This window comes from Pelmatolapia mariae, linkage group LG20 (assembly GCF_036321145.2).
Source record: "Pelmatolapia mariae isolate MD_Pm_ZW linkage group LG20, Pm_UMD_F_2, whole genome shotgun sequence".
NCBI classification, from domain to species: domain Eukaryota; kingdom Metazoa; phylum Chordata; class Actinopteri; order Cichliformes; family Cichlidae; genus Pelmatolapia; species Pelmatolapia mariae.
The window spans coordinates 38,339,404-38,461,299 of record NC_086244.1 but is presented as its reverse complement, the minus strand read 5'-3'; the positions used below and the strand labels follow the sequence as shown (position 1 = coordinate 38,461,299).

Below are 121,896 nucleotides of genomic sequence, written 5' to 3'. Positions count from 1 at the left end.
AACTTTTTCATTGGAAGTAACCAGGATGGACACACAACATGTCACACAAAATGGAGAAGGATGCTTGGGATAGACTGAGATAAAAGCAGAAGACGCACTGTGGCTACCCCTAAAGGGAGCAGCAGAAAGATAGCGACTCTCCTCAATGGTTAGTACATTTCCATCTTGATCCTTAATCACTCTACTCTCTTGCAAGTCCAGGCTCTGCTTGTCTTTCTGTAAAAGTCACCTCTCTTTTTTTGCTGTAATCCTAGCCTCTCAGTACCCCTGTCCACTTTCTTCATCTCTCTGACTATCCTACTTCAGCCGTACATCTGCAGTCATCTAGTAATTCTACCCTATCTCACCTCCTCTCTGAACTCTCTGCAACATCCTTCTTTCTTCAATGTTCACCATTTAATCTTTGACTCTGCCTTAACTTGTTTTCTCTTCTTAATGACTAAATTCATCCTACAGACTACCACCTGATGCTTCCTCGTCACATTCTCCCCAGAGGAAAAATGTGACTTGGCATTTTTGCCTAGCTTCCTTCTCAGGAGAAAAGGAAGCCAGGCAGCACATTCTCAGCTCACCTTCACCCAGAATAGTCCACCTGTGTGCACCTTCCTTCACTCTTATATGTATTTTTGTCCTTCTACACTTTACCTACGCAACACCTTCTCATCAACTCTGTTCCCTTCAGGTACATGTCCTCTGAAGTCTTCTCCAACCACCAGTCTCTCACCCCTGAGAACACGCCATCCAATTGCAAATGTAGGATATATAAATGGTCAGTTATGATTATAATTACTACTAATATAATTGCAATATACGGTATTTCCTATTTTTACTGGAACATGTTTCAAAGAAGGGGTCGCTCAAGTGCTGCAAATTTTGAGAGCCATATTATCTGAGCTAAAGGCGTCCATCCCCAGGTTGTATATTACTCACATTTTAGGCTTTTGCTTCGGGGATCAAGTGTGAGTCACTGAGCTTAGGTTTCCAGATACTTTTCCAATTCTTTTGTTCATCTGGACACACAGTAGGTGCTTACCAGTTGTGACAGTCCCTGTTCCCATGTTTTACACATACTGTTTTTATGGTGTCCCAACTGAGATGTTTATTCCCCATGAGGAAGCAGAAGCTGATGTTTTCTTATTTATGTTATTTTTCTGTGTGGCAAATCTCAATTGGCTAATTAGTTAGTTAGTTAGTTTTTTTGGTCACTCACTTCTTCTTCTGCATTTGCAAATGCAAGAGTGACTCTTATGTAGAGCTGCACCACAACAGTTTTACAAAGCTTTTTTGAATGGTTCTACCAGCAAAACTTAATGATCAGGGCCCAATTATTTTGATCAAATTTGAGATCACAGTCATTTATCACGATTATGCATTGAGTTAAATGCTCCTAGAGTTTGTCCTCGAAATTCTAGAATACCCTGGCTGCCCAAAGCATTTTAACAATACATCATGATCTGCTTCCATCGACAAGGTCTTCACCTTCTGCTCTGCCAGACATTTAAACTGTGTTTTGAAGGTCCGTTTTTGAAGAGTATTTGAGAAACTTCATTCTGCTTGGTGCAGGGAACAGCTGTGATGGGAGGCAGATTGTCAGGCGATGAATTAGAAATTCCCTGATCTGGTTTTGCTTTGTGATCTACTGGTGGAGCATGCATTTTGATATTGTTCAACACCTCGAGGGATAAGCAGACTAACCAGGCAGCCCCCCACAGCACTTGAAATCTCACACAAGGTAGCCTCAAGTAGACATAAGAGGAAATGCAGTTTGTGGCACTTCATTGTTGAATAACATATTATCCAGCAGAGATAATTTCTATATAAATGTTTTTTTAACAATTAATTTCATAAATTAAATGTATTTAAAAACTGACAATACACCCTAGTTAACATGAGCATTTGGGTCTATTGTATTTATCATGAACAAAATACTGATCTTATTTAAGTTAAAATACTTGTTTGCATTGGAGTAAACAAAAGAACTCAGTGGGCTTCAGGGACTCCGTACAACTAGGATTACGTGGTTTGGGTTTTTGTTTGTTTGTTTTACGTGAACAACAAAATCTGGCAACTCGGTGGGAGGCGACGTCGGCACGAGCTCTATCGGTTTCTTCTCTGACAGACAGCGTGGAAAGATGGTGCTCGACTTGGACCTGTTTCGAACCGACAAAGGCGGCGACCCCGAAGTCGTCCGTGAGACTCAAAGAAAGAGGTTTAAAGATGTTACCCTGGTTGACAAGCTGGTGGCCGCAGACACAGAGTGGAGAAAATGTAAGTCACTCTGCAGCTAACGTCAACGCGGTGGCTAACGATGCTAATGTTAGCGTAGCCGTCAATGTATAATGGAGAACAGTTCACGCCAGACTCCATTTAAAAAATGTCTTTTTTAAGCTGTTACAGTTTAATTGTGGTTAACTGTTTGATCCGAAATGGGACCGAACAAGGTTTTGGACGTATTCAGGGTCCACCTGTTTATTCGGCTCATTGTAATACTAAATATAAAATCTTCAGAATAAATTTAGGGAATAATTTTGGTTGTTAGCTTCACTGTGTTGCTGCGCAAGCTAAAAGCTCACTGCAGTGGTCTGATCTCACTTAAGAAAGTCAGTAATTTAAATGGTAAACGTGCTGGTTGGTGTGTTATATTTGCGCCGTATTGATTAGTGGACAGAATGGTGGATCGATGTTGTACACTGTTTCTTAAGCAATTCATTGAAGTTTGTCTGTCATTTTATTTAGTATAACCAGATGTGAATAGCACGCTAATCTTAGCGCAGCTAGCATAATTCAGCAAATCTAGAAAAGCCATTGTGGTTGTTATTTAAGTACCTAGTTATTTAAGACCAAACTTTCACAAGACGAGTCACTAGTTAACCCACTGTTCCCATTATTCCGTTGACTTAGCTTAATGGGAAACGCTGGCTAACGCCGGGTTAGCTAAACGATGCCGGGTAGTCAATCTGATGCAATCCCAGCCAGCAACATGTCAGGTCAACCTCGCCCTGTAGTGTGACTACTGAGATAGTCAACATGATCCAGTTTTAATAATTTCTTCTGTACATTATTACAGGTATGAAAGTTGCCAAGACAGTGTTATGTTTATATTATTATTTTGGGCTGTTTAATACTTAGTTACTGTAAATCATGCCACCAGGTTATTAGACCAGCTGCTGTGGCACACACACAATCTCATAATGCACTGAGTCACTGATTTTTACCCCCTGACAGGCCGCTTCACTGCAGACAACCTGAACAAAGCAAAGAACCTTTGCAGCAAAAGCATCGGGGAAAAAATGAAGGTATTTCAACATAACACTAAATGGGGACTGTTGAGCATTGTATTTGTTTTCCAGTCCCTTCAGAAATAAACAAGGTTTAGCGTTGTCTGTCTTTAACCCTCTGCTTTGTTGCTCATGCAGAAGAAGGAACCAGTTGGAGAGGATGAGGCTGTTCCTGAAGAAGCGCAGAACCTGGAGTCTCTTACGGCTGAAGTTCTGTCGGTATGACTGACTGCACTCTTTTCTGTCTGCACAGCATAACTGTTTGTAAGCTGGCAAACAGATCTAACGAGCTTGTTTGCATTTTTTTGTCCTGTGCCAGGCCCTGACAGTAACCCAGATTAAAAAGGTGCGTTTGTTGGTGGACGAAGCGATAGAGAAGACGGACAGTGAGAGGGTAAAGCTGGAGGCGGAACGTTTCGAGTACCTGAGAGAGATCGGCAACCTTTTGCACCCATCTGTACCCATCAGCAATGATGAGGTGTGTGGTTTGGTTTGAGGGGGGTTAATACTAGAGCTCAACATTGATCTTGAATGTCTGAAAAGAAGACCGCTAGACTTTTTTTTTTTTTTTTTTGGTTTGGTCATCAATAGTACTACATGGTCTTTACTCCTAAAGAGGCTGCTGAGCTCAGTGAGCTGTGAAACATGGGACTGAAGTAAAAATTTAAAAAGTGTCACTAGTTAACTTTTTAGGTATATTTTAGCTGTATAGGTTAATACGTTTGTTGTTGTTGGGGGGTGGGGGGGTGGGGTGGGTGGTGGTGGTTGTAGACCAACATCTTAAATAAATTGAATTTAACTCATTTTATAGTAACTCAATTAAAAGTGAGCATCACTCTGATTGATGCTAACATTAGCAGTGCTAGCAGCAGAAGCAGCTTTTTCTTTGTAAATAACATCCACATGTCTGTAATGAATGTGGTTATTGATTTATCATCCATTATATGGACACAGCCCACGCAGAGATCAAAACACCATCATATCATGATCATTTTTCTGTCCTAATTTTCTGCCTTGTTCATTTACCACATCCATAGCAAGGGAAATAGAGCCACCATGAGGGGTCCTGTAAGCCAACAGTGAGCTGGTGTTGTACACTGAAAAGTTGCAGGCAGGGGAAGAACAGTATTATCATTTATTTAGCTAACCCTTCCTGTTATCAGCTGCTCCTTCTAATGCCGATCACCCATAAAGTGAGAAGTAAAACTTGATGACACAAGACTGGATCACCAGCAAATAGCAGGGTGTCTCACTGTCATTTCCTGATAATTGTAACTAACTGCACGAGGGTTACAGTTAGAAATCCAACTCTGTGTGTATTTTGGGTCTTGATTTAATGTATTGTGCTGTGGGGAGTATTTGCTGGCTTAATCTGGGTCCACTTGTCACCCAAAAGTGAAAGGTCACTCACCATTCGTGTGAAAGTTATTCATATGCTATAGTCTTTCCAGTTAAACAGTGCTCTCCTCACAAACAACATCAAAACACTGATATGATTCCATTAGTTTTTCCAGAGGATTGGAGAGTGTGCTTTCAGGCAATTCTGGCAGCATATACAGCTTTAACACGTCATTAAAACCTTCAAATAAATTTTATTGAGGTTTTTGTGAATCTGAAAATAAAAACACATGTTTTCCTTATTAGTAATTCACAGAATCTGGAAGTATAATAAATGTCTTGTCAGTTCAGGATTTTCTGATCATACAATCAAATTGTTTATTGTTTGCTGTCAGGATGCAGACAACAAGGTGGAGTGTACCTGGGGTGACTGCACTGCCCAGAAGAAGTACTCCCATGTTGACCTGGTGGTCATGATCGATGGTTTTGATGGCGAGAGGGGAGCAATTGTAGCTGGCAGCAGAGGTTATTTTCTCAAGGTAAGTTTTCATATGAAGAAAAGTAAGTAGAGAAACAAAGTAACACATAGTAGCATGACCAGGTTTCCCTTTCCTCTTCCTTTCCTTTACTGACCAGCTGTTTATCTCCTCTCTGCTGTGTTCAGGGTCCCCTGGTGTTCCTGGAGCAGGCTCTGATCAATTATGCCTTAAGGATCCTCTACAGCAAGAACTACACCATGCTCTACACACCTTTCTTCATGAGGAAGGAGGTCATGCAGGAAGTCGCCCAGCTCAGCCAGTTTGATGAAGAGCTTTACAAGGTATGGAGGCTGTCTCTGAATTGGAGCATGCAGTATACTTGTTCCAAAGTGGTAAAAATGTAAAACTTGTGCATTAGAGATGCAGAAGTTGCATTTTTGTAGATATTGTGTGAATAGTTCTCGTTATTAGATTTACAGTCACAACCGTGTCAAACTGGTATCCTGATAATGATGACGGTGAGTTGAGTGGACTTGGGCAGCCTGCCTACTCTGAATCCAGTAGAAGATAATTGGAGTGTGGCAGAAAAGAAGATTGGCAACCAACAAATATATATCTATATATGGATTTAGGTTCCCTCTTCAACCTCTCTACATGTTTCTGTCAGGTCATCGGAAAGGGAAGTGAGAAATCAGATGACAGTTCCATAGATGAGAAATACCTCATCGCCACCTCAGAGCAGCCCATCGCTGCCTTCCTGAGGGAAGAATGGCTCAAACCAGAGGACCTGCCCATCCGCTACGCCGGCTTCTCCACCTGCTTCAGACAGGAAGTGGGTTCCCATGGCCGAGACACCCGTGGGATCTTCAGAGTGCACCAGTTTGAGAAGGTCACTTTTGTTGAAATTGTGATTTTTGTATAATTACATTTTTTAATTTATTTTTTATTCAAAAACAATATGTCAGATTAACACTAATATAGTTTCAAAAACATTAATAACAAAAGTACTTTTTGCTTTTAATTTTAAACATTGTTTCTTCTACGTCTGCTTGTAGATTGAGCAGTTTGTCTATGCCTCACCGCATGACGGCAAATCATGGGAGATGTTCGATGAGATGATAGGAACAGCAGAAGAGTTCTACCAGTCACTAGGAATTCCTTATCGTATCGTCAACATTGTCTCTGGTAGGTCAAATACACGCACTCTCACTCCTCATACCACACTGAGCATTTTTAGTTGCTGGACACACACAGACAACACAATACAAGGAATAAATATTTAATTCAGGTCTTTTTATTTTTTAGGGATATTTTTTCTTCTCCATCATTTACTCAGATCTTATATTTTGTAGATAATCTCGCATTGTGAGTATCACAGAATCACTGTATTGCAATACAGTAATATTATACCATGAGACTGTGATTAACACTACAGCTAACCATACCACAATTAAAAGTGAAAACTTTAAATATATTATAAATATTACATATCCAAGTGTTTTGGTAGGAAGGAAGAAACACAACTGTTGGGCCATCCTGTGTACTACATATTACCGATTTCTTATATCCACACACACATTCAGTCTCACCCTAAAGTGAGACGGAAGAAATATCAGACTTGAATTTGGCCCATTCTTGAAGGTACAGCATCAAGTCTGTTTGTGTTGGAAACTAAAAGAAATCCAACACAAACAGACAGTTTGTTTTTTTAAAATTGTGCATGAAGAAGAAAAGAGAGATACATGGACTGACCTTCACCAAACCAATCATCATGCATGTTTGTACATAAATACCATCCCTCAGTTGGACAGTCATTCATGACTTGAACTATCCACTTCAGTAATTACTTTCAGCACAGTGGACAGACATTGAAAAATGAATGATTGTTTTGCACATGTAGGCCTACAAAATCTAGAACGCATTACAAACAGGGTAAATGTGTTCATCATTTAGCCAATAATTTGATTTTTACACTATCTGAACTATCAGTCCAGTATAACTCTGTATAACATCCACTAGGGGTGAATTGTTTGAAGCAGCATGAACAGCGTTGAGTTAAACACGCACAGCAGACAGTTCAAGATGACACAACCAGGCTGCGTCTGGGTCACCTGCACTTGTATGTGGAAAAATGAAGACAGTATGAAAATGCTTCATGAATTTCTTTGTGGTTTATCTGATGGAACTGAAACATTACAAACTGAATTCCTTCTGTAGATAAATTAGATAAACGTAATATCCAGCACTACCTGCTAGGCATTCACCTAACTGTGCTTTAAACAAGCAGAAAGAGTTTTAGATGATTTCTTTATAACTCAACCATGACATAAACTAACTGCTCTCTCCTTCATGTGTACTGTAGGTGCCCTGAACCATGCAGCCAGTAAGAAGCTGGATCTGGAGGCCTGGTTCCCCGGCTCAGGGGCCTTCAGAGAGCTGGTCTCCTGCTCAAACTGCACAGACTACCAGGCCAGGCGGCTGCGCATCCGCTACGGACAGACCAAAAAAATGATGGACAAGGTGAGTGCTCAGTTCCAACACAGCGTACAAGAACCAATGCAGTTTGTGTGTCTTGTCTGCTATTTCGTAAGGGATCAAAGATAAAGCGAATTACTTGGAAGCAGAAAAATCTTAACTTGCTTCCCCCTACACATGCGTTTCACTTTTCTGTAGCCACACTCTAAATTCATATCTCTCGTTGTCTTTGTGTTTTGTAGGCGGAGTTTGTGCACATGTTGAATGCAACCATGTGCGCCACCACACGTGTAATGTGTGCCATCCTAGAGAACTACCAAACTGAAGAAGGAATCATTGTTCCAGAGAAGCTCAGGGAGTTCATGCCTCCTGGTAAGCTGTGCTGGCTTTCTTACCTGCTTACTGCACCTAGAGACTTTTGATGTTAATGCACGCTATCATCCCAACTGTGTTTGTCTCCATATAATACTTAGCATTTGGAACAAATTTCAAATGCTTTGCAGCTTCCTTAGAGGAAAAAAATTGACATTTTTGGAAGTGCTGTCCTGCTGAGAGTTACATGTTAACATCCATACCCGTCAATCGTATGTGTATCCAACACTTGAAGCTGATCACAGGGACTGACTGCTACCCTGCCTCTGGCCCAGGTTAAACTAAGATGACTCCCAACATCTCTTCATATCATATTTGACACAGTGTCATGACAGTGATTGTTTATATTAGAGATGGTTAGTTTAAAGGCTCAAGGCTTCCCCCTGCTGGCCATTTTAAAAAAAATTCAAGTTTAAGAAACGTGACCACTGACTTCACTTCTCATACCCAGAAGCTGCATCCATGCTTTATATATTTATTATTTATTATTATTATTATTATTATTATTATTTATATTATTTACTTTATATGTAGTCTGTGTGTCATTAACATTCTTGTTCAGTGACTGTCAGCAAACAGCTTGCAGGAGCGTAGCTGTCACCCTCTGGTGCATTCTACCAGATGGTTGGAAAAACATGGGAAAATATGTTTTTAAGACAAGAAATAGTCATGTAAAATATTGGATATATTTTTTTATTATTAAAAAATCACACCAATTTTCTGACTTTACATTGTCAAACTTATTTTTGGAATGTAAAAAATGTTTCTTGTAAGCAGTGTTGTAATATCTCCTTCATCTGCTCAGCAATGTACAGTTTGCTTCTGAATTCACATGAAAGACATTAAATGTTTGTTTTTGTTGTTTTTCCCATCTTCAGGTTTGACAGAGATCATTAAGTTTGTCAAGCCAGCTCCCATTGATCAGGAAATGTCCAAGAAATCAAAGAAACAGCAGGAAGGAGGGAAGAAGAAGAAGCAGGGAGGAGGCGGCGGAGACCAGAACCTGCCCGATGCCATAGAGAACATGTCCGTGAACGATTCATAGACCCCGGCACACAGCAGCAGTGTCGCCTCACCAGCCTCACAGATGCACACTAATAGAACAGAGCGTTGCATGAATTGTAATGATCAGGGATTAGTTTGTCACGTCTCACAAACTAAACCTGAAATTGGCACTTAACGGTAATGTGAACGCTCGGCTCTGTTCCATCTGTGTCTGTCTGAGTGGGTGGTGTTTTGTCATCTCATCATTCACATAAAGCTTGCCACAAAAAGGGATCCTTTAGTCAGCCATCCCCAGGTCACTTCACCCCTCTATCACTGTATGACATCATCAGCAACACGAAGCCTAAAACCAACAGATAAAGCACAGCTGCCGACACCTCATGGAGCGTGTCGGCAGCTGTGCTGAGAGTCAGGCTTCTTTTCTGACTATTTCTGTCGTTGATTTGATACAAGCAGTCTTTTGGGAATATGTTATAAAAAGTATGCTTGCAGGATGTCGGGCATTGTTGATAATGTGTTCAAAAACTGTCTGAACTCAACGTTTGTTGACTGTGAGACACAACCTGGAACCCAACAGTAAATGGTTGGGTATTTTAACTGTCTGGTTTAGGCTTCTCTTTGCTTTGTCTGACCACAATCATCATTTTCATCCACTGTTTAACACGATGCTCTTCTCCACCTCGAGACGTTGATGTTTCCTGTATGTACTTGCTAAGATAAATATATATAATTGCGCATTGATGAAGTGGCACGCACTGTAAACAATAAATACAGTTGATATGGAAGTTCTTGTGTTTGTTTATAAGTATATGCACAAAGCAGACTAGATCAGTGGTGATGGTAATGTGACTAACCACACAGCAAGCCAGGCTGTTTATTAACTAATTACATTCAGAATGCTTTAATAGGCACCAAGTTCACAAAGTGGAGAGATCTGGTTTAGGAAGTCAAATTAGATGGTAGCAGCTGTTTGCCTGTGTATGTGTGTGTCCAAGCAGCCATGCCCCTAATGACTTCAAGCCTGACTGCATTAAAGTTATCAAAGCATCTGAATGTGGTGTAATGAGCCGTGAGCGCAGTAAAGAAGGCTAAATCATATCTCTAGTCAAGGTGTCAATGTGAGATCACCAGTAACCATATGAAAACAAATTCTGAGCTTTTTCTAACACAAACTTCAGTATTCTATAATATTATGGCTATAAATAGATATGTTAAAGATGCCCTCGCTGTCAGTGTCAAAAGGTTCAGGGTTTTCCTTTAATTTGTCGCCGGTCTGGATTTTCTAATACTGCAGAGGTGTTAGGGTGTGTACTACCACATGCCACATCCCCAGTTTCACTCTCAGCCAGCGGCACCTTTGTTACCTGTGTTTACTCGTTTACTGTCTGTTTCTACAGCAACTATTCAATTACATCCCAAAACTAAAATATCTAAAAAAAAAGAAAGCTTAGCTAAGCAAAGAGAAGAGACAGTCTATCTCTACTTTAGAACAGTCCACAAATATGTATGTATTTATATTTATTATTTAATTATTTTTGTCCTGATCTTTGTGTCACGAAAGAGCTTTTAAACATAATAAAACATCTTGCTTAGATGTCCGGCTGGCTGGTTATCAGATAGATGTGATAAGCAATAAGGAAGACAAATCAGTTATTCATTAACTCTGACAGACTTTACACTCCCCTGCAGTTGGAAGCCAATTCACTCCGTTTGCGGTATATTTACAAAAGGTAAGAAGAAATCTCCAGCACTTCTTTTCTTCATATAGTTGATTAGATCATTTGTATAATATATATTTATTTAAATCTAAATTCTGTCTGTCTTTGACAGATCCAGGCTTTAGTTTGGTACAAGTGTTGAGATGAATGACGTGGAAGACGATGTTGAGATCTCCTTTCCAGTAAAGGTAAATGCTGATCTTTAACAGCCACAGTTTTGCCAGAGTGTTGAAAAATATTCTCAGCTCTGAGATTACTTATTTTTTATTCAACTTTATTTGTATACTTGATAGGTAGCAACCAAATATATTCAAATAAAACATACTGTGTAAAGTAAAATGCTAAGTAAAGTTCTTATTATTACTATTATTTAAAAAACAAAACAAAAAAACACTTTCCACTTGTTTCTGTAAACTGTAGTTTCTCGGTCGAGTAGAGGTGGTCCGCCCCGATGGAATACAGATCCTGGAAGAAGCCGCTCAGAACCTGAAGGTGAGCCACCGACATATTTAATACATTTACAATGTTACTTTTAGTCATGCTGGTGCCATAGATCATGCATTCATGTAGTCAGCGACCATCCGGTCCACACTGACATCATGAAGTGATGAAAAGAGCGCCCAACACCTCTGCCACGCCACATATGAGAAACTGTTATTGAAATCTTTTACACTGCTCTGTGGATGTTTTGCACGACTTTGAGATCATTTTAACTCTATTTGTAGTTATTTTCACAACTTTGTAGTTGTTTTGTGTCTCTTTGTGGCTATTGTTGTCGCTTTTAAGTTGTTTTGTGCTTTGTTGTACATGTTTTCATTGTTTGTAGTTGTTTTTCAGCACTTTGTATTTGTTTTGTGGCACTCTGTAGTTATTTTGCATCTCTTTGTGGTTATTCTTCCATGTGTGGTTGGTTTGTACCCCTTTGATGTCCCATTTAGCCTTTTTATGGTTGCTGTGTATTTATTTTTGGTGCCCCGTGCCTCTTTGTTGCTTTGCGTCTCTGTAATTATTTTGTGTGAGCGGTTGTCTTGTTCCTCTTTGTACTTGTTTTGCTCACTTTTATGATTTGTTCTCTGTGTTTGTGGTTGTTTTGTATCCCTATTTTGTTATGTCCTATCTCTTTATAGTCATATCAAGTCTCATAAACCCTTTTATTGCTCATAATAATAGAGCAGCGTCAATGTATCCAGTGCATTGGCTCATGACCAAATATGTAAATACCACCAGCCTCTGCTCCACCTAATTGGGCAGCTGGTAAGTGCTAGCTTGCAGACATGCATATATTGGTTTAATTATGCTTGAGCTATTAGAGCCACCGCTTCAGCTCCTACAGGGCTGCTAGCATGGCTGCAGAATCTCATTATTGTCTATAATGTACCCCTTTAAAATAGTCTTGTATTCTAGTAGGGAACAGCCAACTTTGTGTGCATGTGCAGGATTATTTTTACTGTTTAAATGAAACAATTTTGTGTGTTTTTGTCATTCCTAGACTTCAGATGAATTCTCCTCTGAGAAGGCTGCAAAGAAGAGCAAAGTCCATCTCTTCCTGTCTCTGAGTGGGATAGACATTTTGGAAAACAAAACCAAGGTGTGTGACAAAAGTGTCCTAATTACAGAACTGCTCACTCTAAAGATGTATTCAGCTTTCATGATGTTTTAAAATGTTAATTCTCATCATCTTCCCTTCCCTCAGTTCCTATTGTACTCGTGCAACCTCTCTACTATTTCCTTCTGTGCTGTCCTTCCTTCTTCACCTAAAGTTTTTGGGTTTGTGGCAAAGCACCCTGCAGCGGACACGTACCACTGTTATCTCTTTCAGAGTGCAAAGTTTGTGAGTATTCCCAAGGCTGAAACTAAAGACCAACTTTGAAGTCTGATGTTAGTAGAGCAGAAGACTACAAATCAACAGCTAAATGACATATTCTGGCTTCTAGTGTCCCAGATGTGATTTTTCTGAATTACTTTTCAGTCTCACGTGCTGGTCTCAGTTATTGGGGACGCCTTTCGGGTTTCAAAGAAGGAGGAGACACCCAGAGTAGGACGAGACATAAAAGTGGAGGCACTCCAACATAAGGTCAGTCCTGAGCTGTCATGGCTGTTTGTTTGTTTTGTTTTTTTTAACTTTTATTTTCTATTTCTGTTAAAGAACTTACAGAGCTTATGAAATTAAATATTTCCAATGTTCACGAAAGCTTTAAATGAGTTTCTCAATCTTTTTAATACTTCTTTTTCAGAATAAAATGCTGCAAAGAGAGAATGATAAGCTGAAGAGGAGGCTTGCAGGAGAAACTGATGACTGATGATTGCATACAATGTTGCTGTTGTGGGTACATATAAGTACACAACGAGCGTGAGAGACTGCTTCCTATTAAATTTTACATGATGCTGAAATAAATATGTCTGTAATTTTCTTTTCTTTTTTTTCTTATTCAACGTCGTATCCATTTTAGCTGCTTTACCCAAATCCTTCCACTAGATGGCAGCAGCGAGTTGTCATTCTCACTATGTTTGGCAAGTCTCTGGATGCGTTCAAGTGTTTTAAAAACATAAGAAATATTGTACTTAATTGTTTCACTTACAGTTAAAAATAAAAAACAAACAAACAAATGCTTTAACATCACTCAGAACACTTTGAAATGTTTGATGAAGTCTGTAATTTTAAAGAGCTGTCTTGTAAGAAATAAAAATGTATTTCATTTAAACGGCCATTTGTAGTTAGTAGTTTCTAACTGTGCTGTGTGTCAATAATAGATTAAGTCCAATTTTAAAAAAAAAAATTTATGGCTAAATGTCATAATGCTTGACTTGTAAAACACGACATAACTGAATTGAAAATTTAAAATTCGTTTCATTACCATTGGTAGCAGTAGCATTTGTTATGCATTTGCTGTGTATTGGATCGGACACTTAGGTTACGTGAAGGCAACAATATGTAAACTTTATTGTGAAAGTAACAGGGAGCGGGAGTCCGGCTGTTTTTTTGGAAGATGTGACTTTATGCTAACGACAGCTAGTTTTGTCTAAAAGGTATTTAAAGTTTACTCAGTTATGACTACGGACGTCTCCCATAACTCATCACAGGTGCAAACCGAGAAATTGTGCGTTAGCAGATTAGCTAGCCGAGAGACGTCACTCTGAGGCACGGCGTAAACTTTGCGCGTTCAGCGACATTTGGTGTGTTTTCGTTTAGCCGAACACAATTATCTGTAAATCACTGAGTCACTGTCTTCACTTTTTTGGGGGGCTCCTTATTATCCACCTCCGAACGGGAGACTCTGGCTCTGCTGTCTTTACCACCCACAAACACCCGCCATGGGGACGCGGTGGTCTCGTAGCGGCAGCAGCCAGTCTCTCCTCCCGGAGGAGCAGAGGGTAACGCGGTACACTGAACGCAGAGACTCCGATAACGACTCTTTGGATGGACTAGTCCGGCGGGAGGATATAGCCCAGTTCCCGTACGTGGAGTTCACCGGCAGAGACAGCGTAACTTGTCCGACCTGCCAAGGCACTGGACGCATACCTTCAGGTGAGTAGAAAGAGTTGCTAAATCAGTAAGCGTTAGTGTCGGACAGTCAGTCTGTGTTGATATGAGCACAGTTTCTGCTCATTTAACGCCAGAGATGAGGCGCAGAATTCCTAAAAGGTGTTTTCAGGTGTTTGGCGCGGGAAAAAAAACATGGTCAACATTTTAAGTGTCGTAAAAGGCTTGTTGCTCTCTAATCTGTGACGTTTAAATATCCTAAAGTCTGACCAAGAAGGACTGGATTGATTATAATGTAGGTACAGTAAAGCAGAGCCATAAAGATCAAACAAATAATTTCTTTATTTTACATGTAACCCCTTCTTAACTCCTGTTGACTAGTTACTAATATAAGAAAATATCTGCGTCTTTTATGTCAGCCAGCATGGTCAGTGTTGGCTCATACTGACATTTAGCTAAAGTTGTGCTGGTAATTCTGAACGAGACACCTTAAGTTTGTTTTGCAAGGTTTCTGAAGCTCTGTGAACAAATGGAAAAATCAAGAAATGACTAGATTTTCCAGAAAACTGATCTGCACTTATCTCTAAGAAAACACTTAAAGTAATGTTTTTAATGGAGTTTATGACCCACCGTGCATAACGCAGAACTTTGACCTCACACGAGGCCATGTGACATCAGCAATAAGAAACGTGGGTGCAAACACTAGTTTAGAAGATGCTGAAAATGTACATTCGTACAGATATGAAGGGGCACAGCTGTACAATTATGAGCCTGTCAGACATCAGAGAGGCCAGGTGGTGATGTCGGCCTTTAAGTGCCATTTACTGAGTTTTTGTTTTCTCCCACCGATCCCTGATCCTCCCGTATGGAAAAACTGCTCCAGAAGGTGAAAGTGAAAGAGCTGCATGTACAGAAACAACCGCATGAGTTGTTGTAATCACACATTCCTGGCTTGTAAATTCCAAATCTGGAATATCTTCAGAAACGTAATCACTTTGTCCATCACAGAGGCAGGAGTCCCCTTGTTTGCTAATGTCTGAGGATGATGGTCTATGAGATGTACCTCATACCTCTGGTACTTTTTTGTCCATAGTACTCCCAGAGCAGTTTAATTTAAGTAATGACATACAGCTTTCTGTGGTTCCCTGTGCTCATACAGTATAGCAACATAAAATAACTTGGTACTATGCTGTATGTTTTATACAATTTTGTGTCTCACCTAATAAAATGTGTTAGAGTAATGATTAGATTCATGAAGAGCTGCACCAGTGAATCTGTTAAACAGAAGCTATTATTTTAGTTTAGGGGGGTGGGGGGGTTGGTTCGTTTGCTTAGCTGTAAAAGGCTGACGGGGTATTGTCATCACCCTGCCGAGTGGGCGGGCAGGCAGGATGTATGGACAAGTTTGTGAATGCAATAATGCACAAATGAGGGGAGGTAGGAGCTTCAAATTGATACCATTTGTGTTTCTACTAAAATGTCAGATGAGTTTGAATCTCAGTGACCTCAACATTAGGGTCAGAGTAAGTTTTCTGTATGTAAACAAGGTGACACAGGATTTTGAACTTGATACCACAGGCGTGTTACCTGGGAGGCGGAGGGGTAGCACTTTTAGCTGCCAGTATTTTTTGAACAGGGAACAGATGTGTTGTGTTTAATTTCTCAGTCTTTGTCGTGTTTCCAAAAAAACAGTTTTAATGGGAAATGCTAAACATCATTTTTCTTCTTGCTCTGCAGAACAAGTGAATGAACTGGTTGCACTGATCCCGTACAATGACCAAAGACTGCAGCCCCAAAGAACGTGAGTAACTGCAGCGCACTGATGTGTTCCTGTGTTTGTTCCCTCTGGACGTGTGAGTCTCTCACTCAGTCTGAGGTGATGTAGGAGGTGAGTGCATTGTCTGGAGAGAACCTTCCCTCTCTGTGTCGTAGGAAGTTCTACGTGGTCCTGTCAGTTGTGCTCTGCCTGCTGGCCTCTTCGCTTGTTGCCTTCTTCCTTTTCCCACGCCCAGTGGTTGTGGTGGACGGAGGGATCCGCTCGGTGACGGTGACGTTCGACCGCAACAACACAAAGGTCCTGATGAACATGACGGTAGGTTTCATATCACAGCTTCTAATAATCTACACAAACAGCATGACAAAGCATAACTCTCAGCCTCTGCAGGCTCAGGTCTCACTTTACTAAGAACTCCTCTGTGGGATCAGCACCGATGTGTTTCCCTACAAATGTGTCTGAAGTGACTAATGAGTAGAAGGACGGGTTCGACAGATCGGTTTTAGTTTGCAAGCTAGCAAAAATCTTCAGCTTCTGTTTATTCAAAAGTAACACTCTTCTTTATCACATGTGGTCAGTGGGTAAATACTTAGACAGTTTCATTATTTCACTTCAACTTTGGGAAAGTACAGCCAGTTAAGCAACACAACGACCACAGTGGATTTGAAATGCTAATAGCGTGATTCAAGTGTTGAGTCTTGGCTTGAATTCAGCTGCTACAACTAAAACATCACATTAACACCTTAGGAGTCATTTTCTGTCCGTTTTCACTTCCTCAGGATTAACCAGACAAATGATTGAAGAGCAGTTTCATGGCTAGAAGAGCCCTGCTTTCTTATTATTCCACAACAAGTTAATGTGATCAATGGTCAGGAGATGAATCCGAGTGTTGAATTAGCATTTGTTTGCTGTTCAGAGCCTGATATCTCTCAGTCTGAAGTCCAAGGAGGTGTGGCAGGAAATCATGATGCTGACAGAAAACAGACTGTATCAGGAAGATGACAGACGTTCTTTTAAAAAGCAAACAAAACACAATGAAGTGGTGAAACTTATTATGTTACCCTGCCTGGTTGCTTTAGAGTCTGTGAAAATAGAGGAATTGTCTAACAAGCACTTGGTACTTTGATTGCATGTTGATTGGATCCTTTCAGATTAACTGTGGTGCTGTACAGAGGCAAAGCTTGAAAGTGTCCAAAAACTTTTGGACATTTATCTTTTCTAAATATAGACACACAAAAAATATATATAAAAAAAAAAAATCTCCCCAAAAAACCCAAAACTGTAACAAAAAACATCAAACGTCACAGATGACAGCTAAACACAGTTTAGTGCTTTGTTGTTTTGTAAAGAAGGGAAAAGATTCCATTATTTTTTGACCTGGAGGAGCTCAGCTTTATAAAACCAAATAAATATTTAGTGTGCAAAAATGACTTTGACAAGAAGGGTTTGATTTCATCTACTAAATTTACACTGATCAGACATAACAGTATGGCCACCTGCCTAAAATTGTGTATGCTCCCTTGTGCTGCCAAAACGGCCCTGAGCACTTGAGGCATGGGCTCTATTTGACCCCTGAAGGTGTGCTGTGGTATCTGACACCAAGATGTTAGCATCAGACCCTCTAAGTCCTGTAAGCTGTAAGGTGGGGCCTCCTTGTTTATCCAGCACATCCCACAGATGCTTTATTGGAATGAGATCTGGGAAATTTGGAGGCCCAGTCAACACCTCAGATTCATCACTGTGCTCCTGGAATGATTCTTGAACCTCTTTTGCTTTATGGTGCCTTATCCTGCTAAAAGAGGCCAAAGCCATCAGGGAATATGGTTTCCATGAGGGGAAGTACATGATGTGCAGCAATGACTAGGTAGTTTGTATGTGTCAAAGTAACATCTACATGGATTCAGGACCAAAGGTTTCCCAGCAGAACATGGCCCAAAGCTGCCTCTCCTGCCTTGTCTTCTTCCCATAATGCATCCTTGTAGCAGGTGTTACTGATGTTAAGCAACAGAAACACAGTACCAACTGTTCATGTGATTCATCAGACCAGCCTCCTTCTTCCATTGCTCCATGGTCCAGTTCTTATATTTGCATATGCATTGTTGTGCTTTCGCTGGTGGATGGAGATGGTTATTGGCAACCTGACTGCTCTGCAGCTGTTCAGCCTCATTCACAACAAACTGTGATGAACCTTATATTTTCACAACTTTTCTTTCAGAACAAACAGTAACTTATTTTTTTTTTCTTTGGAAATTTAAGCTACAGTAGCTCATCTGTTGGGTCAGACCACAAAGACCAGCCATGGATCTGTGCCCATGATTCCTGGTTCTCCACTGTTTCCTCCCTTGAACCACTTTTGATAGATACTGACCGCTGCAGACCCAGAACAGCTCACAAGAGCTGCTTTTGTTTTGGGGATGCTCTGACCGGGTCATCTAGCGATCACAGCTTGATCCCTTTTAAACTCGCTCAAATCCTTACACTTGTCATTTTTCCTGCTTCTAACTCATCAACTTTGAGGACAAAATGTTCACTTCCCCCCTAATATATCACACCCACTAACAGGTGCCAGGATGAAGAGCTAATCAGTGCTATTCACTCCACCTGTGAGTGGTCATAATATTATACCTGATCAGTAAACACATTTGCTTTTCTTCGTTTTTGACAGAAAAGCTAGTCCTGCACTCTTGAATACATACAACAAGATCTTGGAATGAATGGTTGAGATTAATTCAGAGTCCTACTTTGCTATGTGACTATCTTCATGTAAAAGTTGAGCGCGTGAGTGACAAAATGTTGTCTCCCTCATCACGATAGTGGTTCTAAACCATCTGAGGATGTGAAACAATCATCGGGTTTCATTTAAGCTGTGCACTGTGTAAGAGCTGCTTCACTAGTCTAGTTCAGATCTGCACTTCAGTGCACTGAAGCACTCTGCAGGCCACGCTTCCTTTATGAAACCGCAAAATGTGGCAACAGCGTTGACATTTTTAGGATTTAGTTTAGAAAACATGTTGATGTTGCTGCTTTTGTAGTAAATGGATGTTAATAATAATAGCTTCTGCCATCTGAGTGTCTTTTGATGAACCTTAACTAGAAGTGTCAAAAACAGGCTGTGTTGTAGGTGCTGTCTTTTTATTCCTCTGTGCGTCTTTTGTTCTTTATTTTACTCAGAGCACGCTCAACTTTAGCAACCCCAACTTCTTCTCGGTGCATGTGCAGAGCATCAGCTCCCAGGTCCTCTACATGAAGACGGTGATCGGGACTGAGCTGCTCCAAAACGTCACCACAGTGCTGCCGCTCAGCGCGTGTCAGGTACAGGATTTCAGCCACTCAAAGTACAATCAATCAAGATCCTTGTCTCCTTTGCTGTTGTATACTATTTTAATGTTTCCGCTCCATTGATGCCGATACATTATCACTACTGCTGTCAGTGTTCCTTTCCATATAAGCCATATCACTGTTATGGCTATTTTAAAGCAATTTGCAAGCTCCCCTATTAGTGTTGTTGGTTTTTTTGTGTGGGTGTGTGGCAGCTGGTGCCAACAGCTGTGCTAATCTCCCCACAGCTGAAAATAGTAACCATAAACATGACAGAATTAATAATCAGTGGTTGTCAGGACCGCTCACTCTAACTTCATAGCAGGTAAGGTGAAGTTAACTAAGTTAGAGGGGGATCCTTACAAACGCCCCTGCACGCTTGTGTCAGGCTTACAAACAAGTGGCACACTGAATATCGACAGCAGATCAGAGCACAGTAGCCGCAGCATGATTCATTCACCACACTTCTGTGGTTGTGTACAGCTACAACAGGATGCTGGATGGCAGCTTATTTAAACATTCAATCACACAAGCAGTTTGATAATTAGGACTGTTTTTTGGCCTTGGATTTACAGTGAGATCTATAAGAACATTTCTGACTCCACCCTTGGCTGTCTTCATGGCATCATGGCCTGGGCCTGTTCACCGTATGTTGTTGTGTGTCAGCTCGAGTGGAGCGGCTGCAGCTGCACATATCCACCTCACGCTGAAGTGCTTCTCACAGTACACTTGTTAGTAGCCCAGAATTTTTCTTGTATCGTTTCCCCACGTGTGATCGAGAACAGGTCTGCCTCAGTAAACCAGGCGCTGTACCAAAGCAGTCAAACTCCTTGTGCTAAAGAACTGAATGATTAAAGTCTGAAGAGACTACTGATACCATTCCTTTAACACACAGCCTGGAGCATGGCTTCAACCAGCATTTGTCACACTGGATGTGCTGGTCACTGAATAAGCCATTTGGCACTGGCAGAGACGATTTGGCCAGTTTTTCACACAGCCCACATACTCAGCTCTGCTGCTTCGGTACAGCGCCTGTCATGCTCAGCGCTGTGGCTCAATGAAGCAGCAGATCTTTAGCTAAAAGTAAACGCCAGATAAAATCACCATTTCCTCTTTTTTTTGAGTAATGTTTGTTGTTATCTACCCAGCATTTACAGGAAATGACAGTGTTTTTATTTTGTTTTCCCCTCTTGTTTTAACAATTTTCTGTCTCCAGATCACCTCAGCTGAAGCAGTAAACAAAGCTCAAAGAGTTGCTGTGGTTGCTTCATTCTGTAGTTTCACTGCTGATAATGGCCTGAATTGTCTTCCTGTGCTGCTCTTGAAATACTTTGATCTGTTGTTGTGTGATGTATCATGTCAATCTTCTGCAGGTGAACTACACTGTCAGCGTGGAGATCGGCAGTAACGCTCCGTATGTCTAGTAAGTGTCTGCGCCTGAGCTTGTAGAGGAAATCAAGCTTCTTTGCAAGCCTACACATGAATTCCAGTTCAGTAATTTGAGCCTTTGTGTTTTGTTTTTTCAGTACGTTATGCACCATGCCCAGCATCAAGGTTCACAACATTCTCGTACTCATGCAGTAAGTGTCATTACCCCGACAGATATCTTTATCTTCATTTTACTTTGTTACTTCTGTCTTTTATCTTAACACTTGCAGCAGAAAAATCACTGTGATGTCTAATATGGTCATATGAAGCAGTATGCGGGGGCAGCCAATCAGAATAAGTTGGTCTTAAAGGGGGAGGGGCTAAAATGGCTTGTTTCAGAGAGTGGATGATCTGATGAGCTGTGCCAAAGGCCCACTATCACATAAATAAGGCTGTTTTAATGAATCAAGAGTGAAGGAGAAAGAGTGCATCATGGGAAGCCGCCAGCAGCCTAGGGAGGGTTCAGGGTCACCTGATCCGTCAGGAACTATATGTTTAGAAAGTTTTAAGCCTAGTCTCCAAAAGTTGATTCTGTTCATCTGGACGTAGCCTTTGTGGGAGAGACCTTTCGTCACTCATCCGAGTGACTTCTTCAGTCTCAGCTGACTGCAGGTTTCCCTGATCTTATAAATCTTTTTCTAAACACCGGGTCTCTGTGGCTTTTAAACCCCAAAACACGCTGCGCCAAAAATTGGTCCACCCCAAGGATCGGGTCCCCCGACACAAAGAGAGTAACATAGTGTATGCTGTTAAGTGCCAGGAGGATTGCCAGGATTTATACATCGGGGAAACCAAACAACCTCTGGCGAAGCGGATGGCACCACACAGAAGAGCTACCTCGCCAGGCCAGGACTCTGCAGTCTATTTACACCTACAGGCCAGTGGACACTCTTTCAATGATGAGGATGTACACATCCTGGACAGGGAGGAACGCTGGTTTGAGCGCGGAGTCAAGGAGGCTGTTTACGTGAAAAGGGAAAGATCCTCTCTGAATCGAGGAGGGGGCCTAAGGGTACATCTTTCGCCATCTTACGATGCTGTGATTGCAGCCATTCCCCAACTCTCTGTGAATGGTACTCATGGCCATTGATCAGCAGGCTTTGATCAGTGATTATTGATCAATGGTCATGAGAATTTGCATAATTAAGATTAAGGAACTGACCTCCCAGCCCATTGTTCCTTCAGTGGGCTGGTTTCAGTCATTATGCAAATGTACTGTTTATAAGGTAAGGCAGGGAAACCTGCAGTCAGCTGAGACTGAAGAAGTCACTTGGATGAGTGACGAAACGTTTCTCCCACTGAAAACGCTACGTCCAGATGAACAGAATCAACCTTTGGAGATTTACTTACCTGGATGATTGAGAATGCATCAAGAAGTTTTAAGCCTAGCCTTAAAGGTACGGAGGGCATCTGCCTCGTGAATCAAAAATGGGAGTTGGTTTCATAGAAGAGGGGCTTGAAAGAAATCTGAAATCACTGAGCTGAACCAGATTTACAGGATTTAAAATCAGGGACAGCACCTATTGCTGTCTGCATGTAAGATGAAATGTACATTTCATGTACATTGTGTTTAGAAATGATCATTGCACACTAAACTAGGACCAAGTATTGACCCCTGAGGAACACTATAAGCGATCCTTGTGCTCACCATATCGGTGAGTTCACGTGCTGATGGTGATTTCATCACACAGCCCAGTCCATTTATTCTCACCACAACCTTTTGCAGAAACAGTAAAACACGTGAGGCTACAAAATTGAGAAGTGCACAACTGATCGATATAATACCAAAATGCGCTGCATGCGCTAGCACATGTGATGAAACTTTTGTTGTGCCGTGCAGTTTGTCAGGGCAAGAACGGCGAGCATAATGGCCCCATAACAGTTATTAAGGGTCAGTTTGAAGCTTCCTGTCTTCAGCTCTCACTGGTTCTGTCTTGTAGCCAGTCGCTTCTGCACGAGTAGTGTAAACACAGCCTTAGATAAGAGATGCTGTTAACACATAAACCACATTGTCAGGGTGAGGTACTTTGGGGAAACTGGGTAACCCACTGCTTTTTCTTTCTTTTCCCAAACCCTTTAATTCTTGTTTTGCAGTCTAGAGAAAAGTCATTTGTGCGGGTGCAGTTTCGTGCCCTGTGGTTCTCGATATCACACTTACAGAGCTGTGAGAAATCATTACTGTGGCAATGTGCTTTTATTCCGTGAGCAATTAACTGGTTGAGATGTGACAGCAATGTGTTGAGCAGCCTGATTCTTACATCTCTGTCCTCTCCTGTTTTCAGAACCTCAGTGAAAACCTCGTACATGGTGCGAACGTCCCAGAACAGCCTGGAGGCCTATCGCTACATCGACTGCGGCTCCAACACCACGTACCAGCAGCCGGAGAATTATAAGATCCGCTCCTCTGGTGACACAACACCCCTATCCCTCCGTCACTCTCTTCTGTGAGGGGCGCAGATCTGGGACTACAAGGACTACGTTAGTGTACACTGCAGGATGGACTAACACTTGCTAAAAAGAGCCGACATTGACCTGCTGTTATCTCGTGCTAATCCAGGATTTGGCTGTATCTCGGAAAACAAGGGCTCTGACAAGGGAATGTTGTTCTAGCCATCAACAGATAAGGGGTCTTTGATGGACTTATGAAATGTGGAATTATGGTCTGTAATGTCAAGCTCAGCACTGCGTTTGTGAAATGTTCTTGCCTGACTTCCCGTCTAAGTCCAGAGAGCAGTTTTGCTGTTTCAGAGCAACACAAGTCTGAGTGGAGAACTGAATGAGTCACTAGCAGCGAGCACTCCTTGTATTATAAGCAGGACAAAGGTCACAGAAAGCTCTTTCTTTAAGGGAACATTCTCAGCCAGGATGCTATTCGCGTTAATTATGGCTGCAGAGCTCCCTCTCTGTGCTGCTGCTGCAATGTCATTAGAATTCAATCAAAATTCCTTAGTGTGGCTTGAATGACTATTACACTGTGATCACTACTGACTGTTGTTGGTTTTTTGTTTGTTTGTTTTTGGCAGCTTGAAACTGGTGTGGATTGTAGATATTTTTAATGGTTCAATAAGTTATTGCCTGCAAAGTCTCATTTGAGCACATCTCAAGAGGGATAAGATCACATTTTCTTCCAGTGAAACTCCATTTGACTGCTTTTACTATTCCCTCAGTAGAAATCTACTCACAGAATCCTTAATACAGATCCAGTTAAGCTACAAAAAGAAGTCCCACCACCATACCACATGGGTGCAATATAAAAATCAAAAACAATGCCATTAGATAGTGAGAACTGATTATTTGCAGTGAGACAATATTCCCAGCTGAACCCACCGAGCTTTATACATGCAGATAAATCTCAGGCAGTCTCAGAGAACACAGTTATGTAGTATTTAAAAAGTGGCTGTACCAATGCTAATAATTATAAAGGTAGTATATCCTGTTGTATACGGTTCCCTGTGATTCCCACCTCTATGTGCAGAATAATCTGCAGCGTCCCAACCAGAAGACGGCACGTCCTCTACAAGCACAGCCAGGGTTGTGCAGGGAGTGACCGTCTGTGAGAACTGCAGTAATGTTCTGAGGCGTCTGAGGGGCATTTCATTCAAACATCTTCAACTGTAGTGCACACAGTAGATTTAAAAAGGCTGCAAGTATTTGGGCATCAACAAAATCTTCAGCCGCCTTAATATCAAACTGATGTTAGGATTCGAGTTTCAGGCAGTGGAGGAGATCAGAATGAGACCGGGTGGTACTACCCAGAGAGAGAAAATTTGACTATGTGTTCTTTAATGGGTTAATTGGTCAACCTTTGCAATAGAATCTTGCTGTGTGAAATTAGTGTTTTGTTGAAAATTGGTCTTAACAATTAGGATTTGCAGCTGCGCTCAGCGTTTACACTGTTTCTGCCAGACTGACTGTAATAGCGTCGCATGCATTTCCTTCTGGTTTGCGGCTTTTGTAACTCCCTGTGTGACGGATTTCAGCACATTCTCACGCTGCCTGGAGGCTGACTGTAACTTTGCCTTTAGACCAGCTTCAGTGTGGAAGCAGTTTGATAGGAGATCGATTTTTACTTTAAAGGGACAAATGCTGTACATTTCTGAAACATTTTTACCTATTTGTGTTTTTTTTATTGCACCAATTAACCTTTTGGTTTAAGTTATCAAAAAAAAAAAAGAAAAGACATTAAAGGGATTTGTGAATTAATAAAATGAATAATGATTACCAATAATTGTTTTATTCTTGCCCACCACTTACAGTGGACAGAGTACACCGCATATGAGCTACATTGCCCAACGTATTCACTCAACCATCCAAATCATTGAATTCAGGTTCCGATCACTGTCTTGGTATATAAAATCAAGCAGCAAGCATGCAGACTGCTTCTACAAACACTTGTGCAGGAATGGGTCTTTCTCAGGAGCTCAGTGAATTCCAGCGTGGTACCGTGATGGGATGCCACCTGTGCAACAAGTCCACTTATGAAATTTGCTCACTACTAAATATTCTACAGTCAGCTGTTAGTGGTATTATAATAAAGTGGAGGCAACTGGGAACAACAGCACCTCAGGCACAAAGTGGTAGGCCACGTAAAATGACAGCAGGGTCAGCTGATGCTGAGGCACATACTGTGCAGAGGCCACCTGCTTTCTGCAGACTCAATCACTACAGACCTCCAAACTTCATGTGGCCTTCAGAATAGCTCAGGAATGGTGTACAGATAGCTTCATGGAATGGGTTTCCATGGCCAAGCAGCAAGGCAAAGCATCGGATGCAGTGATGTAAAGCACTCCGCCACTGGACTCCAGAACAGTGGAACTGTTTTCTCTGAAGTGATGACTCACACTTCTCTGTCTGGCAATCTGGTGGACGAGTCTGGGTTTGGTTGCCAGGGGAACAGTACTTGTCTGACTGCACCGTGCCAGGTGTAAAGTCTGGTGGTGTGGGGTTGTTTTTTAGGAGCTGGGCTTGAGCCCCTTATTCCAGTGAAAGGAACTCTTATTGGTTCAGCATACCAAGACATTTTGGATAATGCCACATGGGAACAGTTTGGGGAGTCCCCTTCCTGTTCCAACATGACTGCACACCAGTGCAGTGCAGTAAGCACAAAAAAACCACAGATGAGTGAGTTGGTGTGGAAGAACATGACTGGCCTGCACAGAGTCCTGAGCTCAACTTGAGTGAACCCCTTTGGGATGAATTAGAGTGGAAACTGCAAACCACATCAACAGTGTCTGACCTCACAAATGGACTTCTGGAAGAATGGTAAGAAATTCCTAAATGTTGTGGAAAGCCTTCCCAGAAGAGTTGAAGCCCAGATCTAAGCGCTGCCTGTTGGTCCCACAGATCAACACTGGGTGTCCAAAGTGATTGGGCCCCTGAAATCCAGGAAATGTTGGGCCAATATCATATTAAATCTGCTCGTGGGAATAATCTTGAGTACAGCAGTCATGACTGAAATAACGAGTGACACCAGCAGAGTTCAGGTACCACATCACTTCAGTTTAATTCTATTCTTCATCTTCTTCCATATAAAAAGAGCGTAATAACCTTTCCAGACAAACATGTTTCTGTTTTATATCTTATACACTGTCCTATAGCTGCATGTGAAAATATATTACTACATAATAGATCAACAGACCACAATATATTATCGCTGTAATACAAGTAGTGTTTTTTTTCCTCTACCAAACAAGGCAACACACTAAATAAATGCATAGTAAAAATAAAAGAAGCAATAAGTACAAAAATATAACTGATAAAAAGCTTATTAATACAAGAGTGCTTCATCTTTGGTTAAGTACAGCTTTCTTTAGGTCACTGTCTTATGTGTGTGTGTCTTCTCTTTGTTATATATTTGTGTGAATAACTTTTATACTGCCTTTGGTCATGAAAAGAAGCAGTTGGAGGGGTGGGGGACAAACCCGCCCCCCAAAAAAACCAAAAACTAAAAAACCCAGCAAGCATTTCACGGCAATGGTGTGCTTATATCCTATACGTCCTCCCACAACTAGCTTTTTCCCCTTTTCACATACAAGTCTTTAACAGTGGACGTAACAATGCCTGCCCGCATATTTACCTGAACACTCTCAACGCACACACACACGCTCTCCCTAACACATACACTTGTTAAAAGGTAAAAAACCTCACATTCCTTTTTCCTTTCATTAGTTATTCCTCTGTCTGCTTTACTAGAGGTGTATGAGTGGAAAACAAAACGAAAAACAAAAACCCACGATTGTCGATTTCTGATTAAAAGTGTTACACTGATAAACGAGCTACTGAAGGCAGGCGTGACTGTAAATGTGCTGTACATACATGTGAACACCCGAATATCTCAAAGATACAGAGAGTAAATTACATCATCAGGGCTTTGGTCATGGTTTAACAAAGAAAAAAAATACATGGTTTTGTAACAGTACAAAAAATATAAACACCAGTCATTTTTAAAGGAAATCATTATATTTGAATGGCGACCTTCCTTAAGCTTTTACAGCCTATACTGGTGCAAGCACGCATCGTCTTTGTAACTGCTAACACAAAGCCGTTTGGAGCACTTCAGCGCTGTCAGTGGTTTACTGGAAACTGGCAGGACTGAGGTCATAAAAGCTCTGCTTAACCATTAAAATGGGCCTGGACCAACAAAGACATTCTGACAGGGTTCAGTGAGCCTGGATACCCACAGTCATGAAGCTCATTATCAGCCAGCTCAGCTAAATCTGGTTTCCCGTCTATTCATCATAGAGCAGGAAAGGAGAGGCCAATTACAAGCCAGTTATAAAATGGTTTGTATCCATGTGTATTTCTGCAATTATCAAGGCTAAATGGCAAAAAAAAAAAAAAGTCTTTAGATGGTATTCAACCATGGAGGACTTCATGGCAACATAAAGGAAACAGTGAGACCTCCCCTAACATAAAACAAATAATTTGATTAGTACAATGGAATAAGATGCTCTTATGAAAGCCTTGAGAATCTATTAATGCTCCTTAATGAAACCGAGGTACCATAGATTGTATTAAAAAAAGAGGACTTGGACAATCCAGATGGACTTTAAACTTGTATTCTCTCTCATGGCCAGTAGGGGGCGAACATCAGATTCAAATATACAACTCTTAGAACCTTCCTCTGCCTTGATTCAAGAGCTCAGTAAACGTTCAACAGAGTTTCTTTTGTCCTATCACCCCCAACTGGTCACAGCAGCAGGCTCCCCCTCTCTGAACCTGGTACTGCCGGAGGTTTCTTCCTGTTAAAAGTAAGTTTTTCCTTCCCACTGTTGCCAAGTTGCTGGCTCACAGGGTTGGTTTGATTGTTGGGTTTCCTCTGAATTATTGTAGGCTCTTTACCATATAACGCGCCTTGAGGTGACTGCTGTTGTGATTTGGTGCTATATAAATGAAACTGAATTGAAATTCCCTTACAGGTTTGTGATATCAGTTGGAAATTTTAGCTCTCCTGCAATAATTTTCATTTTGTAAATTACGATACTATTTAGAGTGAAACAGGTGATAAAGCAGGGCATACTTTTCTGGGCTCAGTCTTATGACTGAGAAGTATTAAGCCTATGGACGTGGAGTATCCTCTGTCCTCTTATCCAAGTATTGTCTAAATGAGGCTTCACAACACTAGTCCTCACACCTCAAGGTCCATAGATGGGATACAAAAGACAAATGTGACCCAGTGCCTCTGGAGCCCTGTTTCGGCTGCTTCTGTGTTGGTCAAATAGGCCACTTGTAGCTACAAAAAACCTAAGACAGGTAAAAGTGAGCCGACTTTGTGATAGTGCAAACCTAAAGGTAGCTTGCTTCATGATAGCAGCCCTTGTAGATGCTTGTTTGCTTTGTTGGAAAGCCATTTCCTCTGAAGCCTCCTCAAACTTGGAGTTGTGACACTGTACATCATGGCTTGTAAAAGAAACAAATAAACAACCAGAAGGGATCTCACACTGATTTTAAGTTGGCTTTAAACACTCAACAACATTCCTCATCACAAAGCAAAGGCACAGAGTCATAAATGAACAGTAACGGCCTTGGCAGGGTGACTGTATATGTTGCCCGTGCCTCTTTCTCAGAGTGTTTTCCTCTCTTTGTCTCCCTCTATCGGCGCTGAGACAGCATGACCTTGTTGATGAAGTTGACGATGGCAGAAGCAGGCTGGTCGGGGTCCAACTCAGCAAATAAGTGGCAGACATTCTCTGCCGTGCTGCCGGGCTTCTTAGCGACAAAACCAAACACCCTGAGATGGGAAGGGTGGAGAAAAAAAAGAGAGGATGTGAAAAAAGGAAGAGACAACAAAAAGAGAAGCAAAGGCAATCACACAAGGACTCTTGAGTTTGTCCAGTCTGTGACAGCCTACTGCGTAAAACATGAAACAATTAGTGTAACGTATGGCGTGTAGGACTTCTTACAATTTACTAATTAAATCATCAAAAGTTTGCAGGATAAATTTTGCCAAGATGCACACACAGTTTGATGCCATGCAGCGGCATACACACGTCTATACTTCCTGTCAGCCTTTAAAACACAAACAGAGCACTTACTTAACAGTTGTGTTGTCTGAGTTAGTCCACCTAAATCCAAGAGACAGACAAAGAGAGAGAGACAGAAGACTCAGGCGTGCACATTCACACAGGCAGAGCTGCCAAACAAGCTGATGCATCCGCAGCCTCGGCCGCAGTCGGCATGCTCGCGTCTCTCGTGGACGCTCACGCACATTCATTAGCCCCACACGGGTACAGACTCACGCGAGGACTCAAGGCAAGGAATGCAATGAATGATCATGATGCAATGAGTTCCTGCTATCTGTTCATTAGTGACGATTCTAACTAAGGCTACAAGACCCAAAGATGTCTTTTTCTTCTGAGTTTCCCACCTCCTGTCCTTTGGATCGATGCTGCTGAAGGTCACAGTGTTCACTGGGTAATGTCTCCTGAAGAAAACTCTGGAAGAAGACAGACGTGTAAAGAAATACCAAAATAATGTAAATAGTTTTCTAAAAATAAGAATCCACGGGGGAATCTCTTACCTGCGCTGGTTGTCGGTCAGCGTGATACCCTGTGATGTCACTTTGAACTGGACGACTGTGGCAGCAGGACGCGGGCTACGACCCAATGTGGCATCTGTTGCCTTGGCAATGGCCTGGGGGCCCGTCAGGGACTCTGTTTCCACAGAGTTCAGATAGAGGACGTTACAGGCTGAGGGAAGGAGGACAGAGAGGTCAGCATGTTGACCACAGACTGTATACAAACAATGGACGTATAGAAGACATCGTGACATCACTGGTTTATGGACATGCATTTTGAAACTGTATACCAAAGTGATGTAAGATATTTCTGAGAGGATGAGTTAAATTATAAATAGCAGGGGTCCCAGCACTGATCCCTGTGTGACTCAGGTTGATGGAGAGTGATAGTTTAGCCTTGAACAAACTGTAAAGCACTGAAGGGCTGCGCCACTAAATCCAATGTTAGCCAGTCGTTCTAACAGAAGACGACACGATATGGTGTCAAAAGCAGCTCTGAGGTAAAGGAGGATGGTGAGAAGGCCAGCATCAGATATGAGGAGGTCGTTTAAGAGCTGCTTCAGTACTCAGCTCAGAGGCTGTTATTAAGTAAGCAGGGCTGGAGTTGAGATGTTACAGTGGGTGCGAGAAGAATTCAGCTGAAAATGGATGTTGGAAATATTACTGGAGAATAAATTCTGGAATACTGCACACTGTGTCATGGAGGCGAGATGAGAAGTAGTTTCTGTGGGCTTGAATAATTTGTGTACAGTTTGAGTAATATGATGATTCGGCAGCATGTAGAGCATTCTTATAGAGGAACAATGATCAAGTCGAATTTTCTTCGACAGCCGTTAGTTACTGGTCGACTGTTTGGCACTTCCTCTTTGGCTTCTTTTTTTTTTAAACCAGACAGAAGTGCTTGCATTTTCTCTGGTGCATCTATTCCTTGCATGTTACATAATTTCTCAGCCAGGCTTTATGTCCAGTATTGCATCAGTTTCCCATCATTTGTCCTGTGCAAAGGTTTTAGAAACTGAAAACTGAAAATGTGACATTATAGGAAAGAAAAAAAGTACCAATTTAGTACTTATTTTGTAATCTAAAAAATTTAAACTGTAAGAGTCTTCCTTTGCACTTAACTGTTCATACATGAATACATGACACAGTGTGTTTCAGGGATTGAGAAAGAGAACTCACCGGCTCCCTGCTTCAGCAGGTCAGCAGCTGTGCTGATGTTACTGACTGGTTGAACCTCCTGCACCTCTCCTATGAGATCTGACAACAGACAGATAAACCATGAATTATATCTGATAGATTACAAAATACCGTGAAACACATGATTTATTTATTTGAAGGCCTGTGTGACCTTCAAATATTCCATTACCCTTCTCAGGGATTTTAAGAGCGCAGGGCAAAGAGATGGGTGTGATGGAGTGCTGGTAAACGAGTGCAGACAGACTCCCTGTGGAAAACAGAGGAAATCATTAATAGATCTGAGACAGCAAGGTGCACAGTAATGCCCATTTCTAACTGGAAATGGGTGGAATGAAACGTACCAAAGTAGGGCTCGTTCTGACAGCCTTTAATTTTCACTCCTCGAGGACTAGTTTCAATCAGAAAATGTCTCACCAGCTGCTCCAGAGGGTCGCTCACTGTAAAAGCAGATTCATAAAAGTTATAAAGGAACAAAAACACAGAGCAGAGGGACAAATCTGTCAAAATGAGACATCTATGTGATGGAGGCAATCATTTTTCACCTTTGTTGCTGTGGTTGCTGACATTGGGAGGAGGTGTAACCACCTTCAGAGCCAGCCCATAGGCTCCCTGGAACGAGTTACTATCCCTGATTAGGAAAGTGCCGGGCTCCCTCTCCTTCAGTGCTGCGATTGCTGTGCCCAAGCACAGTGATAAGTTAGGAAATCTACTTCTGTAGGCTTTTGAAGAAAAAGAAACAAGTATGAAATAAAGAGCCTACCTTGCTCTCTAGAGATGCTGGGCTTATACCAAAACTTGGAACTATCCTGGACAAACTTCACACTGACCCTGTTTGCAGTTTCTGCCTCTACTTGGTCATTTTGGCCAGCAGGGGGTGCAATTTCCCCCACCGTGGGAGAAAACGTGACGTGGTGCTGATGCTGCGGAGCAGTGGAGGCAGGCATGTGACCCACAGCTGGCTTCACCCCATTGCTAGGTGAACCCGAATGTCCGGGCAAATGGCGCTTCTCTGGCAAGGGGGGTTGGGGGTGAGGAAGAGGGATGGAGATTGTGGTGTAGCTTGAATAGGAGGCTGGGTGGGCTTGTGGGGTGTGAGGAGAGTAGCAGGGCCTCTTGTTTGTGTCCACAGCTGCACTGTGCTCCGTGCTGGCTTGGTAGTTGTGATGCGGGGGTCCGTGTTGTTGCGTGTGGTTTAGGTGGTTGTGGGGGTCGGACCCGCTCAGCATCAACCTTCTACCCAAGGTGGCGAATCCGGGAACTGGTGCATCAGACACAGGGGAGCCGTCCATGCTGCTGGGCCCAGGCTGTGGGGATGATGGTGCAGGAGAAGATGTTGGGTTGGTGGTGCTGGTGTGTTTAGGAACCTCTGGGTGAGACTCCCTGGTTGGAGAGGATCCATTAACCTGTGCTACAGATGGTCCCACAGAGCTGGTAGCTTGGGTGTGGCTCTGAGGCTGTGACATTTCAGATGGTGGACCACCAGCTCCTGCAGGAGTAAAGGTCTGCAGCGGGCCAGCGGGATGAGGGCGTGCATCTGATATAGGCGAGGTATGGACAGGGGAAGAAGGTGTCTGGCAGTGTGCTTGGTTTGTGGTGGTTGGTGTCACAGAATCACGAGCTGAGGACATATCTGAGCTACAGTGCTGCTGTTGAGGAGCAGCTGGGGGCAGGTTTGTTGGTGGAGGGCTCTGATTGGTGGATTCTGTTTGTTTCTGTGAGGCTGTGTGTGACTGTGCTTCTTTGGTGTGTGGCTCCAGGCGCTCTGTGCTGCTTCTTTGCCTTTCCGGTGATTCCTGGATGACGTTAGTACGACAGTGGCCCTCGTGAGGCTGGGGAGCCTCGTAGTCACTGATGATGTCTGTGGTTCGAATGTCATACTCTCTCCTTCCTGGACTGGGGCTAAAATGGACACATGTGAGTATTATTATTATTAAAGACTAGCAATTTCTTCACTGTAATATCAGAGTGAACTCTCATATATTAAAAACACCTGAAGGTTATACTGTATATGTAAATTAATCAACAACAAATACAAACCCAAAGCCCCCAACATGGGCACCCTGTGTGAAATGCTTGAGCAGAAGAATATCCCCTTTTCTTTTAACAACAGTCTGTAAATTAGAGTTGGGCAGATCGATACACTGGTATTGGTAATAAATTGATACTAGTGCGTCAAGGTGATTACTTTGTTTCTATCCAGTTCAGTATGTAGGACACTGAAATGTGTTTTTTCTTTTTGGAACATGACAAAGTAAACCTCAAACATGCACTATGAGAACTATCTGAACCTTTGTGTGTTGACTGTCACATTTACTGTTATTTTTACCCTTTAGCACATTTAACCTCCTAGGACCTGGTGTCCCCATATGTGAACATCACATTTTGGGTTGCCTAGACCAAAATACTAAATTTTGCTCTACAAGGGCCTGATATCCACTTACCAGGACATTATACTGCCACTGTTCTATCAAGATTTAAAGTGAATGTCTTCATATGTGGATCTCTTTTTTCTTAGAAACAAAAATCAGGTAAAAACAACAACATTCATTTACATTCATCAGGTCCCAATCAGCCCAAAGAGCAAAGAGATATTAAAAATGCATGCCATGAAAGAGTTTGGGTCTTAGGAGGTTAACCAGAAGCTGACCCAAAGTGGTAGTATGTGGTTTAGCACTGTCTTGCTGAAATATCCAAGGCCTTACCTGAAAAAGATTTGATCTAAATAGGAGGATAAGCTGCTCTAAAATGTGTATATACCTTTAAAGTGATAGCACCTTTCCAGATGTGAAAGCAGTATTAATGCTGTGTAGACTGTTGTTAAAAGAACAGGGAGTGCTACACAGCAGTGAACATGTTGCTAATACTTTTCTTAAAATGGTACATTTTTATTTTTAAACATTTGACGTGTCTTATTGTGAATAAAATTTGAGACTGCAAATCCTGGCATTCATTCCAGACTGTTTGGGAACTGGGGTTGTATAATCGGACTCCTACCCATCGGTCTGGCTTGTGCTCTGATCAGAATTAAAGTTTGAAACTGTACAGTAACAGTTCATTTCAGTGCATTTGAGATTTTACAGTAAAGACTCCGGGATATTAGCCAGTGAGCCCAAAACAAGCTGCATGTTAGCTGGCATCCCCGCTCCTTCATGGCGTCTGACCACTCTGTTCTGTGCTGTGTCTTCATCATACTTTCCCCATGAGTGATGTCATCAAATATAAATTCCAATAGAAAGAAATAATCTAATTAGAACACCATAGTCAAAAGCTTAACATTATTTATGATTCACTGTCATAGCTACATGTTTATTTCCACTATGGTTGTGAGAAACAGCCCATCCGACACTACCAAGGTTGGGTAAGAGTGGAATACCTTTCCTGTGTGCGTAGAGGACTGCTGGTGTGAACAGGAGTGGGCGATCCAGACATGTCGGATGGTGTGGAACACGCGGCATGGCCGTTTCTGTGCACCCTCTTAAAAGAGCCATGGGTAATGTGATCCCTCCAGCCCACGCTTTCACCAGAACTACGGAGGCCATCTGACAGTGGACGGGAACAATGAAGCATTTTTACTAAAAATGACCTCAGTAAACAGCATCAGCTGTTACTTAGTTAATATGTTCCCAGCTGATTCTTATGCAAGTTCCCTGTAAAAACCCAGTCTGTGCTTAAGGCATGTATCAAGTTAAAACCAAATATTTCAGTGCATGCTGTTCCTCATTATTCCCACATTACTGAGTGTTTTTGTTTTAATGTGACTCACCAGTGTGTGAGTCAGAGCTGTATGACTGCTGTGAGTCTGGATGGTGATGATGGTGGTTGTGGTTATGCTCTGCTGGTCCGCTGCTATGGCCGCAGTGGCCCATCACAGCGGAAGCAGGAGGCAGCGGGGACGTGGACTCGGACTGGTAGCCTGAAGCGTAGCCCCTGCTTTCAGACGGCGAGGGTTGGTAAGGTGAGCAGGGGCACACCTGACGTGGTGTCTGGTAACCGCTGCTGCTGCTGCTGTACTTCATGTCCAGGTGGGAATGAGCGTGGGACCTCGATGCCTCTGGATAAGCTGGGTGACCTGATGGCAAGGGGTCAAAGGTAAAGGCTAGAAGATCTTGGCCCTGTGGGCCATAGGAGGCTACGGTGGCTCTCCTGTGCCAATATTCAGCCTCTCTGTCCCTCTCCCACTGCAGCTCCGCCTCCCTGTCTCGCTCCCAGTGAAGGGACAGTTCTCTGCCTCGTCTCAGCCCTGGGTCCCTCTCCCAGTGGAGCTCTGACCCCCTGGGTAACTCCTCCCTGGTTCTCCTAAGCCCCACCTCCCTCTGATGAAGCTCCGCCTCTCTGTCCCAATGGAAGCTGTCGCCACGCTCCATCCTGAGGGTGTGATAGGCCGCCGAGTCCTCTCTCCTCATGCTGCAGTCTCTGCAGGGACAGCCAGGGGGCGGCAGACCATCCATTAGCATGATGTCATGGTAAGTAGGGCTGGTGGCTGGTTTCTGGTGCGGGTGGGGATGGTGGTGGCTGTGAGGTGGAGGAGGGTGGTGATAGGGTGTGTACTCATCTTCCCGATAGCAAAGGCGACCTGGGGCAGACATAGGGTGGTGATGGGGGTGGTTGTGAGTGTGAGGGGTAAGGTCTGCTGATGGGTAAGGACAGATATGACGCGACGACGGAGCCTCCGAGCAGGAGCGGTGCAGGTAGTGCGGCGAGCCACTCTGACGGTCCCACACCAGATCTGGAGGTGGGAGGGACTGGTGGGAGTGGGGGCTATAGTGTTGGCACAGATCCATGTGTGATGGTGGAGCAGCGGGGTTGGGGCTAGCCGAAGGAGGAGCCCCGTGGTGACCGTTGGTCCCTGGAGCCCGATCGAGGCAGTAGCCATTAGGCATGAGAAGGGTGCGGTCGCATCCTGGCTCTGCACAGCGCTGCGACCGGTAACCATCCCGGCAGGAACATGACCGACTGAGCCTCAGCGTCCCCGTTCTCTCAGACTGAATAGAATCTCCATCATCCAAAATGGCGGTCTCTCGCTCTCCATCTCGACTTCCCTCGATGCCTCCGAGAAGACGTTCGAGCTCCTCCCTTTCCTGTCTGGTGGGCGGCGGTGGACGGTTGGACTCCTCCTGATGGTCTGGATGGATAGAAGGCTGGTTCAAATGGAGGGAATGTGCTGAAAGGCCGGAGTCAGAGCCTTGGGTGATGCGGTGATCGGGCCTGTCTTCTGCAGCTACTCCCGCTGCGATGCTGCCGTTGGCTGAGGTGAGAGAACCACAGCCTGGACCTCGCCGCTTCTTTATCTGAGCGTAGAGGCTACCATCCAGAGGACCTCTGGTGTGGGCAATATCTACGACGCAATAATAGATAAACTTAGTTTTTAATCTCACAATAAACATCAGCTACTGTTGGAGCTTTAGTAGACTTAAGTATACTTGAACTCTGTCTTAATAATGGCTAGCACCATGAGTGCTGCTGTTAAAGGCTTCTACCGCTCCACCGTGACGACTATGAAGACATTGGTTACCTTCCAGGCTATCCTGGTATCGCTGGTTAAAATTCTCATAGGAATCCCAGCGAACCACGGGGTCAGCGGTGTTGTAGTCCACTGTGACAGCCGGGTCATTCTTGTGGTATTCACGGCCTGAGAAGACACATATTACCGTGTAGTTCTGTTCCTTAAATTATAATCAAAACATTTTTTCCTTTTTGTAGGAACCTATCCCAGCACAGGGCTAACAAACAAACAACCATTCATACTCACAGTCACACCTACGGGCAATTTAGAATCACCAGTTAACTTAACCCCACCAACTGCATGTCTTTGGACTGTGGGAGGCTTCATTATTTATTATTATCTGACAGATCAGCGTGCATTCCTCCCTCCCAGAAGAAACTGAACTAACCTTTGATCCGCTCTGGTCCGGAGGAGAAGACAAACTCCACTGTGGCATCAGATGGGAAACGCTCATCTGGGGAGAAGGAAAAAGGATATTCCCCGCGATCAGGATAAATATTTTTGTTCCTAGCTCAAGAAATATACCCACCCATACCCACAGTCTACAAATATCGGCGTAATCTCCACATGAGATCCAGATTCATGAAAGCATACTGGTGCTTTTGAGACACGTAGAGTATATCTGAAGGAAACAAACTGCTGCTTCAGGATATCAAATACACTAATACGTTTCACAGATGTGTTTGGAGTTGTATTTACCCACAGTCATGTGTTTATGTGTAACGGATCGACTGCCACAGAGCTTTAAGAACATGCTTCCACACATATTCTGTCATTTCAGGGGGAAAAAAAACGATGAGGAAATGAAGTAATGAGCATATTCATTATGGGCTTAAGCAGCAGATAAGCACTTATTAGATATCATTCAATCTCTCTGTGGGATATTTGGCGATGTACGGTATAGCACAGCTCACGCTCACTACCCTCTCCTCCAGCGAGCTGCTATAATGTCATCAATGGGGATTAAGCTACTACTATTGTGGGATTTATTTAACCATGACATTAAGAAGCCAAACCGCTGTGAATATATTCCCACAATGCCAATTCAAAGAGCTGCTATTATGTCAGTTAGTTGTAAGTGGTGATTATCCAACCACCACTAACAAGTCGTGCCAGAGTGACAATTTTAAAGTATCCACAGAAGCAAAATCGGGCATTTAGGGAGCTTTATCATTTGTTTTTGAATGTTTAAAGTGAGATTATTTTTATACTATGCTAATTCCAAAAAGTTGGGATGCTGAAATCTCATAAACTCATATGGAGCGTAAAACACACCTGGAGGAACTCTTAGCAACTAACTAGGTTAACTGGCAACATGACAGTAACATGAATGGGTATAACAAGAGCTTCTTAGAGAGGCAGAGTTTCTCAAAAGTAAAGCTGGCAGTGGTTCAACAATTTGGAAAGCACTGTCTACAAACTATGGGACTTTTTTAGAATAACGTTTCTCAACATAAAACTGAAATCAGTGAAAATGTCATCATCTACAGTACATAACATCATCAAAATGCACAGAAATGTCTGTGTGCAAGGGAAAAGGCCGAATGTACATATTGGATAACAGGGATTTTTGGGCTGTCAGCTGACACTGCATATTATTGGCTCTTTTGCTATTATCAATATAATATAATATAATACCTGCAAATTTTCTACTTATCAATTCAGTTTCTCAAACTTTGGCCCATCAGGCAGTGCTCTACACAGTGTGCATGGGCACTTGCAAGCTTACAAGCTACCAAACACAAAACACCAAAGAAATGTGATCCTGATCAAATTCAGTCAAATGAAGCCAAGCAAAACTGACTGTACAGAAATCTGTGGATCCATTTGTCACGATTTCTATTTAACATCTTCATTCTTGAATCAATAATTTTAAAATATGCCACCTAAATTTTAATAATGTGGACTGTAAAGTCACTGAACTGAAAAACAGGCATGCAGCTACAGCAAAATGTCTTTCTTTGAGCACAACCTCAAAGCGAAGAAAAGTAAGCTTCATTTTAATGTGCAGCTAGTTTTGTGGCAGAATAGGCTGCATAGTCCAGATAAACAACATCTTTTAAAATGAAAATTCTTGAACAACTGTGGAATTGTCATTTTGCTTTAATTAGCTTAAAATTTAGAGTGCATGCACTTTTACTGAACTGTACATACTACATGTAGCTGTCATAATCAGGGTTTTGAAACAGGTTCCTTTGAGTTGTTATGGTAACCTTCTTAGAACTGTAATCAGAGTGCTGTATTTAAATGCTAATCATTAATAATCATTAAATTAACACCGCCAACGAATTTCCCAGAGTGGTCCAGAGTGACGCACCAGTACACGCTTCGTCCAGCTCCCCTTTGCCAAACCACAGCTGGGATCCGTGGATGGTGCAGGTGTGGAACTGCAGTCTGAACACGGTGTCTCTGTCAGCACTTTGAGCTCGCCTGTGGTAGCACTTGACCTGCAGAGGGCAGCAGAGAGTGAGGAAAAAGAGCCGCAGAATAAAGTGCATGTGGGATAATGACAGCTTGGCGCAGTAAATAAAGGGATTTGTGTTCCACATGAGTGACACCTACAACTTTGGAAATGGCTGAGTGCACAAAACAAATTATGACTCCGAGTTAACAAAGGGGAAAAGAAACTTTTCCAGACCAAAATGTATATTTTAGAGATTTTACCACAGTTGTTTCATGTTTGTTGAGCATAAATTAAGTCATTTAGTCATAATTCCACCCCCACCCATAACTGGGGGCTTCTGGTTGTCATTTCCTTCCCATATGACTCACCATGATGTCACCCTTTAGCAGCAGTGCTGGTTCAATGGTCACACACAGTCTTCTGCCTCCAGTGCCTTGAAGGTCACTGTGGACAATAAAGGGTACACAAACGAGCCTGTTACGTATCCACGGAAAGCATGGGGGTGTAAGGAGTGTGAAAGATCGATTGTTTACACTTGTTTTATACTACCACAATCTGTGACCGTGTTCTCTCAACACTTTTAAAACTGGAAAAAGCCTTGAGGTAAAAATGAAAACATGATAGGAGGTGGAGTAAAGGAGAAGAAACGCATCCCTTTACTCCCGTCTCTTTAATTACTCTGCGATGATGCTGAAACTTCAGTGCATGAAAGAAAACACCCCAGAGCAAACAAATACATTCAGCTTATCCGGGCTATCAGTTGGCCTCACGACAGAAAGATAGACTCACTATATGCCTGAAGTGTAGACCAACTGCATGGACTGGTAGATTTTCAAGAAGGGGTAGTAACCTGGAAAGAGGAGAGAGAGATTTTAGACATGGCAGGCACTAACAGCACGAAGACAGGAATGCGCTGACTCCTCGTGGACTCGATCATCAGATTAAAGTGTGTGGGTAGAGGCTGTATGTGACCATGCATGTCATCTGCATTCAATAACACTGTCCCAGCACCTAGCCAAGAAAAACACGGTGCCGCATGTGCATTTTATCTGCGTAAGGAAGCAGAGTGAGGACGGACTGGAGATAATCAGACAGGAGATTAGATACCTCAAGTCTGTTTACACTTTTCTCACTTGCATTTTAGCAAGTGAGAAAAGCGCAGCTGAGGCGGGGTACACCCTGAGGGGTGAACTGCAGTTCCTCTAATGGCCACTTGAGGCCATCCCCATTGACTACCATGTTAAAATGCCTGACTTCGACCATAAAACGAACACAACTACAGCAACGATTTGGATCTCCTCAGCTAAACAAATATACATTTAGTATTTTATAATAATCCAGTTGGATTTTGTTTTGGCTTTGATGTTAGGCTTTGCTGAACTGGACCTCTCGACTACGTTTGCTCTGTTGACACCTTTTCAAGCATTTTAATGGATTTCTTTGACATATAACATGCCTTTTTTATATAAATACACAGCAGTGCTCAAACTGTTCAAACTGAAGCTTCAAAATGCAGAATCAAAATTCCACACCGAGTATGAGAGAGAGATTTGGGGTTAAGAACAGGCAGAAATACATTTTTGATTCGGTGATTTGGCCAAAAAGTCAGCAACACACCTCCTTCCCCCTGGAAGTTGGGGAGCGACGGGATGAGTACTTGATGAAGGAAGAGAGGGCTGCTGTTCATCTTGATCGCCCCAGACAGAAGGCCTCCAAAGTAATATATATACCTGGAATATAAAGAGGGATTATGAGAAGTTCTTATTATGGAAAATTACATTTACCACCTCTGAGGACAAATGATAAATGTAAAACAGCCGCTGAGCCATGCTGCTGTCAGACAGCCCCCAACAGTGGAGAGCCAGGTAAGAAAGCAGCAAGAAATATCTAACGCCGGCTGTGTGGACTCCACGTTTCCATTTCCCATCTGTCTTCTTGTCTCCAACACAGCTGGAAGTGATTCATAATCCTGAATCAGTTGTCATTTCCTTGAGCTCTGTGTTGGCCTTTAATCGTAGTAAGACGTGAGTTTCTTTTAAAAGTATCTATGTGTGAAGCTGCACACTCAGCAGGCAAAGAGTTTAACTCAGCAGTTCTCCAAAAGAAGCGGGCAACCAGGTGACAAATATGAAAGGAAACTAATTCAATAAGAATTTTGCAGACAAAATAAAATTATTGTGGTACTGTGCTGACCTCAAATTGAATCTGTTTATATAATTGAAGGTAAAAATGACTGGGAGTGATACATTTTTCATTTTCTGAAGTAAGACATACTGCACAACATCAGAAAACCACCTTAAATCCAGTTACAGCATGTGTATGGACAGTTTGTTGATTATAAGTATGAAATGTTCCCTCTGTTTAAAGTCTTCCTGTCATGGCGGATTGCGCCCTACACAACTTCTGGCTCTAGTTTCTTTTTGTAAGCATACAGAAATACATGTTATATACACATAAAGATAAGTCAGAAAATGCTAAACTCTTTCCTGAAGTATTAACATTTTATTAAAGGGGACATATGTAGAGTTTTGGTAGAGTACCTCTAAATGATTCACACTTCTATATCTTATGCTGGTTGGACCTTCCTGAAACCCATGGATTCTCCCTCTCAGTGAAATATCCCCTTTTAGCTCCTGTATCTTTAAAAAACACCCGCCTTCAAATTCCACTTTCTTCTAAACGTAAGCTTCCTGAAGAGCTGCACCTGGTGCTTGGTAGGCGGGTGCTCTGTGCATGCTGCAGATAACCATGTAAAAGTGTCAGCTCATCGCATCAGCAGAAGCCAGTATTCAGGGCAATCTGAACCCTGAGATCTTTGCTCATAGGGATTCATTTTATACAGGATTATTTGAGTATTTTGGGATGTAATTATTATTAACATCCAACACTGTAAAATTAGATATTTGGCAGAAAATAAGGAAAAACAAATGAGGTCCCCTTTAAAGTGTCTTGGGTAAACGTACTTACTATTCCATGTCAAAGGGAAAGGATTATATTCCATCTAAGGAGCCAAATTCACTTTTTTATTCAATTTACAAGCTCCATCTTTCTTTCATCCTTTCATTTCGCCTTTTAAAATCATTTTCATACTAGGAAAAGCATGATTATTACTAACAAGATTGACAATAGCTGTGTTGTTCTATTTAAATGACCATAACTCTGACAGGGAGCCAGAAGCTGAGCCAGCTAAATGATATGGAGCTCTGATTCATTATATTATTTGTTGAGCTATAAATCCAATCCAGAATCCTAAAATACATTTCTTTCCCCTAGAGGATGGAAGGATGATGCATTTAATAACTTTAGTATGACGTGGGAAACCCACACTCACTACTGCTGCCCACCCCCACACCCTCTCATTTTCCACTCAGATCCCGTGGCCTCTACCTGTTTTGGGACGGCTGGAGGGACGAGGACACCTTATCTTCACAGAACTTCCTCATGGCAAGAGTACTGAGAGCCTGGTCCGCCCTGTAGATGAATGCACAAATACAAACACACACACACACACACACACACACACACACACACACACACACACACACACACACACACACACACACACACACACACACACACACACACACACACACACACACACACTTTTAGCCAACAATTTCCATCATGGGACTTGCACCAGACTCTCTAGATGCCAGAAAGTACATGGAGAGAATACAGCTGGCATTGGCCACAGGATAAACCAGTTTCCACTGTTCCTGTGCAAAATCCGGAGGGCTTCATTTATCAAATGACTTATCAACAAAGTCTGAATGGAAATCTTTGTCCTGCACGTACATGAACCTGCACACATCAGCCTCACTGCTGGAATATGTTTAAAAGCATTTTAGGTTATGCATGTTTGAGTAGCTGAATTTAAGCTGAACATGTTTTTGCTTGTTGCTTCAAACTTCAAGTGCTGATGCATCGATGCTCCGATAATATTGCTTGTTGGGTACAAGCCTCCACTGCATGCGCTGCAGTCTATTATACCTGAGCCCAAACAAAGAACGATACGGCAAAGTATTGCGATATTTTATGTTGCGATTTTATATCGATAGCGGTACCAAATATTGACATTTAATTGAATAGATTAAAATATTCTTAGAATAATATGAACCAGTGGGCACCAAAACCCTCAGATAATGTTAGTCGAGCAAACGTGGACTGACTGCAGTTGCTCAGAGACATTACGAGCACAACTCGAGGGGACTCGACTTTAACCGGCTGTCAGCTGGTTGTTTTCTGTTATATTCTTAGAAAACGGGAAGGATGAAGAGCACAAATGTGATAATTAAATGTGACTTTCTGTCCATGTAAACAACATAATATATGTGATTTTCAACCATTTATCACAGTTAATTGCTGTATCATCACAAACAGAGTGCATGTAATAGCCAGCTTATTCCCATTCAATTGCAGACTGATAGCAGACCAGTAGCAGACGGACTCCGACTTATGGCAAGATTTATGGCATGTTTTAGGTTTTATAATTTACAGTTGAATAAAGGTTATAAATAGCAATACTGCAATACTTGCAATAATGTTAAACATTGTAATAATATCAAATCGTGAGGGTAATCTGTCACAATCACAATACTGGATCACCCCAGTCTGGGCCACAACATCCTAAAGGTAAAACAAAACAACCAAAACAAAGCAAGTGTTTCATGCAGCGGAGCGTATCAGTCATTGCGGCTCCTGCACATGATATATTTCCCTCCAAATGGAAGCCAGGACAGCACTCTTGATTGGAACATCTAGGAGCACAGCTACACTGACCACTTTTAGACTGTTTTAACGGTGTTTGTTTGCTTTTGGGAACTGAAGGTAAACAGGTTATTGCCCCAGACAGTCTTTAACACATTAAATGTGCAGATACTCTGATTGATTGCTCTGATTGTCTCTGACATTAACAAACACATACTCACCCTGCAGAGATCTTGCTGTAGTGCATGTAGGCTGCGATAATGACGCCTGTTTTACCTTTGTTACCCTGTAAGAGGAAGAGGAGAGGACAAAGAAATGATGATGATGTGCTGATCTCACCCTCAGGTGTTGTGGACAGCTGATTTTCACGCTTTATAAGACCAGATGGTTTTAACTGATTTTTCATACTAAAAAAAAAAAAAAAAGCAGCAAAGCAGGAGAGCAGGACACATGGGAGTGTCATGGCGAGATGTGAAAAAGGCTGCTTGACTTCAAATTAAAAAGCTCCCTGTGGTGTTTTTTTCACACTGGTTGCTCTTTACTCCCTGACACATTCCAAAGACATTCCAGCTCCGAATTCCTGAAGTGACCCTTCCAGATCCCAGTAGGGAGGCTGCACCTCCACGCGCTGAGCACAAATTAAAGCTTGTTTTGCACAGTAGATCTCTCAGCGGAGGACGTTTCATTGACAACAACTTGTTTATTCACGTCCCTGGCGTGATCTGCAGCTGGCAAAGGATTGCTTGTAGCTGGAATGTTCTGGAAAGTTGGCAGACCACAGAAGTAGTCTGGTTTTAGGATTTCAATTCTCCTGACCAAAACCAATAAATAAAACATCTAGACGAGGTCTGGGAGCTCAGACACCACCAGCATTAGCTGGTGACTGTTCAGTAATGGTCCAAGCGTTCAAATCACCACCTCTCTTCTGATTGGACGATGGAAAAGAGTCTCTGAACGATGTGCAAAGGCGTGGAAGTTAAATGTCAGGATGACAGAGTTTGATCTCAATTGCATGGTTAATTTTTTTTTTTTTTACCATGGGTGGAAGGAGCTTATTGAATTATATGGTGCACTCTGCAATTTTGGTTTTAGTCAAGTTGTGTGAACAGCAGTATCTAATAAAGCGTTCTTTACGGAGCAATTATGGCTGATTAAACATGCACAAGCAAGCAAGAGAAATACTAAACTGTAACGTCACATGCCCAAAGGTCAGCTAGCCATTTGTTTCTATAATATTGCTGCACACAGTTTCACAGGCTTGTTTCAGGCATCTGGTAGTGTTGGGATCCGATACTGCTAAGTATAATTTGGATATGCTTCACTTCACTATTTCATCTTTATACTACTTCACACTTCTAGAATGGTACACTTCAGTAGAAAACGTTTTCCTTTTATTCATTAAATTAATTTGCTGAATTTTAATTATTAGCTGCTGGTTGAGATTTTAGAATTCACAAATGCCGCTGATTTATAAATGTGGTGCACACGGATGGTAAGACCCAATGTTTCCCCTGGAACATAACCCAAAGCATCACACTGCCTCCACCAGCTTGCTTTCTTCCCATAATGCATCCTGGTGCCTTGTGATCACCAGATAAGTGACACACCTGAGCATCCACGCTGATGTCAAAGAAATGTGATTCATCAGACCAGCCCACCTTCTTCCATTGCTCCAATGGAAGAAGGTGGGCTGGTCTGATGAATGGGCTGGACTTCTACTCCACATGCTGTAATGATACATAAGTTCTGATGCTCACGTGTCCATTGTTGTGCTTTCTGAGGTGGACAGGGGTCAGCACACAGACCCTGTCTGGTCTGCAGCTATGCAGCCCCATACACAACAAACAGTGATGCCCTGTGTATTCTGACACTTTGCAAGCTTGTTGGGAAACATCAGTCATTACAGACACGTCGCATGTGCCCGTTTTAAAGCCTGGGAAACTGTGTGATGTCCATCTGAGAAACCTCAGAGGGCCCCTAAAGTCTGACCTTGCAGTGTAAGACCACCACGTGCTGGGGGTCAGAGTTCAACCAGTTCTCCATGGCCTTGCATATGGCACAGATCTTATCCAGCGGTGGGGCGTGGAGGTCTGGCCAGCCAAAGTCGTGGACCTGATGGTGGGTGGAGACGGGAGAAGCAGATTAAATGAAAGTTTGTGAAGTGAATTCTTAACATGAAGACTTACAGGAAGTCCTACCTTTGGGTTCAGTCGGGTGATATCGTGGCGCCTTTCAGAAAGATTCAGGAGCTGAAAACAGAAAGGTTTGTTTTTTTTATATCATCACTACACTGCATCACAGTAACAAGCTGTCATCACTATTATTTTATTATGGGTGTGACAGAAAAAAAACAAACAGACTGCTTATTTGTGGGTTTCTATTTTACCGCTTCCTGTGGCTATATGCCAAAGTGTATTGTGCAACAATGCTTCAAATGTATTTAGCTGAATGCTCCCAGGGGTAAACAATGTCTTGCAAAGGCTTCTGTACTTACTGTATAACTCGGCTGATGAGTGTATTGCATTTCTCTTCACTCACCAGAAACTTTTCCTGGTGTTTGGACTTGAGCATGGCAGCCACCTCCTTCAGGTTCAGCCGGTATCTCTGCTCTTCCAGCTTCGGAGGGAAGAAGACGGAGATGATCCTCTCGGTGATGTAGGTCAGGTCAAAGTCGTAGTTTCGTTCCATCACTCGCTCCATCACACGGTCCACGCTGAAACTCCTGGAGGAACCAAAAAGAGACAGCAGGGGTCAGTGGGTTGTTTGTGGTAGCTCAGCACAGACCCTCAGACCCACTCTGAAGAAGCTCCTAACTGGATGAATGGAGAGAAACCATCAAGGAAGAGAGAAACTGGATAGTGCTTCACAAGCAGGTCACGCAATAAAAACATTTGTCTAAGGAACAGGTATAAGATGGTGCAAGTTTCAGAGCAAGCGAGCGTTGTGCCAGTGTAGAGACATTATTTGCATTTGTATTTAATGATTTCTGTAGAAACTTCGCCAACATGGAAAATGAATGAAATGGTGTTACCTTGGCAGGGTGTTTCTCTGTTTGGTGTAGGTTAAAGATTTGGTGGATCCCTGTAGAAAAACAAATATGCAGTAAGACTCAGTCAAAGCTCATCTATACCTCATTACCACTTTAATGATGTACTTTGGGCCCTTTTTGATAATGATAACAAATGAGCAAGTTACTTATCTGTCCACATTGGATATGGACTACCCTCAAGTCCCTGAAGTTTGCCTTTCAGGCCTCCTTTGGAAGCTTGTTCATCTCTTCTGAACTCACAGTAAACTGGACACTCTCTAGTCTATCTTCTACACAGTAAGTTAAGTAAATTATAGTAAATTAAGATGTCAAATCATGTCATCGCATTGACCTGTGCATTGTTTTAATGTTACACTGGAGATATAATTTACACTGAGATAAAACGGCAGAGAGCAAAGGTATGGCATTAAAGTTGTAGAACCACGATCCTCCTTCAAGATTTCAGCCTAAAGCAAACATCTCCAGAACATAGACTGTACATAAAAGATGGTCACAACCACAGTGATTTCAGCCATTGGTTAGTGAGAGGTTTTGTTGCTGTGAACCTTAAAATTGAGCATTTTTGTGCTTTGTAAATTCAGCTGACAGGTGACAGTTGGATCTATATGGGAAAAATGGACACTAGGGTAGTCCTTTGTGTCTATAATTTTGACCAATAATGTTACAAAATAAACATAATGTTTTATACATTACATATAATATGTTGCCACGGGTTTCTCTAGAACCAGACTTCTTCTTGACACCAAAGCCCCTTGATCGCTCTTTAGGTTTAAGGCACTTTAAACCTGGAAGGTATTACCACGTTTTATTTACAGTCTATGGGATGAATTTAAAAAAATCTAATCTGCAGATTATTATTAACCCTTTCTTGTTCTGAGGCACTTTGATCCTTTGTTTGCACATTTACAAAGCTAAAATATGTCACGATGAAGAAGTAGGTTAAATCTGCCCAACACACTAGTTCTTTAAGGGATAAATCACTTTGAGCTCAATTACATTATACTTCATGGCCTTTAGTAAATGATGCAGCCTTTAGGAGTTACTGCTGTTCAAATCTGCCATCGCTCTCTCTTCGGTTTGTTTAGTATGTCATAAATCAAAATGAGTGAAGCCACAAACTTTTTATTCCTTGACAGGTTTGGACATTGCCCAGACAGACAGCTTGATACTGGCGGCGTGTAGGAAAAAGGGGGAAGATACAGAGAGAAAAAGGGGGAAGATACAGAGAGAAAAAGCATGAGGGTTATGAGGAGGACGAGGAGAGAGCATGGAGGTCAAAGTATGCTCACCAGGTGCTGGATGTGTCGAGAAGGAGCCGTCCCTCTACGCTGCTGGATGTGAGGAAGGAGCGGTGATAGGATGAAGGTGAAGTGAACGAAGGCGAGAAGAAGTGGGGCAAAGGGAGGAGGTTGAAAGGAGGTGAGAGTGGGGAGAAAGGGGAGAGAAGAGGAGGCAATACAGAGGAAGGAAAGGAGAGTTAATTAAACAAACAGACTCCCTAATGGGTAAACATTACTACTTCCTACATCAACTCTTTTTTGTTTTCCTCTTGTGGACTGAAATCCCACAGAGCTCGAGGAATGAGCACTAACTGGGCTGAGGGCTCGGCTTCCCAAAAGGAATTCAGCAAGAGGAAACCATACAGTGGTTTTGGGGAGCCATGCCTCCTAACTATGGACAGACAGGGTGGGAAAAGTTTCTTTTGAGGAAAAGAAATGAGGAAATGGAGGGGACTTACCAGATCATTGGAGGGAGCTGGGATGCATGCAGAGGTCACCTAGAACACACAAATGCAGACACATCTGAATACATGAATGACACACACACACACACACACACACACACACACACACACACACACACACACACACACACACACACACACACAGGATAAAAAAGCAACAAAACTAAACATCCTTTTCGCTTCAGGACAGAGTGATGAGGTCGGACGTGGGAAGCAATTGCTTCCTAAAACAAGATGATAGGGAGGAAAATCCACAAATTAAACTGAGAAGCCATTAAGTAGAAGCTGGAAGGTTTACGATGATACAGTCCACTCATACACAGCATCTGTATTTAATATGAAGATTAAGCTGCGACATGATTAGTCCCATGACTGCAAGGCTATGCTGCCCATCAAGCGCTACACTTACATTTCCATTTTGGTTTTTGCAAATTACAAACAAAGACATAATGAAGGTTTGTGAAAAGTATTAAAATTGTACTCGAGAAGATGTAACATGCATCACACTCAAGATCCACACAATTAAAATCCTATTTAACATTCTCACAGTCAGTTATATACTGATCAAACACAACATTATGGCCGCTGACAGACGACATGACTAACACTGATTATCTCTTCATCATGGCACTTGTTAGTGGGTGGGATATAATAGGGAGCAAGTAAGCACTTTGTCCTCAATGTTGATGTCTTAGAAGCAGGAAAAACAGACAAATGTAAGGATCTGAGCAGTGGTCACTGACTGCAGTGTTTAGTATATATCACAAGTGGTCCAACGAAGGAACATTGGTAAACCAATAACAGGGTGACGGGAGGCCAAGGCTCACTACGGTTGGCACACGTGGTCCGATTTGAGCTACTGTAGCTCAAAATGCTGAAAAAATAAAAATTAAAAATGCTAGTTCTGATAAAAAGGCATCAGATTATACAGTGTATCACAGTTTGTTGCATATGTGGCTGCATAGCTGTAGACCAGTCCATGCTGCAACCTGTCCACCACTAAAGGCTTCATCAATGGGCACGTGGGCATCCGAACTAATGCAAAGGAAGAAAGTTGCCTGTGTGATGATCTGGTCTGCCACAAAGCAGAAATAGTTCAGGAATAGCTTGAGGATCACACCAATGAGTCTGAGGTGCTGAGTCCGTGCCTCGATTGGTTTAGGGCTGACTCGCAGACTGGGCAGCAGGTATATATCCAAAGGTTTCTGGCACAACTTCACCTACTTCCAAGGTACATGGAGAAAGATAAAGAACTGGTGGAAAGAACAGTTTGTGTTAAAAATAAAAAAGTATACTCTAGAAAAAAATCAAATAAACCAATCACCCATTAACGCATAAATAGGCTGACCAATCAGCATTCAAGGGGATGATGCTTGCTGACTGGTTAAAGGGTCTGGACTGACTCATTACAGATTTAAAAGGGGTGTTTAAAGAACCATCACGAAACACCAACTTATGAAAAAAGGTAAAATGTTAGGGTTGTTAGAGCTTTACATGACTGCCCAACAACAACCGTGATATAACCTACATAGCCTACAAGGTAATTTTGAATTTGGGTCTTGCATAAATTACCAATACACTTAAAATGTAAAATCATCTAAAGACCCTATAAGTGGCAAGATTATTTATGTAGAAAGCTTTATTACTAAAATATATATATAGGAGAAACATTGTGTCCTCTCAAAGAAGGAAATAAACAATACAGAAGTTCTATTTAAAGGAATGATTTAACCAGGCCTGTTGCAAGACATTTTAATGAAAAACACTGTAGCTCATCTTTATTCTTTATAGGTATTAAAGCCGTTAAGCCCAGTCAAAGAGGTGGTAATATCAATTTTATCAGGAACAAGAGAGAGGTATTCTGGATATTCCATTTAAAGAGTTTATTTCTAACAGGTATGAATGAGGATCTATTTATTAATAAGTTTCTATAATTTACTAATTTTGTTTTTATGTCTCTAAACATTTTTTTGACATTGATTTTATACATTTATAGTTTGTTAATTGTGAGGTGAGTTGTTAAATGGTAAATGGACTGGTTCTTATATAGTGCTTTTCTACTCTTCTGAGCACTGTGCTTTATACTTTATAACTTGTGCATTCACCCATTCACACAAGCACATTTTCTTAGTGCTTTCTAACTAACATTCACACTTCCATGGATGCATCGGGGAGCAATTTGTATCTTCCCCAAGGATATTTGGCATACAGACTAGGTGAAGCCAGGAATTGAACCACCAACCTTTCGATCAGTAGATGACCTGCTAAGGTGATCAAATTCTTGCTTTTCACTAATTTAGTAACATTTTTTACGACTGGATGTTAACTAGTGAGCAAGCAGCTTAGTACATTATTTAATGGCTATAACTAAACAAACAAACAGAAAAGCTAGACTGAAAAACTAAAGCATGCTAAAGAGGTACGAGCGAGAGCCTGCTGACAGACTACATCACATTTTGGTATAGGGATAAATCTACCAACAGAGCCTTCCTGCTATTATAAGAACATCTCCCTCCACGGTCCCTGTGTGAGTCCACTTTATTATCAAGGATCATCCAGCACATAATCTATTCTCCTTATTACCACCAGGCAGGCTGGAACAGCAACGGTTGTTATTGCCGAGCCATCACGCTCCTCAGCCGACGTTGTGGTCAATTACTTATGAGAAATAAAACTGAAACTCAGCTGTGCCTCAGAAAGGTTTCATTATGATGAGAAGGGGTCTCTGACCATAGCTGTGTGATGAGATTGAGGCAAAACTGTTTTGCAATCTTAGAGAAGAAATAATGTCAACAGGACTTTGGATCGTTAATCAACAACAAACCAACTCGGTATTCTTGTGAAAGAACATGCAACTGCCCAAAAAAGTCCCACATTTTAATCAGGTGTTTAAATTTATTAACCACGACTGGGAGAACCTCCCGTCCTATTTTAAGATCACTGATATCACGCAGGATGCAAAGACAAAACCAATACACAGGATAAACACAGCACAAGATCGAGATGTCCTTGAGTGCTGAGTAATTACAAAAACAACTCGTTTTTGAGAGCGTGTTTACAAAATGTGAAGCATGTGCAAATGTGAAGCCAGATATCATTGGCTACACAGCTGGAGGAGCACTGAGACAGAAACGCACACACACTTGGAATGACACATCCGATTCCCATGTCTGTTATGGGCCTACAGGTCAATGAACTGTGACCAAAGGAAGCAGGGGCTGAACAGCAGCCCTAATGAAGGGGGCTGAGGGCCATAGTCAAGCTTACATAACGTACGACAACACGTGTGCAAGCACACATACGCAAAAGGCAATGTTCCACCGAAAGAGCCCTTTTTGGACTGTTTATTTGGACACAGGAAAAGGGCAAGGGCTTGTGTATATCTCATTGTGCACAAAGGGGAAGTTACACTGGCCATGAACCCAGGGGGCGTGTCACCGCAGTGACTATGTGTTGCGGAGTTTGTGTTAGACGTTCTTTCTTTAGAATAAAGTGCAGTCTCTTAGTGTTGCCTGTGTGTGACACAGACATCAGCAGGAAGGCAGAGGAGCAGACAATGAGCTAAATTGAGGGACAACGTTGTTTGATAAGTTGCAGGAAACTGGTTCAGGTTTAACATCGGCTATCAAATGACTAACTGGACAATGTTCCTGTATGACTCACTCTAAGAATTAATGTTTCTTTTCCGTGTCCACAGGGGACTGAATCTCAGATCTTTTCCTGTGTACTTTTTTAAAGCTGACTCTGAACCCACTGCATCAAAAGGCAGAGTTTGGGCTGGGCCAGGATCTAATTTCTCTTAATTCCCTCTGGCTGGTGAAGGTCAGTTTCATTTTAAAAGAGTCTTTTTTCCCTTTTTTTCTCCCCCCAACTAGAGCAAGTGAAGCAGCACATTTTCTACTGTGTGGTCCATTCTGCTATTCTTAAATAACACGAAACAGTCTTCTTACAGCCCCAGTCAAATATATCTTTGGCTCTCACGTGGAAGAGAAATGATTCTTTTCATATTTTATCAAATTCTCTTTTCGGGACATATTCTAAAGCATTTAAGATAGGCACTGCCTGCATTAATTTGTACACCCCTTCCTTTGGGTGTGGGTTTGAACTCAGGGTCAACGTTCAGGGCTCAAAATTTAAAGCTACTATGAAAGTGTCAAAAAAAAAAAAAAAAAGTGCCATATCTGAAGGCTTAAAAATCTTGTTCATACATCAGTCATTTTTTTAGATACAGGGCTGAACAAGAAGATCTGAGATCTGTCCTCTCACAAAACTCTTCCATAAATGTCTTCCTGTTGATGGATATGGAAGGAAGTATTTGTTTTTAGATGAATGGATGTAAACAGTGAATATATATATATAATATATTCCATCCATTCCTCCTCTTTTGCTTCTCGTGGGGGAGCTGGAGCCTATCTCAGCAGCCAGGTACATCTTGGACAGTCTATTGCAGGGCTAACACAACCAGTCACACCTATGGGCAATTTCACCACCACCACCACTATTACAAATTACTTTATTTTTTTGAATAAGTGACTGTCTTTATGTCTGGATATTCTTTATGTGAGGAGTCATTTTAAGCATGAGACCTGACCAAACTGTACTGTCCACACCTTTGCTCAGTTTTCATACATTTCAGACACTGTCCATAATTCAGTCTCATAATGCAGAAGTTGACAGTCGGTAGGAGGGAACAAGATGGTATTACTGTTACCATAGCAAGTGTCAGTAAGCTGTTTAGGTCTGACGCTGGAAATTTAGGGGAATTCTGCATTATGATCTATAACATGAAAGACCATGAAAGGATCTTTAATATGGTCAAGCCAGGATTATACAGTACCAAATGTTGTGCAACTATTCACATTATGTAATAAAATGCAGTACAGTAGTTCCATCTCTTCTTATTAGATCATCATGCAAATATCAAATTATACTTTTAATCGCTTGAACGTGACGTCCAACGAGTAATGCCACAGGTTTAAAGAAAGATATAAAATTGTTGCTGTTACTGGAACAAAAAAATGAATAAAAAATAAAGTAAATTTAGTAGTTCAACAAGAAAATCAAAGCCTTATGGGATCATCCAATGCTTCCAGTTTGCAGTCCTGGAAGTGATCCACACTGTTTCAGATTTCCATTTGTTATGACTACAGTTGCTCGATTTTCACCCCGCACCCTTTAGTGCTTTTGTTTCTCAAAGCAGGCTGTACCTCGTTTTGGCGCTTGCGCACTGGTTATCGACTTTTCAGAACCATTTTCTCAGTTTTTAGCCCTCTGCATCCCTCTCTCCCCCAGTGCCCAGTGAAGGGGCCTGCTGAGGGTGGCCGCTAAGCCAGAACAAACACACCACACCGCACCAGATTCCATCTCCCCAGGCCAACACTTACGCACAAACTTCCTGCTAACAGACCTCCACCCATCACTTCGTTTCTCTTTTCATCCTTCTTGCATCGCTTTTCTCCTACCTTGTTACCTTCTTATCCGCTCATTTATCTCCTCTTCCTTCTTTTCCTTTCTCAGCTTGCTCCCTTTATTTTCCACGCTTATTCACTTCCCTCTTTACGGTTTTGTTTTTCTTCTGCTTCCCTTTTCTTTTGGTCCATATCTGTTTTCCTCTCCAGCTTTTTAACTTCTTCCTTTCTCTTTCCTCTGTTTTTCTCAGTTCTACTCGATCAACTTTCTCCTAATCGCAGACTTTCTTCCCTTGGATATCCTCTCACAATCCTGGTGTTTCCTTCCTTTTCTTCTCTAATCTGTTTCTGACAAAACCATTCCTGTTTGTCTTCCTCTCACATCTCCAACTTCCGTGCCTCCTACTACTTTTATTGGAATCTTTTTATTCCCTGCACCCTGCTTCTGAACTTATGACTTTCTTACATCTTTACAGTCCTTGTCTTTGTGTGTTTGAAGCAAAGGAAAATCATAACGAGTGACAAATGTTATTAAAATGACAAAAATCAATATGCCTACTCTGTCTTACTAATATACTTGCTCTCTGTACTCTATCATGTACACACACTCTGTGAAACGCTGCCTGTTGTTTTGTCTCTGCTGCCTCTTTTCAGATGTGTCCAGCTGACGATGTCCAGAAACCTCTGACCTCCATAACCCTCTCCACCATCTCCTTCTGCTAGCTCTCCATCCTCTTCTTGCCTGTAGTGGCCCTGGCTCCTAAACCTCCCAGCTTGCCCTTTGATCCATCAAACCCAGAAAAAACATAGTAAATGAATAAAGCACAGGTCTCTCCTCTCAATGCATTGCTTAAGAGCCGTGGGCTGTGACAGGAGTAACTACAGAGTGAGCTATTAGCCTTGGTATGTCATTACTGTAAGAAACAGCGTCAGTCACAGTCTGTGCGTGAATAGCTACGAGCTAAAGTACTTCTTTTGTTGCTTGTAATATTTTCTTGTATATAAATAACCGGCAGTGCCTTTAAGAAGCACACACAAGCAACAGGGCCATACAGTAGCACTCACTGCTCATCCTGATACATCAAATGAAGCAAAGTAAGTTTTACTTTCAATATTTTTCATCTGGTTGACATTTAGCTGAGTACTTGGTGACTGCTTTTCTCTAACCAATCCAAACCCAGAACATCAGGGTTTTAGTATTCTCCCAGCAAATGATGCTATCAGTCTGAGGCATTGATAATTGTCGATTTCTAAGGCTGCTAGCTGGGAACATTTGGGCTTTCTTTCCTTGGGGTATCCTCATGAGTGTTTCTGTGACTACACGTAGCCCTTCCAGCTCACAGCAGATCTGACAGGAGGAGCACTGTTGCTGCCAGCTGCAGGGGGAGTTGGAGTATGTCCCACCACAAAATAAGATGGGGAGGCAGCTCAGTTACATTAATGACCACTACAACAACACCCTTGCCATCAAGCCTAATGGCAACAGGGCAGATCTTAAAATACCATGGTGTTCCCTCAGGTAATGTTGAACAGGAAAACATCAAATCAATGGATTAATGCAAGTAAGACCAGTGTGCAGATGAGGAAACTGTGGACAAAGTTCCCCAAGCACATAAACCCACAGTGACACTAAACCATGACTCAAGGGAAGCAGTGGAGACCTCAAATGATCGCAGATGTTAAGGTGTGGAAGCCATACCAATTACATTCTTTGTCTGTAGGGTTTTTGCAACAGACACCCAACAATAGATGTGTCTGTTGTCCTTATGACAAACCAACAAAAACTACGTCTATGAGCAAAGCAAACTGTACCAACCAATCCAGACTCCAATCAAGCCACGTCCAGCTACATATGAACGCTGCTCTCATGCACCATTTCCTTTGATGGTAAGCCTTAGGCCTAACAGGCTCCTCATTCCTTCAGCTCCCTTAGGAGAGCCAATCAGAGGACACTGATGAAAGCAGCAAAGATTCAGCTGTCGAAGCCAATGCTGGCTGTGACCTTGTGTGCTTTAGTGATCACCATCATCACCTACATCAGTGAGCAAGCCTGAGAAGAATGCAGGGGCCTTTATAAAGTGATGTATTACACTCATATGATCCCAGAGGGAAACCTTTTTCAAGCTGTAAGAGAAATGCTGATGAAACATTGAAGCACTTACAGAAACGAGGAAGCAGGACGGATACAGCAGCAAGCTTGAACTGTCTGTGTTCATTTGCTCAGTCTGACATTTTGTAATAATAATTTATTTTGATTTTTTTTAAAACAAAGACTCCCTTTAATGTACTTAAGGGGGTAATTACACAATCCTTCACTGATATACAAATACGGATATATAAAGTTTACCAAATTAAAGCACATCATTGCACACCAGTTGTTTTTACTATAGCTCAACAAAAAGGTCAGTTTTTCAGGGCTTATTCTGTTATTGTGCGCAAATAGAAATAATTGATGCTTTCTAAAGAAACTAATATGTTTAAAGATGCAATGTTGAAAATCCCTTGCTCTGTTAAAAGAGCGCTTAGTAGTGGTAGAATAGTTATGTTAAGCCAGTGGTTCCCAAACTTTTTCTGCTAGGCCCCCCTTTGTTTTACAAGAAAAATGTTCGCGCGCACGCACGCACGCACAAACACATCCTCCAACCACACACACACCCATGTTTTGCTCGTTTGCGGTTTACTTCACACCTCAAACATTTAGTAAACAATTAAGCAAATACAAGTAATCTGCAATAAATTACAGGTAGTAAGAAAATAAACTACTAACTCTTTTACGCTACGTCTGCACCTACACGGGTATTTTTGAAAACGCAGCTGTTTCGAATCACCGAAAACGGAGATTTTTTAAACTCCTTTTTTGCGTTTATGTGTGGACGAGGAATACAGAGTTCGTCACGCAACGTCAAAGGTATGTGCCTTTTTTCACGTCACGCTGTGCGCCACGTTATTGTTTACATGAGATGAATTGCAGAATGGCAGATAGTCAGATTAACAGTATTTTGTCTCTATCTTCAGGTTTTACACGCTTACATACACACGCAGTTACTGTCCCTCCATTTAGAAAGGCAGAGGCGTCACAGTGTAGTTGTTTTTTTCCTGTGTAATAATATTCAACATTGCTATCAATACATTTATCAAAAAATGCCTCTCTGTGCAAAATGGGTTTAAAAACATAAACAACTGTGGGATACTGTTTGTCCGTGATTTGAACCAGGGGAACAAATCGTGGCAGGATCAGCCTGATGTTATTTGTATCCTGCTGTAACTTTACTGTATAAAGAGCTAACATCTCCAAAATGTCAGGAGTAGTTAGTCATTACAACAAGTGTTTGTGAACTAAAAATCAAGAATGAGGGACACTGTTTGTCTGTGATTTCAGAGCTCAGCCCGTGCTCCCCACGAAGGGAAAACCAATTCTGCAGGGGAGACCTACCTTGGCACTTGTGCAGGTGAAGCCAAAGGGAAGATATGCTTCACCATATTTTCTAGTCTTTGGCTTAGAATGAAGTTGGTTTGGAAACATATTCAGCGATGCTTCATCTCCTGCTTTGCGTTTGTGTGGGCGCCCCGTGCTAGCAGTGTCCAAGCGTTGTTTTTGTTTTTTTCCCCTTTTCATACCGCGCCCCCCCTGCAATGGCTCTGCTAGGACATAAGGGCCCCACACTTTGGGAAGGTCTGTGTTAAGCTATATAGTTTATGTCTTGCATATTTCCACAACCATATCCATAATCACATACTGTGTATGCTACCGTTGTATATAGTGTATTATCTTACTTATTTTTTATTTGTTTGTATTTTATTTGTATTTTCCTTCTGCTATCTGTACCTGAGCTGAGGTAACGCAAAAATTTCCCCATCGTGGGATCAATAAAGTCTTATCTTATCTTGGAAGTTTTTCCAATTTCATAGGGGGGGGGGGGGCTAATAACTTTGTCCTCATCTGTAACTAACGTAAAACTGACACATAAGACTGGGTTTTGTTTTAAGACAGTTTTGGCAGTCAGAAACACAGATGGTCACTCTTTAGCACAAACCTGCCTGACTTATGCTATGGCACTTTTGATAGTTACCTGGCTTAGCTGTATAACTGCCCTTTAAATGCAACCCACATGTCCAATGCCTCTTAATCATGACAAGATGGTCTTCATGAGAAAACCAGAAACCCAACCTAACTCATGAGGGCTTCAAGACCATAGCTAAGCAAAAACAACACCTATAGGTGAAAGACTTACATCCAGCAGACTTAGGAGTGCAATATTGTGCTCGTCTTTATATGAGGCCATCTAACAAAGCATTTGTGTTTTCTTTCCCCCCTCCTCACTCTTTGTCTCTTGTTCCCACACTTTATTTTGACCCCAAAAGGAAAGAAAGAGGTCTCTGTCTATCACGGTTACATTTTCGCTCCAAGCAGCTTAGAGGGCGGCCGAAGATCTCATAGGTCACATGGGTCCCTGTGGTGGAGCTTTTATGACCAAGTGGGATGCAAATCCCTGTTATGGATTTTGAGGTTCTGACTACACAGACTAAAGTTAAGCAGATGGAAAACACAAACAGGAATGCTGCTTGTACAGAGGGTTGCTAGGTACATGCTCAAGGTTAAAGCACACACACACACACACACACACACACACACACAGCATTCTCATCCACCCATCTTTAGCGTCCACCCAACCCAAACAAGCGCAGAAAGCTTGAAGCTGGATAAAAATAAACATGGGTAAATAAACAACATAGGAAGGCCGGGGTCATGATGTGATTGGGAGAGATCAACAATGGAAAAACCTCTTGTGAGCCAACCGATGTGGGGCAGCATTACAGATCTTCATTCCACGTCTACGCTCTGTGGCTGGGCGCCGTCTCTCATTCATCTTGTCGATAAGCAGGCACTTGCACAATTCCCACAAGCACAGTGACTCCTCCTCTTTCTATATTTGCAGTCTTCGCATTGTTTACCATATGCACAAAAATGCATTTGCATTCTTCAGATGGGCAATGTCAACCACCGTTTTAGGACCCATCTCCTCCTGCACTACACCACAACTCACAAAATAGACGCCACTGTGGTCACAGTCTTCCATCTCTTCCTTTGACTTTTTTTTTTTTTTTTTTTTTTTTTTTTTTAGTTATTTCTTTGAGGTCTGGGGAGGTGAACTGACAGGGTACAACAGCCAAAAGAGGCAAGACAGGAAAACCCAATTAAACACAGGCACAAATATGACAGACCCCGCGGGAAAGTATTTTTTCAACTTGGTATAAAGATAGTTTTTGTCTCTAAGAACGATTTACTCTTTTATACTAAATGTACAAAAGTCCATTTTTCTTTCCTAATTTATTTTTAAGTGTTGATATTATTCAGACATGTGTGGACAAATTTTTCTTTTTACACAAACAGTAGTAGAAACATGAAAAACGCCTGCAGCCATTATACGACTAACCTTTTGTCAGCCAAGTGAGTTGTCCTATAGCAGCTGCCGTAGCTAGGATTATGCACTTGGATTGGGAGGGGTAAGAAAACAGAACTCACCTGATTCAATCTGCAATCTAATGACATCTAACAGTGAAAATTTTACTGTAACTTTCAAATTAACATGATACAGGCAGTCCACGCCAACAGTGTGCTCAGCCTCATCTGGGATGGCTCCTTTAACCATGAGCAACTGCTAGTAGCTAAAATGTAGTTTTTAAATTGTCACACGCTATAGATGTTTTTTTAAGCAAACATGAAATTGCCAGGGCCGATATTTTTTGTGCCAGCCCAGCCCTGCCTGTGCTAATTCATGGACCCATTTCTTTATAAGTTATAATAAAAGCACAAACACACACACACACACACACACACACACACACACTTTTGGATTTTTAAATAATTATAGATATTGTGTATTAGACAGACATATTTAAACAGATTTCAGATTTTATAATCAAAACAGATGTGAGCTGATGATGGTGGTAGGAATTAAAAAATAATAATCTTTTTCATCCTCCTATTAACTGCCGTACGAAAATGATTGAAATGGTTGAAAAAAATGGCAAAGTTACGGCTTTAAACTGTGAATTCAAGAATTCACACTCATGGTCTATCTTATGTACAGTTAATAATTATTCTCTATAATAGTCTTGGGTCTTGCCCTCACTATAAGAAGGCTCCTTGAATGATGTATGAAATACCAGATACAAATGAAGTGAAGTGAAATATGCAAAAGTTCTGAGAACAAACCCATCGGCCAATTAGAACAGCTTATGTCCCAGCTAAGACACACACGCACACACACGTACGCACACACACACACACGCACACACACAGAGTGGACTGACTTAGTCACAACTTGGCTAAGTAAGCTGTCATGCTTATGGTTTTAACTCTCATCAACAACGCTCACTCGCTCCTTCTCTCGCTTAGTCTGTGCTGGACACACACACACACACACGGGAACTGAAAACATGCCAACTTATCTCAGCAATTACCCGAGCTGTCTGTGATAAAGTTCGTTGAGTCAGAAGAGACGGTCATGGTCCCAGTAATGTTAAAATGATGCAGTTGGATCCTGTTATCCTGAATGACTCATGCTGACTACACGAGTATTTAGTGAAATACTGGAACTGCAGGGGGGGAACCAGAGGCCGGGGCTAGACGCCACAAGAATGACTTGCTGCTGATGTCACTGAGGCCCCCCAAAAACAACCTACTGAAACAATTAAAAGGTTTCTTACAGTAAACTGCTGCGATGGGTATTTCTTATTTAAGCCTCCCTGTTACAGGAGACTGCTTAAAAGCATGCTGCAGCTGGCATGCTCTAATAGCAACGAGTGACATATTCCTATAGTGACGGGAAGTCTGTAGAGTAACAGGGATGCCGGGGTCAGCTGCATGTTGGGAAAACAGGGAATCTGGTCGACTTTTTGTTTCTGACATTGCTCTAAAATTCCATCCACTCATCGCTTCTGTTAGCCTGCAACTGCTTGATGTTTTTGAGAGTGTCACGTTAGTTAATGCAAAGTTAAAAAAGGAAAGACAGTGGCAACACAGTCTTTTGAATCCTTCAGGAAATGTGTCACAGTAGAGGAAGTGCGCAGAAGACACTTCAAAGGGTTCTTTTCCTGAAAGTATTTCTATGTTTTGAATTTCCTTATTAGAAAAAAAGAGCCCCGAGGAGCACAACAGCAACCACAACTGTCTTGATGAAAGGCTCAGAGAAACATCAGGCGGGTTATGTTGCTCTTCTCCCCCATCCCTGCGTCCTCCCCCACTTCCACTCCATCTGTACTTGATTGTACATCCTCTTCTTGTAAAGAGAACAGCAGGCAATGCAAACGGCACACAGCTTAGCCTCATGTAAAATATATTTTGACATGTTCAGCGGATGAGAGCTGTGACAAGGACGAGAGACAATAAGCAATCCCAATATGTGGGGGGCGGGGCCAGAGAGTGTAATTACTGTGATATGCAGCCCCACTTTACCAGCATAAGCATACACCATCTGCAGGACAACTTTCCACTAAAACAATGAACTTCCATTCTGAAATGTTTTCCTTTACTCACTGAACTGCAGTCACAGACAGTCAGTGGTGAAATAATAAAATTAAAACAGGGAAAGTAAATAACACTTATCTTGTTCTGCTGAGAAATCTTGCTTCATGTGGATGGAGAGAAAAACAGCAGTACAACAATACATGCATGAAACTGAAATGTGCAATTTCATTTATATTTAATTTGGAATATTAGGCTGGCAACATGTCCAGAGTGTACCCTGCCTCTTTTCCCATGACAGCAGGGATAAGCTCCAGCACCCCCATAACCATTAACTGGATAAGCTGAAGAAAAAGTATTTATGGATGGATGGATGGATGGATGAATTGATGGTTGGCAACACCAGTTAGGAAAAAATGTTATCAGATTTGACCTCTTATGACCTTATAAGAAGGGTTTAAACAAAGTTAAAACTTTTAGATTGCCTTTGGTTTTAGATGTCAACTCAAAGCACAGCTCACCCTTTTGTCTGCTTACAGTAAGAAATCATCAGCAATCTACAGGAGCTCTTGTTAGTCAGCTCTGTTTTGTCTGATACAACACATCTGGCAGTCAGCCACACATCCATTGATCCAGCCTGACTGATCACTGGTGGGCGTGACTCGGTTTGGGAACCAAGTAGTTAGCCAGCAGCCCGTAGTTTGACCAGCGGAAATGCCTCTTCTTGCCTAATTAGACCAGACGGGCCGGTCAAATCGTCACGGGCTGCATTTCACTAATTTTAATCCTTCCTACTCCCACTGTTCCTCTCTCGCCCCCTCTCTCTTTCCCCACCACCCCCTACAAATTCCCTTTGGACTAAATTTTCCACTTGGGATCAAAGATAAGGGAGACTATTCTCTGAGAGAGAACATGCTGAAGTAAAACTGTTTATGGCCTTCTGCTCGTCTCTGTGAGAGTCTGTTCTTTTTAATAGAGACAGAGATGAGGCAGCTGGAGGCTGCTGACCTCATGGGCAAAGAGCAGGGAGCAGAATAACTGAAATTAAAAACATGCAGAGTACAATCACTACCAGTCAATCTTTATGAGAAGTAGGTTTATGATTTCGTTTTTTTCCCCACTGTCACAGAGCTGAAGTCTACTCTGACAACATACTGAATGGTGTGGTAAACAGGATGCCTTACAGATGACAGACCTCCAGAAGTGCTTAGGCGTGTGTGTGTATGCAGGAATATCACACACATATAAACACAGACACACAAACCGGAGAGGAGAGCTGGGCGATTCAAAGACAATGTAATAGTTAACAAAATCAACGTGAATGGCATGCAAAGCAACTGAAGCCTTGCTCTAACACAGGTAACTACACCTGTTTACCACAAACCAGGTGACACGAATTAGCTTATTCAGTTTTATTCAGTTTGCTGTGTCTCTGTCTTTACTTCAAATATCTGAATTCACATTAGGAAAGACCAATGCCACTCCTTCATCCCTCCTCAAGTCTCTGCATTATACGTAAGGTTAGATAACAGCTAATATGGACAGAGAAGCCAGTCCACTACACCCTCCCTTATCCGACCTCTCCCTTCCTGGGCAGCAGCGATGGATATCACAGTTTAACTCCCAGTCAACAACCACACATCAAACAGTTATAGTAAGGCTGTTTAAGAACATCCCGATCTTTGTTTTTTTGTAATTAATCTTAAAAATATAAAATATCTGTGGAATAATCAACTTTTTTCCTAATAAATTGGAAAACACTGGAACATTTCTCACCATTTAAAATATGTACTGCTAAATGAGGAGCATAAGTAGCCAAACTGCTGATTTGTACAAATTGACACAAACATTGTAATTATTTTATTCTCCCAAGTCTTTATTTACATTTTTCCCAAAAGAATTGTCGCTCGTCTCCAGAGCAAAGGGTTAGGGTTTAAGTTCAGGGCTAGAATTGTGGTTAACAAAATCACATGACAAGATAAACAAGAACACTGACAGCCTTTTATGGCTATACAAACACATAGCGCTCTAGCTAGCACCTAGCCTAGCTTAACAACAGATTAAATCGCTGATTATGTCTAAGGGTGAAGTTAACAGTATCTCTTAATTAACCAGTGAACAGATTGTAATGTATTTTGTTTGTCTAAAGTCATTAAAAAGTAAAGTTATATTTCAAGTTGTGGTTTTACATCTAAACACAATCATGCTAGCTGTGCTGCTATAATGCTATGTTGTATTACTTTTAAGTTAAAATAAGAAACCAGCTGTGTTACTGAAAACTCATCTAATCCTTGAAGTTTCTCTTTGACAACAACACATACAGACAGACAGTCCCTACAATGGAAGAAAACAAATACTATTTTTAGTCAGCCACAACATCAAAACCATCTTCCTATATTCTGTAGGTTCTCAGCTCTGACTGTGAAAGCGTAGACACAAATAAGGCCTGTTCCTTTACCTCTGAAAGTTTGGAGGGGTAGTTCCACTGGTATAGGAGACTACTGTAGTCAGTGATATGGTGCAGCAATATTTTAGGTGGATAGTATGTATCAAAGGTTGTTTCCCAGCAGAGCATTCCATTGTAAAGACATTTTTATTGCTCTTTGTTTCACCTGTCGGTGGTTTTAATGTTGTGGCTTACTGGTCTATGTCCACTCTAGAGTCATAACCAACCTATAACTCCGTGCGACCAACACCACAAGCTGTCCTTAAAAAGCTGATTTTACTTTTTTATTGCGTGTGCTGTTTCAAAGCCATCCTTTCATCTCTGAACTCATCCCCAAGGCTCTCCGCAGATAAAAGACAAGAGGACAGAGGGATGCTAGAGGAATGATGCTCGTCTTTGCCACATGCCTTCACCCCTTAGCTTTATCTCCGTCAGCTGCTGCCTGCCAAGGTTCCCTGCCTCAGCCTTCTGCCCCTTTCACATTCTCCCCCTCAGCATCACTCTGTCCATTCATTATGCCATACTTCCATCAATGACTCTTTCACAGAGCCAGCAGTGTGGTGTTCGAAGGAAGGCTTGCAACTTACATTGAGGAATGCAAATGAACAGGCTTCTTTTTAGAACGGCTCCTGAGATGTCTGCTTTCATAGAGATACTGTCATGTGCCTATACCTTTATTTGAGGTAAAAGTTAATCATAAAGTAACATTACCTTTCACTGTTATGCTTTATAAACTTGTGAAATTTATTTAGCACGTCGTTAAAAACAACAACAAAAAAAGAAGTCTATTTAATGTTATTATCACTCCCATGACCCTCTTCAGCTCAGAATGTGACAGCATTATGTTTGGACAACCCCAAAGAGTTTCCTTAATGTCATTTATCATTTCAGTGCCTGGGAACTGGCTTAATGAGTACATGCAAATGCATTTAATTTAGTGACCTTAATAGGAGTCGAGTTTACAGCAATTAATATCTGTATCCATCTAAGTTAGACCTCTCCCCGAGGTCTAACTTAATCCTTGCTCTGGCCAGTCAGAATATGTAATTTATGTTCTTATGAAATTGTTCTTCTAAAAAAACAAAAAACAAAAAAAAAACAACAAAAAAAACCCACAAAGACAATAATCATTCCAAATGACACGTCAAAACTATTCACATTAAAAAAAAAAAAAACCCTAAAAGTCATTTTTATCTTTCTCCAAAACACAGTGCTGGGTAGACTTGGGGCTAAGAAGGGCTGATAATAGTAATTATTCTCACAAAAAAATTCATGTGTTGTTTGTTTAGCCATAAGTCCAAAGCTCATCAGAAAACTGAACAAATATTTGGGATTTTTCTTTGAAAAGCTGCTGAAGTAGCCTTCACCTCAGAGTTGTGTGTGTTTTTCCACAAAACATCAGGGTTAGGATGAGGACTTAGCCTTCAAGGTTAGAACTGTTGCCAAAGTATTTGCTGTCAATCAAGCCCTAAAAACTGGGCTCTCTGACATAACCAGCTGGCACTAATTCTACAATTGGATGCCATGAAATGTGAATAACAAACATTATGGAAAACTGGCATTTATCCTTGTTCTGTGCAGTTTTTTGTGAAACATTAAGTAACATCAAAATTTCCTCTGTATTGTAATTTTTGTGTTTAGCGATACAGAATTTATTTTTCTCCATCTAAGTCAAGCCTGAAACTATTTCCTTTGGTGGTCGATCCTTACCTTTGCCTCGCACTTCCTGTGGGTGGCTGTTTTGCATACTGAGAAAAACACGTGAAGTGGGAGGGGAAAAAGAAAACAAAGGTTAGGATTAGTGACCTTACAGTTGTGTCCAATTTCTTTCTTTAGTTTTATTTTTAATAACAACCAAATTAGTGGGAGAAAGTCAACACAGGAGCACTCTCACCTCTGCAGAAGGAGCCCACGTTATCGACGCTCTGCCGACACACACTGCACTGCCGCTTCTTCTTGAAAGTCTTCTCCTTGAAGACGTGGGGCTCTCCTTTGCCTGCCTGCTCAGAAACACACACAGAACAAAGGTTTACACTGTGTTACATGCCTAATACTGGACTAGACATGCTAATGTTAGAAACACTTCAAGAGTCCTTGTTTAACCTTCATCCAAGAGTTTCGACTTGGCAGACGTTCAATGTTTTCAGTCAGTCATCTTTACACCAACTATAGCAGGGGTGTCGAACTCCAGGCCGCGAGGGCCAGGGTCCTGCAGGTTTTAGACATCCCCCTGGGTCAACACACCTGAATCAAATGATTAGGTCGTTACCAGGCCTCTGGAGAACTTCAAGACATGTTGAGGAGGTAATTTAGCCATTTAAATCAGCTGTGTTGGATCAAGGACACATCTAAAACCTACAGGACACCGACCCTCGAGGCCTGGAGTTCCACACTCTTGAACTATAGCCATTTCACTGCAGCGTCCAGTGTAAATTAATTAATTAGAGACAAATAAAAGATAAAATAAAAGTTGGGTGAGTAAGTTGGTTCTAACAGTAGCAGAAGCTTAAAGTTTTAACATGCAGACTTGTGTATGAATAAAGGTGCTTCTTTTACTCCCTTTGCCTCTCAAACTTCTGTTCTGGTTGTGTAACTGTCTTCCAGTAATAATCCATGAGATTCCCGCCCATACCCAACTCTAATCCTTAGTGTGTGTGTAAAGATTTGTGAAAAGAGAGGAAAAAAAAAAAGCAAACGTATCGAACTAGACAGCTAGATAAAGTGAAAGTACAAGAAAATCACATCTTTTCTTTCTTACGTTTCCAAGTGTACATGTATGTGTGTTTGATTTCATGCGTGTGTGCCAGTGTGGGTACATTAATGTGTGTCGTGTTGTCATTTCCACCCACGGAGTCTTTGTTTCTCAACATGGGATCAAATCTGAATATGACTCTGTGGAGGTTTGCAATACGAATCCATGGGCCAAGTGTGAGGATTGCTGCATAATGGGTCTTATCTGACATCAAATAAGAGTCCCTCCCCCCCTCACACATACACCGAACACGCACCAGTGCTGTCGTCACCCGGAGAAAACAGCTATATTTAAGAAAGCAATCGTGCTGCTAACGTGTCCATAACGTGTCCATAGCCTTGGATAATTAAAGTGATACAGAGACAAAAAGGGTTTTGTTGCTTCTGCTTGTGCTTTTACTCCTTGGCAACAAAGAAAGGGAGCTGTTTGCACACTTCTTCCATTACCCTGCTTCCCTGGCCCTGTTCTAGGGACCGGACAGTGTTTGGACAGCTGCCTCGCCTGGCATCACCCTCGTGCCTGCTGTGTGCAGCGGCTGCTGGCCTGCTGCTGTACAAGTGTACTGCAACCGCAGCACCTTGGATGGTGGAGGAGGATAGGGTGGGTGGCTCAGGGGCTGGTGTATGTTATATAATAACACATGGCTGGAAAAGCTCATCTTGCCAGTACTTGTGGGCGACATATCATTTTAAATGCTGGGACTTTTTATTTTATTTGACTCACATGGTCTATTCTTGTTGGTGCTTTTATCACATTAGCAGACCAAAATCCACTCAGATTTCATTACAGTTTAGCATCATCTTATCTCATCTTATCAAGTCCTGTTTTGACGTATCTTCTGACTCAATCCAGGTCCTGAACCCCAAATACAACAAACGCTCCTTTGCCTTTCCTCATGACCAGTCTTGCTGCCTTTATGTAATGCACGTTCTATTTCTATTGCTTCGCAGTGACATTCAAGCCCACTGACAAAGCATGTTAGTTAAACTCCTCCTGGACTTTAGCATGCATCTATGAAAGTGTGCAATAGACCTTTAAAATATACATTATTGTACACAAGGGGGCCTACACTGAGTTTTAAAAAAGCAACTAGTTACTGTCAGCTGAACCACAGCGGTGATGTGGGCTGAGAAATAAACACACTGAGGAAAGGCTGGCAGCATTCTTCCTGTTCCAGACACAATCAAGACCACTATATAGTCCCACCACAGGCAATCATGGTCAGACAGTGATACGGGGCTCTGCTACTGAATTCTTTGTTAAGGTGTTTAAAAAGCCTCTCTCAGGCGAGAGGACCTGAGGGTAAAAGCATGAAAACCAAGAAAATGTAACAAAGGCAACACGATACGGTGATTCTATATGCAGAATAACCTCTGTGTAACAAGAACAAGGGCAATGAATGGATACCAAATGTTTGAAGTGTGGCATTTGTTTGGTTTTAAAATTGCTGATTAACTCGCAGAGGTTCCAATGTCCTTCTTCAAACTTGGAAGCAGTTGTTGATCAAGCAATCTCATCCCAAGGATCATTTAGTAGAACAAACGCATGCTTTAAGCCAACACGGATGAAAAGTCTTTCAAGCACTATGTAAAACATGACCATCTGCAAACTCATTACCCATGTTATCACAAGCTTCAGTCATGGTACCAAGTTGACTTGAAGTGAGGTGGTTTTGCACGCTGTAATTATTATGACTCGTCTGTTTGCTGTTAAAAGCAGCAAATAACTGCTGTTTCATTAGAGCCTACAATAGATGGCACCATATGCCTCCAACAGAAGAGACAAAGATAATAAATAGTAATCAAAAAGTTAAATATGTGTAATATCTTACTGTACAAATGATGTTCTTTTACAGTTGCACACAGCAGCTGCTACTTTTGTTTATTAGCCAACTTTCTTTAAATCAACACCACAAGGATGCAGAGGTGGGTGGTTCTGTCACGGCCAGGCGGATCAGCTGCACGCTGATCAGCACTCTCTCTGTTTCTCTCTCTTCCTCTCTCTCTCTCCTCTTCTCTCTCGCCGGGGCGGAACTCACTGTGGGTTCACGCCCTCGGCCCACGCCCTCGGGAGATGAGACACCTGGGTCTCATTAAGGTGATCTGCATTTAAGCCAGGAGGTGACTGCTGTTCGCCGCTGGATCGTTGTCTACCACGCGTTAGTGAAGCCAAGCTACAGCAAGTCAGTTAAGAGTGTTTTCCTGTGTGCGTCGTACTTAACCCTGTCTCCCTGTCTACAGAGCTCCCTGGATTTTCCCCCCGTGTGATTCCCGTGTGGCAGTGTCGGAGTGTGAGCCTGTGATCGTGTGAGTGGATATTCTGAAGAACGCGTGCTTTCCCCTGGACTTCCCTGGAGACCCCTTCTCCCCTCACTCAGCTGTATATAGAACCCCCCCGCACATTCTTGTATATACACCTGGTGCATTGTAAATAAACCCTTCTTGTGAGCATCAGAACCGGAGTCCTGCGCTTGAGTCCTCCTCCAAACCGTAACAATAACGATCCAGCCATCATGGACTCAGCGGACTCAAATCCCACCCAGCAACCCGTCCTCACCCCGGAGGCAATTCTGGAACGCCACGAACACATGCTTCGGCACATAAATCAACAACTGGCTGCACTCACTCAAGTCCTCGCTCAACATCTACCGTCGGTAAGCCCACCCTCACCTCCTCCGTCTGTTTCTCCTCAGCTATCGGCTCCCAATCCATCTGCAGCCGCTCCACCTGTTTCCCCCGCACCGGCTTCCACTGAACCTCCTGAGCGATCGTTACCGGCGCCGGAGCCCTTCTCGGGTGAGTTCGATAAATGTGGTGGATTTTTGACTCAGATCACGCTACAATTCCGTCAGTTACGAAGAACGTATGAGACAGACGGGGCCAAAATCGCCTTTATGGTTCAACTGTTACGTGGGCAGGCATTAAACTGGGCGCAGGCCGTTTTAAGAACAGCCCCTGAGATTTCTTACGAGGACTTTCTCACCAAGTTTAAAACTGTTTTTGAAAGGGGCACCGGAGCGGAGGCGGCCGCCCACAGACTGTTAAATTTGAAGCAGGGGAGGCGGAGTATGGCAGATTTTTCGGTCGAATTCTGGACCTTGGCCGAAGAGACTGGGTGGGGGCAGTCGGCATTGATAAGTACTCTCTTGAATAATGTTTGTGATGACTTAAAGAGAGAGTTGATGATGAGGGATGTTCCTAAGACTCTGTCTGATGTGATTACGCTATGTGTGAAGATAGATGAGCACCTACGGGCGCGCCGGGGAACCGGAAACTACATTTCCCAGAGGCCCCCGGGGCGCATGGAGACGACGTCAGGGGGAGGCGCGCTTAGCGGCAGTCACGCATCGGACAGCATGGAGGAGGGTGAACAGCCCATGCAACTGGGCCGCTCCAGACTGTCGCCCGAGGAGCGGTATCGTCGCTGGAGAGCCGGTGAGTGCTTTTATTGTGGCCGCAGGGGCCATATTGCCATGGATTGCCCGGCTCGGCCAAAAGACAGCGCCCGCCAGTAGTGAGGAGTGTACGGGTGGGCGAGGTCACCTGTTCTCAGTCACCTCCTCGTCTCATGATTGCAGCTAAGCTAACGGTTCGTCTCAAGACTCATTCTCTCGACGCTCTGATCGATTCCGGGGCAGAACAGAATTTTATTGATGCCTCGCTGGCGCTCAAATTAGGTTTTATCACGGAGCCTCTGTCTCATTCACTCCAAGTCACAGCCCTTAGTGGCCAGCGTCTTCCAGACATTAACTCATGTTACAGAACCGGTTTCCCTGACTCTTTCTGGCAATCATGTTGAAACCATACAGTTGTATGTCTTTAGAGCCCCGCTCACGCCACTAGTCTTAGGCTATCCCTGGCTACGTCTACATAACCCTGTGATTGATTGGAGGAAGGAAAGTATTTCGGGGTGGGGGGAGTGTCACATGTCCTGTTTAAAAGCCGCCACCCCCGCCATGAGCCTACCACCCAGTAAAACTATTTCAGAACCGCCTGATCTGTCCTCCATACCAGCGGTTTATCATGACCTGGCGCAAGTGTTTTGTAAAGATAAGGCACGCTCCCTCCCTCCTCACCGGCCGTATGATTGTGGGATTGACCTACTCCCAGGCGCTCCACTCCCGACCAGTAGGTTGTACAGCCTGTCTCGACCGGAGCGGGAAAGCATGGAAAAATACATCAATGAGTCACTTGTCGCCGGTCTCATTCGCCCCTCGTCCTCACCTGTTGCCGCTGGTTTCTTTTTTGTCACCAAGAAAGATAAGAGTCTACGGCCCTGTATTGATTATCGCGGTCTCAACTCCATCACAGTTAAGAACAAGTATCCCCTCCCTCTGCTGAGTTCCACTTTCGAGCTTCTCCAGGGTGCCACCATTTTCACAAAGTTGGACCTGCGCAACGCCTACCATCTGGTGAGGATTAGGGAGGGAGACGAGTGGAAGACGGCTTTCAATACTCACCTGGGCCATTTTGAATATCTTGTAATGCCTTTCGGTCTCACCAATGCTCCAGCTGTGTTTCAGGCTCTCATGAATGACGTGCTTCCTGATTTCATCGACCATTTCGTCTTCGTCTACTTGGATACCATCCTCATCTTCTCCCGCTCCGTCGCCGACCACCAACGCCATGTCAGGCAAGTCCTTCAGCGTCTCCTCGAAAACCGTCTCTTTGTTAAAGGGGAGAAGTGTGAGTTTCATGTCTCAACTGTTGCTTTCTTGGGCCACGTCATCGATCATGGTAACCTCAAAACGGATCCCGCAAAAGTTCAAGCCGTTGTTGACTGGCCGACTCCTTCCAACCGTAGACAGCTTCAAAGTTTCCTGGGGTTTGCAAACTTTTATCGTCGCTTTGTTCGCGACTACAGTAAACTTGCCCTGCCTCTGACCCGTCTTACTTCTTCCAAGGTTCCCTTCTGCTGGGATGAGCTGGCTCAACGAGCATTTGCCCATCTGAAGGACCGCTTTGCCTCGGCGCCCATTCTCGTCCAACCCGATCTCAACCTGCAGTTCATTGTGGAGGTGGACGCCTCGGACGCTGGTGTGGGGGCGGTGCTTTCCCAGCGGCAAGGAGGTAAGCTGCACCCCTGTGCCTACTTTTCACGCCGTCTCTCCTCCGCAGAGAGTAACTATGATGTGGGAGATCGAGAGCTACTAGCCATCAAGCTAGCCCTGGAGGAGTGGCGCCATTGGCTTGAGGGCGCTGCCCAGCCGTCTGTGGTCTGGACCGATCACAAGAACCTGGAGTACATTCGATCGGCAAAACGCCTCAACGCCAGGCAAGCCAGGTGGGCCCTGTTTTTCACTAGATTTCAGTTCACGATCACTTACAGACCCGGTTCCCGTAATGTCAAGCCAGACGCCCTCTCACGCCAATTCGCCGCCTCCGAAGACGCAGCTCGGGACTCTCCCATCCTACCACCCACCTGTGTAATCGGGGCTCTGACCTGGGAGATCGAGTCGGCCATTCGAGAGGCTCAACGGACAGAACCAGACCCCGGAACGGGACCTCCAGGGCTGCTCTTCGTCCCCTCCTCTGTAAGGTCACGAGTGTTACATTGGGCTCATACGGCCAGATTCACCTGCCACCCAGGGGTCCACCGCACTACTACCTTCCTTCAACGTTTCGCCTGGTGGCCTTCCCTTGCCAAAGACGTCCGCGAGTATATTTCCGCATGCTCGACCTGCGCTCAAAACAAGAGCGTCCATCAACCACCCTCTGGTCTCCTCCAACCTCTGCCGACTCCGAGTCGTCCCTGGTCGCACATCGCTGTTGACTTCATCACTGGTCTGCCCGTCTCGTCAGGTAACACTGTCATTCTCACCATTGTGGACCGTTTCTCCAAACCTGCTCATTTTGTCGCCCTCCCTAAGCTCCCCACTGCTCTAGAGACCGCCCGGCTACTCACGGACCACGTTTTTCGCCTCCATGGAATCCCCACGGACATTGTGTCAGACAGAGGACCGCAGTTTACGTCACGTGTCTGGAAGGAGTTCTGCAGTGCCCTCGGAGCTCAGGTCAGTCTCTCCTCTGGTTTCCACCCACAGACCAATGGCCAAACGGAGCGTGCCAACCAGGAGCTCGAAGCGGCTCTCCGGTGCCTGGTATCCACCAACCAGTCAACTTGGAGCGAGCAACTGTCATTGATTGAGTATGCTCATAACAGCCTTACCTCCTCTGCCACCGGTGTGTCCCCTTTCGAGGCGTCCATGGGCTACCAACCGCCACTCTTCCCAGCCGTCGAAGGTGAGCACTTTGTTCCCTCCGTCCAACAGCATCTTCGGAGGTGTCGGCGTGCCTGGAGAGCGATTCGGGCCGCCCTTCTCCGCACAGTGGAACGCAATAAGCGCCTGGCGGACCGCCACCGGACCCCTGCTCCCACCTACACACCTGGACAAAAGGTTTGGCTGTCCACCAGATTCGTCCCACTCAGGTCTGAATCCAAGAAACTGTCTCCCACTTTCATTGGTCCCTTTGAAGTCGACTCTGTGATTAACCCTGTCTCTGTCCGTCTTAAACTGCCCCGGAATATGAAAATCCATAACACCTTTCACGTGTCGCAAGTGAAGCCGTGCCTCTCTAGTCCTCTGTGCCCTCCTTCCAGACCCCCTCCGCCCGCCCGGGGCATTGATGGCCACCCGGCGTTCACCGTTTCGCGGATCATGGATGTCCAGCGCCGGGGGCGCGGTCTGCAGTATCTCGTGGATTGGGAGGGCTACGGGATGGAGGAGCGTTCTTGGATCCCGCGGGCGGCCCTTCTGGATCACGGTATGGTGCGGGCGTTCCATGCGGCTCACCCTGACAAGCCTGGGGGTCGCCGGGAGGCTCCCGTCGGGGGGGGGGGGGCGTACTGTCACGGCCAGGTGGATCAGCTGCACGCTGATCAGCACTCTCTCTGTTTCTCTCTCTTCCTCTCTCTCTCTCCTCTTCTCTCTCGCCGGGGCGGAACTCACTGTGGGTTCACGCCCTCGGCCCACGCCCTCGGGAGATGAGACACCTGGGTCTCATTAAGGTGATCTGCATTTAAGCCAGGAGGTGACTGCTGTTCGCCGCTGGATCGTTGTCTACCACGCGTTAGTGAAGCCAAGCTACAGCAAGTCAGTTAAGAGTGTTTTCCTGTGTGCGTCGTACTTAACCCTGTCTCCCTGTCTACAGAGCTCCCTGGATTTTCCCCCCGTGTGATTCCCGTGTGGCAGTGTCGGAGTGTGAGCCTGTGATCGTGTGAGTGGATATTCTGAAGAACGCGTGCTTTCCCCTGGAGACCCCTTCTCCCCTCACTCAGCTGTATATAGCACCCCCCCGCACATTCTTGTATATACACCTGGTGCATTGTAAATAAACCCTTCTTGTGAGCATCAGAACCGGAGTCCTGCGCTTGAGTCCTCCTCCAAACCGTAACAGGTTCAATTCAAATATCAATCTAATCAATATCAAAGCCAGTAATGATATCATACTTTCTATCCTCGAAGTCCAGGATGTAACCCACTGAATTGCGTGAAATAAATTATGTTTTAGAAATGAAACATTATACATCAGACATACTCTAAAAATCAGCTGTCACGCGTATCGATGTCCTATAGCAGCGGTCACCAAACTTTTTTGCACCACGGACCGGTTTATGTCCAACAATGTTTTCACAAACCGGCCTTTAAGGTGTTTTTTCTAATAAATTCAGCAAAATTAAACCAGTACCGGTACCGCAAAAAATAAAAGATTTATTCATTACACAAGGGAAAAGACCCAGGGAAACCGAGTTAACGATAAAATAGATAAAAAAATAATGATAAAAAATAACAACAAAAACCCTGAAAACCATAAAATTCACACCTGAGCCCGGTACCAAACGACTCACAGACCGGTATCGGTACGTGGCCCGGGGGTTGGGGACCGCTGTCCTACAGAGCATTCAAACAACAGAATATCACCCAAAGTGCTTTAGAGACAGGCACGTTTACATTCCAGGTCTCCATAAAACCCAAAATAACTAAAAGCTGAAAGGTCTGTTTTTTTTTTCAATAACTAATTATCATGGAAACAGAGATTTAGTGGTCATTAAAATGTGTTCAGAATTTCCAATAGTGATTCATCTCATAAATCGTGACACATTGCTCCCTTTCCTACATAAGCTGCCTTTATAGGTTAAAAGTATCAGCATCAGCAACACTGGCCCTGTGTTTACTTAGTAGTGGACCGATACCAACATTTGCACATCACTATAATGGAGTCACATCAACTGGTGTTTGTGTCCATGCCACCAAAAGCACTTCTATGATCTCTGTTGTGTACAGCGACCAAGTCCAGTACTCTGTATGGGCTGATGCCAGTGGCCAGTTGAAGGTGGTGATGGCAAGTCAGAAAAGATACATGCTGCAGGAAATGCTAGATTTAAAACAAATTTTGTTAATCCTCTCCTCCAGTGGCTGCATGAAAAAAAAGGGTTAGCAGTTACTATGTTTTCTGTTTCTTTGGTTTATGACCTGCCCTACAGGAAGTCAAAGACTTTATGAAAGACTCCAACACCTTTTTTCCCTCTCATGGCTCAGTGCACACTGGAAAAACTGCACTCACAAACACATCACAGACACAAAGCAGCATACAGGTACGCCGATGCTAGCTGGCTAACATGCTAACTTGAGTTGATGCTTCTGGAACACAAGGCTAATATTGCTCCATAACACTTAGTAACCTGTTGATAATTTTTGGTATTTTAAAAAATGTTTTAATCTCAAATTAATAATCCCACATAATGAAATTTAGTAAAGGTACAGTCAGTCATTTTTTGAGGTTATTTAATAGAAAACAAAAATGTTATATTTGCTTTCTTAAATAAACATTGAATAGCATATATAGGAAAATACTAGCTAATGTAGCCGTTAAGCTAAATGTTTTATACTGTGTTAGCAAGCTCAGCTTAGCCCCTTTATCTTTCCTTACCCAAAAAAACGAGTTTAAAATCACTTAAGAAGATGGTTTGTTTCAGGATATGACAGATACTGCTTTACCTGACTCCTCAGAGATACAGTGTATCTTGCTAATGACATTAAGGTTCTGCTCTATGTAGCGCCTTAATTAGTGTGACAACTGTGTTTAGCTACTATTTAACAAAACAAAACAAAAACAAACCCCGTCTAACCAAGCTTAGTACGTCTATTTTGACAGTCACAATCTAAAACAATATTACAGATTAAATTTGCTTTTACCTACATAATATCAGCATTTTCCTAAGCTCTGAAGTTTTTTTTTTAAATTTTCGATGGCTCTTCCTAGTTGGGAACTTATATCTCCCATTATTCAACAACAAATGACTGCATCGTAGGAAAGAGCTAAGCATTAGCCAAAAGCATTAATGTCCATCTGTTGTTAGCATCTCTTTTTCATGTATTTGTAAGACATGCCGCTGCACTGATGGAAAGCTGTGTGCAAACTGAGTTCAAAACTCAAATCTCCTGAAACATTCCCGTCAGCTCAACTTGGGAGTCCAGCAGAGGAAACCACAGTGAAGGAGGTTTACAACTTTGTGTAGGATTACAACAGAAAACAGCTGGTAGAGTCTGAGTGCATGAGCACTAAAAACAACCTGCGATGCAGAGCCTGGTCCCCAGGATAGCAATTACTGTCACTGCTGCACTGGATAAAAAACATCTTCCTCTGGTAAAGCATGTGTTATCCACCATTTAGTACTCAGAGCCCCTAAAGAAACAATTTGTTAGAGAAAAGAACCGCAAAACTGTCTGAACGTAATAATAATAATACCATCAAATCGATTGACTCGGTCTCACTATAGATGCTCATTTTAATCATCACAGTTACTGATGGACAAACCCTAATAAGAATAGGCTACATGTGGCCATTCAAGCTCCAGTCCTAACCAGCTGAGGCCTGTCTACATTTCCAAAACACTAACAGAAGTTGTAAACATCTACCTGAGACCTCAAGAGGAAAAACTTTGCTCACACATACACACTCACGTGCAGACGTGTATCCCTGCAGACAGCTGGAGAAAACAGACACACGTCCGCTCTCCTCTTCCCGTCCCCGTGTGCTGCAGGAAAGACCCCACCTCCCCCTCTGCAACATCTGCTATGCACAAGTGGGTCCTTTTTCTAATATTTTTAGCCTTTTGGCAGAATAAGGAACGGGGAGTTTAATGGTGTCAAAGAGATGCTTTCTAACCAGAGCTCCCTCCCCTTTCTCAATGCACCTCCTGCCAACCACCACAGAACAGTAGCTGGATTGAACGAGGGAGGGGTTGAACACACAAACAAGAGATGAACACAGGCCTACAAATGTAAAAACAAATGCGCACATAGAGCAAGCCATTTGCAGCCGCACACACACCCACACACACATCTCTGGAAACTCTCTTGCCCCTACCCTTTCGTTTCTTACTAAAAATAGTCTTGATATTTGGACAATGATGGGCATTGTGTGGGAGTGGTTCATTCCTGACAGCAGGACTGGTAACTGTGACCTCGGCATCAGATGCAGATGGCCTCAGTAAGAGGACAGCTTGAACATGCCCCAGAGGGGGAAAAGTCTTCCCAGTGCTTTTAGATGAAATGGGATTTTTGTCTTTACATCTTTAAATCATTATTAAAGCCTTTTTGCTTTTATGACATCTGCACTAGAAAAAGGAGCAGGTGTTTCAGAGTATAATCTGGAAAGTACCAGCAGATACGCCTGGGCTTTCAGTATTACTTGTTCATCAGTGATTTTAATCTAATCTATGTTCGTCATTAATTTTGCCATACTTGCAAACCAATAAATAACTGGGACGATATAAAAAGACTGTACAGGACAACCATTTCTGCAGCACTCCACCAATCGGGCCTGTATGGTAGAGTAGCCAGACAGACACCACTCCTCAGCAAAAGGCACACGACAGCCTACCTGGAGTTTGCCAAAAGCCACCTGAAGGACTCTCAGACCATGAGAACCAAAATTCTCTGGTCTGATGGATCAAAGGTTGAACTCTTTGGCCTCAATGTCAAGCATTATGTCTGCAGGAAACCCTACAGTGAAGCGTGGTGGTCGCAGCATCATGCTGTGAGGATGGTTTTCAGCAGCAGGACCTGGGAGACTAGTCAGAGTTGAGGGAAAGATGAATGCAGCAATGTACAAAGACATCATTGACGGCAACCTGCTCCAGAGTGCTCAACTACCCTACGAACACAGTCAAGAAACAAAGGAAATGCTTTGGGAGCGCTCTGTGAATGTCCTTGAGTGTCCCAGTCAGAGCCCAGACTTGAACCTGACTGAACATCTCTGGAGAGATCTGAAAATGACTGCTCATCCCGCCTGGTGGATCCTCAGAGATTCTGCAAGGAAGAATTGTAGAAACTGCCCAAAAATATTTGGTTCAAGCTTGTAGCATCTTACTCAAAAATAATGAGCCTATAACCCTCTACTGCATGACTTTTTAATTTTTGGGGAAAAAAATATTTCTCCCTATTTTGGGGGAGCTTTAGGGTCCCTATCAATCATAAAATTTGACACCCTGCCCCCCCCCCCCCCCCCCCCAAACAGATATTGGTTTGTTGCTTCAAGGCAACACTGTGCAACAAGGGTAGTAAAATGCCAAGTTATTCTATAATAAGTTGTAATAGTACAACAAGGATGAACAAATAAATAAACAACAGATAAACATTGTAAACATTTCACAAAACAATTTCAACATTTCAAAAACCAAAATGCATCCAACATTTGACCCTAACCCTATGCACGCGCGCGCATGCGCGCACACACACACACACACACACACACACGTACACACACACACACACAAACACACACGTTGTGTTTCCATCACTTTTGTGGACATTACATTAACTTACATTAATTTCCTGGAGACTTATCATGACACTACCCATCACAAGTCCCTGCCTGAACCTTATCCTAACCCTGACTCAAGCCTTCACCCTAAAATTGAATGATTTACCTTGCAATTTGTCCCCATAAAGTAGGCGAGACCTTACAATGTGAGTGTGTAAACAAATTTGTGTCCCCACAACAATAAGTAATACATGACCACACACACTGACACCCGCACAGCAATATTGGTATGGCAGGGATCAGGCCCACACAATGTGCTTACACATGGCCCACATACCGCAAAGAATGACGGCCCTTTGGTGGCCCAGACCTGGTTTGCCAGAGGTGGCCCACACATGGGCCAGCACAAGGCCAGTTTCAGACACCCTAGTCGTCCTGTGCTGGCCCATGTGTGGATTACCTCTGTCAAACCTGATCTCGGCCACCAAAGGGCCGTTATTCATTGCGGTATGTGGGCCATCTGAAGGTGGTATGCAGCCATGGGCCAGTTGTAGACACACTGCTGGCCCTGTGCTGGCCTGAACAGTTTCAGCTCTGGCCCCAGATGTCAGCATAATGTGTACCTTAATCAAGCCATGCAATAACAACATGTGCCGGAACATGCAAAACAGTGCAAAAGTAACATGCCGAAACTGTTCAGACAGTGAATGGACTGATTTTTATATAGCGCTTTTCTACTCTCCCAGATTACTCAAAGTGCCGACTTGATACCAGATCCTACCCAGACCTGCTTGCTATGTGGGCACTAACACACACACAGACACAGTTACTTTACCAACTGACCCCTGACCCCTGAGCTCCTAAGTGTCCCTCAAACCTCATACTCCTCTACTTCACTGTCACTCCCTGAAAGCTCACTGTCCTCACTTTCTGAGGACAGAAAGTGCACATTCCCTTGGTTTCCTTGCATTAAAGGTATTTACATCCATGTCCTGTAATTATGAGTAGATTGTAAAGTAAAAAGCATTGACTATGATCATATAAATGCACACAAACACATCTCTACACACATATGCAAATGCACTATATTGCCTGAAAAAAATTGGGCTAACTGCGCAGTGTTGCCTTGAGGCAACGAATGAAAATTAACAGTTTTACTATATAAATAAATTTAAAAAAGTAGAAAAAACAATCAAATATGCTTCTTAACATATTCATGCACATACAAGTATTTTTTAATATACATTTATTTCACTATAAACATGTAAAATAGTGATCTTTATCTTGCCTCCGAATGGAGATGTCTCTCATGTACTGCAGCTTGCAGAAAGGGGTCCTGCCCCCCCCAAATATAAGTCACACCACCTTCAACTCATCATTTTATTGGAAAGAGATGTGCCTGGTAACATTATTTGAAAAAAAAAAAGGTTGTTTTTTTTTGAAGGGCCAGTGTAAGGCATGAAAATGTGGTTTGTTGCCTCAGGGCAACGCTATGCAGTAGAGGGATAATTGCTGCCAAAGGTGCTTCAACAAAGTACTGAGCAAACACTATGATTACTTATGTGCATATTATGTTTTTGTTTTGATTTTTAATAAATTTTCAAGAATTTCAAGCATATGCTGATTTTTTTTTTTTGGGGGGGGGGGGGGGGGGGGGTATTTTTCGAGGTGGAAAAACAAATATAATCCATTTTGTAATAAGGCTATAACATGACAAAATGTGAAACAAGTAAAGCTTTCTGGATGGACTGTACCTCTCTTTATGGTCTATCAGATTATGGATTTACCTTACAAAACACAACAACCCAAACTTGTTCAATTGTGAGCATCTAGTATTTACACTATGTTGATTTTATGCACTAGATCACACGGCTCACTGGTCGGTTTGTGACTAACTGTAAACCTAAATCCAACCCTCCATTGAGAACATCTCATGGGTATCTGAGTTCCTGCTTCTTATTTGTTGGCATCAAAGCCTGCATGTGTTATAATAAGCGCGTGTGTGCATGCATGTGTCCGAAGGGTGGGACAGGCAGTGGAGGGAACAGAGTGACTCCCTGTTCCAGAGGTGAGGTCAGCATGCTGCCATGATACACTTCCGTTCCCTTGTGGAACTCCTGCTGCAAGCGTACACACATACACAGAAAGGTCTTATTGCAGCAAAGCCACCAACACCCTTTGTTGCATTTGCTAAATAAAAATGTTACCCTTGTACTGCGATGTGGCCTCAGCCATTGCGCGACATTAAGGGATGTAAAGTATGCTGCCGTAGTTCCAGATCTGACACTTGTTTAAGAATCCGTGTTGCAACATCTGCTAGAGTATAAAGGAGTCACTTAGATTCATCCTGTGTTTACGGTGAAGCATTTTCCAGGTGTGAGTGACTAGCTGTTACTGCGGCTTTATATCCAGGGGAACGTGAACCAGCTTCTGTTTCAACCTCTTGACTTGGCAGTGGCCAGGAGGTGCCACAAGCACACAGAATGTGTCGTTCCTGGGCCTTCAAGCTTCTCAGTTACACCCAGTAATTATAAATATAGTATAGCAGCTGTATACTGAAAACAACCACAGCACTGTACTGCTGGTCACTGAACATCTCCACTAGAGCAGCCGGCTTACATGCTTACATCGGGACAGTTATTTGAACACGCTACTCAAGTTTTTCCAGAACGCTGGAACTTTTTTTTTTTTTTTAATCACCAGCTTCCTCTCTGATCTGATCGAAATGCAGCCCGACTTCCACTTATCTGCACCGAATATAGTTCACACAGAAGAAAAATGACCAAAGGAAAGGTCACACAATGTTATCTTGTTATTAATGCGTGGCTGTTTCCCTCATGTTGCAAAGGAAGATAGGAACTCTGACAAGCAGGAATCACGATGTGGAGCCAAAGCTAATTGTATGAACAATCATCAATCACCTGTGTGCACACTATACCATGCTTTTGAGTTTGCACGATGAAGCCTGTGTGACAGATTTTTGTTCACAGCATCCCTGCAAACACACATGCATAGGCTCCGCACTGGCTCATTGCCACGAGACTGAAAGCGGCAAATTATATTCGCCTGAGTGATTTAAGCCTACTCCAGTGTGAATACAAGAAATGAGTTTTTATTAAATTAAAGACGGTATATTCCACTGGATAGAAATCATTGTAAAACAGTCATTTTGTGAGTCATGAATGAAGAAAAACAAGCAAAAGGAAAGTCAGACAGAAGGTCCCAGTTGCATTTCCAGCTGTTGTCCTTGGCCAATTTATGTTGACACAGCTGGGAATACACTGGGAATTCATTTTTAATAAAATCTATGTGCTTTCCTCAAATTCTTTTACTAGTTCACGTTTAGCAAGTAAACCTTCAAATACTGATTTCATTTAACTTCAAAACTCAACGGCGCATATGGTTGAACAGGACAGTATAACTCTGCAGCTGTAAAACCACACAATCAAAATTGCATGTCCACACTGGGACATGCATTGGTGTATGGAGCGCACATCAAGCAGGGAGCAGACACTGAAAAACACAGGCTGAAGAAAACAGCACAAGTTCAAGCTAGTTTTTTAACCAAAATGACAACAACAACACTTAAACCAATTTTTTGTTGTCTGTTGTTTTGGAATTGTGTTGTTTCCGGTTTGTCCTGTTTACCCAAGAAAGTTGGGAAAGTATGGGACAGCTTTTCAAACGAAACGAAAATTTACATTGCTTTTAAAAAGCATCACGTATACTCAAGATCAGGTATTCCCCAGCTATTTATGCGTGCAGACTCTTGATAAAAAATGTTCACAGAATAGCAGGAATCCTGTGAGTTAGATATTGCTAACCCTAAGACAGTACACCTGGAGTTTCTACAGTGCAGACGGTGCCATTTCTTTGGAGCTGCTGTAGTAGTACAGTTCCCATTCTCAGAGGTGGACACTTTCAAAACACCGGACCAGCAAGGGTGGCAGTCTTGCTGCAACAATACCCAACTAGTTGCACTGGTAAGGGAGTTATAGAGAAAGTCAGGGAAGACAGCTTTATGTTCTACAGATTGTGGATGGAACTGGAAACCATCAGTAATAAATCTCTGAGTATTGAGCATTGAGTCCTAATTCCTAATTATGAATGTGTATACAAAATCAGATAAAAATGCAGTACAAGTACAATATAAATTGTGCAATATAAGTGCTTACTTCAGCTAAATAAACGATAAAATGAGCTGCCCCAATCACTGTGTTGTCAAAAGAGCGGCGGTCATTTTACAAGTTTGATTTAACGTCAAAAGTAAAGGTAAGAGTGAGTGTGTGTGTGTGTGTGTGTGTGTGTGTGTGTGTGTGTGTGTGTGAGAGAGAGAGAGAGTGTGTGTGTATGTGTGTGTAATAATTTGTATCAAAACTGTCCCAGTCACACTTGACCTACCATATATTAAAAAAAAAATCCAATCAGCTCATAATGGTCCAAACTTGGCACGCGCACACGCGCTCGTGAGCACTTTTTCTCCCCCCTTCTGCGACATTAATAATTCCTGGCTGACGCAGAAACAGTGGGGCTATGTGTGCGTGCGTGCGTGCGTGTGTGTGTGTGTGGGGGGGGGGGGGGGGGACTAAATGCGTCACATGACCCTATTCAAGACCATTTTATGTCAGTTTAATGAAGTGCGACACATCGAGAAACTTCCCTGAGAAAAGCACAAAGTCCCCGAAATCACTGAAACTTCAATGTTGACTCAATAGTAGCTAAAAACATTAGCGAACATGTGACTGTCAGAGAGCACGCGCAGATAGGTATGTCAAAGGTGTATTGAAACTCTTAATGAATCCCACAAACTTATTAGTTACCGACTTTCTAAAAAAAATACATAAATAAAAATAAAACAGTCTACAGACTAAAGTTAACGTAATTTTACATCTAAGCCAGTCAAATTGTTAAAAGTGCGCAACTGCTCAGCCAACACATGTGCATGAAAACCCAGCATCATACACCCACCCAAAACTCCGCCGCGCACACTTACACTGCAGATACTGACTATTAAATCATCAGGAGATCGATGAGCCAAGACAGACTAGACCAGACCCTCGAAACTTTCTTACCAGGGTTTTAGTAGACTTTCTCCTCTTACCTTGCTCATTTTCCCGCTAATCATATCCGCAGGCTTAAAGGCTGCCCCTCATTCTCAGGAAGGCCATCAATAACATGGCCTGGGACTATGAGATAACTTGTTTTCTTTACTCCGGTCCACCCTCTCCAGAGCTGGAACTGCGGGGTGGAGCTGCAAAGCGGGGAAAAGCATGTGTGGAGTACTATTACTGGAATTTTTAACCACCGCTGATTGGTCGGTTTCTGGAGGGGAGCGTAAAGATCCTAACTCCCGATTGGCTGAATTAAGCATATTCATATTTCCATTAGAAGCTCTGGTGTGATCGAGGTGTTTAATCCAGACCGCAAATTACAATTCAGGCTGTTTATTTTATCAAATAGTGCATATTTACTGATTATTAAGGCATTAATACGTTTGATTAATAACAAGCATGTAAACAAGCAGAACATGAATGGAAAAAAAAGGTAAATATCATCTGCACACAGTTTACATCGGTACGGTTGTAAATGTGTGCAATTGAAAGGGTTTAAATCTGAGTATTTCTGACACATACGCGAGTGTTGCAGCAGTATTTTTGCAAGCCTTGGCTCTTTGTTAAAGTATTTTTAGCTCTTCCAGCTTAATAACTGTCAAATTTTCCTGCACTTTACTTGGACCTAAAGTTGTGGTTGTGCTGTCAACCTTTTCATATCCTGAGGGTTATTTTAGCAATAAATACACAGGAGATCAGCATTTCGCCAGTTTGACCTTTCTTTGCAATGTAAACACGTGGGTGTGCATTGTGCAAAAACGATCTTATCAATCTTTTTTTCTTTCTAAAAACAAATCCAACCCAGCCTACTGTTTAAAAGTTTCTTTCTTGACCTGAGATGTGTCTGTGGTCAGCACCCCTGTGCCCCACACTAAACCTCCCTGCGCACCAGTATTGACTCAGCTGCTAAACAGTAACTCGTGTGTTAGTAGCGGCACCTAGTGGCCAAACAAAAGAAATACAGCAGGTGAGCCAGCTTCTTTTCCAGGTATAAATTTTCTGAACATAACGTGTCTGCAGCTGAGAAAACACAGGGTGTTTTTGTTTTGTTTTTTGTTTTGAGCGTCTTATTCAAGTTTTCTTTCTCTTTGTGTGTTTTCTTTTTGTTGTTTTTGGTTTGTTTTTTGCATTAAACCTCAAAAGGAGACCGAAGTCTGGTTTTGTGTGGTTCTAAATCAATTTAAAACAGGAAAACAACCAACTTTCTGGATTACACCCCATACATGCCCATATATTCTTATATGTGGATTCCTCTGCCCTAAACTGTAATCCATAATATTCTCCTGCCTGAGACTGCAAATCCAACCAGCATTATGTCTGCCCGCTGCCTCAGTCCTGTAGTCGCTTCCATATGTGTTAGATTGACATTCAGGTATTAAGGCTGGGCAGTGTATCCCTACCAATCAGTGCAGAATCCAACTGTGAGTCATGACATGTGCTACAACCCCTCCAGTCACCCACCTGCCTACACAATCACCAACTAAACAGAACGTGCAGTAGTGCGGCCAATTCTATTAGCTCATATTCCAAGAATTTCATAATAGAAAGTGAGGACTGATTTTTTTAGGGGGGTTCTTGCAAAGTTTAAATATTTGATAGATTTTCAGCTCCCTCTCTTTGGAGGGAGGTGAGGAGGGAAAGAGGAGGAGATGGAATAAGAGGTGAAGAACAAAGCAGTGAGGTGAAAAAAGGTAGACTAACAAAATGTCGAGGGATCACGAGAGACAGGAAACTGGTGCTTGGGATTGGAATGAGGGGTCGAGCAAAGTGGGGGGGAGGGTCATGTTGGGGGAAAAGATGGAGAAGAGAAAAGAGGGGGATGAAACAGAAGAGGTGAATTCCAACATTTCTGGCAAACTCTCAAACAAATCGGCAAGCTTTTAATGCAAGGTGCTGCACGCGTTCGTTTGACCTGCAGAAGGACAGAATTTTAGAGGCTTGATCATACTCGGAGGTAAACGAGACAAACGGGGGAGCCCAGGCAAGAGGAAATGAAGGGAGGAGGAGGCTAGAAAAAGGGGGCCGTGTGGCAAGACGATGGATTGTGTAAGACAGCGCTAAGCCAAGGCCTGATAAGGTGCAGCTGTTGAAGGAGCTAAAGAGCGAGACACAGAGATCCCAAAGACTCGAAAGAGCACGTGTTTGCATTTATTGCGTTGATGAATTCAATAAAATCCTCTCTGTCAGCCAGAGCTGCTTAGACATTTGTGGAACTTACCCGAGAGTCGGGCATCAACATTTTTGTGTGGAAGCTAAGAAAATATTTTGTGCATACTTTGCTGGGAGGTGTTTCTTTAAAGGGTGGTGTTGGGATTTGTTGGGGACTTACTGAGGGAGGAAATGGTTTGTGTCTTTCCCCTTTTCCCTCCATCAGCTTTCATCTGCATGACCACTACGCACAAACACGTGCACACACATACACACAAAAAGGCATTCCTCAAAGCCTGCGCAGAGTTTGGGACAGATCATTGTTTGCAAGTCATAGGAATCTAGTCTACGACAGCCACCCCCTGAGCCCGACTTTACACAGGAACTTACCTTTTTCCTTAAAGGCAGGAGTGTGACAATTCTATTTCTCCTCTATTCTTTTCCAGTCTATTCTGGTTATTGGGGGTGTCTATATTTAACCCCAACCAGTCATTGTTGTTGGGTGTGTGTTTGTAGTGAATGCCTGTGGCTCACAGCCTCTGTATTGGTCATGGCCAATCTAAACTTTGTTGCTCATGAGAAATTATAGGGAAGCTACACAAATACATATAAAAGTGTTGTTGCAATGCCAGGTTTATATATACAGTACTTCAACAGCCAACAACACACACAAGAATAAAAATAATGTGATTGCATTTATTTTTTTCTCAGAAGTTGACCCCCCCCCTCCACCCAGTCTGGCTGAAAAAAACAAATTAAATTACTCAATCTCAACTGCAAGGGTTTTATCTGATTGTTTTTACAATCTTCCAAAATAGGCAGTTTCATATTTGCACCATTGCCCCTCTGTAATTGCACAATATGAACTTCATTCGATACACTTCAGTTGACCTTGTGGGTTGAGTTGCACCATTTCAAAAAGCTACTTTTTGTTACATGTCAGATGGAGTACTTCTGTCAAGAATCCATAAGAGGACCCAAATGCATACAGAGAAACTGAATGAAAAAATGGTTTATTTAATAAAAAAGGTGAAACCAAGATACCGCAATAAAATGTGCGCAGGAAACAATAGCTCAAACAGGGAGTCCAACAAAGACACTGGGAATGACAAAATAAACTACAAGAACTGAACATAGGACTGACTGGGAAATCAGTCACAGGTGAGTAAAACTTGGGGGAAAAAAAATCAATCAAACACCTGAGGCTGTCTCCAAAAGTCTATCAGTACCCATAGACTCCCAAGTTTCGCTCTTTTTGGATAGCTTGCCTCTTAAGAACAATTGTACATTGGCTGATTTTTTCACTCTTAATTCATCCAATTTAATTAGGTTAAACCTTAAAGCTAATGATGCAGCCACAATGATTGGCAAATGTGTTGACAAAGATAGCTGTAGCTCATCACAGTCTGCTGGGCCTTATCTCAGCTTATTAGAGACGCCACAGTTTGTGTTGTTTTTGTATTTTGTATCATTTTAAATATTATCTAACGAATAATGTAGCTTGATACATTGTACAGTCTGTTCACATTTCAGTTTTGGCAAGTCAAATTCTAGTAATTAAACTATTACTTAACAAGAGCACTCAGAGAGCATGACTCCCTCTGAATCTCCTTCCTTATAACTTCGACCTTGGCCCATTTTTCACCAAAATTAAATCATCCCAAGCTGTTATTGGTATCTACCATCACATAAAATGTGAACATGATATATCTTGAAAACTGTTGATGCCAGACTGCTAACAAATACACAAACAAGCAGAATAGATTACATACTCTGTCCCATCAGGGGGAGAAAAAGCAGTCAACCAAGCTGTCTTAGCTAATTACAGGCCAGTCTTCAATCTTCCTTTTATTTCAAATATTGTGAAAGTGTAGTTTTAAAATAGCTAACTGATCATATGCAGGTAAATAATCTAACAGTGGACTGTGCTGCAGTGGTTTGAATCATATCTATTTAATAGACTCCATTTGTTTACTCCAAGGTTAATTGTGGAGTTCCACGGGGTTTAGTGCTAGGAACAATTCTATATACATTAAACATGTTTCCCCTAAGAACTATCATTAACTATCATTAAAAGGAATAGCATGAATGCAGATGATACTCATCTTAATCTATCCATGAAGCCAGATGACACAATTATTAAACTGCAGGAGGGTCTTAAAGACATAAAGGCCTGGATGGCCTCTGACTTCCTGCTTCCTAATTTAGATAAAACTGAGGTTATTGTACCTAAAAAAAAAAGGTGTATAAATGGATACTTACTCTAGATGGCTTTACCTTGGCCTTCAGTAACACTGTGAGGAATCTTAGAGTTATTTTTGACAAGGATATGTCCTTCAGTGCAGATATTAAACAACTATATACAACTACTTTCTTGCATTTGCGCAGGATCTCTAAAATTAGACATCCTGTTTAAGTGTGATGCTAAAAAACTAGTTTATGCGTTTATTACTTCTAGACTGGAACATTGTAATTCATTATTATTATCACGGTGTCCTAAAAACTCCCTGAAAGGCCTTCAGTTGATCCAGAATGCTGGAATGAGAGTACTGACAGGGACTAGAAGGAGAGAGCATATTTCTCCCATACTGGCTTCTCTTCATGTACTCCGTTATAAATGCAGAATTAAATTTAAACTCCTTTACCTCACATATAAGGTCTCGAATGATCAGACCTAATCTTAAAGACCTCATAGTACCATATTACCCCAACAGAGCCCTTCGCTCTCAGACTGCTGGCTTACTCGTGGTTCTTAGGATATTTAACAGCAGAATGGAAGCAGAGACTTCAACTTTTAGGCCACTTTTTTGTGGAACCAGCACAGTGGTGTGGTGGTTAGGACTGTTGCCTCACAACAAAAAAGTCCTGGGTTTTAATCCAGGGTCTCTTTGTGTGGAGTTTGCATATTCTCCCTATGTCTGTGTGGGTTCTCTCTAGGTACTCTGGTTTCCTCCCGCAGTCCAAAGACATGCAGTTAGTGGTTAAGTTAAATGGTGATTCTAAATTAGCTGTAGGTATGAATCGCTGTTTGTCTCTCTATGTTAGCCCTGTGACAGACTGGCAACCTGTCCAGGCTGCCCCCACCTTTGTGCTATTGCAGCTGGGATAGGCTTCAGACTTCCCAGAATCCTGAATAGGATAAGCGGGAGAAAATGGATGGATCTCACTGAGTGCTTGCTCATGGGGGCGTTGTCTGATTATTGAGGTTTTCTCTCTGTTATTATGGGGTTTTTACCTTTTGGCTGTTGGACATGGGCATGGACATAATGTGTAGACTCTCAGCTTTCATTTGAGGGTATCCACATTTAAATTGGATGAAGGGTTTTGGGGTTTCAGCTCCTTAACATGTTCCACCCTCTTTTTAAAGGGACCAAAGGTAATTGGACAATTGACTCAAAGGCTATTTCATGGGCAGGTGTGGGCAGTTCCTTTGTTATGTCATTATGAATTAAGCAGATAAAAGGCCTGGAGTTGATTTTACGTGTGGTGGTTGCATTTGGAAGATATTGCTGTGAATATACAACATGCGGTAAAAGGAGCTCTCCTTGCAGGTGAAGCGAACCATCCTTAAGCTGCAAAAACAGAAAAAACCCATTCGAGAAACTGCTACAATATCAGGAGTGTTAAAATATACAGTTTGGTACATCCTGAGAAAGCACTGGTGAACTTCAGCAACGGAAAAAGACCTGGACACCCACGGAAGATAACAGATTATTGCAGAATCATTTCCATGGTGAAGAGAAACTCCTTCACAACAGCCAGAAGCAGCCGAATGAATTCTGAGGTGTTCAGAGAGATACTGTCTGCTCAAATCCAGCTAAATACACTCAGATTGATTGGGGGGGCATTTCATAATACAGATTGACAATGACCCAAAGCATACAGCCAATGCAACCAAGGAATTCATTAAAGCAGAGCAGTGGAATATTCATGAATGGCCAAGTCAGTCGCCTGATCTTAACCCAATTGAGCTACATTTCACTTGGTGAACACTAAACTTCAGACAGCAAGGCCCACAAACAAACAGCAGAGCGTTAAAAAGGAGGAAACAAGGGATCTGGTGATGTCCACGAGTTCAAGAAATAAGGCTGTCATTGCAAATAAAGGGTTTTCAACCAAGTATTAGAAATGAAGATTTTATTTTCAGTTATTTAATTTGTCCAATTACTTTTGAGCCCCTGAAATGAAAGGATTGTGTTAAAATGCTTTGGTTCCTCACATTTTTATGCACTTGTTTTGTTCAACCCACTGAATTAAAGCTGAAAGTCTGCACCTCAACTCTATCTGAGTTGTTTCAATTAAAATTGATTGTGGTAACATACAGAACAGAAATTTGAAATAAAAAAAGTTGTGTCTGTCCAAATATTTATGGACCTAACTGTAAATAATACCGAATTATATGAAAAATCATTCCTACATTCTGAAGGTTTTGTCATTTATGTCATACAAGTGGAACCTCAACAACATGTTCCTCAGCTTTGTTTTGACCTAATATGAAATTGTTGTGTTTAGGAGGGTAAATACTGCACTGGGGAACACAGGACCCTGTGAACAGGGATACGTCACTGTCATTACAGTTACTTCCTGAGTATTTGTGTCTGTTTGGTTTCACTCAGAACCTAAAATGATATTTGACTACATCAGTGGGAAATGTGGCCTGCTGGTGTAGCTAGGGGAAAAGTCAGAGGACCACCAAGTCATTAGGAATCACCCTTGAGGAACCATGAATATTGACAACAGAATTCCCTTGAATCCCTGCAAAAGGTACTGAAATGAAGGGTAGGAATCATAGACTAACTAAAGAAACAATACTGATGATATTGTCCTCAATCACAGAGGTTTCACAATAAAGCAACTTTATGATGTATCACATTAACTGAAGAATTAAAAAATACTACTAAATTGCCAGTATATGTAAAATATATGTGATAACAATGCCTGTGGCTATTGTATTGCAAGAGGAAGTAACATGATATGTCATCTAAATGCACTGTTCAACACCAAACTGAAATATTTCACTGTGGACCAAAGTAGCTGACAGACTGTTGGTAATCTTTGTAGTCATGCTGCTAACTCAAAGAAACCCTGCTTTTCTCCTTCTTTGTCAAAGGAAGCTGACACAGAGTCCATGTCATATTAGATTTAACTCCCAACTGATTTCATTAATGACTCTCAGGCTCTGTCCCTTGGCTGTGCTTGTGGGTAAATTAAACACATCTTTATCAAGACACCTGCCAAGATAATAAGACATTTAACTTTCAGCACCAGTATGCGCTAGCTTGCAATCACAACACACTATGAGACAACTCAGAAAGGTAATTTTATCATATGGAAATCATGCTGCTCAGGATCATCACACAACAACAGTGCTTGCTGCTTTGGTTTTTTTCTAAAGAGAACCACATGTACTGCTGACTCTCGCTGCCAGGAGTTGTTTAGTTCAACAAATCATCTTTAGAATGTTGTTTATTGACGCTGAGCTACTCTCAAGATCTGCAACTGTCCAATAATCGCTGGACGAGGAGGCCAATTTGGCTCTGTCGAGTATTTTTGGAGCATTCTGAGCACAAGTGAATGAGAATCTGAGAACTACATGTGGACCATAATATTTTTTGTTGCTAAGTGTTTCCAGTAAGTACTTGGCATGGGTTTGCTTAGGAATGTATATGCGTGATTCTTGCCAGAGTATAAAGGCATTAAAACCTCATTTATATTCGTCAGGCTCTCACACATAGTTGCATCTGGACTGCAGTACCCGTCACATGGATGCTAGTTCAAATCTGAAAGTCCCCAAGAAGTGAAAAACAAGTTTATATAAAAAAAAATAGACCATAAAAATAGATAAGGCAACTACATCCTCCTACTCCTTGGATAATTGGGATCTAGCTTGTTCCCACACCCATGCAGTGGGGTCAGTCACAGCAGGATGACGTAATCCAGAGGGCTCCACATTCCCACGCTGCTCAGCATGTGATATGGAGCCACTGGGACCAAAAGCTTGTACACACATGCACACATGCAAAACAAACGGGGATGGATGCATGCAACCAAGCAAACTTGGGCAATGTAAACAAATATTTGAATCTGCATGAGCCCCAGCATGATATGAACTAGTGATCAGAGATCAAGCTTCTCTGTGGCCCTTTAAGATCCCCCCTACAGCCAGCTAGCCTGCCTCTGTTTACATGATGGTAACTCCCAAGCAGTGGAGGCTATCACAACAGTACTATTGTAGCTGCACAGCTTGAAGATGCCAGCGTCATCCTCATCATCTTTTAAGACAAGTCACACACACACACACACACACACACACACACACACACACACACACACACACACACACACACACACACACACACACACACACACACACACATACAGAGACTCCTTGTAGGGAACCAATATAAACAGCCACTTTTCCTATCTTTGGATCAGCACGTGTCTGTGACTCAATCAACAAACACTTCACTGTGGTGCAGCACTAACGTTGCAGTTCACATTGACCTTTGACCCCTCTGCTTGCCAGTGGGTTTTAAAAGTATAAAAAGTGAAGAGCCCTTGTGCTGTTCTGAGAGGGAATTAATTGCAGTAGGATAGTAAAATTATTATGATAATATAATAATATAATAATGATATACTAAATAATGATGATTTTATGCTGTTTTGTTGTTTCTGTGATCAGAAAAACATGTTATGTGTGTTTAAAAAAGGTAAAGAGGCCATGGTTCTATGTGTCTGCACTAAAGCTACATGCTAACTAGTGCATGGTGAAATGACAGTATGCTGATGTTTAGCAGGTGTAATGTGAACCTGTCACTATAGGCAGTTTAATATTTTCTCATTAGCACAAGTTCAGCATATAGCTGAGGTAGGCTGCTATATTATCAGCTACAGTAGGCAGGTTTTTGCTCATGAATGCCCTCCTATTGAAAAGTAAGGGGCTAATCAAAATAATTACAGAACCTGTTTAGTATGGTATTAGTGACAGAAGAAGCCTGTTGTTTTTTTAGGGATGTTGGGATTCATCCTTAAAAGAATAAAATATTTTAGTCTGGACCAGTGTCTTGCAAATTTAAATTAGTCCAATATTTAATATTTGATATATTTTAGTCTGGGCCAAAGTGGAGACCATGATTTAGCAACATTTGTTGGGATACTTTAGTGGATAAGTAGAAATCTGGCACTATAACATCTGTATCACATGGCACTCTGACATTAAAAGCTAAAACTAACTTAAAATCTAAACCTGATGGTAGCGCTGGAGGAAAGATTCGGTCATCCCTAAGGACGTTAAGATTCATCCTCAGATGGTCATGGATATTTGTATCCAATAAATATTGAAGTAATAAGACATTTTAGTCTAGACCATGGTGGGGATAAGAAACAGACTAGAACCAAGCTACCGTAGTCAGAAATCTCTGCACTGTGACACCTGATGTCTTGTATATGATCTAGGAAGGGCATGCTCACAGAGATTTATGTACAGTTTCATGAACATCACCACACTGACCTTTGTAAGTCTCATCCTGCCACTCTCACTTCTCTCCAGGCTCCTTTTCAGAGATGAATTTCTGACCACTGGCACCGGTTGCACCTCTTCCTCCCCGCACCAGTCTGAACTCAGGACGCAACCCATATAGGTGGACAGGGTCCTGGACTTGGGGTCGTTTTTCACCTCCTCTCACTCTCTCTTCCTTCTTTCCTCCCTCCACCTCCTCCACTTTCCCTCCGTGTCCTCGTCCCCTCGTCCTCTAAACAGGCTCCGGGCTCCCTGGGTTGCTGGGCAGCTGTTTTTGTCAGCTGGAGAGGAGGAGACGGAGGCCCTTCCCCTTTTCCTGGCTCTTGATCAGCCCTGCTCCGGGGACAGAGGGAAGGATACACTCTGCCCCTCTCTGCTCACTTTAAAAACACCTCTCTCTCCAACTGTGTCCTGCTGCAGTCACATGTGGACTCCCCATTTTTCCTGCCTCCGCCCCCTCTCACTGCTCCTCTTTGTTTCCCACACGCAGTTGCAACCACTCAACTTTCTTGAGCACACCTAGGCCTCCAACTTTTCACCCTTTTTCTTTGTGCCACTCGATCACACTCTTCACATCCCTCTGCTCTATGCTCTTACTCTTGATCTCTGTTAAGATATGAACACTCAATGTTTCATCTTCCCATCTTGTGAAGCTTCTCTGTTTTTTCCTTCTGCCTTTTCTTTCCTCTTGTTTTTTCCCTCTTGTTGTTTTGCAGTCCTCCCATCCCAAGAACACGTCTCTCCCTTCCTTCTTACTCCCATTTCTCCTTCTTCTACCTCTTCTGCCAGGGTTGCCTCACTCTTACATATACAATTACCTCTCTGTTCTTCCCCCACCCATCTCTCCTTCTTAGCTCCCCTCTGTTTCCTGCTCCCAGATACACACAGACTCTCCTTAGCCCGTGCAGCACATTGTTGGTATTGTCCAGAAAACAAGTAAGAAAAACCCTCTCAACAGTGAGGGCAGCTGTTAGGATGCTGCTGTGCAATGTAGTGATTCAGAGTGCTCTTAGCTTTTGTTAGACTGAGCCTTTCCTTGTTTATGATGCAGGACCCTGTCTGTTGAAACTGTGAGGCAACATTGCTTTTCCCACATAATCCAAACCAACTAAATGAAGGGATGTCAGATACATTACGCCATCATCTTACTCATATTAATAGAATAATCTCTGCATCTTTGCCTGTTTTTCTTCACCTACCTTAACAACCATGCTGAGCTTGACACCATTGAGATCGTCACTTTGGCTAAAGGTTGCTGTCTGTGGTTTCCCCCCACAGTGACTACCTGCTCCCCTCTGTATAGGGGGAAGGGGACCAATACACACACACACGTTTTCTACTTTTGTGAGAACATTTATTGACATGAATATATTCTCAAGTTGTTTAACCATCACAGCTCAGGCCTTACCTTTACCCTACCCTGAGCCTTAATTATAACTTTACAAGCACGTTTGCACTCTCCAACACGCCTTCAAAGTGTGAAAAATGTGACCTGGCCAGAAGGTTTGAACTTTATAGTATTTAGCCAATCAGATTGTCTAAACTTCAAACTGCCTCTCACAAAAGCAGGTGGACGTGCTTTTTACTAAATTATATTTATCTTGGCTTTTGTTTCCCGTAGTCTCCCAAGAAAGCTGCGGCTCACAATCTTCCCGTTTTGCACGTATACACACACAGGCACGCACACATGCATTCAGTGTATCCGTGTGGCGTCCTTTCCTGAAAACAGTGACTTAATGATTCCCTGTAGGTGATGAGTTTAACGAACATCTTATAATTGTAGTAACAAAAACAGTCATGTGTTACACTCTCCCCATTTACTGCATAAGTTATGGATAAAGAAGAAAACTCCAAGCACAATGTGCTCCTGTGCCTTTTTAATGTGGCTGGTGTGTGAAAGATCTTAGAATTCCTCGTGTTTCTTTTTTCCTCACAGTCTCTTTGCTGTTGTTTATTTCTTCTCCCTTTTTGGCTGCTGCGCAAGGCTTGGAAGAGTGAGACAGTGCCCCTTAAAAGGCAAATTCTTGATGCTCCTCCAAAAGCCCCTTCGCTCCTCCCAATTTTGTAATGACTCTTTTACACCCCCTCCTCCCACCCCCCGTTCCTCTCATTTTGTTTTCTTCTTTCTTTCATTGTCTCCCTTGCCTCTCTCTTCACACTAAAACCACTGGTGAGCCATTTTTTTTAGTTGGAGGTACTTTGGCTGAGAAACCTACCAGGTGTCCTTCTTTTCCTCCCTTCCTGTACCCTACGATTGATCCATCCCTCCCCCAAGCCTTGTGCATCAGGCCCCCTTCCAGTTGACCCCAACCCTTTCTTACTCTATCCCCTCCTCTTTATGTATGTCTTTCAAGGCAATGTTTCAGACATGAGCTCAGGCTGTAGACAGTGTTTACAACAAGCCCCCTCCTGGTTTTACATGCCGTGAAATTAACTCCTTCTAATCAAGTGAGGTCCGGCTAGTTTTGCATCTGGAAAATATGGGGAAGGACACAGTAGTTTTCAGAGTGAGCCATTATTTACGGCTAATTTAAAAGCCCCCACACCCCCACCGCCACAAAAATAATCATCTGATTACAGAAAATATGGTACTAAAAGAAGCCGAAAGCCCGGGCTTTCTGGCAAAAACATGGCCGCCATCCACTGCAGAATACTTGGCACTTGTAAGTGTACTTGGCGGGAATCACTCTCAGTCTGGATCGGTGATTAAGATAAATGACAGATTTCTGGATGGAGGTTTGTTAAGGAGGGGACAGACAGAGTGATAGGATGACTGAGCTCGCTACTATCTTCGAGAAGAGTCGAGAAAGGCATGATCAACCGACTCCACAGAGAGGCAGCAGGAAAAAGAAGGGATTGTAATGTGAGGAAACAAAAGCTGAAGAAACAAAGGAGTACAGAAATAGCCACAGTTGTGATGATGTCACGTATGATACTACCCGAAGACTTCTTAGACATCACGGTGTTTACTGAAACGTTAAAGTTGATGACGTTCGTCATCTCCAGTAGTTTGTTTTTCTGGAAGTTGTGAAATCGAAGTGTGTGCACACGATCATTCTCTTGTGCTAAATGATTCTCTCTCGCCCTCTCCCTGGCCTCTTCAAGAATCTGTTTTTGTGGGTCAGTCTTGGACTGTTCCACAGCTACACTGTGTGTGTATGATAAATGTACACAGCAATAACATGTTAGTCAGGCCACAGGCTAACCAAGGACATCGGTGCCAAGGGTGTGTGCACTGGTTAAGCTTTTAGATCCATCCAGACATCCACACCACACCACTGAAATCAAAGGAAGACTATTGCAATGTCACTTACAGGCACTTGGGCCCAATTCAGATCACCCCCACTTTGTGTTTGGACAAAGTGCAGTCCATATTTGTAGTTTTTTTTTTTTTTGGTCCACAACTGGACTTGACTGGTTTCCTCAGGGTATTTCTGCCTCAGCTCAGCCGCAAGTCCATCTTACATGGAAAAATCTCAGGTGTGTTATAGCAGTACGGACACATCTAGCCTGTTACCCAGGTTAAGCCAAGCTCATGACTTCTGGGCCACATCTGGCCCACAAAGCATTTGCCAGTAACTGGCATGCAAGTCCCAGAAGCAGCCCAGATAAAACCTGAATTCATCTGAGCTGCAAAGTGAATGTTTTGGGTCTTTTCCTAGCACTGATACACTTTTTAATAGGTTTGTTTACCGATTTATTTGTTTTTTACAACCACTTGGCAAAACTGTTTATTAGATAACTCTGGCCCAATATCACTGGCTAACCGAAATTGCAGGGTAGCATCCTTTTAGTTTTCACATCAGCATCAAAACCCATTACAAGTCCAAAACCAGCAATAAAACTACCCTTTGAACATCTGTTGTGTGTGTTATGGTCAATCAATAAATTAGCTGTAGCTGTGAACAGTTTCTCTCTGACCGATCCAAGTTTATAGTAAACAGCTCTGTGTAACCTGATTGAATATTGGTTAAGGAAAGAGGTGTAGTGATAGATTAGCCCTATATAAGTTCCAGTCCCTTTGCTGTTACAAAGAAATGTTAATGTCCACTGCCAAAACGAACCTACACCCCCTTAAAAATAGTTTCTCCTTATTCTTCTTATTTGCTGAAAACTACAGCGCCCTGCTGTTTTTAGAACAATTACTGAGCATTAAAAAATTATGTACTTGCAGAAAAATGAAAAATGGCTTCCATCTTTTATAAGAACCATTAGTAGGCAGGTGAGAAGTATTAAGAGACGTAGGGAATTGTTTGTTTTAGCTTTTTCTTGGATTTGCTGACAATATGAAAACTGTACAGTGCTGCCAGTCTTATCCTTTAAACCACACTTAATTCTCACCAAATGTTTTTGGTAAAACTAAAGAGGGTTTAAATAGGTTTAGGACAAAAAGTTAGACAATCAGCACAAGACAGAATAATGGGATCAAGCTAGGCAGGATGAACATTTCACACCTTGGCTGCCCTCTGAGGCATTGTGCCAAGTTAACAGCACAGGCTCATGAACAGGAACCAAATGAAAAAGAAGTCTACAGAGCCTACAGACAGAGAAACTGTGCAAAACTGAAAACTTTAGCTTAGGCGAGCTTCGTATTTTAATGTTTGCTCATGTTGCAAGGTCAGAAAGATTTGCCTTCATCTCTGTAATTGACGTCAAATTTGACAATGAGCGCACAACAAATACAAAAGCCGGAAAGAGAGTGTCTGAGTTTGAAAGACGCCTAGCTTAGTCATCATGGAAAAAATGGAGAGGAAACAAAAAGGAAAGCCAGGATGGAAAAGTGACATGTTCATAGTTTGTGGCTGGTCCTGCAGACAGAAAATGGGCTGCATAAATCATTGGGCTTAAAGACAACAGGAGCGCCTCTAAAAACTGGCCTCTTGTATAAAGATTAAATGGTTCAAACTGCAGCTCTCAGGAGGGTCACTGGCTAAAAAATGTGTGTGTGTATATATATATATATATATATATATATGTATATATATATATATATATATATATATATATATATATATATATATATATATATATATATATATATATATATATATATATATATAGTTATTAACACATTTTATATACATATATTACACAGCTACAGTGACATCACTGTTGGTTACTGAAGTCTGGATTTAAAGTCTCGAGATGAGTACTTTGTCACCATCTTGGCTGCAAAAAACTGGATGTGACAGGGTGGATCGAATTGTGAAGCTACACAGTCTTTAGTCAATGAGCATGCAGTTTCATAGCCTAGGTATGCCTTCATTTGAAACATAGCGTGGCCAAGATTTACAAAATATACCTATTTTTTTTCCCAATATGGCTAGAAATGACTGACCCAGCCCATAAAAAGGAAAGCTGTTTACAGAGGTGAGACAGAAAGCCATTTTCTGATAGAGCCTATACTCACACCACCACCACACATTTAGACTGTGTTTGTCGCAGTCCTCAGTTTTTCTAGTTTTCTAGAAAACTAGAAAAACTGCTATGACATTACTCAGTTAAGAATGAATCAGGCAGGGGTGGGTCTTTTTCTTTTTTCTTCCAAGAATAGGCCTTTTTCTCAATCCCAGAATATGAATTTCAAGTATGAGTTCACAAAACCGCTGAATCTTTTGTGGTAATAAGCACCACCACACACAAATACACACATTCAACCGCACAGTGGTGTGATCTCATCAGCAGTCACACAGCCTCTTTTCTGGCAACATGCACATGTAGGCAGGTTGGGGAGGAGGTCTGATATCAACGCACTTTAAAAGAAAGACGTACAGCCAAGTAGGTTGGAGCCACAGTTTATCAGGTGTTCAAGTGTTTCTGCTTTTTTGGCTAAAAAAAATACATCCATCATTGTCTTCCGCTTATTTAGGGTCATGGAGTTTATCATCAGGTTCCTCAAAAACATAGCTGTTAGCTCAGGACTCTCCCTCATTCATCTTGAACTTGGAAACACAAAAGAAGACAGAAGTTTAATCATGGCTATATTAACGTCAATTCAGCAGCTATAGTAAAAACTAGGAATTTTTAGGAATAATTATTTAATTAAAAGTAATAGAGGATCAAATCCAATATATGAATCCAATATTGGTTTCCATTTTTTCCCCTTCACATGAATAAAGAGATTTCCAGGCACAAAAAAGCCCAAATGCTCAAGATTTCCTGGATGATGAGCCTCAAGCATCCCACTAATGTGCTCAGATTAAATCCAACTATGATGGTAGGTCATCAAAACAAAAAATCCTAACTTCAAAGCATATCTCGAACACATACCAAAAGTTCCACAGCCCCCCAACTATCCCCTCAAATTCCTCAGATGTAGCTGAGAAATATGTCCCTGTAATACAGGGACATAAATCAAAGCCTAAATCTGAGGGGAAATGAATGATGATTAACTCTTCTTCTTTTAATAATAAAAAAATTAAATAAAAAAGAAGTTACAATGGCATTTCTATTTTGGGAGATGAGAGCCTGGGATGTGTTAATGCTGTGCCTCCAGGGGTTTGGCCACAACATGGGAAACAGAAATGAAACTAGGAAACGTGGGGATGGTTGTTCTAGTGAAAACAAAGAGTACTGTGGCAGACAAATTGCCCAGGAATTTAAAAGTCTGCCGTCTAACTGTGCAGGATCCCATACCCCCCAAACCATCTTCTTGACTTGTGCGATGTGGTTCAACAAGCACTGAATATCTTGGTATCATGCAAAAGTCCCAGCTGACTGTGGTTTCCCTGATTTTTGAAGGCTAACTTTCAATAGGCTTGCACAAGATGACTGGCGTATGTGGTCACCCTTTTCCTTCAGAGGACGAGTAAGTAATAAATTCCTTACATCAATTTTGGTTAACCCACGTCACTCCAAAACAGCTTCATGTTGAGGTGATTAAGATGAATTTTGTAAATTCCCATGTGTGATGTGCGGTGTGAGGAACTTTTCCCATTGGTATTGATTGGGGAACACTGAGTGTGCAACTCGGTGTAGGGCAAAATAACTAAATGCACCAGGGCCAACATGTTATTTTTTAAGTCATGCTAATAATTGTTTATAAAACATCTTTGAACTGGGATTTTCAAAAAAATAGGACTAATTAAAATGTGAGGTTTCTTCCTGTTAAAGGTTTTTCCTTCCCACTGTCGCCAACTGCTTGCTCATAGAGGGCTGTGTAATTGTTGGGGTGTTCTCTGTGTTATTGTAGGGTCTTTACCTTATAATATAAAGTGCTTTGAGGCAACTGATGCTGTGATTTGGCGCTATATACATAAAAGTGAATTGAACTGAACTGAAATGTAGTTTATCCTTTGCAGCTGTTTTGTAAGAAAGTCTCTTGCTCCCTCTTGTGGTTGACATGCAGTTTGTGGGGATAGGTTAATCGATTAGTCTAAATTGCCCATAGGTGTGAATACGGGAGTGAATGTGAGCATGAATGGTTGTCTGTCTCTGTGTGTTAGCCCTGCGTCAGACTGGCGACCTCTCCAGGGTGTACCCCGCCTCTCGCCCTATGACAGCTGGGATAGGGTCCAGTGGAAGCGAATGGATGTATGGATGGATGAAGTGTAGTTTATCCTTTGCAGCTGTTTTGTAAGAAAGTCTGTTGCTCCCTCTTGTGGTTGAACTCAGACATTGCAAATTTTCGTTCATATTTAATAGTCATAGTTTTTTCTTTGTTAGTTATTCTCAGGGTTTTCCTTTCCTCCTATGTTCCCTGTGCGTAGTCTCTGATTCTGTTAGGTCTCCCATGTTTCATCAGTTTTTGTCTTTGTGTTTACTTTGGTCTGTCAGGTTTGTGTCTGAGTCTCCATCTCAGTGTTTAGGCTTCCTGTTTTATTTTAATAGTCTCTTGTCTCTGCATAATGGGTTTGGAGCTGAATTAGTCTGCAATGCAAACAACAGCAGAAACAAATGTTCCAGTCTTGTACTTGGCTTGATCCATGCATGTTCTGCAGAAGCACCAGCAGGATGTCTCAGCTCACTGAATGAAAGAAAAAAGAAAAAGGTTCATGATATTTTATAGGTCCCTTACAAGAAATACTAGAAACCATAATTGTAATATCTGTGACCAAAGCAAACATTTTATATATTTGTTTATTTGGTTGATGGCGTGTTGTGCTGTTTCATTATGAAATATTGAAGTTAAGTGGTACGCCTGACCATAAGGCGTAATGTGGAAGGGGATTTTATTCTCCAGTGTTGCATGTCTTCTTACCACATAGTAAACCAGGAGCTAATGCCACCCATGGTTTTGTTTTGTTTTTTGGTTCAAATACTAAACTCATGGGTGTGGACAAGCCATGAAGGCTGTTGTAACACACAGATTCTAGGTCTGACCAACAGTCCCAGAAAAAAATTACAACCAATAAAAATTCTACAATATAATTTATTACTCACATTACTAAGATCAGTGGGAAACAATCCCAGCTACAATATTTGTCACATAGAAGTTGAGGAATAAAACAGTCCAGCATCCCACTTGCAAAGGGATAAAACACACAGTTCAAAACAGGGGCAGCTGTGCCACAAATCACAAGTCCACACGCTGACAACTTCAACAGGGAGCAGCGGTTATCCTCCCAGACCCACCGCGCCGTACAGAATAGGCCAACAATCACCCCAGCCTCAGCAAGCCAACTCTGCCACAGCACGTGGGAGAGTTGGCAGCACAGAGAGACAGAAACTAGAACAGCTATCCAGCTGCATCACAATCATATAAATTACAGAACACCAGCAAGACATGAACTGGAAATTATCTTTGAGTCTGGGCCATATAACATACCTGCACAGAGACACAGATAATATCACAGCAGTATTTCCAGTGTCTAATATCAGTAAATGAGTATGGGTAGAGTCCATTAATCCATTTTGCTTAACAGAAGTGACCCAGAAGTCTCTGTTCCAGTTCTCCAAATACTGCTTCAATGCTGTGTTTACTGCTCCTTTACAATAAAATACACTAAGACCATCCTTTATGAAAGGAGAGGAGAAAATGCCATCCCATAATTTGTAGTGACCATCCATAAAAAAACCCCCAGCATAATAAAGTGCTGCAGATTATGTAAATGCTAATTATAACAGCATTTTCCATTTGATGCCATAACTCACTGATATATTTCAACACACACTGCTGTGATAAAAACTACTACCTGTTGAGTTCTTATCCACCCAAAGTGCAGATTACATACTCGTTCTGATAACATCGCCACCTCCTAAAATAAACACTTGTAGTAGCAACTATCACAACCACAACAGTCATAAGACATGATTTTTTGGTGTTTTTTTGCACTAAATTACATGCCACAGACTTTGTAATTCACATTTGGGTGACTCATTTAAGGAAAACTCTTACAAATACAAGCTGCAAAAATTCTCCTGTCTACAGTTTTCAGTCACATACTGACATTGTGCCTGTTTAGTAATGGGGCTGCATAGCCGTAGACCAATCAGGGTGTCCATGTTGACCCCTGTCGACCACTGAAAGCGTGACCAATGGGCACGTGAGCATCAAAACTGAACCAGAGAGCGATGGAAAAAGGTGGCCTGATGTGATGAATCATGTATTCTTGATCCCCAAAAGTTGATTCTGTGGGAGAAACATTTCGACACTCATCCAAGTGACTGCTTCAGTCTCAGCTGACTGCAGGTTTCCAATCTTATAAACAGTACATTTGCATAATGACTGAAACCAGCCTAGTGAAGGAACAATGGGCTGGGAGGTCAGTTCGCTGATCATTAATATGCAAATTCTCATGACCATTGATCAACAACCACTGATTAAAGCCTGCTGATCAATGGCCGGGAGCACCATTCACAGAGAGTTGGGGAATGGTTGCAATCACAGCATTGTAAGATGGTGAAAGATGTACCCTTAGGCCCCCTCCTCAATTCAGAGATGGTCTTTCCCTTTTCACATAAATGGCCTCCTTGACTCCCCTGAGTGCATGTGTGCCGCTAACCTGGGGAACACCTGGCACAAGGATGCACCACGGTAAGAACCTGGTTGAGGCAGATGGCCCCGCCCCTCCCTGAGCCTGGTTCTGCTGGAGGTTTCTTCCTGTTAAAAGGGAGTTTTTCCTTCCCACTGTCACCAAAGTGCTTGCTCATAGCAGGTTATCTGATTGTTGGGTTTTCCTCTATAGGTATTTTTGTAGGGTCTATCTTAAAATATATAGCACCTTGTGGCGACTATTGTTGTGATTTGGCGCTGTATAATAAAATTTAATTGAACTGAATCGGTAGAGGAAGTGTGATCTTTTGAGTGATTATTAGGGAAATGTTTGGCTTGGGTCCTGCCATCCATGTTGATGCAACTTTCCCTCGAACCACCACTTATTACCTACCTAATAATTGTTGCAGACTATCTACACCCTTTTATGGAAACAGTTTTCCCCGGTGGCTGTGGCCTTCATTGGTTGCCAGTAAATTTTAGGTTTCATTTTAAAATTTTAGTTTTAACTCTTACATGGTGACGCTCCCCAGTATATCTCTGACCTGCTGAAACCTCATGCTTCTTCTCGTGCACTTAGGTCTGCAGGTCAGAGGTTGCTGTTGACTCCACGTACTAGGCTCAAAACACATGGCGATCGGGCTTTTCAGGCAGTGGCACCAAGGTTGTGGAATTCTCTTCTACTGCCTTTATGCTGTACAGACTCCACTGAATCTTTTAAAAAACAGCTGAAGACATTTCTATACAGACAAGCTTTTAATTAATGTGTAACACAGAGGTCTAGTGGGGCCCATGCCTCAATGACAGCAGCAAAAGGGGGACCAGGACCAAAATTAGGCTGGTGGCTGTAATATCATGCATGATCGGTGTGTGCGTCTATAATGTGACTTTTATGCTCTCAAACATTTACACCTAAAGTTCACTAGGGAGCAGTGTAGGCAAAGAAAATGGTGCTGCTGAGTCAAAGTGTTTTCGTTTCTTGCTTCCATTTTCAGCCATAGTTTAGTTTGTTTCTGTCTGGACTTCTGTTTTTACCTTCTCTACACAAGTTCTGTAAATGTGGTTGTTACTTCTCTCCAGTAGTTTTCTGGGGAAATATCTGCACCGTCCAGTGTTTAAAGATGCTCAAGATACGTTAATGCTATAGTTATCACATATGTAACAGTTTCTATTGTCCTAAAAAAGAATGAAAGATGCATGTCTAATGTCTCAAGTCAGGTGAGGTGAGCTGCTATTGTCGGAAGGTTGTTGGATTTGTTTCTCTTCAGTGTATTAATAGATCGCTCACACCACTATTTCCTGTGTCATTGCAGCACATCTGCTGCCACTTCCAGCAGGTTGAATAAATGCTTTGTTTTGCCTATAACCTTACCATTATCTGTTTGGTACAGGTTCAGACGGACAGGGTGTCGTCTGTGTACATACAAATATGTCTTAGAACACAAAACGGTGTTTATAGAGGACTAAAATGTGCATGGACATGAGGGTGAACATGAAAGAAGAGGTCATGAGAGAGAAGGAGGGTTTTATCACTCTTTTGCAGGATTTTTTACTGCTGCTCATCAAAACCGAAGTCTGGGAGTCTTGGTAACTCCACAACAGTTTGATCATTGTTTTGACGACAGCAACACCCCCGTACATTCCAGCATTGGCTGCTGGACCTGAAATGCTGTCAGTTAAATGTAGTTTTCATTAATGCACCACCCAGAAACAAATGTCTCCCTCCTTCCAGGATATTACAGCTTCTGTTTGGCTAATCAAACACTAAGCCTGTCATGAGCTGGCAAGAAAAGGAAGTGACATGATACTCGTACTGCGAAAGAGATCCATTTTTCACCCAGTTAATGGGTGGCTTTTAGGACCGCAGTCATGACATTCATGTACAGTACTTCCCATTTATTTCCAAATGCCATGGCAACGCTTGAGCAAAGAATAAAATGTGTGGTTGGTTGTCAGTGCCAGACAGACGGGAGAGGAAATACGTTATTTTTCTCTTTTGACATTTTAGTGAATGAGATGTTTAAGGCTTGAGAGAGAGCGCTCTAAAATGGATACAGATGCTTTCTTCCTAAACATGAAATTATGCTCATTTACAACTTTTTAAAAAAGAAATATTATTTCTGGACTCTATTGGAGTAGCTTTACATAACTCATATGCATCATATACGGGCCTCGTAGACTAACTTATGATGGACTAAGGTTGCTGTCCTCATTTTACTTCCCACAACTAATCATACAATCCTCTCTGACTGCTTGGAGCAGGTCTTACTGTTCCGTTTCAGTGGTTCAGATCATATATCACTGACAGGAAATTCTTCTTCACCTGTGGAGATCAGGTGTCAGTCGAGACACCTCCTGTGGTATTGCACAGGGCAGTTGTTTTGGTCTGTTACTTTATCGGACAGCATAATATCTGTTGTCATAGTAGCTGAGCTATATGACTCTGTAGCCGCAGATGACAAAGACTACTGACTTCTCTAACTCTCTGTTTAACTGACATTAACCAGTAGATGACCACAAACTTTGCAAAATGTTAGGAACACGGAATGGAACTATATCTGAGGCATGCGTACTCAATAATCCAATAAGGATTCACGAGTGAGAGAAAATTCTCCTACTGAAAATGTTGTGTCCATATGGACAGTTTCAGTTTCTGGGAGTTTTCTACTTGGTCTAAAACCCAAACATAAACTGCTCATTTATGAGTTAGGAAAATTAGCTAACTGGGTAAAACCACTTGAGGGTTAAACACCGCTTTAATTTCACTACCAAGGCAGTCTTTCTGAATCGCAGTGAGTTTGTTCTTGTATTTATTTCTAGAAAGCTGGATTACTGCAACAGTATTTCTGGTGCAGCTTATTCAGAACTGCCACGTTACACACAACTACATGACTAAACAAATAATAGCGAGCACATCACTGTAGTTTCAGCAGAATAGGATTTTTCCAGTATCCTACAGAATTGATTTTAAGTACTCTTACTTGTATACAGAAGTCTAAATGCTCTTGGAGGAGCTTACATTTTTGAAAGTTTGTCACTTTATATCCCAACTCACCCTCTTAGATCCTCCACTGCCAAACATTTAAGACATCAAATATAGTCATGCCGTCTCTAATCAGCATATTTCTAGAACATTTTTCTGCTCAAATGTTCGAGCAGAAGAATAAAACTGTTATAGTCTATCTATCTATCTATCTATCTATCTATCTATCTATCTATCTATCTATCTATCTATCTATCTATCTATCTATCTATCGATCGATCGATCGATCGATCGATCGATCGATCGATCGATCGATAGATAGATAGATATGAATTATTGAAAATTATTGAATTATTGAAAATTATTTCAACCACCACCCTAGGGGGCCTATCCCAGGGTGGTTGAGAATGACTGAGTTAAGATCCTGTGGAACTTCCAGATACAAACTGGTGATGGCTAACCTGGCTAACTGGACATAGTAGTGGTGGGCAAGCAGAGGAGCACAGCTGTAGTGATACATGTAGCCATACTGAATGATGGCAACATCACAAAGGAGGAGATGTACCAAGGGCTCAGAGAAGAACTCGAGAAGATGTGGAGGTTGAAGACAACAGTGGTCTCAGTGGTAATCGGAGCACTCGGTGCAGTGACCCTGAAGCTAGGCGAGTGGCTCCATCAGATCCCAGGAACATCATCTGAGATCTCTGTGCAGAAGAGCGCACTCCTAGGAACAGCAAAGACATGGCACAGGACCCTCAAGCTCCCAGGCCTCTGGTAGAAGACCCGAGCTTGTAGGATAAAGACCGCCTGAAGGGGCAAGAGGGGAATTTTGATCTATCTGAGGCATTTTTGAACATGCATATCCCCAAAGCGACTAAATATGAAAACCAGAAGAGATTTCTGTAATTTAGTACAGATATATAAAAAAACATTTCAGTCTTGGCTACTTGGGAAAGAAACAAAAAGACATTAAAGCCGCCCTGTAAGGTCGCATTTTGAGCACATTTCCTTAATAAAACAAAAAAAGGTTAATCATAGTGCACACATAGTTTTCTTTGCTTTCAGGGTGACTGATTCTATCATGTTTATTTTTGCACAATACAGAATTCTTGAGTTCTTTCCAAAATGTTATGTGTAACCACTGAATAAATGAATGATCCTTTCCTGCTCAGTCCAATAAAAACTACATTTGTTATCATTTAGAAATCTCAACACATTCATGTGTGCGGGATCTATTTTTTTTTTTTTTAGAACCAATTCCTTAATTTTGTTTTTAGCTACAGTTTCTAAAGGATCAATGTCTATAAATTGCTTGTGTTAATAATTTGGTGTCATACAGTTAAATACTGAGTTTTTCTTTCAGTTCTGGACCAGCGCTCTGTGTGCCTGAAGCTTTAGTTAGCATGTTCAGTAGTCGTAGTTAGAAGACTTTGTGGAGTGTGAGGAGGAATAGAAAGACATTTTAATTTATCTAACATGTGGCACTGTGTGTCCACTGTTTTTATTTAATTTTTAGCTTGGAAAACATAAATCACTGTGCGACGAATAGTTGAAATGGGTACGTGTGCGTATTTGAGTGTGTATGGAGGCAATGTGTCTGCTTTGCTGTGGAAAATTTCCCAGAGTGGTTTTGACTGTCATTTTTTCCCCAGTGCTCATTTTCCAGAGCTGAACTTCAGCAGAGGCCTGTGTTGGAGCTGTGGACTCAGTTTCAGATGAAGCTCGGGGAGATGACTACACATTTTTTTATTGACGTGTCAGTTGTCACCTCCTAATCGACACTCATAACAAACCTTTGAACTTCATCAACTTCCCTATATTTAGATGCTCACAGATGTTACACAATGAGTTTGAGTGTATTATGCCTGAAGTTGAGACTGTGTTAATAAGAAAATAACGATGTGTTGAAGTGTACTAGATGTTTAGAGGTTATGTCAATAAAGAGCAGCTGTCCTCCTGCAATAGTAGTTTCACTATTGTGTAAGATGCATACATAGGCCTGTCTAATACTATTATAATTTATTACTATGTAATAATGTCTGACTCTGCAGTTCATGACCTCACTTTTTAGTGTTTTACCACCTTTCAGCTTGTGGTTCTGTTTTTTGCTATGCCATAAACCTCTCTGTGATTCGTTTGGTTGTTTGCACACACGTCAGTATCTGCTATGCAAACTGCAAATGCTGTTTACGCTCTTGAGCTGAAACTTGGAGAAATGGGGAAAGTATAAACTGAGCCTTACCACTGCAACCTGTTGGTCTTTAAAGGGCATGGCTTTTATCAACAATCTCTGTGTGTTGCATTGCACTCTTCACAGTTTTCACTATTGCTTAGTGAGCAGTTTGCAGACAAGTTGGCATCTCCTGAGGCGATCTGATAAGGACCAAAGCAAGGTTTTCATTGCAGCTTTGTATATCTTATTGTGACTGTGTGCTAGCTGCTAGAAACCTCCAGCAAATGACTCAAGGTAGACAAAGATAGCAACTGACTGTTGAAGATTTTACAGTATTTAAAAAGAAATGGCAAAAGTTAGTTAAAGTGCAAAATGAAAGAAGAGGAAGAGTAATCATTAGACTTTATGCAGAGTTTGTGGATAGCTGGAAAGCAGAAAAATATTGATTTCAGATCACAGACAATGTTTGAAAATTTTCTTTAATGAAAAAAACATTCTTGCTTTATTGTCACATGAGAGAAAAATAGATAATACGGCCAATAACGAGTGTTTTTTCTGGAATAGTAACTAGTGTGGGTGTTTAGCCATTGGAACAACTGGCGTGTGGTGTTCAGTTTAGGTTATGCACAAGGCTATTAGTGTAAATAGCCTATAATAGTATTATTATAGTAAAACTTCTAATTAAACCTGGAGGAAGAATAATTAGTTGCAGCTCTCTGACATCACACAACTTTGATCTCCTGCATAAAAAAACACACTGCTTCCAGTACTGGCCCTGTGCATTTTCCCTCATGATTACTCTCACAAATCTTCACATATTTTTCTGCGTCATGGGCTAAATGAACATGAACTTAACAGGGCGTCACATCCAGCCTCGGCTGCAGATGCCGTATGATTATTTCTCTGGAGGGAAACCTGGCTTGATCTGAGTAAGACCTCTGTGTGGTTCCTGGCAGAGTGACCTCTCGGATTCCTCAGCATGAAGACGCTGAGCTCCAAAAGACTCCTTACTGAATGTAAACTGAAAGCCTTTCAGAAACTCAGATTCAGCCAACCACATAACCCCCTCAAGGCAAGCCAGGCTGCACTCGGACTGAGCAGAGAAAGAACTATTGTGTACGTCTCTTTTACAGCATATTTGGAACAAAATGAACCAGCTAAATTGTTCTGAAGAATTTATTGAACATTTTGGTATTAAAGTTTGGTTAGAAGGATACAGTACTATCTTTGTTTTACTTGATTTATGGGAGTCAAACTGAAATTAAAACAATTAAGTCTGACCCTGGAGAGCTTTTATTGCCAGGCCTTAAGTTAGACTGACATAACGTCTTGTGTAATGGTGGGATATGTGTGTGTGTGTACACTAAGAGTTTTAAAACTGGTGTCCCAGATTATTATGACAGGTAGCTGCTGAAGCATGAGCGTGTGAAACCCTCACGGAAGTCCCCCTGTCAGCGTTACATAACCCAGGGAGACGCAGAGCCTCACATAGAGAGGATTTATTCTCTTAAGCACAGAATGAGCAAACAAAGCCAACTGATTTATCACCACATAACAATAACAGAATCAGACCCTCATTAGTTTTACAGCCATAAACTGTAAGGGTGTAAATATAGGAAAATGAGTTCCTGCAAGCTCTGACAGGACCACAAACAGAATGATGAAGGTAATGACTTGGCACCTGCACAGTGGGCGGAGATGAGCCTGTATTTGACCCGTCTAACACAGAGATGTACTTTAAATCGTGTGTTGACATGTGGGTAAACAAGGCGTCAATATGTGACCGGCTAAAGTCGTACTTTTTTGTTTCCTGAAACTTCAAAACTTGCAAAAAAACAACAAAAATAAAAACTTATTTAGGGTTATTTTACTGTTTGTTTTTTACGACCTTTTAACCTGAAGATGTCACTGTCTGTAAATAGTCACTTGTAACACATGGTAAATGATTAAACTCGTAATAAAACTCCATGCGGTTTACATGAACTCGGTGATTGATCTCAGTCCACACAGCGTCACTGCCACGGTCTAAAGTCGCCTACACCATTAAAGGGGGGTGATTTTCCTGTCTGACTGAGCAGGTCATACCCCCAGGCTTGTGAAATGGGTGTTTTCCCCCTCGTAACTGAGATATTTACCAGAACATGGTTTGAGGTAAAATAGTGCGATGTTTGTTTGCAGTTTATGCTTTGGAATATGTTCAATAAACTTCATTTTTCTGATGCAGTTTTGAGAAGCAGTTAAGAAAACAAACATTGGAAGATATTTCTTTGTGGTTGCATCATTGCTCGGCTCTTTGGCTGGCTTTTTTGTGTGCTGCATCAAGCCTGACTAGCCACTTGAAAAATTTGATTGTTTGAATATTATACTGTCAAAAACTGGTCTGAGTTCAGCAAAACTGTGTCACACTCTCATGCTTGTTTTGTTAGCTCTGAAATTATAGCTAGAAGATAACTGGTTTAGCTTAGCATGCAGCCTGCAAGCTAACCTAAATCTAGTATAATAGGTGAGCAGGAAAACACAACATAAATGGGAATTTGGTTATTGTTGTAGTACGTAACTACCTGCAAATCCTCACATTTGTCATGTGACTGTGTAACTGTTCATTCAATCAGTGTTTGAGATAATGCAAACGAGCAAACATTTCCACATTGATTGACTGTCAGCTGATGTTTTTCTTCAGTTCCAAATTCAAAGTTGTGCTGATCTCAACGTGACCCCGTCTTTAACACTGTCTGAATGTCCTCATTAACCTAACCCCCCCACAACCTTAATTATACATAACTTGAGGCCTTGTAGCAGTGATTCCACTACATGAAAGTGCTGCACGTAGTTTGCTAGAAGTCGTGCTAAAAAATACTTTTTAGTATTTCTGAATTTTTGCTCGAAATTGCCAGTTTATAATCTATATATAACTTTGACAGCGGCACCTGCGAGTGTTTGCCACACTTCATGCTTATACCCGCTTTGCTTAGCATAGCAGTAAATTATTTGTACACAGTGCAAGTATATGAAAGGGCCTGTATAGAATTTTAGCAGGTGAGTACAGTGCAGTGGGTCATGAAGCAATAAATTAATTAGAGACCAACATTTTTGTTTTTCTTTTGTAAAAATTTTTTTAATTTTAGATCTGGCTTAAAATATTTGTATTTGATTCTTGAAATCGGGCATCTTAACTAAAGACATAGATGATAGGTTCACCTTTCAGTGGCAGAGGTTGCTGCCTGCTCAAAACAAGAGCTTCATTGTTTTGGGATTTTGTGAGTTTCTAGTAAATCAGCCTAGCACAAAGAAATCCGATCAGGAGACGATACCAAAAATGTGGATCTGGGTGTGTGTTGGATGCTTTCCAAGTAACTATTGATGTCAAATCTTTGCATCTAACTCTCTGAAAAAATGCAAACACATTTGTCAGAACTGTTCCTTTAAAACAGGCTTTACCACTGTGTGATCTCTCATATGCCCTAACAGGACACTGTGCTGTAGTGTTGGCTGTATCCTTACAGTGATTCCCTGCAGAGATACAAACTGTTTGCCTTTTCATCATGTGCCACATCAAGTAGTTCAAGTGAAAGATTTAACGATGGTGCTGAGTCATTTTAATTAGTAGGTACAATAATTATATCTTCCCTAATCTCAACACTTTCTCGGCCTTCCTCCTGTCCACTCCCCTCCTTTTCCTCTGCTTCTTTTTTTCAGCCCAGTCTTGGCAAGCAAACAGACATCATGAGGTTTCCCAGAGGTCCGGCTCACGGAAATGTCAGTTCGATTCATATTCTGTTCGGAGCGAAGATAAAGATAAAGGTACTTGAGTTTATTTAGCGCACATTTCCATATCTAATACCACCCATTCCTGACCGCCCTAAAAGAAACCCGCAACGCCCTTACAGCTAAGAAAAAAATAAAAAAACTGAAGTTGTTTTAATATTTTTGCAGCTGGTGAGGCCATTGCTATGTTTATAATTACATCACACATACCATTTAAATCCCTCTGGTTAAGAGAATCTTGTTTGATTATGATACGGTGATGTAACTGGGAGGAAGGCGTTGAGTTATACAAGCTGACATCATCTCTGTGTAGAGATTTCACAAACTTTCTTGTTAACGCTTCAGTCGATGACAAACTGAAACCCTGCCCGAGGCAGGTGCACATCAGTGAAGCCATTTTTATTATCAATGGATAAAAATAAACTACTCACAATCTGAATCTTTAGCCTGCTGCCATGAGACACAAAAGTGAGACCCTGCTTATTTTCTTCGATATATCTTATTTATTGCCACTGTGTTGCTATGTGACATGCCCAGACTTTGCTCAGGGCTCAGATCTCAGCTAAAAGTTTGTTTGGTATTATCTGTCTGTGTGTCTCTGAGATTTGATGGATTGTCTGTTGGAGGGTGGGGGAGGTCCTGTGAGATTGAGCTAAGACAAATGTCTTTTTGTCTTGACAGTTCACAGGATAAGAGAAAGCTATGGGTGCCAATTTTGGGTATTAGGGCTTTATTATAGAAGGAGTGGCTGAATGCAAAGAAATGTTTTCAGGATAATCCTATTCACGGATGAAGAGATTGTAAAAAGGTTGACATGGTAATTACGTCATGATATCAGGTCTAAGTTAAACTCTATAACCCTCACTAAGGTGATGCAAAAAACGTCTTGGGGAAAACTCTATATTCTGAATTGTCACCAAACTATTTTTGATATTTGAAACATGGTGCACAGACAAAACTGTCAACTACTTGTTGACTCATTGCTTCTTGAGCTGTTCTGAGCTCACGAGCAATTGAATTAATTTGTATCTGGTAAAAAGTTATGTCATAAGAATTCTGTTAAAAAAAGCATCCTTACTAAATTAGATTAAGCAAGGCACATACACACGCATACACTGAGTCATAGTTAGCATGGTTAAGATGTCAGTGGAGTTTTGCTCACCATAGAAATTATATATAACCTGGCATAACTATATATAACCTTACATAAGATGTGTTTTTTTAGGCTAGTTGACAGTACAAGAATTTTTAGATGAAAACTGAGCCTTTCTAAAATTTCAGACTCCAACTTTGTCAGTCTCACTTAAAGCTGGACTCAGTACTTTTGTGATGGACTCATACAGTTTATGAATGCAGCTTGCTAACCAAGCTTGCAAGTCTCAGCTAATAACTCTACTCTTGCACACAAATACGGTCACTTTTCGCCCCAAACAAACATTTTATAACCAAAATGCTAACATAGAGGTTTTGAGATGCAGAATTTCATTTAAAACTTTAACGTTTGTAGCTATAAGGTGGGAAAGGATCAGAAAAGAAATCGGGATCCTGTCAGAAAAATGTGGATGTGCCAAATTTTTACAAAGAAAGCTAAAGCTAATCATCCCTTTTTTCATGACTCTTCCTTCTGGCTCTGTTTTTGGGGTTTGTGATAGTTTAAAACAGGTCAGAAAGTTAATGCCAGTGTTCATGAAGCCAGTAAGCAGAAAAGTCATATCTGTTTCACATTTTGCGTCAGTAGGAAACTAAATAGGAAGTTATTCCTTTGATTCTCTCCCAGTGGGATGCACCGCTCAACTGGACTCATTTCTGCTCTTATAAGGATGGTTTGCTGTGAACTTAGTCATTCTAAGCTGAATACAGAGGAGAATGATGAAGTGTTTGTGTGCAGAGATCAGCCAATCTCCAGCGGCACGCCAGATTAGGTGAAGTCAGGACAAAACATTTTAGGGTCACATTTATGTGTTAGTTTGACCGAAGGAAAAAAATAAAAAGTAAGATGTCTTTAAAATGAGATCACTGCGGGAGTCTCCCTTACATAGCCTCAATCACTTGTATGTCCAGAAGCACAAAATACTCAGGAAGATCAGAGTGCTCTTTTCCCCCGCTTACGTAAGAGCCCTGCATCTGAGCCAAGACCAGAAGTTTGATGCTCCTTAAGAGGCGGTGATCAAGCTGCCTGCTGTAATTTCAGTTTGTTTCTTTCACTCTCTCACACTCGTTTGAAGTCATTACTGCTCATACTAAGACCTTTGTGAACCGTGCAATAACCGTGAGTGTTTACAGAGCAAAATATCAGAGACGGGACTGAGCTGAGCATAAAGTTTTTATGTGTTACTGATGTCTACTGTAGCTGTCATGTCAAGGCCATCTATGCTGGTGAATGTTTGCCAGGACAGATAAAATGAATCTTTTCACGTCTCCCCCACATTCCAGCGCTATATCAGTTAGATTAGTTACTAATTACTATCTGTGTTTAAGATGTCCGAAAGATCACACCACTTCCTGAACTGCATTTCAAGGTCCATGTACTGGAATTCAAGCAGCCAGTGTTAATGACCTGAGCTGTCCCATTTGTCATACTTTCCAGGGATCCCTTGTTCACCTTTGGCAGCATCTCCAACCCCATGTGGGTGAGAGATAAAGGCTGGATTCCGAGCAGCAGTGAGCAGTGAAAGCCCTTTTTTGGTCATATCACAGTAATCGGAGGCCAAATAAGCCAGCTGCGATGGAGAACTCTGTAGACTCAGCACTGAGCTGCATTACTGCTGCTTGACCTGCCACTGGCAAAACTCTCTGGCATGCACTGGCTGTCTGAGTGGGGCTGTTTTTGGAGATTTGGATCAAGGAAATAGCTTAGAGCCTAATGATTAAATTAAGATTTAGAAAATAGTAGATCCCTGTACCCCTTGCGGCATGACGTCTTAAGAATTTTATTTGCTTTTTCGTGTCTTTCTGTAAGGTCTTTGGAAAGCACCTGATTTTCTGGGGTTGTCTTGCACTCCTTTGACGTTGTTACACAAAGAGCAGTGAAGTGCTGATATTTAATAGATGTTTTCGACACACACTCCTGTAATTCACTGGTGCGCTGTTGATCTGGGAACAGCTTTTTTGGGCTGCCCCGGAGCACTTGTTGAAAACCAGCAAGTCTTGTCTAGCCCATACGGCGCAAAGGAACAGACTGTGGCACTTCCTGTCTTTTAGCCATTGCTACAAGTGGCTCCCTTGGGGATAATACTTCCACCTGAGAGGATGTGCTAAAGAACAGGGAAAAGGGTGGACGTTTACCTCGAGATGTTGATAGATTACCTAATACCTGACCCAGCTGACTTAGACCCATGCAGGTCACCTAAAGCTGAAGTGTTTGGATGATTCTTCTGTCAGGACTTAAAGCCTCACTGGAGTTAAGAAGCTTTGCTGCATGACTGATGTGCACAACACTGTGATAGTTTTGTCCTGCCTCTGCTCTTTGTGATGTTACGGGGAGGTGCTGACGTGGTGACAGACAATATTTGGCTTGTTAACACTGTATATGGGCCATCATGAACAATTCAACATAACAGAGGGGAAAACTTGGGACCTTCAGTTTTTTATATGTCCCATTTCATTCCTCTCACTTAAGGTGGAACTATTATGTTTTTAATAAAGCTTCAGGTCACCGTAAGCCAAAACTTCAGCCTTCAGACTGCTTAGGGTTGAGGTTTTTCTGCTCGTAACCTTACTTGATAAAGAGTGGATATCCTTCATACAGTCATCTATTCAACTCATTTCATTTTTATTTATATATAGCAAAATCACAGTAAGGTAAAGACCCTGCAATAGTAGAGAGAAAACCCCAACAATTAGATTATGCCATATAGGTAAGCACTTGGTAACAGTTGGAGGGAAAAACTCATGTTTAACAGGAAGAAACCTCCGACAGAACGAGACTCAGGGAGGGGCAGACATCTGCCGCGATTAGTTAAGGATGAGAGAGACGGAACAAAAGACACATCCAAGAAGCTGTTCAGGTCCTCTGTTTGCAAGAAATAGCCAGTCAGAAGACATTTGATTTAGGGGGTGGCTGTAGCTCAGGTGGCAGAGCAGGTCAGCCACTAATCAGAAGGTTGGTGGTTCGATCCCAGGCTGCCTCCTGGCTGCATGCCAAATATCCTTGGGCAAGATACTAACCCCATGTTTGCCTACTGGTGGTGGTCAGAGGGCCCGGTGGCACCAGTGTCCGGCAGCCTCACCTCTGTCAGTGCGCCCCAGGGCAGCTGTGGCTACAATGTAGCTTGCCATTACCAGTGGGTGAATGACTGAATGTAGTGTAAAGCGCTATACAAATGCATTTACCATTTTAAAGAAATGGTGACTTTAAGAGAAGATGAGCATAAACTGTTTCAGACAGATGAGCTGATGGGCTGGATCAAGGCCCAGTTTCAGAAAAATAAGTATTTTTTTTTTGAGCAATCAACCATACAAAGCTGCTCTAGTAGAGTTGAAAGATAAAAATATAAAATTACAAATAAATATAACAGATCAGTTTTAAAAATATTGTTTTCTAAATCTCATTTTAACCCAATCTTCTATAAAGTTTCCTTCAGAATTGACAGTGGAATGAAAACCGTGAAATAATTATTTGTTGCTGGCTCACTCATCAGTAAGGACTTCATAACCAGAGAAGAAGGCTTGTTGAGAAATATAAAGAAATATATGATACATAAATCACAAACTCAGCACCCCAGGCCTGCCCAAAGACAAGCACTAGCTTGTCTGTAGTGTGACCAAATCAGTGACGCTAAGCTCGTCGTAGCAGATTTATAACAAAGATATTTTGGCCTGACCTTCAGATGTTTGGAGTCAATCTGTGGTTTTAGAAGGTTTAATACTCACTGGGAGGTTTTTATTGTACTTACAGTAGCATGCAGAGCTGTCATCAACTTGATCAAATCTATCTGCACTTCAGGAAACAGGAGGAGGAGAGAAAACGTGAAAAGCAGCAAAATACATCAGAGACTCTCACGCTAAAGTGAAAAGAATGAAGAGTGCACAAATGAGGTAAATCATGCCGATAAATTATTTGACTTTTTTCCGCGTCCTTTTTTTCTTTCTTGAAAAACACCAGAAATTGAATAGAAAGCAATCCTTTATCTATTTTAATGACAAAATTGATTAATGTGATTTAACAGAAACCACGAGCTTCAGTGCAACATTAGGAACAGTTATGGTGCAAGCTGAAGGCCCCGCTCTAGCAGTCACGTCCAACACTGAACTGCTTACGCAAAGAGATAACAGACAAAGGCCAACATATCAGTGACGCATGTGAAACAAACAAAAAACTGTTTCATAATTCTGCCGGTGCCAATTTATTAATGTCTCCACACTTCCTCAGTTGTTTGACTTATAACTATTCTCTCTGCAAAAGCTAAACAAACCCTGATGTCATTTTTTTTTTTTTTTACTGTTTATCATTCAGAGTGAAAGGTTTCTCTCTGGCTGCGTAACCAAGGCAACCAAATAAACAGTGCAGTGAGATCCATGCGCAAACCTAACCTTTGGCCTGCAACTGTAAATCCATAAGCCACTGTGATGGAGACATGATGGGTAAACAGTGATGGCCTCAGCTGTTTTTTTTCTTATCTGAGATTATACAGGCAGGGAGACGGGTCCGAAGAAAACAGCTTTAAGTTAAAGGAATGCACACGGCTTCCTTTAAGACCCTGGACAAAAAAACAACAAACGGCTTGGAGTGTTTTCATTCAGACCCACTCTTCTCTCCAGAAGCATAGACTCGTAATGCTGCTTACTGTGTGGTCTGATGTACTCATATAGGAGCTGGGCTTTCTTTGTTGGGTATCTGTGAGGCAGCAGATAGCTTTATGGTCAATAAAATAGAGAAGATCATCTGCATATGCTTTCCAACTGCCGTTTTACATTTTGATTTCCATATCATGACTCTTCTCTTTATTTAGCCTTGCTATATTTGTTCAGGGATTTATTTTGTGTTTTTTGAACGTCATTCTGTTGGATGGTTGGCTGGTTTAGTTTAGACTGAAACTTAGCAACTATTGGATTGATTACAACAAAATAGATGCATTCAGAGTTTTATTAATATTCATAAAGCAGAACTGAAGCTGAAGCAAAACACTTGGCAATGAGCTACAACATAAAGTAGGTTAAAATAGCAACGAAAACCAGAATTGGGCAACAAATTCTCACTAATTCAGTGGCTATTTCAAAGAAAATTATATCAGTGCTTTTTTTTTTTTAGCAGAAATGCACACGCCTACTTTTGCTCATATTTCTTTGCTTCAGAAATTATTTAGACTTTAGTACTTTTGTCACACTTTCTTGGGTTTGTGATGCAGGGTTTCCCCTCGTAGGTGGTGCTACATCCCTCCTAAGGGGAGTTTTCTTATCCTAGCAGTCTGACATCAAGGACCTACAGAGCGCCTCTGTTTAAGCTTAGGAGAAATACCTTGCATAGCGAGTATGCTGTCTTTCTCTTTTAAGATCTGCCACATCCTTCAATGTCTGGGTTTCAGATAGTGACATATGGAGAGAAATGTGCCACATATGTGAATGGCTTGTTTCTGAACAAGCTGTTATCAGGAGCAGAAGAGCAGCTTGACATGTGTTCCTGTTTTCTGTTCTCCATGGCCAGGCATCTTTAAATGCTTATGTGTAGGGACATCTGAGTCTGTAAGTGTGATTTCCTTCACACTTATTCACTCCTTCAGGTTTTAAGAATCTAGAAACAAGAATCTATATATCATAACACAAACTATAATGGAATATTATAATGGAGATGTCTGTCTCTCTCATTCTTTACTATAAACTATGGCCATTGGCTTCCCCTTTGCTTTTATTATCCTTCTGGTGGGTCCAGTGTCAGAGCCAATTTTCAGTAAGGGGGCTAAGATGCGATCATTTGGGGTGGCACACATGTATCACAGGAAATACAGGGCTATTTAAGCACCTGAACCACCCACCTGTGAAATATTAGGAATGCAGGTAGTGGCAGAAAAGATCCATCTGCATCTAAAGGACAAAGGTCGCTCTTTCGAGGATGCCAATGTTCACATTTTGGACAGAGAAGACAGATGGTTTGAAAGAGGAGTGAAAGAAGCCATCTATGTCCACTGTGAACGACCATGTTTGAACAGAGGCGGGGGCATACGACACAAACTGTCTGCCATCTATAATCCAGTTTTGAGATCCCTTCCCAGACACCTTAACGCCCACTCACATCCTGGGACATTCGACCTCAGGAAATCACATGATAGGGTGGGGCTAGATTCACCCAAAACCTTGGCTGATTGTGACCTACACCTGTTTCCTTGGCTCGTGTGATTAGGTAGAGCAGGGGTGTCGAACTCCAGGCTTCGAGGGCCGGTGTCCTGCAGGTTTTAGATCTCACCTTGGGTCAACACACCTGAATCAAATGACTAGTTCATTACCAGGCCTCTGGAGAACTTCAAGACATGTTGAGGAGGTCATTTAGCCATTTAAATCAGCTGTGTTGGTTCAAGGACACATCTAAAACCTGCAGTGACACCGACCCTCGAAGCCTAGAGTTCGACACCTGTGAGGTGGAGGATCAATAGGGCAGGGGTGGGCAACTCCAGGCCTTGAGGGCCGGTGTCACTGCAGGTTTTAGATGTGTCCTTGAACCAACACAGCTGATTTAAATGGCTAAATTAGCTCCTCAACATGTCCCGAAGTTCTCCAGAGGCCTGGTAACGAACTAATCATGTGATTCAGGTGTGTTGACCCAAGGTGAGATCTAAAACCTGCAGGACACCGGCCCTCGGGGCCTGGAATTGCCCACCCCTGCAATAGGGGGTCCATGACCCTCTTGCGGATGATCCCATAGGGCTTAAAATCTGGGACTTTCCACCAATCACTCTTAGAACCAAAGAAGCTTCTCGGATGAGAGGTGAAATGTCTTCAAGGACACTGAAAGAAGTCCCGACAATTTTCTTTCCAAGTTCCTTAGACTACGATGACCTGGATGACTGAGAACCTTCACAGACATCAAATAATATTCACGGTATTGAACTTTTTTCCTTAATAGTACAGTTAAAGCAATAAATACGCTTACACTATACAAATGTAGCACAATTCACAGACAACTGCATTGTCTGTTACTACTGTGCTGAGATGAATTTCCTTCTAGTAAAAGGTTTAAAGAACAGTAAAAGTTAAAAATTCAAAAACTGAAAGTATCGACACCAGAATGTACCTGAAAATAAATGTCAGTACTATTTCTTTTTTGGATTAATAGTACTGCTGTGTTTGTTCCATATTATTGCTGCAAATGTTTATATGCTTGATATATTTTGAGGTAAGTACAGCATTAGTGCATTAGTTATGTGTTTGTTTCATCTCTGCCTGATCGTTCCTTTTTGTTGGAGAGGGTGTGGTCTTCGCAGGACTCGATCTACGTAGGCTGGGTTCCCAAAGGGACTTCTAGAAAAGAAACTGATTTAGGGATCCGAACAGTTTTATAAAAGCTAAATTTGAGATTTTGATTTTTGATAAACTTATAGAAAAGTTACTCTTGACCTTTTTTGTATTGAAGCTCTCAAACATTTCTTTACAGCTCATCTCTTTGTTTAGAAATAACAGCATGTTGTTGTGAGAAGTGAACAGCTTCCTCAACCCACGCACACAGTTTTTAATAAAACTGTCATATCCTCTACTGGGAGATGCACTAAACAAACATAAAACAAATGTGCTTTAGAGATATCATGTGGGAAACTGTTAGATATTAACTAATGACTCATGTTAGGTCTGAGTCAGTTCTGGTCATCTCTTAAATCCTACTGGTTTTACTACTATCAGAAAAGCCTCAGCAGATTAGTTCCCATCGCTTTCGACTCATTCTCTCTCTCTGTCTCATTTACTTTGGTTTAGATTTAATACAGTGAAAGAAACCAAAGCTGTGTGCAGATTATGTTACTCAGGCCATTTGCACATGAGCAAAGTTCAGGAGAAAGAAGAATGCAGGCGTGCCAGTGTTTGTGGCTTTGAACCGTGTGTGTGTTTGCGCGTCACTCTTCCTGGGCATATTGTTATGACAGACGGTCAGCGGACCCTTTTAAACGCAGGCTCTCCCTTCCTGTGATGGAATTCCTGCCATCAAAAAACATTCTCCCAAACAATCGCCATAATTAGAGCCCACGCTCTCTTGAGGGGTGTCGGACACTAAGTGAATTATCTGGGGTTAAGTAAAGATCATTAATAAGGAAACAAATAGGTCTCTGTAAAAACAAATCAGCAAAATCTGACGGTAGTTTGAGTTTCCTCTTCATAAAAATTAATAATGATATTACTCTAGTTCTGTAATTATCTCACAGTGGGACTTTTTGTTCTCATTAAAAACAAGATTTGTTTGTTATCCATGTGAGAGATCCATCCTGTGAAGAGTGATTTCTAATCTCTGTGGTTTGTTGTTAGAGATGGATCGGTGACAGAGAACACTTATTAAAAGAACAATATAAAAATGCATATTATATTGCCTGTATTTCATAAATTTATAGAGACACTATCATGTTTAATTTAATTTTTATTTCATTTTAAAGTGAAGTCTGTGTATTTGTTTATAATTGTCTAACTCAGAGATTGCATGTGGTCTTGGTAGGTTGTACAATTCATTTTATTTGTGCTTTTATTAGACGGATTTATAATTCAGTGATATAAGTGATATATTCACTGATTTATCAGGGAAATGACTCAAGGCTTATATTTCTAAAAACAAAACAAGCAAACAAAAAAATCTGAGTAAATGTATTGGCGAAATAATGTAGGGACAACATAAAGCTAAAAAGCTCACTTTAGTATTTACACTTACATCCCCACAGTTTTTTCTGAGAATCCTGGACCAACAAGCACTTTTTGTTTATGACTTTTAGATAAGATATACACAGATGTAGCTAAATCATAAATTGGGTCTTTGACTCAGTATTTTGAGTTTTGCTCTGGACTTCAGAGATAGTTTCTGTTCATGTTCTTGAGTATGTTGTTTCCTAGTGCTTCTGAGCTTGCAACCTATGGTTCTTAGTGTCTTGTTTGATTGTTCGTCCGTTTCATGTCCAGTATTGTCCCAGATTCTTCTCTGTGTCCTAATCAGCCTTGTCTGTCTAAGCTCTCC

At 42.0% G+C, this 121,896-nt stretch overlaps 4 protein-coding genes across 8 annotated transcripts; 3 read left to right on the top strand and 1 right to left on the bottom strand.

Annotated features, from left to right (window-relative positions):
* Positions 1 to 2,074: 2,074 nt before the first annotated feature.
* Positions 2,075 to 9,732, top strand: sars1 (seryl-tRNA synthetase 1). The gene is made up of 11 exons (XM_063464926.1): positions 2,075 to 2,268; positions 3,226 to 3,296; positions 3,417 to 3,497; positions 3,598 to 3,756; positions 5,012 to 5,155; positions 5,281 to 5,436; positions 5,763 to 5,984; positions 6,151 to 6,280; positions 7,458 to 7,615; positions 7,813 to 7,942; positions 8,821 to 9,732. Exons 1-11 carry the CDS (start codon positions 2,133 to 2,135, stop codon positions 8,985 to 8,987), a joined length of 1,554 nt encoding a protein of 517 aa, XP_063320996.1. The 5' UTR covers positions 2,075 to 2,132; the 3' UTR covers positions 8,988 to 9,732.
* Positions 9,733 to 10,107: 375 nt separating this feature from the next.
* LOC134619160 (PTB domain-containing engulfment adapter protein 1-like) lies at positions 10,108 to 13,280 on the top strand. Its single transcript, XM_063464927.1, has 7 exons — positions 10,108 to 10,677; positions 10,778 to 10,853; positions 11,086 to 11,157; positions 12,155 to 12,253; positions 12,359 to 12,496; positions 12,635 to 12,739; positions 12,900 to 13,280. Exons 2-7 carry the CDS (start codon positions 10,809 to 10,811, stop codon positions 12,963 to 12,965), a joined length of 525 nt encoding a protein of 174 aa, XP_063320997.1. The 5' UTR covers positions 10,108 to 10,677; positions 10,778 to 10,808; the 3' UTR covers positions 12,966 to 13,280.
* Positions 13,281 to 13,643: 363 nt separating this feature from the next.
* LOC134618605 (transmembrane protein 106C-like) lies at positions 13,644 to 24,850 on the top strand. The gene is made up of 7 exons (XM_063464075.1): positions 13,644 to 14,191; positions 15,884 to 15,947; positions 16,079 to 16,238; positions 19,092 to 19,232; positions 20,612 to 20,661; positions 20,765 to 20,818; positions 22,949 to 24,850. Exons 1-7 carry the CDS (start codon positions 13,978 to 13,980, stop codon positions 23,112 to 23,114), a joined length of 849 nt encoding a protein of 282 aa, XP_063320145.1. The 5' UTR covers positions 13,644 to 13,977; the 3' UTR covers positions 23,115 to 24,850.
* Positions 24,851 to 26,144: 1,294 nt separating this feature from the next.
* tns2a (tensin 2a) lies at positions 26,145 to 93,630 on the bottom strand. Of its 5 annotated transcripts, none has more exons than XM_063465447.1 (28): positions 92,898 to 93,630; positions 65,503 to 65,608; positions 65,319 to 65,356; positions 48,281 to 48,319; positions 47,832 to 47,873; positions 46,525 to 46,574; positions 46,032 to 46,215; positions 45,692 to 45,742; positions 45,483 to 45,605; positions 43,715 to 43,779; positions 42,174 to 42,257; positions 40,404 to 40,516; positions 39,576 to 39,636; positions 39,155 to 39,230; positions 38,700 to 38,829; positions 36,771 to 36,836; positions 36,392 to 36,508; positions 34,643 to 36,214; positions 34,253 to 34,418; positions 31,640 to 32,778; positions 31,422 to 31,553; positions 31,221 to 31,316; positions 31,049 to 31,126; positions 30,862 to 30,939; positions 29,686 to 29,854; positions 29,533 to 29,601; positions 29,201 to 29,230; positions 26,145 to 28,896 (listed from the first exon to the last, which is right to left on the bottom strand). In XM_063465447.1, the coding sequence occupies exons 1-28, from the start codon at positions 93,021 to 93,023 to the stop codon at positions 28,758 to 28,760; spliced, it is 5,139 nt and encodes a 1,712-aa protein (XP_063321517.1). In that variant the 5' UTR covers positions 93,024 to 93,630; the 3' UTR covers positions 26,145 to 28,757. The 5 variants fall into 5 exon arrangements, with proteins under 5 accessions (XP_063321517.1, XP_063321520.1, XP_063321521.1 ...); XM_063465450.1 differs by lacking the exon at positions 92,898 to 93,630 and adding an exon at positions 83,230 to 83,354; XM_063465451.1 differs by lacking the exon at positions 92,898 to 93,630 and adding an exon at positions 76,325 to 76,419.
* Positions 93,631 to 121,896: the final 28,266 nt, after the last annotated feature.

Bases quoted from the DNA above. Each gene is read 5' to 3' on its own strand.
- sars1 (XM_063464926.1), top strand. From the start codon at position 2,133: ATGGTGCTCGACTTGGACCTGTTTCGAACCGACAAAGGCGGCGACCCC. The intron at 5,985-6,150 runs GTCACTTTTGTT...GTCTGCTTGTAG, and splicing joins GAGTGCACCAGTTTGAGAAG to ATTGAGCAGTTTGTCTATGC. The intron at 7,616-7,812 runs GTGAGTGCTCAG...TGTGTTTTGTAG, and splicing joins CCAAAAAAATGATGGACAAG to GCGGAGTTTGTGCACATGTT.
- LOC134619160 (XM_063464927.1), top strand. From the start codon at position 10,809: ATGAATGACGTGGAAGACGATGTTGAGATCTCCTTTCCAGTAAAG. The intron at 12,254-12,358 runs GTGTGTGACAAA...CCCTTCCCTCAG, and splicing joins TTTTGGAAAACAAAACCAAG to TTCCTATTGTACTCGTGCAA. The intron at 12,497-12,634 runs GTGAGTATTCCC...ATTACTTTTCAG, and splicing joins TCTTTCAGAGTGCAAAGTTT to TCTCACGTGCTGGTCTCAGT.
- LOC134618605 (XM_063464075.1), top strand. From the start codon at position 13,978: ATGGGGACGCGGTGGTCTCGTAGCGGCAGCAGCCAGTCTCTCCTCCCG. The intron at 14,192-15,883 runs GTGAGTAGAAAG...CTTGCTCTGCAG, and splicing joins CACTGGACGCATACCTTCAG to AACAAGTGAATGAACTGGTT. The intron at 20,662-20,764 runs GTAAGTGTCTGC...TTGTTTTTTCAG, and splicing joins AGTAACGCTCCGTATGTCTA to TACGTTATGCACCATGCCCA.
- tns2a (XM_063465447.1), bottom strand. From the start codon at position 93,023: ATGGGTTGCGTCCTGAGTTCAGACTGGTGCGGGGAGGAAGAGGTGCAA. The intron at 65,357-65,502 runs GTGAGAGTGCTC...TGTTTTTCTCAG, and splicing joins CGTGGGCTCCTTCTGCAGAG to TATGCAAAACAGCCACCCAC. The intron at 43,780-45,482 runs GTCAGACTTTAG...TTCCTCTTACAG, and splicing joins TGGTGGTCTTACACTGCAAG to GGTAACAAAGGTAAAACAGG.